General features: G+C 39.1%; 4 protein-coding genes across 24 annotated transcripts in view; 3 read left to right on the top strand and 1 right to left on the bottom strand.

Moving 5' to 3' along the window:
- Positions 1 to 1,739: 1,739 nt before the first annotated feature.
- Positions 1,740 to 32,165, top strand: usp47 (ubiquitin specific peptidase 47). Of its 4 annotated transcripts, none has more exons than XM_026930436.3 (29): positions 1,740 to 2,077; positions 8,124 to 8,183; positions 10,540 to 10,734; positions 12,253 to 12,366; positions 14,805 to 14,958; positions 15,168 to 15,264; positions 15,360 to 15,505; positions 16,589 to 16,668; positions 17,148 to 17,297; positions 18,140 to 18,235; positions 18,367 to 18,519; positions 18,667 to 18,825; positions 19,064 to 19,195; positions 19,326 to 19,402; positions 19,744 to 19,799; positions 19,991 to 20,103; positions 20,195 to 20,302; positions 20,513 to 20,720; positions 20,870 to 20,985; positions 21,200 to 21,319; positions 21,445 to 22,159; positions 23,102 to 23,277; positions 23,393 to 23,473; positions 23,626 to 23,741; positions 27,886 to 28,004; positions 28,976 to 29,106; positions 29,227 to 29,274; positions 29,932 to 30,062; positions 30,587 to 32,165. In XM_026930436.3, exons 1-29 carry the CDS (start codon positions 2,033 to 2,035, stop codon positions 30,759 to 30,761), a joined length of 4,071 nt encoding a protein of 1,356 aa, XP_026786237.1. In that variant the 5' UTR covers positions 1,740 to 2,032; the 3' UTR covers positions 30,762 to 32,165. The 4 variants fall into 4 exon arrangements, with proteins under 4 accessions (XP_026786237.1, XP_034164511.1, XP_026786236.1 ...); XM_034308620.2 differs by having other exon boundaries at positions 8,121 to 8,183; XM_026930435.3 differs by lacking the exon at positions 8,124 to 8,183.
- Positions 32,166 to 33,406: 1,241 nt separating this feature from the next.
- Positions 33,407 to 43,419, bottom strand: dkk3a (dickkopf WNT signaling pathway inhibitor 3a). Its single transcript, XM_026930351.3, has 7 exons — positions 43,075 to 43,419; positions 41,418 to 41,543; positions 41,109 to 41,189; positions 38,259 to 38,351; positions 36,398 to 36,539; positions 35,165 to 35,321; positions 33,407 to 34,059 (listed from the first exon to the last, which is right to left on the bottom strand). The coding sequence occupies exons 1-7, from the start codon at positions 43,279 to 43,281 to the stop codon at positions 33,972 to 33,974; spliced, it is 894 nt and encodes a 297-aa protein (XP_026786152.3). The 5' UTR covers positions 43,282 to 43,419; the 3' UTR covers positions 33,407 to 33,971.
- A 3,008-nt stretch (positions 43,420 to 46,427) lies between these two features.
- Positions 46,428 to 103,652, top strand: mical2a (microtubule associated monooxygenase, calponin and LIM domain containing 2a). Of its 18 annotated transcripts, none has more exons than XM_034308622.2 (28): positions 46,433 to 46,858; positions 61,652 to 62,051; positions 71,556 to 71,763; positions 72,067 to 72,183; positions 76,094 to 76,195; positions 80,280 to 80,435; positions 80,881 to 80,981; positions 81,552 to 81,809; positions 81,907 to 82,022; positions 82,175 to 82,301; positions 83,678 to 83,768; positions 85,120 to 85,267; positions 86,176 to 86,375; positions 87,647 to 87,753; positions 87,933 to 88,007; positions 89,176 to 89,307; positions 89,983 to 90,096; positions 90,715 to 90,969; positions 91,127 to 91,234; positions 94,443 to 94,502; positions 95,790 to 95,885; positions 96,171 to 96,253; positions 96,410 to 96,482; positions 97,781 to 97,885; positions 100,215 to 100,395; positions 100,502 to 100,578; positions 100,675 to 100,750; positions 103,049 to 103,652. In XM_034308622.2, exons 2-28 carry the CDS (start codon positions 61,791 to 61,793, stop codon positions 103,090 to 103,092), a joined length of 3,471 nt encoding a protein of 1,156 aa, XP_034164513.2. In that variant the 5' UTR covers positions 46,433 to 46,858; positions 61,652 to 61,790; the 3' UTR covers positions 103,093 to 103,652. The 18 variants fall into 18 exon arrangements, 15 of the variants coding, with proteins under 15 accessions (XP_034164517.2, XP_034164513.2, XP_053094149.1 ...); XM_053238174.1 differs by adding an exon at positions 50,772 to 50,907 and having other exon boundaries at positions 46,436 to 46,858; positions 100,675 to 103,652; XM_026930830.3 differs by having other exon boundaries at positions 46,437 to 46,858; positions 100,675 to 103,652.
- A 12,516-nt stretch (positions 103,653 to 116,168) lies between these two features.
- The window catches only part of parvab (parvin, alpha b), an 18,337-nt gene continuing 12,267 nt past the window's right edge, over positions 116,169 to 122,238 (top strand). The window contains exons 1-3 of the mRNA XM_026930511.3: positions 116,169 to 116,594; positions 121,835 to 121,924; positions 122,171 to 122,238. The exon at positions 122,171 to 122,238 is cut by the window's right edge and continues 3 nt beyond it. Coding sequence (XP_026786312.1) covers positions 116,459 to 116,594; positions 121,835 to 121,924; positions 122,171 to 122,238 — 294 coding nt within the window. The 5' untranslated portion in view covers positions 116,169 to 116,458. The remainder of the gene's footprint in view (positions 116,595 to 121,834; positions 121,925 to 122,170) is intronic.

The following is a 122,238-nucleotide window of genomic DNA, read 5'->3' as shown; positions in this document are numbered from 1 at the left end:
GTCAGATGAAACCAAGAAGATGTGAAGAAAATCCTACAGAAACAGTTAATCTTTATTTGGGGTTAATCAGAATAATTGCATTGATGACAGCTGTATGATAATTACTTTTGAACATGAGATTGAATGTGATTGGTTCATTGTGAACACAGCCATATCCCCAATTATAAAAGGGTGTCCACACTTCTGCAACTAGGTTGTCGTAAGTTTTTTATTTTTCCTATTTTTCCCTAAAATGTTTCTGATTGTTTTTCACTTAATTTTTATATGTTGCAATTTCACATAAAAGGTGGAAAAAGTCCTGACATGATTTATCTTGGTTTCATTTTTTTACATCACAAAAACCTGCCATTTTAACAGGGGTGTGTAGACTTTTTATATCCACCGTATATCTGATCTATTTATAACAGATAATTTTAAACAAAATGTACACTATGTATTTATACTTACTATAGAAAATATATACTATGTACAGTACATGTGTTTTGACCTTGATTTTGATGCAGTAATTCTTACAACTGATCATATAACGTGATGAGATTCTGGCCTGAAAAATGAGCATATTTATATGTGATATGTAAGGAATAAAACACAATGATGCAGCCTGACATGAAGCGGAGTAACTCTTACCACCCCATGGTGGATTATTTTCCTATAACAGCACATCCTGAGGTGTTTTATTCCTCTTATACCACAGTAATCTGCCAATGCTTACAATTTTGAGATTAGTAATAAATGACGTCATGCGTTTTATCCATTTATAGTTACATTTAATGTGACGAGTTACTTCAAAATATCACTTACATTATAGCACCTATAAACAGCTGTTCCTTCACCAGCCTCTTTCTTGTCTGTCTTTTTATTAAAAAAAAATAAAAATAAATAAATAAATAATAATAATAATAATAATAATAATAATAATAATAATAATAATAAAACAACAACAACAACTCAGCTTGTCATGTTACCAAGAACCCAGAAAGCACAAAGCCCTCTGTTCTGAAGACTCTCCCATGTCTGAAAACCTACTGACACTGGAGACTCCTTCCATAAATGTAAATAAACGTGTCCTTACAGAAAACTTCATCATATCACAGATTATACATTTTTAGTCATAAAATAACAACTTTTTTTTTTTTTTTTTCCAGATTATGTGTAGTGCCAGCTATACAAGTCCCTGTGAATTAGTTGTTACTATGGAAACGATAATGTATTAGAAGAGCGCATTAATATGAAAACCTGTCCTTTGAATTACTATCAGAGCTGCTGTTATATATATTTTAAAAAAATTCATCAACACCTCCTGACCAATCACAATCCAGAATTCATGAGGTATAAAATAAAAACAAATGACAGTATCAGACTGGATTAATTGAATTTTTTTCCTGCGTATTTTCTTTAATGCCACAAAAACAAGAGGTAATGAATATTGTGACATTATTTACAACATTAATGCTGCCAGACAACATTTCTGACATAAAATTCAGTTCTTTTAAAACATTGCATGTTTTCAGTGCTTTTTGTTTGTTTGTTTGTTAGTTTGTTTGTTCCAGAAGCTTTTTGTATCATGCATTTATAAAATGTAGAAAATTACAAAGACCCCATTTCTTCAGGTGGGTCTGGATGGTAATTGAATTCCTCCTCACATCACACCTCATTAAGGTCGTGACGTTGACGAGCATCATCGACGTCATCACATCCAAATAGTCGGTGTTTAGGAAGTGACGCAGAGATTGAGCCGAAATCTCGCGCACACTGAGACAGACAGAGAGAGAGAGAGTGTGAGTGAGAGAGAGAGAGAGAGAGAGAGACGGCCATTTTTAGTGCTCATTGATTTGCTGTTTGTGGTTTGCAGTAAAACAGAAAGGAAAAGTGGCAGCGTTTACTTCCACTGGAAGTTTGTAAGGGGACAGTTTGGAGGCTGCATCCGGCTGGATTTGGGCCCCGAGCGTGAAGGATGTTCGTCCAAACGCCTGCACAGAGTCGCTGTTGACATCAGAGCCCCGGGGTTGATGTGCGTTTAACAGTCGCCCGAATGGAAATGGTGCCCAGCGAGGAAAACCAGCTCGTACCCAAAGAGGTGAGAGAAAAGTGGGCAGAGAAAAAGAAGGGACAGAGGGGGAGAGACAGAGAGGGAGAGAGCACGGCTTTTTCCACACTGACCTGCCAGGAAATCAGCTTGTTTTTCAGTGACACTGCTGCGGATTTGCTTGCTTGTTAGCAAGAAGAAACACAAATGACGCGTTGTTACGCATCTGCGCTAGCTCAGCCTCTACGCATCGCTGTTTGTTAGCTTAGCAAGGGTGCATTACCATTAGCTAGCTAGCACTAGCTTCTGCGCCTTAGCCTGGTATTAGCAACAAATAATCGCTACGTTAAATATGTAACGTTCAGCAATGTTTCAGGAACATTTCTAATAACCAACTGTTCTCTCTCTCTCTCTCTCTCTCTCTCTCTCTCTCTGTGTGTGTATGTTGTTAGCTAGCTTGCTACACTTGGCAAACTAGCTAACAACTGTTTGCCTCCTTGTTTTTTTTTTTTTTTTTAGGTTTATAAAATGGACACAGACACAGACATACGTTAACAACATGATGTTTTAAATATTTTACCGACCCAAGTAGAACTTTAGTTAACTAACTTGTTAAATAACTAGTTTGCGAAATCCCTCTGTTTTATGCTACAATGCTAACCAAGCAACAAACAAACAAACATGCTAGCGCGAGAGCTAAGAGGAAAACTAGCTAGTTAGTTCTCTTCTGTTCTTCCCATGGACATGTTTGTGTTTACTAGCAGATAAAAATATCAGCTAAAGTTAGCAACAACTCTTATTTATCCTAATTGTGAGTTGTACAGTAAAAATATAAGGCCAGTTTGTGTGGTTGAACTTGACACTGATGTTGTTAGCTAAGTCTAGGAAGTTTTATACACACACACACACACACACACACACACACACATATATATATATAAGACTTTACTGGATGCTAACTAATTGAAAAGCGAGACTTGAGAGAATATAGTTTGCTTAAAAAGACTGTCTTGCTGTGGTTTTTATTTCTCTTGGTCCTAATCGTATCACCCTGAAGTAATAATTCGACTTCCTTCCATCGAGATTTCACATTTTATTCATGCGAATGTATTTACCAAATGTGTTTTAGTCAAATTTCCCATGACGTCTCTCTTGTGAGCTTCCTGCACCAGAGAATGCAGGATGTCCTGACAACACATCATCATCTCCTGCTTCTCCTTCTTCCAAGCTTCATCCGTCAAGTTTCTGGGAGTCTGTACCCACTGTAGCCTCACATTCCTGTTCTTGGCTGATCCGAGTGGAATCTCGTGGAAATCTGCCTCATGGTTAACCATGTTGTCTCTTCTGAGATGCTTTTCTGCTCAGCATGGTTGTAAAGAGTGGTTAATTGAGTTACCGAAGCCTTCCTGTGAGCTCAAACCAGTCTGGTGATTCTCCTCTGACCGCTCTCATCGACAAGGCGTTTCTGCAAGCAGATCTACCACTCAGTGGATTTATTATTTATTTTTTGCACCATTCTGTGTAAATACTAGAGACTGTTGTTGTTGGTGAAAGTTCCAGATGATGAGCAATTTTCTGAAATACTCAATCCAGCCCATCTGGCACCAACAGCTATGCCATTGTTGAAGTTACTTTGGTTTCGGTGGGAGACGATAGGAAAAATGCACTTCATGGAGTGTCTTGATACTGAATAAAAAGCATGACACTTATTTTTCCCACGTGATTATAATGAAATCTTTACCCACGTATCAATTCAGCCAGGGTATATGTTCCCTGGGGTTATTTCTTCTGGCTATTTTGAAGAAGATAAAATACAAATTACTCTTTCAAGGCACGTGTAGTCTATAAGAGCATAACTGATATCTTATATTGGTGATGAGTCTAAACTAAAATCCCAGAAATTCTCCAGTAATAATTGTTACCCCACCTCCGTATGAGAAACTAAGACAATCCAAATCACATTTTCTTATAAGCTGAACGAAAGAGCGACTGACACTTGACAGATACTTGCCACTGCATCATCGCTACTTTATATTGTATGATTTTCTGCTGGTTTTGCTGACGGAGACAAAATCGTACGTCGTAAACAAATTCTTTGACCCCGAGTAGAGATTGGTGATCATAAAACACATTGTGACTGTTCCACTTCAAGGTTCCACGTGTTCTGAGATGCTTTTCCGCTCACCATGGTTGTAAAGAGTGGTTATGTATTTATTTCTTTATTTATATAATTTATTTAAATGTATGTGTGACTGCTGCTACCTCTCTCGTCTAAAAGACACCAGTAGGAGGACAGTATGGGATGAAACTATCAGGACAGCTGCAAATACAGATGCATATATGAAAAGGGATGCAACACAGAAAGAAATAGTGGTTGAATTACAGCTTCTTGTATGTTTATTATATAAATCAGCTTCAAACTCCTTCTCTTTTCTAGGCATACTCACTACTGTTGTACTAAGAGCTTGTTTCTCGTGCTGATTGATGAGAGAAGGAAGAACGCAATCTTTTTTTTTTTTTTTTCCTCTTTTTCTTTTTCAATCACAGTTCTGGTGTTAGATTATACGATGAAGATCCTCTGACATACAGAACACGCATTCTGTCATGCAGCCTGTTATGGATTTCAGCCAGGATTTTCTCGGGGTCATCTCAAGATGATGTGACAAGCAATAATCTTACAAGACTGGTGAAATTGCACAGTCTACCACCAGCTTAAGTTAGCATTAACGTTTCCTGGAATGGCATGATTTATTTTCTTCCTCATGCATTAGATTAGAGTAAAACCACTCAGCAGCCAGCACCTTAAATCTGCAGGTGTAAGGTTTCCATAAACCACGTTTGATAATTCACCAGGTTAAATAAGAGAGGCTTTTTTTAGTTTAGTGAGTGTAAGATTTCAGTCGATTTGTCTGTAGCTTTCTGAGTGACTGCGTCGAAGTCAAGCTATACTCAAAGGCTGTAGTCAGACAGAGACTTGTTTCTAGCTCCAGGGCCGCTGTGTACCCTTCTAAGAGGATAAAATCGATCTTTTCTCTAGATTATGACCTTGTGCATGTGACTGCGAACAGTTCATTTCTAAACTGCTCTAAAACATTTTTTTTTTCAGATGTCGTGGAGCGGTTTAGAAATGAACGTCCGTTTGGTCCCACAAACCTCTACAAAAATTAACAACAAATAATCAAATATGGATGACAGAATGAAACCTTATACATCTTTGAAAGCCAAGGGATTTATACCAGCCCTCCTGCTCGTAATGACCCTCTTGAACTTACTTTCACCTAAAACACGCTGATCTGTCCCTTCTCCATTTCTCAATAAATGATCTAATTTTACTTCGCCTCACACTTCGCGTCCACCCTTCCTCTTTAAGGCGTGCAGAGGAAACCTGGACCCAAGCCCAGCGTCCCTCTCTAAATTCATATTTAGTTATTGAGAGTGACTGAAATAGTGTATACTTAGGGTCATAAACAGGTTAGGAGCAGCCTGTGTACTCATTCTGTGGGCGTCTGAAAAGCCACCTGTTAGCAGCATTGTAGTAGTTTGTTAGTGCTGAACGGTGAGTCAGCATCGTGGGTGCGAATTATTTTACCGATTACTAAAATCCTCAGCTTTACAGAATGGTAATTGTGAAGCAGTGATTTGGAGAGAAGCTGTATGCTTTATTATTTCGCATGTATTTTTTGGCTGTGCTCTGAAAATCAGTCTACGAATGGTTTTATTGGGCCTCTTTAACAACCATTTAGTAAAATTGTCTGTAAATGTTTGTGTAAGCCAAAACAGACAAAAAAAAATTCTGCCGAATTTACAAAAGGTTCGGAAATGCTGGTTTTCTTTGTGTTCGCATTGCGTATGTTGATGAATGCCAATCACCCGTAAATTGCCATGCACGTACATGGCACAGCCGATTTGCACATGGTGATGCCCACAAAACTCCATAAAAGGCAAAGCCCACGCAACTGAAATGACAAGCGAAAGGTGAAAATAGACTTTCTCAGAGGTAAAAGTGTGAAAGTTCTTTTGACTTGCATCTATGCCAAGAAAAATATCATTTAACAGAAACTGAAAAGGCCAAAATCTGGAGACAAATTACATTAAGGTGAATTAGATGTGAATTTAGAGAGGTGAAAGGAAAACGGTTCGACATGAAATTGGAGAAAAATATTTATCTGCTCTTCCAAGGTGAATGTGGACATCAAGTACATCAGACAGAGAAACTGCTATGTTCATAAAGTGTCTTGGTGACTCTCGGACCGAGATCTCGCGCCCTCCCCGATGCCATGTTAGAGAAGCAGAAGGACATGGGTCTGCAGGAAGCGAATGTTCCTCGGCGCAGTAGGGAGCATCCGACACATTGCAGCTTGAGACATTCCCGACCGGTCACTTATCTGCGCCTCCAACGACGTGTTGAACAGCATTAACAGAAGATGCTGTGGCAAACAGAACTGACTTGCACGCCACCCGAGCACGTCCTCCTTTTTCACAGCAGCATTCTTCATTGAGTGGCTGGCCTTATTTCTTCTTAATTTATGGATTTATGTAGGCTTGCTTTCTTTATTTTTTTTGATAGTTCTTCAGTCAATCCCATTAGAATGAAACTGTGGTTTTCACAGTATTTAAACCTGGTAGTGAAATCCATATATACAAAAAATGTGCAGTAACTCATCGCTATTTATATGATTAGAAGCTGATCACTCGAGGTTTTCTTACGCGTACATTTACACACACTCAGCATGAGTAGGACATGAACGATTTTCTGAATTTACTGGATATTCATGAATACCAAATTTCTTGTGAAAACTCTGAGCAATTTAAGAATAAATCCGTGTGTATCCAGCTTAATAAAAGAGATCCATTGTGAGTATCAGTGAAATTCACTTGTTGAGTAGATGAATGGTATGTTTGACTACTTTAGTTGGACAGATTGCTAGTTTTTTTCACTGTTGCTACATGGAGAGGTTGTTATGATGCTCACCAGTGTGTTTTTGTTTAGTTATGTATTTATTTTATACTTATCCAACAACTAAAGGAAGAAAACCTCTATTTTTTTGACTCGTAAAGAAACTTTTTTAAAATTTGATGTGATTATTTAAATGCAACAAGCACCAATTGGTTCATATACTTCTCAGTCATGTTGCATGCACTGCTTTTTTCTGAATCCTGCCCCCTGCTGCGTTACGCACAAACACCAAAGATGTCTCCCAGTGACCTCAGCGTGGCACACACCCGCTAACTTTTCACGGGATTAACAATAATAGAGCGTCAACTTACAAATTAACACCAGAATCGCTAAACACTCGGTAAATAAGGTCAATTATTTCAGTTTAAACACATGAAATGTTGTTCACAGTGGAATTTTCCTTTAAAGGAAGGAAAGAAGAGTAGGCTAAGTGTAGTAAGGAATCTTATTGTACAGGTAATGGTTGTAGCGTAGAGCTGGGTGTGGTTCAGCGTGTCACCCCGCATGCTATACACACACACTCCGTTTTTGCTTCAGAGAGCCTTTTGATTTTGTTTTTCCGATTATGTTCAAAGGGATTTGGGAAATGCTAACCAGGATCCGAGAGGCCCCATGGCTCTGTCTGTGTGCCTTTGGCTGCATGCCAGCAGGGAATGTTTCTTCAGTGCTGCTTTTGAAGTCCCACCGTTTGTTCAAGCTATGATGACCTACATCTGACCTTATCGATATAGTATCTACACTACATTCTCAATTTTTTTTTCTTGATCTTACACCATGATCATGTTGTACAGGTCCCAGGGAATGTCCGGTTTGGCAGGTCCTAGGATATGTCATAACATATCACTTAGAGATATCATCAGCGTTTTCAAATACCTCTTAATCTGATAATTATAGTGTTGCATGTGTTGACATCGATGAGGCTTTTAGAGTAGCTTCTAGCATTTTTTTTTTTTTTTCTTGCACATGGTTTCCCCAAAGCATAAAGAGATAAGAAAAGCTCCGACTCAAAAGTTCACTGTCTAGGTGACACTTTTTTTTTTTTAAAAAAAACCATTTTATTTTACACACAGTAGATTGCTTCTGTCTCCTGTTCCAGATGTTTTTTCACTGTTTTTTTTCTTTTCTGTGCTTTGCTAGCAGGGTATGTTTTGGAGTTGCAGGCAGAGTATTTTGGAGGAGATGAAGAAGAGGTTCTCGCAGGTAGCTCTAGCATGAGCAATTCCGGGTGTCTTAACAGCATGGAGGTTGTGGTTTTTTTTGTTTTTTGTTTTTTTAATTAAGTAAAGATGTGCTAACTGTAAACTAATGAGTGAGAATAAAAGTTAAGATGAGGCCTAACCCTATAACCCACAGTTTTTAAAAATGATTCTATGGCGTATACTCAGACTACTATCAGTTTTTATAGATATTGTTTCTTTGTTATAATTCAGCTTTTAAAAATGAAAATCCATGAGTTTCTTATGGGAATTGTGTGTTAACCTTCACTCACTGCTGCATGAGTTTTACTGTAGAGATAAACAAAATAAACAATTGCCTGGTTTGTTAAAACACTGCTGAGTCAGCGGGAGGTGTAGTGTATCTCAAATGGTACAGGCTGTTGTGGAGATTAGTCAAGCCCTTCAACATGCTCCCTCCCTGACTTCCTGTTTCAAAACACTTCAACATACGGAATCAACTCACGGCTCTCAAGCCACTTGAATTTCCTAATATAAGTAAGGAATAGAGCCTGACACAAAATGCAGTTGATTATTTTCCTATAACTGCACGTCCTCATTACAGTTTTTTGTAAATGATTGCTATTTTTAATTTATTAGTGACAGACATGTCGCACTTTTTACCCATTCATAGTCACATGTAACATTCTCTCACCACTTTTTTTTTCTCCCTTGAGGTTAAGAAGACCAAAAAAAAAATTGCGGCTTTTCTTGCAAAGTCTTCTGTCACACAAAACTTTTCCATTACAGAAAATTACTGACTGTTACAAAATACTGACAGCGGAGACTCCTTCCTTAAATGTTAAATAAATTAGAGTATGTGGAGCGTCTACCGTAATCCGCCAACTTTGTCCACACCTCCATGTTCTAAAAGAAGCTGAAAACAACTTAAAAGTTATTTCTGGTGCGACATCCCTCCATAATCATTGCCCCCACTCCCTCCCCTTCTCTCCCAGACAGCCGGTTTCACATGCGTCGTTCTTGGAAGGCCCAGCACTTCGCTTGTAGTAACATGAGCAAATTGGCAGAGGAGAGCAGTCTGGGGAGGCATTGTGTGAGAAGGAGGCGGCTCTGGCCTTGTAAACAGAGTTTGTGATCTCCACTCTGCCGTCATCGAGCAGATATTACACTCTTAACTGCATGTTCGGTGATCAAAACTCGTAGCTGTTTAAGCAATATTGTTCTTATTATAGCAGTGGTAGTATGAGATGGTGGTAGCAGGATCAGACATTGTGAAGTTTACTGAACACCACACTCTCTTGTGCATGTTTTTGCTGTGTGGCTGCTGTTCTTCAGGTTTTAGTAGAAAGCTCAGTGTTAAGGAACTGAACTGCTAACCTGCTCCCAGTTTGCTTTAAGCTGTGCTTGCTTGGAGATTAATGTAACCAGGGCTACTGTAAGTCATATCTCTACCGAGTTGTGTAATCACTGTTGTTCCACTTTCAACTGCATGGCATTGTGCAGTCCTCCTTGACATGTTATGGCTGAATCCAGGGAAATTGCTCAGTTGCAACTCACCAAAATGATGCTTATCGCCATACTGCATAGCAGCATGCTCGTTGTGGATAACAGGATAATCCAGTTCAGGTAAACGTGAGGAAAATAACTGGTTAAACTGGATGGGGGTGGAGGCTGATGCAGACTTCAACGTGGGCAAAGACCACGTTTTGTTTACTTTGCTTTAACTTGCTTTACCTTTCCCTTGTGTTTACGCACATAGCAATAGTAATAGCAAATTGCTATAAACGATGGAGCAAAAAAATGCTTTTTTAAGTTAAACACAAATTGTCAGCATACTAATAAATTAAAGAGTACAAATTATTTTTATTAACTTTATGCCATGGCTCTTTTGCTTTAATTTAACTTCTTCACTTGCGAGTGAGCGAAGTGTAAGTGTTCGTGTCTCAGTGCTCGCCGAACTGAAGTGCTCTCAAATGCAACAGTTTGCACGCTCACTTCACTGCTCTGCGCTTAAGTGTGTGCACAGTTCACGGCACCTTGCGCTCATTATTACTGATGACCCTCGCTGATTCTCAGGTCAGCCGCCTTCACACACTCACACGTGAAGATACGCCACAGCATGAGCTGTACACTATTGTTATTTATTTTTTAAATATGTTGTTTGCTTTAATGTAACCTCACCTACTTAAGACCAATGGATGCTTTTTTTTTGTATAGGCTTGGAATGATATCTGCTGCACATTTGGGAGCTGTTACTGTGGTAACTTGGCTAACTGTTACCTGGCACAGCTCCACATGGTGGTGTCTTGCTTTGGAGTAGCTATGCCTGAAGAGTTGACGCAAACATGCATTGAGTCTTCTGTGTGTTCTGTGTGGTGCAGATAGAGAACGCCGCCGAGGAACCCCGAGTGCTGTGCATTGTCCAGGACACCACCAACGCCAAGACCGTCAACGAGAGGCTGACGCTCAACCTCCCAGCTTCCACCACCCTCTCCAAGCTTTACGAAGACGTCGCTCACAAAGCCGGCTACGTGAATGGCACCTTTGAGCTGGCATGGGCCAACGTGGTGGATTTGGTAAGCATCTTCTCCTCTCTTCTTTCTTTTTCATCTGTAACCTAATATATCTTGCAGCATGAATTAGTGATTAGGCATGTGTTGTTAACTGGTTATATAATGTAATATTCAACACAGTGCTACTGGGGACTTTAAAATCCATTACTCTGTAGTGTCCCGAGTAGGCAGCATATAGCCTTCAAATTCCTTTAGATTATAGTAATATTATTTTTGTATAATAGTAGTTTGGCCAGTCACGGACAGCCTTAGTATTCTTCATCTGGGCTGAGATGCTAATCCTGCAGCTGACCCAGAGCACAGGTGCCTGGGTTGGCGTCGGATCTCTGAGTAGGTCACTGGATTAAACCCTGTATTTGTGCCAACAGCAACTTTAAATAGCTATGTAATGCAGCATCCAAAGTTTTTCCAAACTTGCTCTGTCATGGTACAGCTGTCCTCCATTTGGCTACATAAAACAGAAAATAATATGCATTTCCAGTCACTTTCTTTTTCTCTAATGCAAAAAGGCTCAGTGCAGGATCTGGCAGAGATGTAGTAAGCTAATCCTTAAACAAAGAGGTCTGTGAATGCACAGTGGGATATTGGAGCATTGAATATTAAATATTTTTCAGGTAAATTAGTCATTAATCTGTGAACAGTGAAGCCCAAACATATATTAAAAAAAAAAAAAAAAAAAGACGCAGAATGTCTAGTTATCCAGTCACACTAAAATCCTTGTTGTAACCAAGTTGTGGAGCTTGTAGTCTAATACATATGCGTTTTGTTTTGTTTTGTTTTTTTCTTTTTTTTTTTTTTTTTTTTTGTAAATGTGTTATGTGCATCAACTCCAGAATTATTAGCACCCTTGAAGAGAATGGACAAAAATTGTAGACCTTAAATGGAGTCATAAATATATGCGTTGTTATGAGTCACATTGAGTGCGTTAATAATTCAGTCATTATCTGATGTCAGTTACCGTATTATTCAAGCGGTCATATAAACGGCGTACAACGTTAATCTGCTATCTTAAAAAGCTTGCTTCAGTTGTGCTTTCATCCGTCTAGATAGAAATGTGTAACCTGCTAGATTAAAAGTGCATTTTACGTGTAGCAATATTCAGTAAGTAAAATGACTTTACTACTTAGTACTGAAGCACCAAAGTGAAATTTCTTGGCTGAAATCAGAAAAACAGCTGAAACTGAAAACAGTGTTCTAGGCTGAAAACCAAAGACTGAATTAAAAAAAATAAATAAATACATTTGTTCTATCAGATAAATAGTAATATAGACAACTGTTATCCATTTGGAAATCATTAACTGATAGATAATTTAAAAAAAAAAGGTGCATAGTTCCATAATTATGTTGCACATGGTGCATAAGAGCATAATTCCCAGGATGCCATTCGTTTATGTGGAGTGTTAAACCTGTAGTGGAAATCCTTGGGTGAAACAGATACCTCCTGTTGGTACTTCATACATTTTTCCTAAAGCTACATCATCCTTCTTTTCTGCTTCTCTTTTTCTGTCTCTGTCTCCACAGGCTCCTCTGGACCAGGCCAGTGAGGTGTCTCTGGTGGAGTCTGGGTTCGAGCCAGGGAAGAGGAACTTCCTGCAACTCACTGACAAGGACGGCGAGCAGCCTCAGATAGCTTCTGTGAGTGGCCAGCTGGGCAGAGAGACAGAGCTAGAAATGCACAGTTATCAGTGTGTAATTAGCATGCTTCACTGGTGCCTGGGCCAATAAGTGGGTTATCTCCTCCAGCAGCTGTTTCTTAATCGGCAAACGCTAACAGCCGTGCAGCATTTCATCCCTCTGACTAGCAAAGGGTAAAGACAAAACAGCCATTTCTGTGACCAGCAAGCATCAGGCAAGATTTAAATTTAAATGCAACATGGGAAGTTGTGTGTGTTCTGAGCCCAGATCTTTAGCCATCAAATGTTCAACAGCTGCTGTACAATAGCAGACCCTACATTTTGACGCCAGCTTCCTTTACCAGCCCTGTCACAGATAACACATTAACCCAGGGGTGGACAAATAAAATTCATTAGTTCGCCCACAGAGCAAATGAAAGCGCCAATGTGCTGTTTGGTTGCCGGGAAAACTAATTAAATAGACTCAAAAGAAGTTGCTGACGTAATTTAACCCCAAATTGTGACGTGCGCATTACAAGCTGGACTAGCATATTAGTGAGGTCTCGAGTTCCCAGGGAGAGAAAGATTCTGTGGAGCCGTAGTCCACGTCTTGACTGTGTTGACTTCAGCGAATCTTTGGCTAACATTTTGGCTATGAGCTATGCTGCTTTTGCATCACACATGAAGACACATCCAGGCTTAAATAGCATTTTTTCCACTTCATACACCAAAGGTATGTCCTTATTGAACATCAATGTTGATGTTTTTCTGAATTTACATTCATGTTTTTGGGTTTGCTGTTGTATTTTTAGTTTTGTTAATAACGATTTGCCACTAATGAGCCATCATGGATTCTTAAGCACGTATCGCACTAGTACGTCATGAACCACCTGGAGGGCAAAATGTTTAAATACAGTCGTGGGAAAAAGAAAGTACACCCTCCTGCAACTCTATGATTTTACTTATCAGGACCTAAAAAGCAACTGGGTGGTCCTCACCAACGTCTATAAACAAACAAATAACCTCAGAAAAACAGCAAAAAACACAACAGATTTCAGTATGTATGCATTTTTTCCCAAAAGTAAACTAACATTCAGAAACCAGGTGGGGAAGAACAATAAGTACACCTTATAATTCAGTAATATGTAGTAGCACCTTTAGCAACAATAACATGAAGTAAATGTATTCTGTAGGAGTTTATCAGTCTCTAACATCGCTTTGGAAAAATTTTGTCCCACTCTTCTTTACAACATTGCAATTTTTCACTGCAAACATTTAATGTGCTTACAGAGGCCTGTATGTCACATGATGTAGCTCTTGGGTTTTTCTTTATTTTCTGAGCATGAAACCGTCAGACCTGGCAACTATCTTAAAGAAATCCTTCTCACTGTAGAATTTCAGCTTTTTTGGAGATGGCCTTATAACCCTTCCTAGATTGATGAGCAGCAGCAATTGCTTCACTGAGGTCATGGCTGCTGATGTTTCTTTGTCTGGGTGTTTCTTTTTCTCATGACTGTAAGAGTGTAATGTTGTGGCATATCATATTGTTTTGTTTGATACAAGGCTCTCTATTTGATATGTCTGTGTACTGAACAATAGACTGCATAATAAAGTAGGTTATTTCTAATAAAATGCTGCTTATGTTACGTGAATGTTTAAACTTAGTCAAGCCTGCGCTCCCTCTTATGAAAAAAAGCTTCTTCAAATCAGGAGATGTTATAGGGGTTTAAAAAACCTTGCTTCCCCTGAGCACACTGCTTGTTTTCTTTTTCTTTTTCTTTTTCTTTTTTTTTTTTTTTTTTACAAGCCAGTAGCCTAGCATACTAGCTATTATTAGCTCAGAATTTGTTTCATTATATGCTGGTAAGAATCTGAATGGCTCATGCAGACATTGTCATTAAGTGACAGTACTGAATGTATTAATTAAGTGAAAATGGAAACCTTCAGGCAACGCTTATTTTTTACTATATCGATCTTGTAGAGACACCACCGTATCGAAATTGTATCCAATTTTAATTTTGTGCATCATTACACTTCTGGTAATCTGTCTGGTCTTAATGTGTAAGCGTGATTACATCTTTAATGTCAGTAAAACATTTTCCTCATCTTGTCTGGTCCCTTGAACGTGCTTTTTCTAGACCCTTATTGGAAACAGCAGCAAAGCACTATGCTGAAGTGTGAGTTGAACGTGTCCTGAGCAGCACTGTGAAGGAAGTTACAGCTAGCACAGATAGTGTGAGGAACATTTAGCTGTGGGACAGCTGCCCTGGAACACCTGCCCCCACACCCTGCTGCAGCTGTCTGTCACAGTGTGTCTAGGGAACAGTGTGTTGTTACACTGGCTGAGCTAAATCCTTACATTAAGTACAGTCTGCAGTTAGTTGCAACAATCCTCCCTTAGCATTAAATGTTAGTAAAAACATAGTAAAATCCCTCAGATTGTGTGATTGGTGTGTACAGGATGAGTCCGGCACGGCGGACAGCAGTGGGCTGGACGACAGCTCTCAGGATCGCTTCATCGGACCCTTGTCCCGCGATGGTACAGTGGGCTGTAGCAGTGACTACAGCAGCCCCAGCTACTCCTACTCCTCCATACTCAACAAGTCTGAGACAGGTAACCTCTTTTAGATTTTCTTATTTGAGTGTTCAGTTGCAGCAACCGTGACAGTGCTACTGGGAGAGGAGGTGGTATACGGGGTAGAAAAAAATGTTCATAAAAACCTAAAGGCATGCTGTCGGCACAGAGTCTGTCAGAGTCTAATTTGGCAATTCTGCATTTTTTAAAAAAATTTCTATTTCTGTTTTTTTTAATTTTCCATGTAGGATATGTGGGTTTGGTCAATCAGGCCATGACTTGCTACCTGAACAGTTTACTGCAGACCCTGTTCATGACGCCAGAGTTTAGAAATGCTCTATACAAGTAAGTGCTAAACATATCCTCATCCCCACAAGATCGAGAAAAGCAGCGAATGGGTATTAAATGGGTATTAAATCGATGTCTTATTTTCCTTTCAGCTGGGAGTTTGAGGAGTCTGAGGAAGATCCTATTACTAGTATCCCCTACCAGCTGCAGAGGCTGTTTGTGCTGCTGCAGACCAGCAAGAAACGAGCCATAGAGACCACGGACGTGACGCGCAGCTTCGGCTGGGACAGCAGTGAAGGTGAGCTCGTCTCATAGCTGCTCTACGCGGCTCACTTTCATGGAAGGAGCTGTCTTGTATTAATAACAACTTCATACTATCTACACTGTTTTCGAACACCCAGTGTTTTAGCATTTTTTGTAGAAATTCTCATTTCACGTACACTGTTACATACACTATATATTTATTTTGCACATTCTGTTATTTTAACAAAATCTTATGCTGCTGTAGATAGTAACTTCAACTTTATTCTTAATATTACTATATTTGCATTATATTAGACTAGTATTAGTGTATGATTTGTATCCCTGCTTAATAATAAATTTGCAGGGAGTTGTTTCTATAAATATATACCAAAGTCTCTATACAAATTTTATGGGAGGTCCTATATGACAGGATAAGCTAAAACCACAGTTATAAGTTTTTCTTTTTGTGCACGTTAAACAGTAAATGGGAGCTAATTGCATGCAGGAAGTGAAGTTGCGAGTGAGGAACTGAAGAAACATTGGACTCCATGTGCCATACAGTTGGTCTAAGAAATAATTCCAGTCATTTGTTTGGATTTACTGTGGTGTAACTGATTTGCATAGAATTGAGAATTTCAATGCAAATGTCACTTGTCACTGAAATTGAGTGTCACACACATTACACATACACATTACACATAAGTGTCACACACATTATATGGAAAATGAATGTCTGCCTGTCACTTTGTTGCTCGGTAGCGTGAAGGAAGCGTTAGCGTTAATACTAGCGCTGTCTATGAGTCTATAGGCTTACCTTTCCAATGATTATAATTCAAGTGCCTTTAATTATAGCATTTGCAGTAGAATCATTAGAGTGAGCAGTTAAGTTTAAAAAAAGATTTAACTTTCCTAATTTAATTGCTGGACTTTATAATCTTTTTTTAAAAACCATATCTGTGGAGATTATAGCAATTAAACTGTAATAAAACATAAACACTGGGAGGTTTAACATTTTTGACTAGCATTGTAGCCTATATAGTTAAGCCAGACTACTAGAGTGCTGTGAAAGTATTCTACATTGGTGTGTGTGTGTGTGTGTGTGTGTGTGTGTGTGCGCGCGCGCTTGTATGTTGTGCAGCCTGGCAACAGCACGACGTCCAGGAACTTTGCCGGGTCATGTTTGACGCTTTGGAGCAGAAGTGGAAACAGACGGAGCAGGTACGTGCTACAGCTCCTGCACCTTTATCTGACATGCCACTAATCTGCTAGGATCTGAACAAAGGACCCTGTGTAACAGAGTTAGTCTCAGAGTTAGTACTTTGTGACTTGGAAGATGTTTATATAAACTTGGTCTGGTGATCCATGCAGTGTTTGAAGACATGTCTGACTCGGTCACAGGGCTTTCACTGTTTACTTGTTCACTCAAGTGGACTGGAAGTAGCATGATAAATGGAGAGGTGAATGAATTATCACTGCTCGGGTTTAGGATGCTTTGTTTACGTTGCACTTATATTTGAGTGAGCATGTTTTTCTTGAAGTGATGTAGCAAAATTGGGGTTACTTTTATTAGTGGTTAGCCAAAGCGTTGTATGTAATTTTATGTACCTTGTGCTTCGGAATAATATTGAGTTATATTGAGGATTTTGAGTGTAAAATTGCATGTTTCAGTACTGAATAACTGTGTAATGACTCCTCAGGCTGACCTCATAAATCAGCTGTACCAGGGCAAACTGAAGGACTACGTGCGCTGTCTGGAGTGTGGCAATGAAAGCTGGAGGATCGACACGTACCTGGACATCCCGCTGGTCATCAGGCCTTTCGGAGCCAGTCAGGCTTTTGGCAGCGTGGTACGTCTCTGTCTTCATTTTCAACCTGTCAGTTGTTTGGAAGTTTACCATACATGTGCACAGTAAATCTCTCTCTCTCTCTTTTTTTTTTTTTTTTTTTAATTTTTTTTTAACCAATGTTTCTGATTTTTAGATTGCCACTAGGGCTAATCAAATGCAATTACAATTAACCTTAAATTCATTCATTTAAAAATAAATAAATAAATAAATTGCATACATTTAGTCACCTGCTGTAGGTGTTTCCTAAACATTTTGGCTCAATGACCCTTTTTCATGTTTTCATACTTTTTAAAACTAAATTTCCAATTAAATATGAAAATTGAACAAGTTATGTGACCAAATTTATAGGCAAATAGTTACATTTCCAACAAGGACATTATGTATTTGATCTTTTGTGTGGCTGAATCACAAGTAGCGTCCTGTTGGATATATAGTGCATTGCATAAGTCCTGCAACTGCATTGTGTCCTACACTATATAGCGAGCATATCTAAGAAAAAGAAGACAGGATTATCATTTTTATGTGCATCATAAAAAAAAAAGTGTAAAAAATTTAGCTAAATATCATTGATGATAAAAGGTTACTATAAATGAATAACAATTAATCCATTAATGTTTCTGATAAAATCATGAGGAGGCAATATCAAATTTTTTCACCTTCTGTGAATTATGTGATACAGAAGATTAGTGCTACCGCTGATGTTTACTTCTATAGCTAAACTGTATTCAAATGCACTCAATCCTTATTCAAATATTCAATCCTTTAAGTAATTAGACATCCATAAAAAGCCAGCACATTTAGTAACTGTAAATTTTCTCCTTGCACTCTGATGCATGTAACAGGAGGAAGCACTGCAGGCTTTCATCCAGCCTGAAACTTTGGATGGGCCCAACCAGTACTTCTGCGAGCGCTGCAAGAAGAAATGCGATGCACGCAAGGTGAGCAGGAGCAGAGCAGATTAGTGCAGACTGTTGTCCTTCTCTCTGTCTCTGTAGTACATTCTTACTGTATTGTTGCCTCTCTCTCTCTCTCTCTCTCTCTCTCTCTCTCCCTGTGTCCGATTCTTCAGGGTCTGCGGTTTCTGCACTTTCCCTACCTGCTGACATTGCAGCTGAAACGTTTTGACTTTGACTACACCACTATGCACCGAATCAAGCTCAACGACCGCATGACTTTCCCTGAGGAGCTTGACATGAGCCCCTTTATTGACCTTGAGGACGAGGTAAAAACCAGCTGTAACTACAGTGGTTTAATTGTTCTTTTTAAATTTTGCCTTCGATTGATTACTGAACAGTTAGACCTGATTGTGACTGATGACGGTGACTTATCTTGTTTCCTCTTTGATTTTTTCCACACATGCAAATTACAGAAATCCCCTCAGACAGAGAGCTGCACTGACAGTGGGGCGGAGAACGAAGGCAGTTGCCACAGCGACCAGATGAGCAACGACTTCTCCACGGATGATGGTGTGGATGAGGGCATCTGCCTGGACAGTACCAGCACCACTGAGAGGGTACTTAAGCCGAAGGTACCTCCATTCTTATCCCTGACATGCCTGCATCATAAATAATGTATAATTACAACAGTACATGTTACCATGAACATTAAATGTGATGATAAACAGATAAAATGTATGACTTCATTCATGAATACATTAAAAAGACTGACGGTACTTTTAGAATACTTCAGGACCTGCTGTTACAGGAAAATAACAGTAAAGGAGGATTATTTATTTTTCCCCAACATCCTACTTCCTTCCTTTGCAGAGCTCACTGACCTATGAGCTCTTTTCGGTAATGGTGCATTCTGGGAGCGCCGCAGGTGGACACTACTACGCCTGCATCAAGTCCTTCAGCGATGGCCAGTGGTACAGCTTCAACGACCAGCACGTCAGCAAGGTTCTTCAGCTTTCATATTTACACAAATTCATAATTTTCTTGCTTTTTTTTTTTTAAACATTAATTGATTTTCAGTTTAGTATCTGTAGTTTCAGTGCAATTATATAAAGATACTTTTTTTTTGCGATAGATCACACAGGACGACATCAGAAAGACGTATGGTGGTTCCTCAGGGAGCAGAGGCTATTACTCTAGTGCCTTTGCCAGGTAAATAAAACCTCACATCTTTTTGTTTTTTCGCACGTCTGCCTCTGGCTTCTGTTTTGACGGTGGGGCTTCAAAGGGAAAAGCCCATGCACACACAGTCCTCTCTTAAAACAGACATAATCACCATGAGCCTCAGCCATTAAACAACTACATGACGTCTCTCTGAGATGAATACAACAGACTCTTTATGTAAGCATGAACAAAGCCCCATTTACTGCTACCCCTTTATCATGCACTTGTGGTTTTTAAGATGGCGTAGAGTTGTCTAAGTAACGACATTCTTACATCACTGGTGTTTCTGACTGGAAATAATCCCCTAATTATGTTTTGTATTCTAACAGCTCCACAAACGCATACATGCTCATTTATAGACTGAAAGATTCCTCAAGGAATGCAAGTAAGAGAAGTTATGAAGTTGCTCTTGTACTTTTCAAATCTAATGGCTGTGAACCATTTTCTTTCTTTTCTTTTTTTTTTTCCTTTTTTTTTTTGCATTTAAAAATCAATAGTTCTATATTGTTGCAATGAATTTTAGGTTGCAGAATGATTTTGCTGGTTTGTGAATAAAAAGGTAAACTCTGTGTGCAGAGTACCTCGACGTGGAAGACTTCCCAGAGCACATAAAGCGTCTCGTTCAGAGAGAGCGTGAGACAGAGGAGCAGGAGAAGAGACAAAGAGAGATCGAACGCAATACCTGCAAGGTACTGCATGTACCTCTTCAACTTGACTGCATCCTCATGCACGGTTTCTCCATTCGAATGCTCATACCTCCATTTTCCCTAATTTATATAGATCAAGCTCTTCTGCATGCATCCTGTCAAGATGATGATGATGATGGAGAACAAGCTGGAGGTTCACAAGGACAAAACACTCCGAGAGGCCACAGAAATGGCATACAAGGTAAGCCTAGGCCACAATTATTAGTGACTGCTGTATGTAGACTGTTGTGCATAATGGCTGTTAGAAGTGTGTCATATGTTTACATGTATACATGTCGACCCAACTGTAGCATTAACTCTGAATGTTATGCTTCCACCACCATGCTTCACTGTGAATATTATTGTACACTATACACACGCAATCATTTGTGTGTTTGCTTTGTCCTGCTAGCTGATGGATCTTGAGGGTATAGTTCCTCTGGACTGCTGTCGCTTGGTGAAGTATGATGAATTTCATGAATATCTGGAGCGCTCATATGAGGGGGAGGAGGACATGCCCATGGGGCTGCTACTTGGCGGGGTTAAATCCTCCTACATGTTCGATTTGCTACTAGAGACCCGCCGACCCGACCAAGTGTTCCAGCCTTATAAACCTGGAGGTACCATGAATCACTAACTACTCATTTCTGAATAATTTCTGCTAGTTTTTATAAATAAACCGTTAATTAAATTATGATTTAAATAAAATGCTCATATTAAGATTGTGAATGTGTAAATGTATAATGTGTGTATGTATTTGACTCTTCAGAGGTGATGGTGAAGGTCCATGTGGTGGATCTGAAGAGCGAGACCATCGCTGCTCCTGTCAGTGTCAGGGCATACCTGAACCAAACCATTACAGAGTTCAAGCAACTCATTGCACAAGTACGTATTCTCTCTCACTCTGTCTGCAGACGCGCATACCACAAGTGCTATGATCTTTTCATTTGATCATGTTAATGATGCATGAATTTCAAAACCCGATCCTGGATAATCTTCTAGCAGCCAGTGCTGATAAATTTTCACTGTGAATTTTAAAGATTAAAAATCTCACCAAAGAGCCACGTATGCCTTTATTCTTGTTTATTCCTTTGCTCAGGCCACCGGGCTGTCCGCAGAAACCATGCGAGTTGTCCTGGAGCGCTGCTATAATGACCTCCGGCTTCTCTATGTGCCCAACAAGACACTGAAAGCTGAGGGTTTCTTCAGGAGTAACAAGGTTTCATTTTCTAAACACCAAATGGAAAATTTATGAACTACTTACCAGAAGTTCTTTGTCAGTGTTTGGCAAAAATTTTGTCTTGAACACTGGCTGTAATCTCTAATCGTTTCCTCTTCCTTTAGGTTTTTGTGGAGAGCTCCGACTCGGAGGATCACCAGGCCACGTTCACTGACTCGCTCCTGTGGAAGCTTCTGGACCGTCACGGCAACACAATCAGACTGTTTGTTTCACTCCCGGAGCAGTCTCCAGGCTCCGTGGCCCACAGAACTAGTTGCCCCAAATTGAGTGGCGACTCTGAGGACTCGTTTGAGGGGGCTAAAAGCAGCGGCCAATGCGTAGAGGCCATACTGGAGGAGAGCACAGAGAAGTTAAAGAACCTTTCCCTCCAACAGCAGCAGAAGCAGCAGCAGAAGCAATCCTCCAGCACCAGCGAGAGCCAGAAGAGTTCGGACCACAGCGATTTTGAGCACCTCGATTTCCCACAGCCCGAGAACCAGCTGGCTTCGGAGGAACGCTCCGACTCGGATGCCAACAACGACCGCAGCACCAGCTCCGTGGACTCGGACATCCTGAGCTCGAGCCACAGCAGCGACACGCTGTGCAACGCTGACGGTGCACCCCTGCCTCTGGCCAACGGCCTCGACTCGCACAGCATCACCAGCAGCCGCCGCTCCAAAGCCCATGAGGGCAAGAAGGAGACATGGGACACAGCTGAGGAGGACTCGGGCACCGACAGCGAATATGACGAGAACGGCAAGAGTAAAACACAGACGCATTACCTGTACTTCAGAGCAGAACCGTACTCACAGGCGGATGCTGCTGTAGATGGACAGAAAGGTAAGGAACACTGCTAAAGGCTGTGTAGTGGTGTATGGGTAAAGTAGCAGATGTATTTAATAACCTAGATGAATTCTTAGGTAAAGTTTTTAAAGTTTATTCTGTCTCCAGTAAGTGTGTTACCTGCAATATAGGTGCAGAAATAGCATGTTGAAGCTGTGTTGCTAGATATTGCGATTGCAGTTTGATTTGCAATATTTTACAACTTGTGATCTCATGTCACTGTCCCAGTTGAATGAAAATCACAATGCATTTTTCTTGGTTCAAGCAAAAATGCTACGTCAGTTTTACCCGTAAATTTTCCGCACTTGCACATTCAAAGCGATGAACTAAAAATTGTTTATGGGCAGAAACGTCATTGCATTTGGATGGAACATTATTATCAAAAGCAAGGATTTTATCTTGTGGTTGAATGATACTGATCAGTCATAAAATACATGGCTAGTTATATGAACTGACGAGGTTTTAAAAAAAAAAAAAAAAAAAGGCTAACTTGTGTTAACTTTACAAAAATAAATTGATTAGGTTGTTACCATAGACGTGTTGAATTGTTAAAGCCTGTCTGTCAAGTCTTGATTAATTTTCTGTAACATAATATAATTAATTCACTTGTTCTAATGTCTTATCGTTTCTATAGTAACAACTCATTTACAGGGACTTGCATGGTGGATGTTCCACACAGACGTATTTTAAAACGTGTGTAATACTTGGTGGTGTTTTTCTTTTCGGAGACGATTATTTAGGTTTTTTTGATTGGAAGAAATGTCAGGTATGGTTTGCAAATTATTTACACAGTTTTGACCTTTGTATTACAGATGTCAAAATTGTGTAAATAATTTGCAAACCATTCACCATGCAGCCCTGTTATCTACTTTGCGACAAACTAATTTAAACAATTATTGAGTTCACCATTTGTTTTTGATGTTTACTCCATGCTTTCAGGTTTACTTGTCCATGTTGATAAAAGGATCACACTGGCAGCGTTCAAGCAGAACCTGGAGCCATTCGTTGGAGTCCCCTCTACCCAGTTTAAGGTCTTCCGGGTCTACGCCAACAACCAGGAGTTTGAAAGCGTGCGGCTCAACGAGACTCTTTCTTCTTTCTCGGATGACAATAAGGTTTGCCTTTTTTGACTACTAACACGTGATAACAGCCTCTTGGTCAGTAATTTTTAAGGCTTCTTCCACTTTATTTATTTATTTATGTATTTATTTATTTATTTTTGCTCTGTAGATCACCATTCGGTTAGGACGAGCCCTAAAGAAAGGGGAATACAGGGTAAAGGTGTACCAGCTGTTAGTCAATGAATCGGAGGTAAGCAAATATCAGCATCTTCAAACACATCTTGGGGATTCAGGTGCTGAATTTGTTCACGAGATGAAGTTGCAAAGCACATTTCAGCTGTGCCGATAAGATTGGTGGGAAAATTGGTTCATGGTTGATGTGGATGTGATCTTTCTCCTTAGCCTTGTAGATTCCTGCTGGATACTGTGTTCGCTAAGGGAATGACAGTGAGGCAGTCTAAAGAGGAGTTGCTACCCCAGCTCCGAGACCAGTGCAACCTGGACCTTAGCATAGACAGGTGAGCACCTGATTGTGTCATATTTGTTAGTTCCTAGATATGATCCTTTGGCATGCAGATTCAGTTTGTTTGGGAGCTAATTTTGCACATGATGGAGTAATCAATCAATTATTTGTGTGCTATGAATCCGTCTGGATAGTATCCTCATGAGATTTTAATCACAAGACAAAGTTATTTTATTTTAGCTTTCTACCATTAAATTCAAAGTCCGGACTTTTAGCTTTAATTTGAGGGCATTTACATCCAAATTGTGAATTGTGTATGAATTACAACACTTTTTATGTGTGTTTCAAGGTACTAAAAGTAGTTGGACATTTGGTTACTCAGCTGTTCCATAGCGAGGTGTGTTATTCCCTCATTATTTCACTTACAAGTGAGCAGAAAGTCTAGAGTTGACTTCAAGTGTGGCAGCTGCATTTGAATATCTATATGAAGCCCAAAGATCTGTCACTGCCAGTGAAACGAGCCATCACTAGGCTGAAAAATCAAAACAAACCCATCAGAGAGGTTGCCAAAACTCTGAGCTCAGGAACACCAAAAATCTTGGGAGACTGCAGAAAACAATTCAATTCAATTTCAATTCAATTTTATTTGTATAGCGCTTTTAACAATGGACATTGTCACAAAGCAGCTTTACAGAAATAAATGGATTCACAAAAATATATTGTAAATATTTAAATTTATCACTGTGAATTTATCCCTAATGAGCAAGCCAGTGGCGACGGTGGCAAGGAAAAACTCCCCGAGATGATATGAGGAAGAAACCTTGAGAGGAACCAGGCTCAAAAGGGAACCCATCCTCATCTGGGTGCAACGGATAGTGCAATTATAAATAAATCCCTTCTATTGTGTACTATATGGACAAATAGTGCAATTGTGCAACCAATAAATTCATCGCAGTATTTGCAAGAGGTCCGGCTGGTTAAAATCTATCCACTGTCCACTGATGGAGTCCTGAGTACGAAGCTGCTCGTGGCAACTGCAGCCCCAAAGCCACTACAGCAATCGCAGTCCCAAGCCATTACAGTACAGCTCCCCATATGTGATCCCCAAGCCATCTCCACAGCCCCCAGGTGGCACCATCCCCAGCAATCCAAACAGTTCTTCAGGCAGTCCATATGGGGCCACCCCCAGCAGCAGCGAGCGAACTCAACCGATGAGAACTCCAACCAGAAGTAGGGCATCAGGATGGGTCAGGCAGCGAGGAGGAGCAGAAGGGGTCAGGATCACTGGCATCATTGGCATCTCAGAAGTAGCATGTGTAGCTCGACAGAGAGTGAGGGAGAGAGAGAGATGGAGAGAAAGGAAGAGATTGTTAGGTGAGCTTTTGTCCTCTAATGGTTAAGCACGATGTACTTTGCATGCAGAGTGCAAGCAGGGACTCCGGCAAGACTAGCTATGACAGCATAACTGAAAGGGAGAGCCAGAAGCTAACACAGACATGAGGGCACCCTGGGACATAAGGCAGCCAGCCACTCCACCGTCGACAAACCTGAGTGAACGTGTGAGAGTGGGGGGGCGACAGCATCCAAACATCCCATTTCACCACAACACTCTATGCCTGTGAAACCCTCCAGACCTGCCCCTGTACCTAAGAAAACTATTCACAAAAGGCTTGACTAAACAAATATGTTTTCAGCCTAGACTTAAACACTGAGACTGTGTCTGAGCCCCGAACACTAAGTGGAAGGCTGTTCCATAACTGTGGGGCTTTGTATGAGAAAGCTCTACCCCCAGCTGTAGCCCGCATTATTCGAGGTACCAACAAATAGCCTGCATCTTTTGATCTGAGTAGGCGTGACGGATCATAAAAGACCAAAAGTTCGCTCAGGTACTGTGGCGCGAGACCATTTAGTGCTTTATAGGTCAATAGTAGTATTTTATAATCAATACGAAATTTGATTGGGAGCCAATGCAGTGTGGATAAGATAGGGGTGATGTGGTCATATCTTCTGGTTCTAGTAAGGACTCTCGCTGCTGCATTCTGGACTAACTGGAGCTTGTTTATGCATCTACTGGAACATCCAGACAGTAAGGCATTACAATAATCCAACCTAGAGGTAACAAAAGCATGAACTAATTTTTCTGCATCGTGTAGTGACAATATATTTCTTATTTTAGCAATATTTCTGAGATGAAAGAAAGCAATCCTAGTTATATTATCTACATGAGCTTCAAAAGAAAGACTAGAGTCGATAATCACACCAAGGTCTTTTACTGCTGCACATGACAAAACAGAAAGGTCATCCAGAGTTATTATGTAATCAGAAAGCTTACTTCTAGCTGCATGTGGTCCTAGTACAAGTACTTCTGTCTTGTCAGAATTAAGTAAGAGAAAGTTAATAAGCATCCAGTTTCTAATGTCTTTTACACATTCCTCAACTTTATTAAGCTGGTGTCTGTCATCTGGCTTTGCTGAAACATACAACTGTGTGTCATCAGCGTAACAGTGGAAGCTAATACCATGCTTACGAATAATTTTGCCCAGAGGTAGCATATATAAAGAAAAGAGCAGTGGGCCTAAAACAGAGCCTTGCGGAACACCAAACTTTACCTTAGCATGAGAAGAGAAGTCACCATTTACGTTTACAAACTGATAACGATCAGTCAAATAAGACCTGAGCCAGGAAAGGGCTGTTCCCTTAATGCCTACTACATTTTCTAGTCTATTGAGGAGAATAGCATGATCAATGGTATCAAAAGCTGCACTAAGGTCAAGCAGCACCAGCAAGGAGACACAACCCTGATCAGAGGCCAGTAGTAAGTCATTTACAACTTTTACCAGTGCTGTCTCTGTGCTATGATGAGGCCTAAATCCTGACTGATACATTTCATGAATGTTATTCCTATGTAAGTATGAGCATAGCTGCTGTGCTACAACCTTTTCAAGGACCTTGGAAATAAAGGGGAGGTTTGATATTGGCCTGTAGTTGGACAGTTGACAGGGATTGAGGTCAGGTTTTTTAATCAGGGGCTTGATAACTGCTAATTTAAAAGATTTAGGTACATAGGTACATAGATTTAGGTACAAAACAACTGTGGTGGATGACAGAAGAAAAACCCTTTCACAACAGTTCGCCAGATCGAGAACACCCTTCATGAGGTAGGGGTATCTGTGTAAAAGTCAACAATCCAGAGAATACTTCACCAGAATAAATACAGAGAGTTTACCACAAGTAAACCATTGATAAGCTTAAAAAACAGGAAGACCAGATTCAAGTTTGAGAAAAACATCAAAGATCAACTTTTACCAGAATGATGGGAAGAGTATGGAGAAAGGAAGAAACTGCTCATGATCTGAAGCATACCACCTCATCTGATGGTGTGGGCATATATGGCTGCCAGTGGAACTGGTTCCCTTGCACTTATTGATGACTTACTGATGTGACTGCTGGCAAAAGCTGCAGGATGAATTCTGAAGTGTATAGGGCTATATTATCTGCTTAGATTCAGCCAAATGCTTCAAAAATCATTGGATGGTGTTACAAGGTGCAGATGGACAATGACCTGAAGCTTATGTCGAAAGCAACCCAAGAGGCAAACAAGTGGCATGTTCTGCAATGGCCAAGTCCATCACCTGACCTGAATGTAAATATCCTTAAATTAAGGGTAAAAGTCTGCACTTTGCATATGCAGTCTTTCATTTCAACTCCAGGACACTGTTAGATGGTAGAGAGCTAAAATAACAATAACTTTGTCAATGTTCAAATATTTATGGACCTGACTGTATATTTTTGGGGAGTCACAGCCAGAATTTAATGGAATGTGAACCACTGGAGTAAGGAACTTGATCTGCTAAAAAGAAAAAGAGTAGACAGTAATAAACTGAAATGCATTTTAGTCAATCAGCAGTGAGGTAACTGTCTGATCATCCACAATGACACCATAACAACCCTAATGGAATCATATTAACTCAGTACAAAAGTATAGATTATGGTGTGAATATATTTTGGAAAATCTCTCATTTTCAGAAGAGAATTTGCCATGGACCTTATGTCAAGTGTTATTAATTTCCGTGTCTGTGCCCAATCCTGCAACTCATATCAACAGCTGACATTTTCAGCGGCCTGACTCACTGGTATCATGTGGCAAAGGAGCTGAACCCACACAGAATATAAATTGTCTTGTGTTGGTGCTTGTGTAGGTTTCGACTCAGGAAGAAGACATGGAAAAACCCAGGCACAGTGTTTCTGGAGTATCACGTTTACGAGGAGGACATCAATATCTCTAGTAACTGGGAAGTCTTCCTTGAAGTTCTTGACGGTAAAGATTTTATCTCTACAAAAAAGGACACCAGTGACAGATATAGGAGTGAGGGTGTAGCTGAAATCTTATGTCACCAACATTATTATTAATCGATACATGGCAAGATACTTACATTATATAGTTCTAATGGAAATGCTGTTTATAAATAACTAATGAAAGTCTGTTTAGAGTTGCTGAAGACTTTCACAAAATTAAGATATCACTCAATTATTTATTTAACAAACGAGTGACCTAGGTAGACCAAAGACCTAGATAGTGAACAGTCAGTAGGTGCCACAAACCAGTCCAGTGGCAGTGTAAAAATAGCTCATGTCTGCAATATACTGTTAAAATGTCACACCAGATGAATTATTTCCCAGCCAGCTTTGTCTTTATTTTGTTTGTTGTGTAGATGAAACTACCTCAGCTGTGTTTGTTTTTTTTTTTTGGTTTTTTTTTTTTTTTTGGTGGTTGAATGAAACCCTGTGGTGGTTGAATATGATGCTTAATTTGTACTGGACAGAAATGCACTAATAATAGTTGTTGAAGCTTTGCCATTAGGCTGCTGTTGGTCACTGAGTCATGCACATGGAAATTTTTATAATTACGGTTTGATCGCTGAGGACCATGCACTAGTTCATTTGAAGCGTAGTGCAAAAATACTAGTGTGAGCTAGCAACCATATTTGAAGCGGTTTCTCAAAACGTTGAAGGTGATTATCAGTTTTCTTTTGTACTTTATGCATTGGAGAGCTTTTCTCTGTCACTTTTACACTGATAAACCTTCTGTTACTTGCTAAATGTTCCCAAATAAAATGTTATGTCTTGACATACAGAGTCATTTGACTCGATCCATTTAAACATCTTCTTATAGACTGTGTAGATGTTTAATTAGTTTTTAATCTGAATGTATGATCATCTTTTTGATGTGGAAGTTGTGTATTTCTCAAACTGTCACACTTTGTAATTGTGATTGTCGGTGTGTTGCAGAACCGGAGCGGATGAAGTCCATGTCTCAGTTGGCGGTGCTGACACGGCGCTGGTGTCCGGCTCAGATGAAGCTGGAGCCCTTCCGAGAGGTGGTGCTGGAGAGCAGCAGTGTGGATGAACTCAAGGAAAAGGTGATGTCCAGATGGCCAATATTTTCCTTTTTATATTGTATAGATCCCAGATGTAAAGTTAAGACTGATGCTGATGGTCCGGGAAGCTCTGTGATTCTCATGATGTTTGTTTCCTTGCAGCTCAGTGAAATGAGTGAGATTCCTATTGAAAACTTAGAGTTCGCCAAGGTATGTCGGCTTGCTTATTTCAGTCAGAGATCTCAAACTCGAGTGTGTTTTAGGCTGTTTAGAGTTTTGCCGTTTAGTCTGAATGCATGAATTCATAGCCAAGATCAGTGCTGTGCTCAGTTGGAGAAGGGCATCATCATTGTTTGAAACCACACCAAGATTGTGGAAAAAAGAAAAGAAGCAAATTTCACACCTCACTAAATGTACAGACTCTTAGATTAAATTTGGACACTGTGCTTGTTTTTACACCGTATTTACTCTATAGTAAGGGATATTCAATTAAAAAATGTCAGTTCAGCTATGTAAAATTCTTGATAAGCAGCTCACATAATGAATATTGACAATGGACAACTTTTATTGTTTGAATATTAGTGATTAGTTTATGGCTGTAAATAAAAGACATTCACTCAAAGTGTGTTTGATTTGTAGTGGCGCTTCACGCGACCACTTTTAATTAGTGCCATGAGACATCTGTCTTGAAGTGGAGAATAAACGCAAAGTTCTCCTTCCATTCGTCTTAACCATTCTGTCATCAGACCACAGAGGATAACTGAAATAAAACGATACTTATGAAAGTAGAATCTTATTCTAGCCCTATTCAACCTATGCATCTTTGTAGTGGTCGGTTCACTGTGCATCTCCGTCCTCCATCTATAGGGACGAGGAACATTTCCTTGCGACATATCTGTGTTGGAGATCCACCAGGATTTGGACTGGAATCCGAAGGTTTCCACACTCAACGTCTGGCCCCTCTACATCTGCGACGATGGTGCGGTGGTGTTTTACAGGTAACACTCTGATCACCCATGACACAATATAAAGACCACAGTAAAGCCTTTTGGCCCTTTGGAAGGTTTGGAGGACGATCGGCCATGAACTTTTGAAACATTCTTATTCCTCTGATTGTGCTTTTAACTTGTAAAGGATATTTAATAATAATAATAATAATAATAATAATAATAAAAAGAAAATACACATTTTGTGACCTCATGCTTGGTCAGATATTGAGTTTTTTTTTCTTTTTTTGAAAAGAAAAAAGGGGGGGAAAAAAGATTTTCATCAAGGCAAAATTTGGGTTCACAATTTTTTCCAGGGATTAAATTTTTCGTGATAAATTTCCTGAAAATGCAAGATTTTTTTTTTTTTTTTTTAATTTTATCATTAGAGGCAAGGAAAATAGTTCATTTGTTCTTAATTGTATGAAATGTGTATTCATACAAGTAGTGTAGTAATTTATGTTTTATTTTTTTACTATAAATAAATGTAGTAGTGTTATTGATTTTTGCCTAACTGCTGTGTCTGTCTCCTGCAGGGACAGCACTGAGGAGCTCATGGAGCTCACGGAAGAAGAGCGCAACGAACTGATGAAGAAGGAGAGCAGCCGGCTGCTGAAGACGGGCCACCGGGTCAGTTATTCTCCCCGCAAAGAGAAAGCTCTCAAGATCTACCTAGACGGAGGGCCTTCTAAAGACCCGGGCCAGGACTGAGAGTGGCCCCCTACACCCTGATCACTTTTTTTTTTTTAAATAGCTGGCCTGCCCGCTGCAGTGTAGCGCTGCCTCACCAGGGGCCCTTGATGGCGTTGAAGCCCACGTCCAAACCAACGTCACCGGTGCCGCACGGCCGGCGCTGTCTTCTCCGTGCTCTGCGGGGGGGTCTTGTGTACGAGGCTCAGAACTTCTACTGTGCACTATAGTTTCTCATAAAGTTTAAAGGGAAGTGCAAAGCCTGTTTCAAATGAACGGACATCCAGTATCATTCAGACAAATCAATCTTGACGGAGGTGGATGCACTTGTGGAATAGAGAGGACTATTTGTATCTCTTTCTCTGGCTGTATCAGTTATACCTTTTTTTTCTTGTTTGTTTCCCTCAATTACTATTCATTAATCACTCATTCTCTGATTGAGTAGTGTTGTTGTCCAACATGCACATGTCCATGATCCAAGTTTTGCTTGGTTGAGATACATGACAGACCCCTCATCTCCAGCACGAACATAATCATCCTCTGTGTTTTCAAGGTCCTCCACTAACTTCAGGTGTATTCTAATCGTTCTCAGAATACTGGGTCCTTTGCTCTTGTTTGATTAATGAATTAAATGCTTCTCTCCTGGATGATGAGGCTCCGCCCTGGCCTTTTCCCAAGAGTGCTTCCCTGCACGTGTGGGTGTGACGGTGGCTGACGCACTGTGCCACCCTGCTGACTGCTGAAGCTCCACCCATTGCAGAGGGAGCCCTGCCTCTTAATCCCGTACAAGTCCTCCCACTTCTCCCCCTGGGGTACTCACACTGGTACATTTTTAGTCTGTCTTTAAGACTAGGGTAATACAAATCAAGTAGAGCTTTATATTTGCCTATTTACCTTTCCCCACATATCGTCCTTGTAAATTATTTTCACCCCAGACTTGATGATGATGATGATGATGATTCTAGATCTTGTGAGTAACTGGCACACATTTTAATTTTTTTGCTCTGTAACCCAATTTTCTTTTTGTCCTGTTTTTAATTCTGCACAACATGAACGGAGCCTGTGTGTGTGTTCGAGCCTGGTCTCTGCGTGTGTGCGTGTGTGTGTGTGTGCTCTCTGTGTGATGCTACTTGCTGCTGTTTTTTGCATAGCCAGAGAGCAAAAGCTCTAAAGCAGGGCTGCCGGATGCAACTCGCCAGTTTATTACCAGGTTTAGTAGGTGTGTTAGAACAGGAAAACCACCAGACTGTGCTGTGGTTAGGTGGAGTTTGGCAACCCTGCTTTAGAGCCACACTGGAGGAGCAGCGCTCTGGCTCACAGCATCACTGAACTAAGCTGAACCACCGTGGGTCCCCTGGGCTCCTAACTCTGCCACAAGCTGTTCACTGTAGACTTGCCAATATGGAAATAAAAAAAATCAGTTTCTGTCTGAGCGCATCATTTCAGGAGATCAGTTATCTCGCATGTCCTTGTGGGGGGAAAGAAAAGTTCATCTTTAAAAGCATTTCATACGTGGACAGAAAGTACATCTTCCTTCCACACTTTGAAGTTGAAATCTGTAGCCAAACCCAGGATAAGAACTAAAACACCTTCTTTATTAATGACAGCTGGGAAGGATTTTTGGTTTTTCACCCTGAATCAAGTAACCTGACTTCAAAAACCTGACTGTTTTTTAGTTGAGAGTTGCTTCAGTTGTTTAAGTTGTGCAGTCATGAGATACCATAGATCATTGCAGGTTTTTCTGATGATAAAGATGTCGAGATGTTTCTAGGCCATTTTATTGGTTTCTAAATGGTTTCTCTAGAATTGAAAAAAAAAAATTGTAAAAATATTTAATTTAAAATTACACATTCAAGTTACTTTTAATGGCTTCCAGTTTCGTTGTAACTAATAACACAGGAGCCTTGATGCCAGTCAGTTTCATTTATTTTCCCCTAACAATGGCCTCAACAAAAAAAATCTACCATGCTATAGTTCATCAGATTGCACTTATTGGTCTGTCTTCATTTTTGCTGAATATGACATTTTTGCGTATGACTAAGAATTTTCTTAACACGCTTCTGTAGTTTCCTCCCAAAAAAACATGCTGGTGGATGCTTTGGTGACTCTAAATTATTAAAAATTGTCTCTGTGCACATGAATATGAATGAATGCGTGGTGCCTTGAGATGGACTGACGTCCCATCCAGGGTGTGTTCCTGCCTCCCACTAAGTGTTCCCAGGATGCAGTAAAGCAGATACTGAAGATTAGGGTTTGGCGATATGTCGAAAATATAATATCACGATATATATATATATATATAATGTTTGCTCACAAACTGTACAGCAATACAGTAATGTTGCATTTAAACAAACTTAGAAATAATCATAAATTAGTGTTATTCATATATTTATATTGAAACATTTATAGTAAATCATTTTTTTATATTTAAAAAAATAACTAGAAATTAACATTTAACACATTTTTCTTTACGATTTTAAGGACTAAGAACAAAATTAACATCACATCAGCGGCATAAAAACATGAAAAAAGTATTAAAAATAGACATGCTATCTCAGACAAGTGCATTGTGACATCATTTATCACAATATGGATATTATATTTGTCATATCGCGCCCAGTCCTACTGATTATGCAATCTTACGATTAATAACGCATGAAAATTAGCATTTTTCAGCTGTTTATTTATTGCAAGTTTACATTTCTGTAGCTTTGAGACAACATGATTTAATTCTATAATCAGGAGTGTTGTACTCATTCCTGGAGCAGTAATTTTTCTTCTTTTTGTCTAACACACCAAATTCAGCACAGGAAGGACTGATAATGAGTGTGAAATGCTGAACTCTGAAACACTGCTATACTCCAAGCCTGAGCTGCTATACTCCAAGCTTTAACTATGAGCATCTACAGTACTCACTTTTGCACACCAGTGACCATTCAGTCATATGCGCCTAAGTATATAGTGTATATCTTTAATCTAATGCTGTTTTTCCTGTCCACAGAGCTTTGAGTGAACCTTTACATGGTGCACTTCCTGCTAAAAGCTACTGCTCTTGTAGACAAGCTGAACACTGGCACATGAAGCAGGATAATGGTGACCAGATTGTACATACAGTTATGGTCTTGAGTAATAGTTTTCTACGGCGGACTGCTAAAGGCTTTCAGGCTCAGTGAAGTTTGCAGAGCTCACTATTGTACTAACTTCAAGTCTGAACAGATTCTGTGTCCAGGTTTAGATGATGTAGTCGATCTCGGAGTATATTGTGTCACTCAGAGTTTCTTCGCTGGTGGTCGGACTTTTCAAGCACACCAATCTGCGTCTAAAGAAGACAGAACAGCGGGGATACACAGTGTCATCCACTTCTAATGTCTAATGGTACAGTACAGCACCATGGGTCTATTAAATAATAAATCATTTTTTTCCAATTTGGAAAATCCTCTGCAGTTTGGAATTACTGCTATTTCATGCTCACATGTGTTATAATTTTTTTTAAAACCTTTTTGCTTAAAATTCTCTAGCAAAAATTCTTAATCCATTAATAGGTGTAATTACATTATCATTATCATAGACATCAAGAAATTCAAGACTTTTAAAAATCTCAGTAAGATAATTTACAATTACAGTAAAATAACAGATTGAAGAGTTACTGTTTAAACCTCAAAGTTGTTTTTTCCCTTATAACGGCATGTGTCAAATGGTTTTATTCCTCTTACTCCACAGGAATTTGCCAATGATACATTTTTTTTCCCTGAAGAACAAGTCATACTTTATCGGTTTATAGTTACATTTAATGTTGTGTTATGTCTGTAAAATAAGTTAGTTTCTGTTATCACTTAGCAGCTATAACAGTCGTTCCCTAACCAGCCTTTAGCCCTTTCTCTGTTGAAATTAATAAGACATATTTAAAAAAAAAAGAAAAAAAAAGATGCTTGCCATGTTACTAAGAAACAGAAAAGCACAAACTTCTCCATCCTGAAGACTTTCCCATGGTGGAAAAGTTACTGTAACAAAGCGCTGATACTGGAGACCCCTTCCGTAAACGTTTTATAAACATTTCATTTCAATGGTTATTATTTTCTTTGTTAAATAACAGCATGTTTTTAATACATTTATTAGTCTTAGGCACCATACAATTCTCTGTGAGAATTGAACCAGCGCACTGATGTAATTCTGTGATTTAAATTACACCAAGCACTTCTGTGAGCTGCTGTTAGAAAATTATCAACACCTTCAAAAACTTCAGCTTGTTTAAAGAAGACCTCCACTGAGCGATCACAGATGGAAGGCTCTTCCAGACGTTGGTGATTGGTGATTAATCTAAGTAGAGATGTGATGCCTTTATTTGGTTGCAGCCATCGTTTTGTTTAATTTAATGACATTTTACAGTCACGCTGGGAAATGAATGCAAGCTGAGGTTGTCTTACTTCAGATGTTGGCACTGCAGGTTCCCAGCGCAGGGGCAGTGCTCTTTTGGACTCCTGTGTCCTGAATCCCATGACAGCAGGTCCATCAGGTGATTGGTGGGGATGCTACAGGGCTCGCGTTCTTTGGGTTTGGGGCTGCACACTGGGAAAAGCAGATCTGAAAGGAAAATGTGGATAAATAAGAGAATCATGCCAAAAATCTTAGTCAGGGACATGACAAATTCACAGAATTTGCTACAGTTAACTTCACATTTTCAAAGATGATGACTACAAATAAAAATATGGCAGTGGAAGCATTATTTAATATAAAGTAATAGTAATATTATATAATAGTGCTATATTTGGAAGCTGCAAGAATATTTTATGAATAATTTTCTCTTGATTTAAAATGTAAAAATTAGATTGTTGTCTAGATTGTTTTGTGTGTATGTGTGTGTGTGTGTATATAACATTGGTAGCACAGCTCTAAAATCTTTTTTTTCCATTTAAAAGGAGGCCATCTTAGTATATGTGTGATATTAGAAATTGAGGTGGGACCCAGAAACTTTTACCAAAGAACATTTGTCAAGCTACCAGATTAGCTAACTTGGTTAATGTAAGTTATGGCTGAAAGGGGTTTGCTTGTTGTGGGATATTTTTGAACATTTGGCTATAGTTCAAGACGGCATTAAGAATATGAAATTGAGATTCAGATAGTGAAATGCAATCTAATTTACTGTATTTTTTATTAGTACTCTGCTAGCTACCTTTAGCTAATGTTAATGAGCAAATCGTTTGTTATGGTATATTTTAAATAAATCACTAAAATATAATGCAAATCTAGAGTGAAATACTGAAGTAATTTATTTGCAGTAAGGTCAGTTATGGCTAACGTTAGATGGGTTTACTACCATAAGTAATGACCAAACTATGGTTATGTATATTCATGTATATGCAGAAACTATGGCTTTAGTACTAAATTGTTAAAACCAGCTACTCTTTATTCATAGACTGGAAAATCTTAGCATTTTTGATTAATACGTTCCTTGATTCTGAATATTTTGCACTGTACGAAACTACCCAAGAGCTCGTTTGCCTTATTTCTGGTCTGTTTTAGGCTGCTGAGGTCATACTGCTGAGTAAAACTACAGTATTAATAAAAGATAGCAGTAAAATCCTGTCACAACAGAAAGCAGCTGGAGGTCCAACCTCATCTACTTGGGAAACAGAATTTTGCTCTTTGGAAGTCGGTACCTTCATGGAAGGCACAGCACATATCGCTGTCACAGTCGCTTTGCTCTTGGCAGATGGTTCCTTCTTCTCCTTTAGTGGAGTTCATACACTGACCCAACACACACAGCTGGCCCTTGCAGCACTCCTCATCTTTCTTGCAGATCTGTGATAGAAATCCACACAATAGCCAGGCATAATCTCTCATCTTCTGTTGTGTCTCATATCCTCGTTGTGAATACAGATCAGTGCTGATTGTTAGCCAGCCAGGCAGTACAGAGTACAGAGAAAGATACGGCATGGGGGATATTTATAGAACGTCGTGGTACACAGACAACCCAAGAGATGACGAAAAATGTGTACATAGAGACGTGTACAATTACGATTATTGTAATTGCTACTACTGCTATTACTATTGCTACTGATGCACTATTACTTCTGTTACTTTCACTGTTAAGCTATTATCACTAATAATTCTAGTACTGCTACTAATATCACTGCTACTATTAGTGTTATTAGAATTGCTACTGCTGCAGCTATGACTATTACTGCTGCTACTACTTCTGCGATTACTATCACTATCACTACTACTGTTACCTCAACTACTATTCCTATTACTGCTACTATTACTGTTACTCCTATTACTATTGTACGGCTAATTTTACTATTACTACAGCTGCAGCTTCTATTAAAACTGCTATTACTACTGCTTCTCGTATAACTATTACTATTATTACTATTGGTACTGCTTCTCTTGCTAATATTACTACTGCTACTACTATTACTGCTTTTTCTATAACTGCTATTACTATTGCTAATACTATAACTATACTATAATACTACTGCTGCTGATACTACTACTTCTGTTATTACTATAACTATTGCTACTGCTATTATTTACTATTACTATTAATTCTATTACTATTACTATTGCTACTATTACTGTTACTCCTATTATTATAGCTACTGTTACTACTGCTGCAGTGAATACTAAGACTGCTATTTCTACTAATTCTGCTGTAACGATTACTGCTACTATGATTGTTACTGCTTCTGTTACTATTTCTACTATTACAATTAGTATATACTATTACTATTCTACTACTACGATTACTATTACTGTTACTCCTATTACTATTGCTACTACTATTACTATTACTACTACTATGTCTACTATTACTATTAATGCTACTTATTCAATAGCTGATAGATAGTTGAGAGTTTGCAGCTCTGTTGTAGTGTTCTACATATTGCTTTTAAGGATTTTAGCCCTGAAGGCTTGGAGATTTAACCTCTTTTTCTAAAAGTGTAGATATTTTACAACATGTACATAAACACACTATATCTGTCATGGTTGCCTACTGAAGTCATGACCAAAATTAATGTCAAATCTCAGTATTTTATCTGTGAATGCCTCCATTTTTAAGACCTCATATAATTGAAAAGATTGCAGCATCTGGTCTCAGGAGCACCCTCGACCCAGCCTGTACAGCTGTATTTCATGGCAGACCAAAACAAGCCTCTGAAGTGGATTAAACCTGGCTGCCAGCAGCACATCAGTATTCTAGTGCTGCCTCCTGTCCATCACTGGCTTCTGCTGTCCTTTCTGTGTCCCAGGTAAAGTCACAAGGACAGAGAAAGCACACTCATTTAGCAAACGATCCACTCTGTGAAACCCAAAGGAAAATAAAACACCTTCATATCAAATTCCAAATGCGCTCGTGCCTGTGCTGCAATGCAGATACAATGCGGTCTCAGTTACATCATATAGAAAGGTGGAGGCTCTCAAATGTGCAGGTCTTCAGCACTTTCATGACAGATCTGGGTGAGGCCCACTGTGAGCTATTAGATGCACAATTCTGTACAGGAAGACTGAAGTTCCTACCGCATCTGACTGCTTGCAAGGCATACACTCGGAGTAGTGTTCATTGTAGAGACAGTATCTACCCTTCTCACAGTCCTCGTCAATAATACACTCCTGAGAGACAAAAAAAGGGGAAAGAGGACACAAGACAAATCCTTCAACATGAAAAACAGCAGCTCTCACAGCTCCACTTTATCTGGCTTTTAAGACGAGGCCAGTACATTTTATGTTCTCTAATTTCTTAGCTAAAAAAGATAACTAAAGTACTACTATTATGATTACTACTATTGCTGTTACTAATACTTTTACGATTGCTATTACAGTTAATATTATGAATACTATTACAATTATTACTAATATTCCGATTACTACTGTGAGTACTACTGCTAGCATTACGATTACTGCTATTACAGTTACTACTATTACGAGTACTGCTTCTATTACTAGTACTATTCTATTATTACTACTATTATTATGACAGTTACTGTTATGATTACTACTACTACTGTTACAATTAGTACTATGTATATGAATGCTAGTATTATGATTGGTATTATGAATACTACTACTGTTATGATTACTTCTACTATGATTTACTACTAGAATTATGATTATTACTTTTACTATTCTTACGATTAATACTGTTACGGTTTCTACTACTATGATTACTACTACTGTTACGATTACTGTGTACTGCTTCTATTACTATTATGATTGCTACTATGATTACTAATGTTACGACGATTAATATTATGCATACTACTACTACACCTATGATTTCTACTACTATTATTACTACTATTACTATTGCTGCTTCTATTCCTTTTACTATTACTGCTATTAGTGTTACTACTAGTGTTACTACTATGAATACTACTGCTAGCATTACGATTACTAATATTACTAAGATTACTGCTTCTATTACTATTACTACTACTATTAATATTATCAGTATTTAGTATTACAATAGTAGTATTACTACTTCTATTTCTTTTTCTATTTCTATTCCATCTCCTCCTACTAATACTGCTACTATTGTCAGTAATGGATGTCGGTAGTGGATTAATTCAAAACCAAATCTTTAGCCACGTTGTAATCAGTTGTGGTTTTGGGTAGAGAAGTTCGGAGAATTTTAAAGGATGTGAGGTTGACACATGAACTGTCCAATATTTACCTGTACCGAAAGTGACAAAAAGCTTTTGATTCCATAAAGGCTCAAATAAACATCACATTTTTCTGCTGCTGTCTTTTACCGCAAAGATATTTCAGGGCAAGAAGGGGGCTTGGTTTTCCCCACCATGAAAGAAGTGGTTGAAATTTAATTTGAGCCTCTGAAACTGAAGAGGGAAAAAAAAAGCTAGTATATAAAACTAATTAAAATACATATTGAAATATCCAAGATGAGTTGGAATTAGTTTATTTTAATCCTAATGCCAAATACTGGTAGATCTGTGCTTTTATTTGGAGAATAAATTGTGCCTATTTGTCCATTTATATTTATATACATGTTAATATAATGCATTATGGACATCCCTAAATAGAAACATAACCATCTTTTGGTCAAATATAGTGGAGCCAAAGACAAAAAAATTCTTTTGAAATAGCAATACATCATACCATGTACCATGTATACTATATACCACAGATGAAACTTTCTTTACTGTAACTTTTTTGGGTTTATATTTATATTGATCTTGACCGTTATTCTAAATGATAAATTTTCAATTTGCTTTCAATATGCTTTCCTGTAGCAAATTTTTATTTAAAAACAAAGGACTAAAGACAGAATATCATGTAATATTTTCCAATAATATCATTCATAATTTTATGACACAGTCAATTTTATATACATGAGTATATAAAGTACATGAGTTCATGTCTAAAATCTTGGAAAACTATGTAGGAAATACCAATGAGCCTTGCCTAAAAATGGAAATAAATACGCTATGTATGATGCGATTACCTTTAAATCATTAAAACGCTATAAAATTAGGTATCTTAATTTCATTTAAATGTCAGATGATCAATAGATTCATACATTCAATGAGGCTCTGAACTGTCTTTCTTTTGTCTTGCTGTGCCAGACGGATTTAATACACTTTAACACACTTCCTTGATGATCAGAAGGTTCTAGGACGTTATCTGGCATTATCCTGCTTTATCAGTCACCTCTCAGATACAGCAGCCTGAAAATCCTGCTCATGTCTGCCATGGGATTATTGACTGACTCTGAGTCAGCCAGGAGATAGATACAGTGCTTTTACAAGAGAAGTCTGGTGTGTGAGAGGATCTTGTGCATTAGGAAACTGATTTGTGCAAACCGCTCTACAAAGTATTGGATACAAGTTTAGGGACTGAAGCAGATCCAGAGTTTATCACTTAATGATCTTCTGAAGACAACTAACAGAATTGGATGGAATCTAGTTTGCTTAAAGATGTCCTCAGGATTGCCATATACCAAAATATACTAAACTGGTAGTTAAGGTGCAAATGCTTGTCCCTTACATTGTAACAGTTAGAGTAAACCATCATTAAACTGTGGAAATTAACCTTAAAGGAAAAAATCCACCATGAACGACTTAATAAGTAATCTTCATCAGTGTCCAGGATTCTGAGTTGACTGAGTTGACTGTCTCCCTGCTTATGGGAATAACAAAAATGTAGCACCAACCATTAAATTAGCACCAGAATCACTAAACTTGGCACAAATATTTCCATAGAAATACATTTAATGTGTTTCAGGGTGGAATTTTACTTTAAGGAACACTTTGGATATATATTGACATATTATACTGTACATTTTTTGATGTATGTAAAGACCTAAATAGGCTCGTATTTAGTCATGTAATAAAGAAGATTAGAGTTACACACATGATCATTGTCATCTCCTTTGCTGCTGTACTGGGTAACGCTTCTGGTCATGTGGATCTCCTCAGTTGTGTTGCCTGATATCTAAAAGCACAAGCACACTGCTCAGAAACACATGAACAGTAGACTTTTAGATATATTTTGTTTGACAAAAAATGTGCAGAATGGGCATTCAGAGACTAAGATACATGGTGTTGACAAAAAAAAAAAAAAAATCTAAAATAAAAGTTGGTCTGTTGTCCTGCTCTTCAAATCACTTCAGACGCTGCAATCATGTCAAACATCTCAAAATGACCTCCATGCCAGTCTTACCTTATTGATCGCCTCCGCAGCAGGAACAGATTGATTTCCGCTAACGATCTCCGAGCTGCTTTCGTTGCTGTAATTTGAGGTGATGTTATGGATGGGCTGGATGGATTTCGCGCTCTCGTTGTCCATCTGGAAAACGCTCAAGCCGAGTAACAGTTATCACCCACTGCTTATATATTACAGAAACCAGTAACAGTAACACGGTCCACATACATGATCTAATGCTAGCAAAGTGAATCAAAAATGCTGAAAAGTTGTGGGGAGACTGCTGCTCATACTCCAGCTCAAATTCTGTGAATGCCATTGTACGAGCAAAACCAGAGACATGGGCACTCCATCATATTAGCACCTACAGAGCAACTATGTCAGTAGCCAGCATGGGAATATCATTATGTCCACATTTTACTTTACACCAACGAACAAATCAGATTTTCTGCAAATGCAATTTCAAAAGATAATCAGATGATGGCACCCTTTAGTGTGCTCTTAATACCCCATGCCTAAAAACCTGCAGGATAAAACTGTATACAATACACATATGAACATGGAGGATGTTTCTGGATCAGTATTGGATTGAACAGTTTTATAGTAAGTACGTATTAAGTTTTCTGACTGTCATAAAATACGCCGCCATCTTGTCTCATCTTGTTTCACATAATGTGGCAAAAGAAGCTTGCAGAGAGTTGGCCTGGTTACTAAAATGACTTGCAATACTCTACAGAAAAAAAGGGTACTAAAACTGTACCTTTCTTATCTTTTCTAACATTAACGTGCATCTTCCAGGAAAATGTGGATAAAGTTACTCTTAGGTAATTACCTTCTAGAGTACACTTCATGCACCGTTCAGAGTAAAAGATACATAGTAAAGGTACAAAAGCTGTACCTGTGATCCTACCACTTCATCAACACGCAAAGGTACAGTTTAGTACACTTTTAATCTGAGTGTATTAATATTAGATCAGTATCCTAAGAGTGATAACAATATAGTATCAAAATTAAAAAAAAAAAAAGTGGGGATTGGGATAACAATATCCGAAACACCATCATGATTAATTTTGGAATATTTTGGAATTTAAAGAGGCTGCACTCTCATTTCCTCGGGTGGAAGGTTTATCCTGTATCCCTTTATTTATGTGTCTTTCACCTGGAACTCTGGAGATAGTGTACCTTTCATATGATTTACACAAATGGTCCGTAATTAGTTTTTAGAGTAAAGCTTTAAAGTAAAAAAAGAAAGGTGTGCCCTTGAGGGGAGGGCACCACCCCAGTGACAAGGAATGGAACAGATTAGTGCCTTTTTTTTTTTTTTTTTCCCTGTGAGTGCATATTCACATATTGCCACACACACACACACACATATATATATATATATATATATATATATATATATATATATATATATATATATATATAATATATATTTATATTTAATGTATATATATAAATAAAATATTAAATATGTATTAAATATAAAGTGTGAAGCCAAATAAAATTCTCTCTCTCTCTCTCTCTATGTATCTATATCTATCTATCTATCTATCTATCTATATATATAATCCATTCTATTTATTTATTTATTTATTTATTTATTTATTAATTAGCGTCAGAGAGACCAGTCTCTGGCCACCAGTCTGGACTTCATGCACGACGTGGGCGATACCTGATGCTCAGCGTCCTCCAGTTTGCGCTGCGTGTCTTCCACCAGTTTCTTCACCTCCCTGAACAGGTCGCTCAGCACAGTCGGTTTCTGTCCTACGTTCGCCTCTGTGGGCGCGTGCGACTGTAAGGCCACACCGGGAGCTGTCCAAGTTTCAGGAAGGAGTCCATTAACGGGAACCAGGCAGAGACTCAGCGCGAGCAGCAGCATCTTCACCGCGTGATGGAAGATGGAAGGATGCAGAGCGATGAGGCGCGCGCGCGCGGAGGACAACGCAAGATGCACCACCCTCGCGCGCGGTGCCAGCGGAGCGCTGAATAGTGGGCGTGAAAGACAGAGAGATGCTGCGCGCGCACGCGCAGACGGGTTCGTTTGTCACATCAGGGTATTTCAAAAAAAACAAAACAAAAAAAACAGAAAAACAACAAGAAGAAGAATTATTACCTGACAAAGCGCATATGCTGCCGCGTGCATGGTTCATTTCTCACAGAAAACTAAGAGCACCTGGTAACTATGGCAACTGTGCAACATCCTTGAACAGGAAGTAGCTCAATTCAATTTGAATTTACAGTACAATACACATTGTTACAAATCAGCTTTACAGAAACCCGGATGTAGATTTAGCTCACTAATGAGCAAGTGGCAAGGAAAAACTCCCTGAGACGACATGAGGAAGAAAGCATGAAAGGAACCAGACTCAAAAATGAGACCATCCCCTTCTGAGTGACACCAGATAGGACAGTTCACAACTGTATACTACACAGTCAAACAGGACTAAAAATGTTGAAAGGATGTTCATTATGAGCCTCATAGTCTTTATGATTACAGCAGCAGTTCATAGGTACAAATCTCCAGTATCCAGGTGAAATTATCCACTGGAGCAAGAGTGAGACGTGGGTATAAACTTGGGGAGCGCAAACTTTAGGGTATATAGGAGTAGTGCAGAATGTCATTGGACATTGCGCATGTCCAAAAATATCAGAGTATCAAGTGTGCTCATACATCTCACAATGAACAGCTTATAATTCAAACAATGTACCCTAGAGGATAAAGAATTAATAATCCACTTCTCTCTGTGGAAGTAGGGGTGGAGGTCAGCATTTTATGCACAGATGTGAGTTCTCACAAAAAAAAAAAAATAAATAAAAAATTATACTGTCCAACTTTGGCATCATTAAGCTCTACATTTTTAAAATCTATTTGCTGAAATGTAAACATGAAGTACATTAAAATGAAAAATTAAAATAATAATCACCACCACCAAGACTACAGAAGAGGTAAAATAATCCCATAAACTGTTAAATCACTGCTAATCCACAAGAAATCCAAATGGTTTGTCTTTGTAAACAGCTGGGTATGTATTAAGAGTACATTCTTCAAAAAGAAAAAAGGAAAAAACCTGCCAGGGGGTTTCAAATGTTCTCCAGGTGTTCTTGGGTAGTTATGGGTTCTTATCTTCCTATCTTTCTATCCTTTCTGACAAGGAGACCCACAGATCTACTGTACACTATATGGCCAAAGGTTTGTGGACACAAATGATGCCACAAAGTTTGAAGTACACAAGTGTGTAGAATGTCTTTGCATTCGGTAGCATTAAGGATTCGGCTTCACTTACCTTACGGGGCAGAAAGCTGTTCCAGCACGACAATGCCCCTGTGCACAAAGCGAGGTCCATGAAGCCATGGTTTGCTAAGGTTGGCGCAGAAGAACTCAAGTGGCCTGCACAGAGCCCTGACCTCAACCCCACTGTGAACACCTTTGAGATGAACTGAAACACTGACTACGCCCCAGGTCTCATCACTCCATGTCAGTGCCTGACCTCACTAATGCTCTTCTGGCTGAATGAAAAAAATCCCTACAGCCACACTCCAAAATCTAGTAGAAAGCCTTCCTAGAAGAATGTAGGTGATTATAACAGCAAAGGGGGATCAAATCTGGTATGTGTGGAACCACTGACAGGTGAAGTGAATAACATTGATTATCTTGGTACAATGGCACCTGTCAAGGGGTGGGATATATTAGGCAGCAAGTGAACAGTCACGTCTTGAAGTTGATGTGTTGGAAGCAGGAAAAATGGGCAAGTGTAAGGATCTGAGCAACTTTGCCAAGGGCTAAATTGTCATGGCTAGAGAACTGGGTCAGGGCATCTCCAAAACAGCAGGTCTTGTGGGGTGTTCCCGGTATGCAGTGGTTAATACCTACCAAAAGTGGTCCAAGGAATGACAACCGGTGAATTGGCGACAAATTCATCGGCGCCCAAGGCTCATGCACATGGGGAGTGAAGGTAAGCCCATCTAGTCTGATCCCACAGAAGAGCTACTGTAGCACAAATTGCTGGAAAGGTTAATGCTGATAGAAAGGTGTCAGAACACACAGTGCATCGCAACTTGCTGTGTATGGGGCTGTGTAGCCACAGACCGAGTGCCCATGCTGACCTCTGACCACTGCCGAAAGCACCTACAATGGGCATGTGAGCAACAGAACTGGACCATGGAGCAATGGAAGAAGGTGGCCTGGTCTTATGAATCACGTTTTCTTTTACATCATGTGGAAGGCCGGGTGTGTGTTTGTCGCTTACCTGGGGAAGAGATGGCACCAGGATGCACTATGAGAAGAAGGCAAGCTGGTGGAGTCAGCGTGATGCCCTGGGCAATGTTCTGCTGGGAACCTTGGGTCCTGGCATTCATGTGGATGTTACTTTGAAACGTTCCACCTACCTAAACACTGTTACAGACCAAGTACACCCATTAATGACAACGGTATTCTATAATGGCAGTGGCCTCTTTCAGCAGGATAATGCGCCCTGCTACACTGCAAAAATTGTTCAGGAATGGTTTGAGGAACATGACATGTTCAAGGTGTTGTTGGCCTCCAAATTCCCCAGATCTCAATCTGATCAAGCATCTGTGGGATGTGCCGGACAAACAAGTCCGATCCATGGAGGCCCCACCTCGCAACTTACAGGACTTAAAGGATCTGCTGCTAACGTCTTGGTGCCAGATGCCACAGCACACCTTCAGAGGTCTTGTGGACTCCATGTCTCGAAGGGGCAGAGCTGTTTTGGTGGCAAAAGGGACCTACACAAGGCAGGTGGTTTTAATGACATGGCTGATTGGTGTACAGTACTTTCTACCAAACGTTGCTTGCATTACAGAAGCGGACCACTTGGTGGCGCCTTTTGCATATGAAATCTGCCTATTAGCAGCACTCAGAACTTCCTAAGGGATGACTTAAACAGTTTATGCCAAACTTATTTTTTTATTTTTTTTTTTTAACGAAATTCAGAGTGATATGACGCGTTACAATAAGCGTGATTCATTCTGTCGGTTTTGGAGCACGTGCGTCTGGCACGGTGTGCACGTGCCGAAAATGTGCATTCAGCGCGCGCAACGAAGGGCTCGTTCTAAGCGCGTATAAAAGCGTCCATCTAGTTTGGGCTTTTTACAGTGAAGTATGCGCTTAACCACAAATCAGGCATTTCACGTGCGCATTTTGAGCTATGTGGACTCAGAAGACAGAGCCGTGTTAGCTTTTCTTCCCCTGACGCTGCGTTGCTCCTCCTCGGGCGTAATATCCTGTTTTTTTTTAGATGCCCAGTCACACTAAACTGGTGAATTAACGTTGCGTCGCGCGCTCACGTCTGAGCGTTCAAAAAAAAAAAAAAACACGCTCGCGGCTTAAGGCGGTGACGGGCGCGTGCCTGCAGCTCGGAGCGCACTGGCCGCGCGAGACACACACAGACGGATATTCACGAGGCTGAGATTCTCACGTGAACGGGAACGCTAAAGTAAGCAGTATTTCATTCACGCTTTTAAAGAACTGTCTGTTTTATTCATTTCTTCGCGTCAGATAGCCAGAGTGTTGTAAGTGTGTGTGTGTACTCTACTCTACTGTACTGAAGTGCGGCTAGAAAACACACTTTACCTGCTTTTGTGTTCTTCTCGAAAATATATCAGACTTATAATGACTAGTCTTTAGCAACTCATTTCACACTGTAATACTATTTTTAATGTTGAAATACTTTTTCACTCAGTACTTTGCCTCGTACTTAGCTATTACAATATTACAATGAAACCTCAAACGATTTCGTGGCAAAATATCATATCGCGATACTTAAAGACATTCTCACGATACACAGTAGAAGATATCAGTAGATATTTGAGGTTTTGGCAATAAATCACTCCATATTATGGAAAACGGTAATATTTTTAGATCAAATAAATAACAAGGTAAAAAAATTGTATCAGCTGTTTGGAGAGGAGAGCAGGGTGGCTTAGTGGTCAGCACGCCTGCCTCGCACCTCTAGGGTTGTGGGTTCGAGCCCCTGGAGCCTGCATGTTCCCACCATGCTTTGGGGGCTTCCTCTGGGTACTCTGGTTTCCTCCCCAGTCCAAAGACATGCATTGTAGGCTGATTAGCATCTCTAAATTGTCTGTGGTGTGTGTGTGTGTGTGTGTGTGTGTGTGATTGTGTCCTGCGATGGGTTGGCACCCCACCCCAACCAGTTGTCCCCTGCCTTGTTCCCCAAGTCCCCTGGGAGAGGCTCCAGGCTCCCTGTGACCCTGTGTAGGATCAGTGGTATAGAAAATAAATGGATGGATTATTACTACAACCATGACGTGTTACAGAAATACAGATGTTATAGTGTGGCTGATCTGGGAAAAATTATATATTGTAATAGTGGATTTTGAAAAAAATTCTTATTTGTATAAATAACCTGCAAAATATTTTAAATAATAATAAAATAATAAAAAATATGTGTCTAAGCCATGACCTCAGGACAAAAGTATTATGTGGCTGAGAAAAGGCATTCAGAAAACTGACTTCCTGTCCTCAATGCTTGTTTATGTTTGAATGGGCCTCCCATTAGTCATTTTATATACACTCTACCCACTCTTCCTCTGGGTTCTCTGGTTTCCTCCCACCTCCCAAAAACATGCCAGTAGGATGATCAGTGACACTTGACCCTAGGTGTGAATATGTCTCCTCTTTGTGCCCTGTGATCGACTTGGGTCCCACCCAGGGTGTGTTCCCGCCTCATGCCCAGTGTTCCTGGGATAGGCATGGTGGCTTAATGGTTCGCACATTTGCCTCGCATCTCTGGGGTTGAGGGTTTCATTCCCCGTGCTTTGGGGGTTTCCTCCCCAAGTCCAAAGACATGTATTGTAGCTGATTGGCATTTCCAAACTGTCTGTAGTGTGTGAGAATTGTGCCCTGCGATTCATTAGCACCCCATCAAGGGTGTCCCCCGCCTTGTGCCCTGAGTTAACTGGGATAGGCTCCAGGCTTCCCTGGAAAATGGAAGGATGTGGAGATGGCTGGCCATGATATTGAATGTGAAGACTAGAAAAATTACACTAACTTAATTATCAGTAACTTGACGTTACTATTATAAAAACATTGTGGTTTGACCTTATAGCGCGACATCTCATCATGTGGTTGATATAAGTCAGTCATGTGAATCTACAGTCTGGGCTAGAAAGAAATCAGCCCCAGCCTTTACTTTTGTGAATTCTGTGAATGTTTACTTTGATAGTATTTTACTATGCATTTCTTTTTTTTTTCTTTTTTTTTAAAATTTTTTTTTATTTTGGAATCTTGTTGGATCAACAAGGAGTTAAGGATAAAATAGGAAGGCTACTATGTTGAAAACATTCGTTCATCAATCAATTCTTCAATAACTGCTTTATCCTGGACTCTGGAGCTCTGAGGCTGGGGAGAATACAGATCCATAATATTTTGCCCGGCTTAATATGTCGTCTGAAATATTTAATGTATCAGCTATACTATATTATTTTTTATTTGTACTGATACAGTCTACATTGTCTATACAAACAACAAGCAGTCTAATGTGAGAAAAAACGAATTTCTCTTGTGCGAGAAAACCTCTTGTTACAATGGGACTACTGGACTTTAACCACAGAGGCGTTTCCTCTTCACTATTATAAATAAGCAACTGAAATGCTTTTAGCATGTCACGCATGGGTCAGGACTTCACCACAGATGTGCTGTACAATACGGAAGAGAGAATCAAATAAGAATAAGGCTCGATCTGCACTAGTGGAAAGGTCAAATCCGAGCCAGTGTTGCTTTGTTCAACCATACCTGTTAGCTGCTTTTGGAAAAAAAAAAAAAAAGAATAAATTTAAATAAGAGATACTGAAGTGCTATCTCAGTTTCAGTCATTTCAGTCATACCAAAGAGAAGCAGGTTTCGTGGCGACTCCTCTGGTTTCTCTTGAAAAACGGGATCGTATTGCTACAGATATTATGTAGAAAGTCTTAAAGTCTTGTTTTTAGCCTTGTTGTGGAACTTTGTATAAAATTTGCATCAGCCAAAGAGGATGAAAAGCTACGAAGGGTTAAAATAAGGATAAGGCGGCGGGTGTTTTCCGCTACAAGTTCACGTAACATCCAAACAAACCACGGTTGTGGTTCTTGTGAATTTTGGGTAGTATTAGGGTGATGTCCTGGATTGAAGTCTTAGGTTCTATTCTTTAGAGATATTAGAAGATGTATTAAATTTGGTAGATACAGTATCATAGCTATTTTAAGGATCAACCTGCAGTTTGGAAAGAACACAAAATCACGCTGCATGACATTTCTCTCTCTCCCACTCTCCCACTCTTTCTTAGATGGTTCAAATCTCATTGCTTTTTTGCCAAGAGTGGGCTGCAAGCATGTATTAACCAAAGGGCTATAATCAGATCCCTGCTTCAAACACAGTTTACACAGGTCTGCACGCACACTCAAATTCCAGCTCCGTTCTCCAGAAATCACCTACGATCATTTTTTTGTCGGAATGTCTACAGGAATGTTGTGTTTCTGTGCTGCAGATTTGCATCCATCAGAAGACTAGGCACTAATAGGTGTGGTGTGTCTCTTTACAGTCCACGCTCTGACGTCCTCTTTGTTTCCGAGGTTTAAACCATGTGTTTCTATTGACAGAGGAATTTTTGTTCAGGAGCGCTGCCATGTTGATACAAGCGCTGTTGTATTATCATTAGGAATGAATTTTTGGCAAGAGATAAAACTCAATCGCAGCAGCACTTTTTTTTTTTTTTTTTTTTTTTTTTTTTTTTAGAGGTTTACTTTTACAGTCCATTTCAAAGGTGTTACTTGGGAATACTGACTTTTCTTATTTGGGCTTCCAAAATTCAGCCAAAATGCATATTTTTGTGACGTTGGTTTATATTTGTTAGATAATTGAGAGAAATGCCAACTATGAGTTTGTGCATTTTTGGATTTTTCAAATGTATAATTTGAGTCCAATCAGCACTCATCTTGTCCAGGCATTAAAAAGCTTTTACCTTTAGTCATAAATATAGTGGAATTTTTTTTGAGGCAACTGTGATAGCATTTTTAGGCTGGGTCAACATTTAAGTGAAAAAAAACAACAAAAAAAAAACAAAAACGGGTGCATGTTCCATCATCCCAGCCTGTAATTAGTGGTTTAACCACACTTTGATTTACACATATGGCTAGGGGAGAAAACAGAACCATAGTATTCTCTGGGAAGCTTTGTAGAAATGAAGCAGAGAAACACTTGTCATTATCCAGCTGATTTAAAATCATAACTCAATTCTGTCCAGAAGTATTATAATGTTTTATTTAGACTTATGAGCTTTCCTTATTCACACCTGGGACATTTCCTGCTGAGACCCGGTCTCTGGAAGTGACTCTGTGTTTCCTGTCTGTCAGCTTGGCAAAAAACTTGCGGAAGAGGAAGTTTGATGGTCAGGGCTTCTGCATGGCAGAGTGAATCACCTGCTCGGGTAGAAAGGAAAGAGTCGAAGCTTTCCACCAGTACAGCACTCTCCATAGAGGAGCAGTAAAGGTAACCTAAAACATAGCTATCTTTGATTCTGATCCTCCAGTCTATATAAAATCCTCATATCATAAGCATGTTGTTTTCTTCCTGCTCAACAGGCTGCCGTAATCCAAAGTCACTTGTTTTGTACGAATACACCAGATTCATCCTCAGGGCCTAAAATTTGTCATGATATATGATAAATAAAATATCTGATCTGGATAAGTATCTAAGTGAAGCAGATTCCACACTATCTAATGCACAGCTGCCTTTTAAGATTAGTACTTGTCACACTGTTTGAGATGATGAGAATACAAATCTTGGCTGAACTGTATAACAGAATAACATGTTCTCAATGTGTCAGCTAACATTATGAAGATCCTCTAGTGATAGACTAGTGATTAAAGAAAATCACTACGTTCTGCTTACGTGATCAATCAGTACAATGTAGGCTCATGCAGAAAAACAGGAAAATAAACAGAAAACACTCTTCAAAGTGAGCTTGAGGTAATAAGGATATGTTTCGTTAATGTTTCGCCATTGGCACGTCCGTATCTGTAGCTGCCTCATTTTTCACGTCATCCTAGCCGTCCTCTTATTGGTGGCTTTTAGACATGCGTCATAGCAGCAGTAACACACGAAGATTTTAATGACACCTCAATAAAAGTACACTTTTCAGCTGTGTAGCAATGTTAAGCATAGCATTCTGTGCTCTCTGAGGTGTCATGGCAGTTGCAGGGAGTTTTAGTTAAATGCAGAAATTTTAGCAAAATTAGCATTATCATAACAAAGGACTGTGAAATTCCTTCGAAAGATTAGAAGGCATGTAATGTAAATACAGTATGGAGCCTATAAAATAATATATAGTATCACAGACAGACACAGGCAATATCATAATTTCAGGAATGAACAGATCACTAGCTCGTGAGAAGTATGTGTGTCCAAGAACAGTTTTTTTTTATTTGTCTTAGAGGACAAGTAGGTTTAGTATGATATAGTAGTAACCAGATATTTTTACCTGCTTATTTATTTACCAGCAATAATCTGCCAACACTCAGATTCAGATTCACTACATATGTATGCTCACTGCGTAGGGTATAACATTGTGCACTTTATGCTCAGTAGGATGCTGTTGGAGATTTGAGCCTGACAATGCCACGGTCACTCATGGTGCAAAAGTGGCCATGCTGTCAGGGTGGCAGGGATGGCATACTCTTTCTCCACTGTCAATCACAGGCCAATTATGGACGTCTCTGAGCTCATTTATGAAGAAGAGTGTATGACATAGTGTGAGCAGCAGTTTCAAAACATGCAGATGGCCGGCTTTGCGTGTGGCGGAAGCACGTGCCAACCCATAGGGGCGAGCAGGCTGGTGGGTGGAAACTGGTCGGTGATCAGATTAGAGAGAAAACTGGGGGAAAACTATGAAGAACATAGATGAATGTACTAAAAAGGAAAGGACTTCTATGTAAAAGTAAGAAGTACCCCAATTAAATATAATTATACTCAGCAATAATGTTACTTAGGTACAAGAAATGGAATAAATGCTTCATCTTACTTGAAACCTGTAATAATCTGAGCACTAAGGATATCTTCAAGGTCATGTGTTTTCCCTTCTGGAACATGACACTTGTCTATTCTGAGCGTTTCGTCTCCTCGGCCTAGTCTTTTGCCCAGCAGCAGTAACACAAGTCATCTATTGACTTCATATCAGGAGGAGAGCAAAAGCAACTGGATTTCATTTCATTCTTTCCCTACATTAACTGATAATTCAGACCCGTTTTTGCATTGTTTGTTTGTATATCTGGGTACGTCAGGAGATTGCTGATGCGTTTTACATTTTACATCACATATTGAGATGTCCACATATGACATTATAACTTCATTTTAAAAAAGAACCGCATTTGCCAGAGCAATGCTCATTCTTTTTACTGACCATTTGCACATTCATTTCTGCAAATGACCCGTTTGGACCTCCCCAGAGTGTTTTGTCAAACTCTAACGCACAGGGCAGTCTTTTTTCCTTCTGAAGTGTCTCTGTATAAATCTGTGCTCTTAGAGAAGAGTGTGTGCTCAGGACTCTGGGAACGTCAGACAGGCTCTCAGACAGCGTGCAGCTGCTTCCCGGCCCTTGCTTCTGTGCGGATTAACGATTTTTCTCCTCGCTAGAAGACAGATGATGTTCGCCGGGTCCTGCCAGATAACACATTGTTTGTTCTCTTGTTCAACTCTCACTCCTTTGTTTTGGCACCAGCTTGGGAAGAAGTGTCCAGGTTTCAGATAGTTTATGAGACACTGGGTCTTATTTATCAATCATTTAGTAAAGTTGTGTGTGAATGTTTTTGTAAGGATAAAGCAAACTGCTTGTTTCAGTAACACTGATTTTCTTCATACTCACGTAGGTGCATTCAAGTGCATTCAAGGCACAGCTGAATTCGCATTTAGTGACACCCGCAAAACTCAATAAAGGCAAAAAACTTACAGAGAAATAAAAACAATGAAATGACAGGGCAACTGAAAAGTGTTTGCTCTGTTTTTGGGGGATTGCAAGTTCAAATCCCAATGATGAGACAGCTATCCATTGCTGGGAGTCAAGAGAATAAATTTGGCCATGCTCTCAGGGCGGGAGGGATGACTCTTACTCTCTGTCTGCGCTGTCAATCAGTCGACATTAGCTGATCGTGGGCGTCTGTGAGCTCATAAATGCAGCACAGGGCAGATAGCGCTTTCTCTGAGCATGTTAAGCTGCTCTGTGAGCAGATGCGGAGGTTGGCTTCACGTGTCTCTGAGGAAGCACATGTTTGCCCCACCGTCCCTGGTTGGTAGCTGTTGTGCGATAGGGGAGAGTTAGATAGTTAGCTAGCGGGTGGGCATTGACAGAACCAAATTGGGGAGAAAATGGTGGAGAATGACAAAATGACATTGTGAAAGAGTACCTCCTAACTGTGGTGTGTGCTAAATCTTCCAGTAATGCAGCTCAGCCACTGTAGCGCATCGGCTACTATAGATCCACACTAACACTTCCTCCTTTTATAGGGTGCCATTTTTTTGTCCTGACTGAATGGTTCTACTTTATGGATTTGTTTTGGACTGCTTTCTTTCAAGTCATTAATATGAAATGACACAAAATTTTCCCTAAATTTGTGTGTGTGATTGAAATAAATAAGCCATTTCAACTCGTCAGTGTAATCCATGTATAAAATCTGCAGTAACTTCTCACTAATTTAACATTTTAAAACCGTAAATCGAGGCTCACACTGGTGAGTTCCATTATATGTAAATTTACACAAACCCAGAAGCTACTGTAAGATTTAAATATTTTTCTAAACTAACTGGATTTTCACAAATATCATATTTCTTGAGTAAATGCCTCTGCGAAGCTGCAAAGAGAGCTTGCAGGACCAGGCTTCCAGTCCAGCGAGATGCTGGGAAACAATGTTTTGTTGCTTTGCTGTGCCTTGCTGAGGCGTGAACCTGTTTGTTGTAGGAGGGGGTGGGAGACTGAGGGGTTCCTTCCTGGTTTTCTTCCGAGTTCCCAGCAATTAAGGACATTATGAGTAACTTTCAGCTCCGCATGCACGCTGACATCACTGACCCTTTTGTTTGGGTTGATAGTCGGAAGCTCTGTCCAGCAACACAAGTACACGTCTGGATTTTCTTCCAGCTATTGGCCTGCTCTTGGCCAGATTTCATGACACCGGACCCTAATGTACTGTAAACATACCAAAGTTTCCAGAGCTAATACGAGGTCAGACTGAGTGGCCTCATTAATTCCATGACATTATTACTTCATGCTTGCCTGAGTTATGGTGCTGTCTGTGCCAAAAGTGAAAGCTGAGCTAATTGGCTACAGCATTTTACCTCAAAGGTTTATCTCATAATTAATTTTAATGTGTTTTTTGTCTTCAGGACAGCTTTTGTAACTGGTATGTTGGCTGTCTTCTCTGTAACATCATCCATCTCAAAAAGCATACAGAGAATGAGTGTGTCTGCGCATACCTCTTACTTCTGATGCCTTTTGATGTAGTCTTGACTCGGCTGCTCAGAATGATACATAATTCACATAACTGGAATTCCTGCCCTCAGGAGAAAATGAATATTTTGTGTGCTTCAATAGATATCACATACTGTGCAGGATAGTGAGAAAACAGATGCAAGTGAATATTTGAGGACTTGAGGATTTCATATGTGCGATGGCCTAGTAAAACCCTTCACATGGGGAAAATTTGACATTTTCTACTATATTGTTACTATATTGTCATAAGTTGTGAAAACAACAGGCTTACTTGAACTGAAATGTTTCCCAACCAGAAGTAAATCTCTAGCATTTTAAAGTCTGGTTACCTCCAAAAGTGAAACGAGAGCAAGTCATATTTAAGACTCCGTTCCAATTCCACTGAAAGATGCCAACATGCCGATTGTCCAAAAGAAAGGTTCTCAAACTATTTTTGTAGCCAGGGATCCTATTAGAATTAAAATAAATTTCACAGACCTCATCAGTACAGATTTATTTCATGAACATGATTTAAATGTGTACAATAATATTTTGTCTGTTTATTAGAGCCATACAGCTTTTGATTTCTGAACTTTCCACCAAAAGAACACACTGGATCCAAGTCGACATAATTTACATCACTTTCATACTTCTGTTTTTTCCGGGGTTGTGGCCATTTGAATCCTGAGTTTGGCACGATTAGAGAATTGTGAATGCTGTCCAGGCAACCGATCCCTGGGCCTGTTGAAAATAGATTCAAGATTCAAGATTCAAGAGGTTTATTGTCATATGCACGGTGAAAACACAACAGTTTAGACCATACAATGAAATTCTTACTTTGCACGTGTCCCTTAAAAATAAATAAATAAATAAATAAATTATATGTAGAAAAATATACATAAAAAACATAATGTATATAATATATAAAAATATAAAAATATACAAAATAGCGTGCAATCAAGCCAAAGTTCTGAAGGTTTTCTCGCAATCATGCTCACGTTTATGAGCCTCCAAGCAGGTCTAGAATAGCTCCTGAATGCTGACTCGAGTTTGGTGAAAACACCTTTATAGGCCAACTTGTTTTTGTGTTATAGAGGATTGGATTAAACCAAATCGACACGCATGACCTGTCAAACAGGCTAATAGCTATAAGAACTCAATAATAGTTATGAAAAGTTTGTGGACACCTGACCATCACACCCATAAGTGTTGCCACGAAGTTGGAAGCACACAATTGTATAGAATGTGTTTGTATGCTGTAGCATTTCAGCTTCCCTTCACTGGAGCTAAGGGGCCCAAGGGGCCCTGTTCCACAAAGCGAGCTCCATGAAGACATGGTGTGTGAAGGTTGGAGTGGAAGAACTCGAGTGTCCTTCACAGAGCCCTGACCTCAACCCCACTGAACACCTTTGGGATGAACTGGAACACTGACTGAACCCCAGACCTCCTCACCCAACATCAGTACCTGACCTCACTAATGCTCTTCTGCCTGAATGAACACAAATCCCCACAGCCACGCTCCAAAATCTATTAGAAAGCCTTCCCAGAAGATTGGAGCTTATTATAACAGCGAAGGGGAATAAATCTGGAATGGGATGTTCAAAAAATCACATATTGGTTTAATGTTAATGTTCACAAACTTTTGGCTATATAGTGTATGTTAAATGCTTTATCAATGAGTTTACAGTGGGAATGGGTGGAATCACTATGATCATCAGCATCATTCACCTCATCACCTGAAGTAAAACTCATTCGCATTTAAAAGTGATCTCTGTTCATGCTAAAATCACCGGAGAAATAACTGTCGATTAACTTCTCCCACAATTTTAAAACTTTGCCTATTATCTTCTATACAGTGTACATGCTCTTCTCTGTTTTGATGATGACGGTATGACAAGTAGTGCAGATAATTTGACAGCCAGTGTCTGATTACAAACTGAACTGATTAGGCTTATGTCCATTTCTCTAGGGCAAGTAATCATCTTGAGCAATGGTCAATGATCAGAAGGTCGGGGGTTCAAGCTGCCACTGTTGGGCCCTTGAGCAAGGCCCTTAACCCTATCTGCTCCAGGTGTGCCATATCATGGCTGACCCTGTGCTCTGATCCCCAGCTTCCTAACAAGCTGCGGTATGCGAAAAATGATTTTCACTGTGCTGTAATTTCTATGTTACAAATAAAGGCTTCTTCTTCTTAATACTCGAACAAAGCTTGACAATTACAAAAGCACACTTAAGACTTTTTTTTTAACCTGAAGTTTTAGACTTTAGTTAGTTTTTACTACTGTTTTCTTCAAACTGGGTCCCTAAGCAAGAATAGAGTTTCTAAGAGTAGAGGTGTCAAAGTAGGTTATAGGTAGAAAAAACCTATTTGGGTCATATGTGGCTGTTTGCGACATCTGATGGGTTTTCCCAGGCTGCCACACATGCTGTATCTTTAATAACTAATACATTCTTTGGAAAAAGGTTATCCTATAATCATTCCTAATCTTGAGCTGTGACGTTTTGCTCTCAGATCAAAAAGCGCTGCTGATGGGGTAAGGTGATAAAGTTTTTAACGCTACCCCAGCACAATCCCTTCCCTTTATAAATGGAAAGCATTATCAACGCCATCCTTTACTCTGCAGCCAGCTCTTTCTTTGATCTCCACTACTCTGTGTATGAGTATTTGAGCTTGTGTGTGTGTGGTGTGTGTATGCGTGCTTTCCCGGTGTCCTGTGGGCTGCTGCTGTCTGCCCGCAATGGCCCTTTCCATTCCGTCAGATGGTGAAATCACGGTATTTAAGCTAACAGAATGCTGCTTCAGCTCAAAGGGCAATCTGTTAGGACAGAGTGTTCTTGCTACCTTTTAATTAACCCATGCGTGCTGCCCCTGCACATGGATCTAATAGCTATTTTTAACCATCCGTGAAGCCAGGAATGCAGACCCTGTGCTTATCATTATTATTAACACATTTCAATTTTAGGCCTGCAAGCAGAGTGTAGGTGAAAATCCATATATTACTATCATTATATATCACACAGAGGAGCCTGGACACTATCCCAGGGAGCTCAGGGCACAAGGCGGGGGACACCCTGGACGGGGTGCCAACTCATTGCAGGGCACAATCGCACACACGTTCACACACAAAGGACAATTTGGAAATAAGCCTACAAATGAGCATTGAGCCACTCAGCCTACAGCGCATGTCTTTGGACTGGGGTAGGAAACAGGAGTACCCAGAGGAAACCCCCGAAGACGGGAGAGAAGCACAGGGAGAACAGGCAAACTCCACACACACAGGGCAGAGGCGGGATTCGAACCCCCAGCCATGGCAGTGCGAGGTAAACATGCTAACCACTAAGCACGTTGAGGAAATACACTATATTGATGAGTGCGATGTGCTCATGCATCTTAGGTGGATGTCAAACAGTAGTAGAAGTGATGATGGCACGAATTTAGTCAACCAGCCTTGCCATCTTAATAACATTACCTTTAATGTCTTTAAGCAATTCCACTCAAAATGATTTAAATAGGGGAATATATTATATAATAATAATTAATAATAATTATTATTATTTTATATATCTTGTTTTTTTTTAAATAATAATAATTATATGTGTGTGTTATGTTTTCTAACTTGAGTTTCCGAATACACTTCCGAATAAGCATTTGGAACTGTCATGCTATGTTTCATGGAGGTTCAAACCTACACCTACAGCTACACCTCTAGTCTGTGGTGCTTTAAGCAAAAATATCTGTTCAATCAAATTTGAATGCTGGTATGAGAGAGACGTTTATAAAATAAGATGCACTGAAGTACACCGAATGAGTTTAGAATCTTTCAAAAGAGCGTAAATATGATCAGATTAGTGATTAGTGTGCAAAACTGACTAATTTAACTGACCGTGACCTTCCCGAGTTATCAGCCGCAGTGCAAACACCAACATGCTGGATCATGACAGGACGCTGCTACAGTGCCCAAGGATGGAATGAGACCCTGAGGGGCGGGACCTCGAAAGCACAGCCAATCAGAGCGAGGGCGGGTTGTGTGTTTCGATGTCAGATGCCTGCGTGCTGGAATGCGGTCTGTAAGAGCCGTAGCTTGCCTGTCGTTACCTCAGGGGAGTTCATTTAACACCCATGCCACACGAGCTGACATGACAAGCCATCGGCTGAAAAACAGCACGAGCAGAAACTCAAGTTAGAAAACCTGAATACTGCTGCAGCCACGAACAGAGGAAATGACCACCGGGGATATTACGCTTCATGTTTACTTTAGAGGTGTTAAGATGTTTACAGGACAGAAGATGAGATATAATGGTGTCAAAGTCAAGACAATACGCAGGCTCTATAAGCAGGAGTGTATAATAGTGTGACAGGTAGAGTGAAACTGTACTTCTGAGTAGATAAACAGAGATCAGCCTCATCTGCATCATCTCCAGGATAAAAAAGTCCTGGCCAAAACCAAAACCAAAACCAAAAACCAGAACCGAAGACCAAAAACTGGATTTTTAAATTATTATTAATTTAGTACTTTCTGCATTATTTCAAATAGTTTATATTGCTGTTATTAGTTTGTATTATGTTTTTGACAAATTGGAAAGAAAGAAAGAAAGAAAGAAGGGGGGGGGAGGGGGGAAGAAAGAAAGACAAAAAAGAAAGAAAGAAAGAAAGAAAGAAAGATGTGAAGAAATTGGAAGAAAATGTAATGAAAATGTAAAGAGGCAAATGAAAAGAAAGAAAGAAAGAAAGAAAGAAAAAGAACAATGTGAAGAAATTGGAAGAAAATGGAAGGAAAAATAAAGAGGCAAATGGAAAGAAAGAAAGAAGCCCACCACCTAAAAACTTTCAAGTTTGGAAGTGTTAATCTGAATGTGCGTGTGTGCGTGTGTGTGTGTGTGTGTGTGTGTGTGTTACAGTGATCTACAAGCCTATTCTGTCTACACCCAAGCCATTTACACACTATATTTACTGAAACTCACCACAAAGAGAAACTGTAGATCACACAGCACATGTTCTCCAGGAATTCTCCCGATCTAATGTAATGTGTGTATATCACATTCTAATTCGCATTCTGCTATTCAGAGTGGTGTTACATGAGAGTTTTGTGGTTTGTGAGTATTATTTATTCAGAGGTGAATTTCGGTCACGATGCTGAATCACAGTGCTGATGGTGTCCCTCGCTCTCTTATTACTCCCTAACGTCTGCTCAGTTACGCATGATTAAATCACGTCTCTTCAAACACTCCATTTATCAAGCTGCAGTATTTCATACCTTGTCATCTCTCCTTAGTGTGTGTGTGTGTTATCTTTGGGAAGTGGAGAGGCTTTGAAATCTAAGAAGAGACTGAACTAAAAATACACATTGGAAGGGTGTGTTAGCGCAGAACTGAGGTGCCCCTGTGTGTCCAAAAAAAAATGCACCCTGTCCTGTTCTTATACAAACCACAAGACAAACAGTATTTTTCTGCAAGGCCTCTCTCTCTCTCTCTCTCTGTCGTCAGGTGTTATCTCCAGCAGTATAATGGAGACAAAGTTGATGGACCCTGCACGTCTGCTCTGACAGTGCTGTTAACTAGTGACCAAAAGTCAGACACTGACACTGGAAACAAAAATTTCACTAATTCTCTTGCCCTCAGTTTGCAAATCTCCCCTGCTACCACATCCCAAAAGGTGCTCTACTGAGCTCAGAGCTAGTGACTGAGGAGGCAACTGAAGTCCACTGAACTCATTTTCATGTTCATGGAACCAGTCTGAGATGATTTTGTGACATGGCGCGTTATCATGCTGGAAGTAGCTATTACTAGATGGGTGAATTGTGACTATAAAGGGACACACAGTCAGCAACAATACTCAGATAGGCTGTGACATTGTTGGGACACAGGATGCTCGATTGCTAGGGGCCCAATGTGTGCCAGAAACATTCCTCACAGCATGACACCACCACCACCAGCCTGAACTGTTCAGACTGTGTTCATACATTGATTCATACAGTGGGCGCAAGATTCTGATTCTACCATCTGCATGTTGCAGCGAAATACAGCTTCTACTACATCTGTCTAGTTTTTGTTGAGCCTGCACCAACTATCAACCCGTCTGGCACTAACAACCATGCCATGCTTACCAAAGTGACTGAGATCTCATTTTCTCCACTCCCCACATTTATTCTGCCCTAGCCTGCGTTTGCTACAGCGTTGTTTGCTACTGCGTTGTTTGCTGCAGTGTGCTAGCAATTGTTGTTGCTACAGCGTTGTTGTGCTAGCAATGAACTCCTCATGCTGAGTTTTCTGTTTAAGATGTTTTACTTCTACTGTAAGAAGATGCTGAAGTTCGTCCTCTTGATATTTTTCAGAGCACAGTTTGCAGTCTGCTTTGCTTTGATTGCATTAATTGTGAAATACATCCAGATCGTTGTTATTTCGTTGCATAAGTATCACATAGTATGATGCTGGTACTGGAGCACCCAGGACCAGCCTTGGTATCGATGCATCGTTAATTTTTACTAAAAAAAAGGTATTTAAAAAAAGGTCTTGGGGTTTTCCAGGGCTGAGCAAGTCAACAATATCGTATTGATTGAATTTCAGTATAATAATGTTATCATACTCTTTCCTGAGTTTCACAAGTTTTCTTTCCAGATGTTAACTGACGATTAAAATCTATTTTTGTTCCAGTAATTTCATTTCCTCTTCCTTTTTCTTAGATTTTCTTACATTGTAAATGTTGTGTAACAAAACCCCACCATTGTTGCCTAAAATCCAGAATGAAAACATATTAATCATGATTTCTGTTCTCCTCAGATAGCCCAGGGCTACGGATCCGGGGTTTAACCCTAGCTCTCCGCCAAGAGAACAGGAGAAGAAGAACAGCACTTGAGAGGGAGAAAAAGAGAGAGAGAGAGATCAGCAAGCCAGTGTCTTCACTCCAACAGAGCGAAGGATGGGAGAGATGGAGGATGAAAAGAGCCAGGCAGGGAGGATGTTTGAGACCTTCATCCAGGCGTCCACCTGTAAGTCCACGCTGCAGGCCTTTAACGTCATGTGCACTTACCTGGAGCTGGATCCTCTGGAGCATGACTCCTTCTACAGCAGCCTGAAGAGCAGACTGACCTGCTGGAAGGCCAAAGCGCTGTGGAGTAAACTGGACAAGAGAGCCAGTCACAAGGAGTACAAGAAAGGCGAAGCCTGCGTAGGCACAAAGGTAAGTGTTCTGAGAGAGAGCCAGGGCGTTACTCACAGTTAGCGCTGTACATCATAGGAAGATTAAACTTCAGTACTTGGGGAAATTTAGTAAGTGTGAGTGAAGATTAGCAGACAGTCGTTCTCAGTAAAAGTGCACATGACCCCCAAGCCGAGTGCTCAGGATGGCTGCTCCCATAGAAAGGCTGGAGGAGTCACATGGAAGGATATCATTAAATAAAATAATATGAAAGAATGAGGGAAGAGAAGAAAAGAGAAAAAGTAACAAGTAAGTAGAGGGAAAAAAAAAGAAACAAACAAACAAACACAAAGATCAAACAAATTGTTTGAAAGAAACACACAGGAATGTAAGAAAAATTTAGAGTGAAATGGAAATGGAGAGAAGAAAGAAAGGAACAAATAAATAATCAAAGTGTAGAAATAAGAAAATGGTAGCGTTAAAGGTAAAGAAAGAAAGAAAGAAAGATAGCAAACAAACAAGCAAAAAAACAGAAGCAAAGTACAGAAACATAAGAAAAAAATAGAGGAAAAAGAAAACAGAAGAAATAAAGAAAGAAAGAAAGAAAGAGTTGTATTTTAAAAAGCTGAAGCTGTTTGGAAGCGTTCATTTTTTGGGCATGAAGTGAGGGTGTGATGAGCGATGATGAAGGAATGAAGAAAAGAAGAGAAAAAGTAAAGAGAAGAGTGTGTAATTTAGCACAACATGGAGAATATTACCTAAAGCATTAGAAAAGTGAAAAAGGGTTAATGGGAAATGGGCTTGATCATTGGTATACACACACACACACACAAACACACACACGCACACACACACACACACACACACACAGTATGAGCGTGGGCTTTTATCGTGCCCATGTCTTTGTGAGTTTTGTAGTGTAACAGATTTTCTTGGCACTTACAGACATGAACCATAACTCCTTCATACCTTTCTCTCTCTCTCTCTCTCTCTCTCTCTCACTCACGCACACACACACGCACACACACACACACACACACACACACACACACCCACCCACACCCACACAGACAGCTTCACTCAGCAGATATGATGATTGGAGGTGGTGTGACGGCAGACTGCTTCTTTATAAGTCTCCAGAACAATAAAGTCCTGAATGGCGCGGTGCCCAGACTCTTATTAATGTGTGTCTGAAGCGTTTCATGCCTAGAATTTAACAAGTTGCATTTGATAGCAGCCATAAATGCCCCAGCGACTTTGTTGATGTGAATGAGAGCAATTATGCCTGGCAATAGAGGTTGTAATTTTCCTCACGTTGCTATAAAGCCGCTAATTATACGCAGTACTTCTTTTTCAAGCCTTTCTCGCTTTGATGAGATGCAGCGCAGCATACTTTAATGACACTTTGGCACAAACACACCAGATATGCTGTTACTGTATTATGAATCATTATCAGTATTTACATAGCAACATGCAGGACCTGGGCTTGAAACTACTGTAGATATATACAGTTATAACATTTCTGTAGTCTTTAATATATACAGTTATAACATTTCTCTAGTCTTTAATATATAGTTATAACATTTCTCTAGTCTTTAATATATACAGTTATAACATTTCTCTAGTCTTTAATATATACAGTTATAACATTTCTGTAGTCTTTAATATATAGTTATAACATTTCTCTAGTCTTTAATATATACAGTTATAACATTTCTCTAGTCTTTAATATTTACAGTTATAACATTTCTCTAGTCTTTAATATATACAGTTATAACATTTCTCTAGTCTTTAATATATACAGTTATAACATTTCTCTAGTCTTTAATATTTACAGTTATAACATTTCTCTAGTCTTTAATATTTACAGTTACAACATTTCTCTAGTCTTTAATATATACAGTTATAACATTTCTCTAGTCTTTGCATGTAAAACTGCCTGAAAGTGAATACTGCTGCAGGCACAACTAGAGAAATTCATACACTTCACCTTTCCTTCAGAAGCGTTAAGATATTTACATGCCCTCAAAGCCAAGACAATACACAGGCTCTAAAAGCAGAACTTAAAATAGTGCAGCAGGTTTGTACTACACGTAATTGTACTTTTCAGTAAGAGAAACAGAGATCAGAGAACAGCATCATCCCCAAAATATGCAAAAAAAAAATTAATTCCTGGCCAGAACTCAAATCTGAAACCAGAGCTGAAGACCAAGTACTGAATTCTTTAATTATTAGGTGTTAGATGTTTGTACTTTTGATTAATTTAGAATAATTGATCTTGCTTTTTTTGTCTTGCTTGATCTTGTTTTCATAAACAACAAAAAAGGCATTTTTAAATACTTATTAAATGGCCGTTTTCAGTAAAAAGAAAAAAAGAGAAAAAAAAAGAAAGTGAAGAAAAATATACAAAAATAGAGTGAAAAGGAAAGAGAAAGAAAGAGAAATCTGACCATCGAACTAATTAAAAGTTTGAGTAGCGTTTTACATCTAAATGAAGTGTAATTGAAGTGACTGGGGTAAAAAAAAGAAAAAGAAAAAAGAGGCAAGTTGTAGAATATATACATTGCAAGTACAAGTAGTGCAGATCTACAAGTAGAATGAAAAAGAAAAGGAAAAAAATGAAAGGAAGAAACAAACAAACAAAAAAGAAAAAGTGTTGGGGTGAAAGAAAGAAAGAAAGAAAGAAAGAAACCAACCAACCAACAAACAAATGAACAAAGTATAGAAAATGTATCGAAAAGGTAAAGAGAAAGGTAAATGGATAGAATGAAAGAAACAAACAAACAAAAGAAAGGAAGGATGGACTGAAGAAAGAAAGAAAGAAAACAACAAACAACGTGTAGAAAATGTACTGAAAAAGCAGAGTGAAATGGAAATAGAAAGAGTGAAAGAAAGAAAGAAAGAAAGAAAGAAAGAAAGTGATGGGGTAGATGAAAAAAGAAAAAAGAAATGGATGAGGTGAAAGAAAGAAAGAAAGAAAGAAAGGACTTCCACCATCTAAAAGCTTAAGATGGTGTACATGTAAGAAGAAGAAAAGAGTGATTGATGTGAGAGTGGGAGTTGACGTTGGCACGTGATGACGCGCGGTGGTCCTGAGGAATAGCAGGACGTCTGTCTCTCTCTCTTCAGCATGCCGTGTTGTTTTTAAGACGTGCGTGACGTGACTGATGTCTGTGAACTGTAAAGGTACGCTTTCACACAGTCATGATGTCACTCTTCACTCAGACTCCACGTTTGCCAAATCCCAGTCTGCTCAGGATATGAGGTCATGTTCATGTTATCAACCTTCCCAGCATGACTGAATGCTTTTGCTCCGGGTTATTTTTTTTGTTGTTTGTTGCCGTCGTTCCTGTTGCTATGACTCCCAATCAGATGCTTTATTCTGCAGTTTGCTCAAGCATTACAAATACCAAGCATGGCAAAATTGGGGATTTTGGGATGTGGGGAGGGATTAGAGGGATTATAAATAACACTCATTTTGATCCTGCATTGCCTTTTATACTCATAAGCAGCTGAAAGGCAGGAATGTTTCCTCACTTTTTTTAAAAGCTATTGATGGCGCCAAAATTGGCGGAACATATTTGGACTTGTTGGCAGTTTGAATTGTAACATTTGACCCAGACGTGTCTGTCAGCATTCGAAAAAAAAAATAATGAAGCCAAATTTTCCACATCATTTCTATTTCTGTAAGTGTAAAACGTCCATATTTTGGATGTGCTGACTTTGTGAGACATTACTTCATTTTTGTATTATGGTCTGCTCAGTGTGTGTATATGGACCACATAACCAATGGCTTTCGACGACACAGTTTCCTCTCGTCTCAGAAACGCTGGCTTACTTTCCGCTTAGATCTTCTGGAGGCTCACACAGATTTCCTCCATTTTGTGGTCTCTGCACTTTAGTAATTCCAGTGCAGGGCCAAATGCCTGCCTGTCTGCGTGCATGTCTGCCTGTCTGTCTGTCTGGAATGCCAGCTTGTGCTCTTGTTGCCCTGCTGGTGGTCTGCCGCACTTGATTGAGTACCTTGGCCTGATGGTTTGAAGCCTTAATTATTTTTAAGCATCCTAGCTAAGTGTGTATGCTAGGCATGGATTCCACAAGGGGGTGGAAACATTCCTGTGAGATTCTGGTTCATGTTAATATGATTGCATCACATAATTACTGCAGATTTGTCAACTGCACATTCTTGCTGTGAATTTCCTGTTCTACAACATCCCAAAGGTGCTTTACTGGGCTCAGGTCTGGTGACTGGGGAGGCCACTGAGTACATTGAACTCGTTGTCATGTCCATAGAACCAGTTTGGGACAACTTTGTTACATGACGCTTGATCATGCTGGAAGTAGCAGGTATACTCAGATAGTCTGTGCCATTCAAATGAAGCTTGATTGGTATTAAGAGACCCAAAGTGTGCAAGGAAGACATTCTCTACACCATTGTACCCCACCACTAGCCTGAACTGTTCACACATGGCAGTTTGAGTCCATGGATTCATTCTTGACACCAAATTCTGACTCTACCATCTGCATCTCACAGGATTCATCAGACCAGGTAATGTTTTCCTAATCTTCCTCTGTGTTCCACTAAGTTTTGGTCAGCCCATGCCCACTATAACTTCAGATTCCAGTTTTTGGCTGAAAAGAGTGGACCCAGATGTGATCTTCTGTAGCCCATCTGGCTCAAGGTTTGGCATGATGTGCATTCTGAGATGCTTTTCTGATCACCACGGTTGTAAAGAGCGGTTATTTGAGATAGCCTTCCTGTCAGCTTGAACCAGTCGGGCCATTCTCCTCTGACGTTTTACTCTCCCTGGATGTTTACTCTCTTCTGATGAAAAGAGGGTCATTTTAATAATCTTTCACTGCTAGTTCACATTGTGGAGCAAAGCCACAAATTCGGTCCCAAATATAGCGAACACAAGAGAAAAATCACATTGACTGTAAAACTAGGATGTGTGTGTGTGTGTGTGAGTTGTGGGGAGTTGTCCTGAGCTTACTTACTTATGTGTGAAGTGGCTCTGGGTCCAACTGGGCACCACAGCTTTCATCAGGAAGTCACATCTGGCAGGTCATGCATGCCACTTCCTGTTCTGCAGACTTTTCCATGTGATAAGAGATATTGGGCTGGACTCTGGTGCCAGAGTGCTTCATTGATACTATCCTGGACTTTGTGGATCTCCGAGGGCAAGCTGTAAAAATCACAGACCCTCTGATGATGATCTCAGTGTCCCCCTTTTCTTTATGGGTCACAAGAGGGGGGTTTCTCACTCAACTCAGATATCCATACACCTTAATCAGTGCATGAGAAACGCTTAAACTGGGATGAGAGCTGTACATATCAGACAGGAAACAGATCTGCACTGATTTGGAAGGAAATACCACACCTCTGCTGTCTTATCCAGTTCAGGATGAGCCAAAACACAGGAACCTGTTGCTATGATAGCATCTTTTCTGACTGAGTTTTCGTTAGTCAGTGGTAGCTCAGTGGTTAAGACATTGGACTTCTGATCGGAAGAGTTCAAATCCCAGCACCACCAAGCTGCCACTGCTGGGCCCTTGAGCAAGGCCCTTAACCCTCAACTGCTCACTTGTATAAATGAGATAATTGTAAGTTGCTCTGGATAAGGGCGTCTGCCAAATGCCATAAATGTAAATGTAGTCATGCATCAGCCACGCCACAACCATTTCTTACAGACAGCACTGAAAAGAGAAGCTTCGCTTCTGCTCTGTGGCTTTTCTCTAAAGGTTAGCTCAAACCTAAAGCAATTTTAGTCATCTTTTTCACACTTATGTTATAATCACCATTTCAATCCACATCAACTCATTAGTTTTACTAATAACACATTTTATTCTTTAAACACTGCTGAATGTCTGCACAAGTGAAGTTTAAAATCGTGAAAATCCCTTGAAATCACACACACATGACATGTTTTTGCGAAACACAATATGGATACTTATGTGTAGGTTTGCTAACAGTGCCAAGCGAAACAGATTAGCTACATGGCTAAAAAAAGAAGAACAATTGAGCATTGATTATTTGATTTAATCTCTAGAATTTTTTAATGTGGATAAGGAGAGATATGAATGAATCATTCATTACAAAAATATATTTTATATTTCCGAGTGGTGCAATGGAAAAGCATTCGCTCAACTTGCGTACGAAGATTGTGAGTTTGAATCCCAGTCATGCCACAGCCATCTGTGGCTGAGAGGCCTTTCTCTCTGGTGGTAGGATGCCATTCTCTCTCTCTTTTTCTCTCTACTTCTTGTCAACCACAGTGCCACTAGCCAATCGTGGGCGTCTGTGAGGTCTTGTATGTGGAAGAGTGCAGATAGCGCTTTCCTCCGAGTGTGTTACACTGCCCCGTGACATAGCATGTGCATTAGCTTATGTATATTAATACAGACATAAACAAGTATATAAATTCCTGATTCAGCCATAGTCATTATCCTTTTTTAAAAAAGTGTCTGAGGTAGCACAGTGTTCGCGTCCTCGATGAAAAGCCAGCAAGTCATTGGCAAGTGTGGTGTTTAAAAAGATATTATTTCAGTCTGCCTAGTTTCTTTATTTTTCCTCGTCATGTTTAACCATGAGATGACTGCATGTTGTGTTTTTGTTATATGAAAATGTTATTTTGCTCAGATTCATCAGTTTCGTCAGTCTGCAGTGGTATTAAGAACGAGTAGTTGCAGTATTGATGTGTGTCACAACATGCAAACTGCAGTTTGATTAAATATACACACCAAATAAAAAAGTTTGCATTGAAAATATCAGTAGCGAGTAGGTTTTCGAACAAGGGACAAAAATCGCTAGTGACCGCTAGCCTAATGAGTCTGTTTGTCCCCCGGGCAGCTATGAAGAAAAAAAGCCTGTAATCTTTGTGTCCCGGTCTACTGATTTGTTCGTCTCTGATGATGACACATTGTTAAGTGAACTGTATTGTAATTGTATTGTACAGCAGATCCAGCTCATTATAACTGGCTGAGAAGTGGCCAGAAAAAAATAGCTGTCTTGATGAAAATGAAGTCTGTTGTTCCAGCGAGGGATGGATTAGACAAAAGTTTGGTATACACATGTTTCTTCAGGGTGCAGCCATGTAAAAGAATGCATGCTTGGCCTGGTGTCTGCTGATGATAACACGTCCCAGCTTTCATCACTCCATGGAGTGGAACAGAGACAGACTCACTGCTCTGGTCTTCCTTTACCTCATTTCTCACTGTTTTTATTGGTCAGTCTGAACTCAGCAAGCTTTTTGATGCGATCCAGACTATAGGATTATAAAGTCCGCTGTGGACAGTGGACAGATCTGAGTGAACATCTACCCAAACACAGGAACCCGAAACCTGAATAACAATAACACAGTATTGATCCCAGCGATTGTTTCTGGGAATCTCTCCTGCCATCGGGATATACACACATCAGAGAGGAAATATATCCTTCTGTTCAAACATGCTGATAGTCCTCACTGCAGCCACAGCACTTTGGCTTGGGGTCAGTCAACCATAGTAACGCTTGCCAAAATGGGTGGGCTGCGATGGGAGGGGAGGAAATGAACAATCCTGTAAGAAAAAAAATCACACTGGGTCACTGGAACGTTTGAATCAGAAGAAGGGTCAAACAGTGCATCTGGGTTTAGACAGGAGGGAAAACAGATCTGCTGAGTGATTCAGAGCTAGATTAGTAAGAAGATGAGAAGAGCTGCGTTAACCTCTTCCAGGCTTTTATCCCTGCACCCGAGGGAATGAAGTCATCCCACAGCCGGCTTTCTTAGCCACGCTCTGTAAGCTGAAAACCTGACTTCCTGCATTCTTGTGACCCTGATACAGCAAGCATGCATGCCTTTGATATGACAAGCTGTAATTATAATTTAATGTGGAAATGATGACACATGAGCCTCTTGCGCTTTGTAGTGCTATGGTAAACATGATCGTTCCTCATATATTCATAGAGCAGGTATTTGATATCGTCATATATAAATTTATTTCCTTAATGTGCTTAATTCAGGTTACTAATGGGTTTCAGTACACCACCAAATCAGAGAGACTACTTGGCTTTTCTAACGAAAAAAGGACAAAAATTGATTAGCAAAGGATAATTAGATATCACAGTGTGGTAGCAGTTTACATTATGGTTCCTTTAAAAAACTTACTTGCAGCATTAGTTAACAGTAGTTAAACATAACATCAGTAAATTTTAATAAAGTTAGTAAACTACTTGTAGTAGTAATTATTCATCCACAAGCAACAATATGAGCTAATGCTTTAATTAATATTTGCAGTTTTTAAGTCTAAAGACTAAATGGTGGATTCCAATATGTACTGTTAATTTTCAATGCTATTGAATGTTCATTTCTGATTGGTCAGAAGCCGTTGATTCATTTTCTATAACTCTGACAGGAGATCCAGCTGCAAGGGTTATATCAGTGCACTCGTTCCAATACATTATCATTTCTACAGTAACAGCTTACACAGGGGCTTGTATGGTGGACGATCCACATAAACAGACTTTGATGTGTGACGTGTGTAATTGTTGATATGGTGAAGTTTTCTGTGAGGGGATGTTTATTTAGCATTTTGTGAAGGAGTCAGTGTCAGCACTTCAGTGTCAGCTTCTCAGTAACATATCAAGCTGCGACAAGTGAGTGAAAAAATAAAGGATGTTGAGGGAACAACTGTTTATAGCTGCTATAATGTAAGTGATAACAGGAACTAACTTGTTTCCACAACAATAACTATAAATTGATTTTAAAAAAAGTGTGATATGTCATTCATTAGTAAAATTGCCATGGAATAAAAGAGGAAAGGCAGAATATCGGTAGACCTGATTATTTTATTCCTTACGTAAGTAATGCCAATAAAGCGCTTATAATAATTAAGGTTTTATTAATAATGAAATGAATAATAAATAATGAACATCTGCATCCTAAAGCAATGTTTATTTCATACACAAGTAAATATATATCCCCAAACATCAATTTGAATTAGTGCCTTAAGTATTTTTTGTGGTGTTTAAATGCCTGTAGTGTTAAATGAGGCCCAGACACCTGAGTTTTGTTCATTACACATAATTTGGTAACATGCTGGAACTGTATTTCTAGTGATGGATGCAATAAACATTGGTTAATACAGGTGTATCACACACACACACACACACATATATATATATATATATATATAGAATATAAATTGTATATATTACACATGTTAATTCATGTGGTCCCTTACTTTGTTTCTTTGCTAACATTTTATATGGATTATTAATGCTGAAATTTATGGATTGACAGTGTTTAGTAACAGAGTAAATAAATCAGCACAAGGAAGCCTTAATGTGAAGTTTTTACCCACAAAGTTAAAATACTTCAACTTCCTTAAGTGAAAATCTGTGAAAGGCAAAAAAAAAACTTTCATACTGTTTTTATGTCCATTGTCTTCATCTTTAATCTCTGTATTGTGGCTTGTACATGACATTTTTTTGCTGCATTACTGTATTTATGTATACACCTTTGCCCATCCCTTTCTTTAGTGCTAATCTGCTGTTAATATTTTCAGTGCTTGATAATCGGAGGAGGACCCTGTGGTCTGCGTACTGCTATAGAGCTGGCTTTCCTTGGTGCCAAAGTAGTGGTGATCGAGAAGAGAGACACATTTTCCAGGAACAATGTTCTGCACCTGTGGCCCTTCACCATCCATGACCTCAGAGGCCTGGGGGCTAAGAAGTTTTACGGCAAGTTCTGTGCGGGCGCCATAGACCACATCAGTGAGTACTGAGTAATCTCTCTGTATGCGAAACCCTTAGCTATTCAGGCATATGTAGACAATATACACTATTTTCAGAGTGCAGCAGAAGTTCATGTTTTTATGGGGAAGTAACTCTCCTCAGTTCTCTGTTCACCTTTTTGTAAGCCCTTCCTCTTTTGTGCTTGCTTTCACAATAATTTTTATCAAGGCTTTCTGATCTGTTAATACAGATGACTCTTTGTAAAAGGTTAAGGATGATTTAATGAAGGCTTCAGGCATGATTACGAGAGCTAAGAGTTCTTGTGCTGACTGTGTTCGTCAGGTATTCGGCAACTCCAGCTCATGCTCCTGAAGATTGCGCTGATTTTGGGGGTTGAGTTCCACATCAATGTGGAGTTTGTAAAGCTTCTGGAGCCTCCAGAAGACCAGGAAAACGAGGGTGAGTTCGTCCATACCTGACCACAACATAACCTATTGCACCTTTGTCTTGTCCAACTGGTTAAACTTCAAAGGGCCTCTGATTGTATAAAGAAGACTTTCAAAACCTAACTTATCAACCTTGTTTTTCTGTTCTTCTGCTCTAATTAATCTCTGGACCTGCCACTTCCAAATTTTGCCCATTTTCTATATAATGAGGTAAATTTATAAGAGTTACCGCACTGATGGTAATTTGAGTTAGTTCTCTTCTCTATGCAGAGGTATATTATAGGCTTATTCATTAAGATTTATTGTTAAAACCCATAAAAACTAAAATCCCACAATTATACATATACTATATGGCCAAAAGTATGTGGATACCTGACCATCACACCCATATGTGGACATTCCCTATACTGTTGACACAAAGTTTGACGCACACAATTGTCTAGAATGTCTTTGTATCCTGTAGTTTAAACATTTCCCTTCCCTGGAACTAAGAAGCCCAAACCTGTTCCAGCATGACAGTGCGCCTGTGCACAAAACAAGTTCCCTAAAGACATGGTTTGCCAAGGCTGGAGTGTAACAACTCAAATGGCCTGCACAGAGCCCTGACCTCAACCCGACTGAACACTCTTGTGTAGTATGACCTGGAACGCCGACTGAGTGCCAGGCTTCATTCATTTATTCATTCATTCAATTTTATTTGTATAGCGCTTTTAACACTGGACATTGTCACAAAGTCAGGATATAAATTCAGGATATAAATTTTAAATTTATGAATTTATCCCTAATGAGCACGCCAGAGGCAACATCGGCAAGGAAACACTCCCTGAGATGATATGAGGAAGAAACCTTGAGAGGAACCAGACTCAAAAGAGAACCCATCCTCATCTGGGTGACAACGGATAGTGCAACTATAAATAATTCCCTTCTATAACTGTGTATGGTCAAAAAGTGCAATTGCGTAACCAGGAAATTAATTATAGTTTTCACATGAAGTCTATTTTGTTGAAGTTATCAGACTTTTCACTTATGGAGACTTGAGTGCAAAACTGTTTGTATCAATTGCAGTCCAAAGCCATCTTCATGGTTTCTAAGTGGTACCATCCACAGTAATCTCATGTATCTTCAGGCTGTCCATATGGCACTATCCTCAGCAGCAGAAAGGGGTTTCCATGTGATCTTCAACCAGAAGTAGGGCATCAGGCTGGATCAGGCAGGTCCCGAGAGCAGAAGGGTATACCAGTCAAGATCACTGGTATCTCACGAGTAGCATGTCGAGCTTCCTCGCCCGACCGCATTAATGTGGCTAAATGGGCAAATCCCCACAGCTAGTGGAAAACCTTCCCAGAAGAGTGGAGGTTATTATAACAGCAAAGGAGGACTAAATCTGGAAGGGGATATTCAACAAGCACATGTGGGTGTGATGGGCAGGTATCCACAAACATTTGGTCATATAGTGTATCTGGCTGAGGGCATATGTATCGGTTTCCCAACATATACCACTATCCATGAAAATAAGAGCAGTTTCTCTGGAGGTTTTCATGTAGTGACAAGTGTATAGGCACAAGTAATAGAATATGACTAACAAAACTCTAAACAGAAATACCTTGCCAGTTTGACATTAGAAGATATGCAGAGTACCTGTTTCATTTAACAGCAGAGCACACCAAATCAAAGGTGTGTGCCAATACCTGTTAATGCAAGCTTTGTCAGATGACTTTAATACACTATATGGCCAAAAGTATGTGGATATCTGACCATCACACCCATATGTGGGCCTTCCCCAAACTGCTGGAAGCACACAGTTGGTTTGCCAAAGTTGGTGTGGAAAAACCTGAGTGGCCCACACAGAGTCCTGACCTCAACCCCACTGAACACCTTTGGAATGAATTGGAACGCTGCTGTGCGCCAAGCCTTTTCACTCAACATCACTAGTTAATGCTTTTGTGGCAGCCATGCTCCAAAATCTAGTGGAAAGCCTTCCTAGAAGAGAGGAGGCAGTTATAGCAGCAAAGATGGGACCAGCTCCATATTAATGACTCATGGTTTTGGAATTAGATGTTCAACAAGCACACAGAGTTGTGATGGTCAGGTGTCCATATAATTTTAGCCATATAGTGAACACAATGCATTTAGGGCATTGGATAGGGTACACAGTGGCACTATTTTATACCCTATGTATGTATTCACAAATAAAGTGAAAAGGAAAGGGAATTGGCCTTGAAGACAAGTGAAATAGTAAGAAGAAAATAATACATTGGGTAAAAGAATTTAAAAAATGGCTCTGAAACAGTAAATTGTTAGGTAAAACTGTGATGCTGACATCAGCACTATTTTTTTTTCTCCACCCCAATGTCCTGCATCAGCTCACATGGTCTAGTAAAAAGCAAACATGCAGGATCGCTGTCAGTTTGCTGAACCGAGCGGTGTCACACTGTCAGCAGAAAAATGCTAATAGTATCAGCAGTCAGGGTTAGCATAGGCAAATCTGACTTTCACGGTCAGAAACAAAGGCAGGTCAAAATAAAAAACACACCAAAAAAGCCCCAGAAATATCACTTACAAAATAGGTAACTAGAACCTTAAATATCTTAGACTTGCACTTGTAAAATGAAAGACATAGTATAAATATGCTGACTGGGATGACAACAGAACCAGACGCGGAAGAAACTAAACACGATACAGATTCGAGGGCGTGTCCTGGGTGCAGCCAGAGCAGGTGAGCCGAAAGAGCCGTGCATTACATTTACTGGCTCACACAGTGGTCAGTTTTCCATTAGTCCCCATGTGTTCTGCACCTCTGTTACACCAGACAATGCTAAGGCAAAACACAAGGCTTCGTGCTTCTCTTAAACACTGCCATAAGCATCACTATGACAACCGGACAACAGCGGCTGTTAATGTCATTTTTAATGCCTGTGGAAAATTTCTCTGTTTTTAGCCAGTGGTGTCCTCCCAGGTTGTTATGAGTTAGCTGCAGAGCATCTACAGGGTCAGTGCACCGTTTTGTTCTGTTTAACGAGAACGACAGCTCATTATGTTATTACGTTATTAATGGCTGATAATGAGCTCATCGGTGTAATTAGAAACAACATGCTCTTAGATGAAATAATGCTTTCGTGAGCTTTTATGGAGCAGTGTTGCTCAGAGACTGTTGATTAGACTGCTCTTCTGTCTATTCATCAGAGACATGAGTCAGCTAATGAAAACAAGAGGCCTTGCTAAATTAAGACCGTTAGCTGCTGTGACCTTGCACCATGGCCCTGAGAAGTCAAACAGTTCAGTCAGATCACGCAACTTTTGGACAATGCCTGTTTTTCTCATTCCCTCATATTCCGTTGGGGTTTGAGAGATCCAAGAGTCTCTTTGAACAGTGCCAAAAAAAACCACACCATTGTTTTATCAGCCTGATGCATAATGACATATTTTGATTTGATAAAATGAAAATTATGCACAAATTTTTTCCATTACGTTTGCAATAAAAGATGATTAAACGCAGTAGTTGGGATGTTTTATACAGCAAATTAGACCATAACTGTGCAAATTGTAAGTAGATACAGATAGCAGCATATGAACATGTGTCAGTAATGACACGGGTACAGTACAGATGATGTCATAAAGTGCAATAAGCATGAGGATTAATGTTTCAGTTATTTTGTCTCTGCTGGGTTTTAATTTTTATTTATTTGGGTTTATTTTTAACTGATATTATATAAGAAAAAAGTAATGATGATGATGATTATAATAGAACAGCAATAAAATATTAATGTATATAAATAAATAAATAAATAAAATAAGAAGCTAAGATATATCTTATTAGCTTCTAAATGCACTGAAACACACACATTTGATTACGATGACCTACATTTTTAAACTGTGGTATGTGTAACGTGTAACACACGTGCATGCGTTACTTTGCGTTACAGGGCCTGGTTGGAAGGCGGAGATCCGGCCATCAGATCATCCTATAGCTGACTTTGATTTCGATGTTGTGGTCGGGGCTGATGGGAGACGAAACACACTTGAAGGTACATTAGTGTCTATATGACTTCTGTTTTGTACAGAGAACTTCATACAAGTCATTAGAAGCCCCTTAAATGAATCTCTACTACAGTAACTGCACACGTGGGATCTTGCATGTTTACATAGTAACCAAGTAGCTATAATTATCGTTGTTCTATAAATACAGAGGAAATGTTCCAGGGGTAACCAAAACAACTTCGAATACGATACAGGAGCATGGAAACACAAATAGCATGTCACCTTGCCTTGTTTTTGTTGACAAGTTGTGCAAACAAGCCACAGCCCTTTCCATAACTCCAGGACATTTTTAAACATCCTCTATGACAAAATACAGTCTTCAGACAAAACCCAGGAGACATCTCCTCCTCACGCTCCTTATCAGTCGTGGAGTTTGAACGACTCTAACTGAGAGAAACTTGGCTGTTGCTCTTGGCTGCACTCCCTTGCCATTTCAACTGGATTGTTTCATCCAAGAGAGCTACAAAGCAATAAAGTCAAGTCCTGCTCTGTAAAACGATAGCCGATGATGTCAGAGGATTTTGCTAAACATTTGGTTATAATATGAAATCAACAGATCAGAGTCAGTTCCTGAATAGTGCCGTGGGCTGAGGCTGGCTGGCCGTCGTTCAGTGGATGACGCTTGACTCTTGGATTCTTTCCCTCATACCCGTCATCTTTTTACCTATCTCCTAAACAGATGCTTATTCCTAATAAGGTCATTCTCAGGCTTCTCCAAATGATGACCCATTTACTTTACTGCACGCTTATGAGAAACTTTAAGGGGGGAAATCATGCTTTTGTGGTTTGTCCTCTGCTGTAATTGGGCTGCTTGGGCTTCCAATCTGGTGGAAGTTAAATATATCCTTGTCTGAGGCCTCACGGTCATGCGAGGAAAGCGCAGCTGCTTTTGGAGACACGAGTGTGGGCGTGTACATGGAAAGATGACGTCTCTTTGAATTAACTTACCAGTAATGGCCAGTAATTAAATGCAAACCTGGCTCGAGAGCCACTTTGCAGAGCCTCGTACATTATTTTGGAGGACAGGAGACCAGAAACTGTTTAAGCCTTGCGGTTGCAGGTTAATGAGTAACTCCAATCCTCATCTTTAAGGCATTAAATCACACACTGGATGCAGAAATGCCATGGAAGTGAACAACCTGTACTGTATCAGTTACTCCAGTCAAGCGCTAAAGGAAATGTGTGGTTTTCCCCTCCCAAGGTTCTCTTAGATCAAGTGAGATAGCCGTGGCCACTGCGTAGCTCCACGTCCTATGCCTTCAAACCGTTTATATCTTTGTGGTGAAGCCAAGCTTTCCAGAGCCTAAAATAACCAGCCTGTGATTTAGGTAACAGTTGATTTCAGTAGGATTAGCATGCCTCCGCCTGGATGGAAAGGAAAAATGCCACAACGCTCACTTCCAATTCTGTCTCTCTCTCCTTTCTTCTCTAAAGGAATGCTTGCACTTTCGTTACTTGTACTTTCACATTTGCTTACTCACATTTGCTTTTTCCACTCTTTCCATCACCTGCATTTGACTTCCAAATTCTTGCTTTCCAATTATGCTTGTTTCACAAGGACATTTTAGTAGCTTTCAGTAAAAAGCACCACATTATGCCCTGTTGTCTGATGATACATACTTTGATGAGCCCATGCATCAGCCAGTAGGAGATGGTTTGGTTATTCTTGCTGACGTGAAGCTGGATAGTGATGAAACTAACATCCAGATCTGTAAAATCCATCTCCAGTAATCTATAAGGCCTGTAGAAAGCCTCTGCAACATTTACCTTAAAGACATTATGAGAATAGCTTTGATGAAATGATAAAATGAAACACTGTTTTAGGTTAATGAAATTGATAAATATTGATTCATTCATGAAGTATTTGAAGTTCTCAGTTATATGTCAGTGTGACAAAAAAATAATTCAACAGTTACTTTCTCACAGGCAGATATCTGTGAGAGGCACATGCGCAAACGTACAACTAATTTTGCATTAAAAGCTACGAGACAAAAAAGCAGCTAAACTACATTCAAGCTATATGATTAATGTCAGTTATTTAGCTCATTGCAAATAATTGATAATCAAAGAAAGCTGCCTGACAAATAATTTGGTCTTGTTAGAAGCCACTAAAGCTCCTTAGGTCACTTTGCCTTACTCCAAGCAACATTGCAACCAACAAAAAGGACACAACATAACTTCATGGATTATATATATATATATATATATATATATATATATATATATATATTTATATATATATAAATATATATATACACAATGCCTGGCCAAAAAAAAGTCGCACAATCTAATATTTTGTTGCACTGCATTTAGCTTTGATTACGGCACGCATTCATCCTGGCATTGTGTCAACAACCTTATGCAACTTCACAACATTTATTTCCATCCAGAGTTGCATTAATTTTTGGCTGAGATCTTGCATTGAGGACAGGAAAGTCTTCTCCAGCACATCCCAAAGACTTTCAGTGGGGTTAAGGTCAGGACTCTGTGGTGAATTCATGTGTGAAAATGATTCCTCATGCTCCCTGAACGACTCTTTCACAAGTTAAGCCTGATGAATCTTAGCATCTTCATCCTGGAATATGCTTGTGCCGTCAGGGAAGAAAAAGTCCATTCATGGGATAACCTGGTCATTCAGTACATTCAGGTGCTCAGCTGACTTCATTTTATTGCCACACAATGAGGCTGAGCCTCGACCTGACCAGTTGATGCAACCCTAGATCATTACATTCCCTCCAGAGGCTTGTACAGTAGGCACTGTGCATGACGGGTGAATCACTTCATGCATTTCCCTTCTTACTCTGACACGCCCATTGCTTTGGAATAGGGTAAATCTGATTTTATCAGACCACATGACCTTTTTCCATTGCTCCACAGTCCAGTCTTGATGCTCCCTAGCAAATTGAAGTCGTTTTTTCCGATTAGCCTCACTAACAAATGGCTTTCTTGTGGCCACACAGCTGTTTAGTCCAAATCCTGTAAGTTCTCATCACATTGTGCGTGTGGAAATGCTCTTACTTTCACTATTAAACATAGCCGTGAGTTCTGTTGATTTTTTTACGATGTGACATCACCAAGCGTTTTAAAGATCTCCGATCACGATCATTCAAGATTTTTTTCCCGACTACATTTCTGCTGTAAAGTTGACGGTTCACCACTATCCTTCCAGGCTTTAATAATGCACTGGACATTTCATAACCCAGTTCCAGTGATTTCAGCAATCTCCTTAGTTGTTTTCTTTGCTTGATGCAGGCCAATATCTTTTCCACGACCATGGGATACGTAATCTGCCATGGTTGTTTAAGAAATGAGAAGCTACACACTGCATCAGTTAAGGTTAAAAGAACTGTTGCCAGCTGAAACATATTGAACACTGCAGTAATGATCCAATCATAGGCTCTTAAGTATTTGCTTATTTAAACCCAAACAGCGACCTTTTTTTTGGCCAGGCAGTGTGTATATATATATATATATATATATGTATGTATGTGTGTGTGTGTGTGCTGTATGTCACTACTTTAAATAGTTTATCCCACTTCATTTAGAAAGCAAAACTACCACCTCACTGTCTCAAAATGTACTTTGTTAATTTGTTAAAATGTACTAATTAAACTGGCTAACATATAGATTCAGCTATTAGCTAGCAAATTTACTTTCTTGTTTTCCTAAGTGTAAAATCTTGTGAAAATAAAATTTGAAAATTGACAGTTTTACATGTGAGAAATCGATCCTGTTAAAATCTGAAAATCTTAAAATGCAGTTTTGCATTTGCTTGAAAATAAACTTTTTTAATGTTGCTTCCACTTGTTTTCCAAATGAATCTTAGCAGGCTAGTGCAGCTAAAACTGCAGCCTGAATTGAGTCTTCCAGGGCTGGGTTTCAAACATTTTTGTTCTGTACACCACAACAGTTTGAGAGCAAGTTATATAAATGGCAAATGGATTACCCATTATTATCCTTATCTTGCATATTTGGCTTTTCCCTTTTCTGCTCAAGACATGATGCAAGATTCGTGAGATGAAATGATGATAGATTCATGATGAAACACACAACCAATCACACTCTTTTCAGGTTTCAGACGGAAGGAGTTCCGCGGGAAACTGGCCATCGCCATTACAGCCAACTTTATCAACAGGAACACGACAGCAGAGGCCAAAGTGGAGGAAATCAGTGGCGTGGCCTTCATCTTCAACCAGAAGTTCTTCCAGGACCTCAGACAGGAGACGGGTGAGAGAGAAAACACATGCTACAACAAAACATTTACAACCAGCTGGACATTTCTTAATGCTGTGATAAGTTTCATAACAAATCCGATTATATACTGTGGCAGCAAATGTTGAATTGCGTAAAGGGGAATGTTAATGTTATCTGTTGCTATAAACTATATAATTCTTATCTCAGTTCTCTTGCTGTTACTGATATTCATATCTAAAAGTTCTTATGTCTCTCCTCTGGAAGCTCTTTCCAAGGATACAGACACAGTGTATACTTGTTATGACTAGCCTTCATTAGAGCTGAATTCCTCAGTAAATCCTCCCTTGAACTCTTTATTATCACACTGCAGCACATTTAGAAGTAATATAAAAAGATTGGATTATATAATCGACAATATTATTACGAGATATCCGTTCTGCTTTGAATGACACATCTGATAGTTGTGTCTCTGGTTCAGGCATTGACTTGGAGAACATTGTGTACTACAAAGACAACACGCACTACTTCGTCATGACGGCTAAAAAGCAGAGTCTTCTGGATAAGGGAGTCATCATTCATGTAAGTAGTGGGTGTAGCATGCTAAAGAGGAAGTGGTTTAAGAAAGGTGTGGGTGGCGTAGAGTGCACAGACTTTTTTGTTATGGTGTCCTGCCAGTTTAAGAGGCTGTGAGAACACGCTGTTATAAACACAGCAAATGAGGGCATAAACATTTGTAAGAGCATATGTCAGTACCTTATGATCTCTCTCTCTCTCTCTCTCTCTATTCACATACACACATGAGCATTTTCATATTATTCAGGTGTCAAAAACTCATCCTGACTTATATACGTTTCTGATTCACCACTTAAAAAATAGGACGTAACATTGAGATCACATCACCAATCATTGTCAGCCTAGAGTGTCCAAGTTCCTCTCCAAATGCTTTATTGAACAAAACCAAAAATATGATGAAACTCCTACTGGTGGTTTCCTGAAAAAAAAAGGGGGGGCTTCCTCTTTTTTTAAGATATATGACGACTTCTGTGGTTTCACTCCAGATTTCTGCATGGAAAATCACTAACCAAGTGACTTCCTTCTAAAGAGAAAACAGAAGGATGATAATGTGTTGATGCTGATTGTGTGCTTTAGGATTATATCGACACGGAGGCTCTGCTCAGCAGTGACAACGTGAACCAGGAGGCTCTGCTATGCTATGCACGGGAGGCTGCTGACTACGCCACGCATTACCAGCTGCCCACACTGGAGTACGCCATGAATCACCTCGACCAGCCAGATGTAGCCATGTTCGACTTTACCTGTATGTATGCCTCAGAAAACGCCGCACTGGTCAGAGAGAGGTTTGGACATCAGCTGCTGGTGGCACTGGTGGGAGATAGTCTGCTGGAGGTGAGCTCACAGAATATGTGCATTGCTTTGCTTATTTGGTTTTCATTCTTTTTTTTTTTTGTCCTGTGTTTAATTTTGGATCTGTTTGCGATTATAGCCTTTCTGGCCCATGGGTACAGGGTGTGCCCGTGGCTTCTTGGCAGCCTTTGATACAGCCTGGATGATCAAGAGCTGGGCACAGGGCAGAGGGCCACTGGAAGTGCTAGCTGAGAGGTTGGCATGGTTTAGAGAATAGGCATACGCATAAATACACACACACACACTAAAACATGGATACATGCAGCAAGCCAAGCCCAGAAAGATGTTTATCTTATGTTCAAAGACTTTACCCTGTTGCTTTGGTTGTCTTGGGTTTCTGCCCTCAGGGAGAGTCTTTACCGACTGCTACCTCAAACAACACCTGAAAATATCGCCAAGAACTTCGATCAGTACACCATAGATCCTGGAACACGTTATCCCAACCTCAACTCCAACTGTGTCAGACCACACCAGGTGCAGTGGACTCTTATTTTATTACTTAAGGGGCGTTCATAGGGCTACATGACACCTGCATAAACCCTTCATGACAACTGGCCTTTATTTATAACATACATGAAGGCCTTTGCAGGCGTTAACGATCATAAAGACAGCTCTCAATGTCAGTTTCAACATCAAGTTGACATCGAGTCAAGTGGCGTAGATACTTTAGTACAATTACGCTCACTTTACTGCTTTACCACACTTCAGTACTTTAGTACAATTATGCTCACTTTACTAATTTACTACACTTCACAGTTTTAGTACAATTACGCTCACTTTACTGCTTTACTACACTTCACTACTTTAGTACAATTACGCTCACTTTACTAATTTACTACAATTACATTCACCTTAATGCTTTACTGCACTTAACAACTTTACTAAAATTAAACTCAGTACTACTTTTTTAACTTATTTAACTCACTATACTACTTTACTATGTTTTACTACTTTACTATAATGAAACTCACTTTACTACTTCATTACACTGTACTACTTTATTAAAATTACACTCACTTTACTACTTTACTATACTACTACTCTCTTTACTACACTTCAGTACTTTACTATAATTAAACTCCCTTTACTACTTTACTACACTTCAGTACTTAACTATACTTTACTACTTTACTACAGTTACACTCTACTACTCTTCTACACTTCACCAATTTAATACAATTAAACTCACTTTACTACTTCACTACACACGCTTTACTCTATTACTACTTTTTTACTATAATTACACACACTTACAATTGTATTACACCTCACTAATTTGCTACAGTTAAACTCATTACTACTTTATTATGCTACTACATTTTATTTATGCTACATTTACCCAGTGCAATATTTATTTACTTCACATGGTCTAGAGAAGATATACATAACTGCATAATTACAGTGGCATGACAGTGCCATGCCAAGTATTCAAAAAAAAAAAAAAAAAGAAAAAAGACATGCATTTTAGTTAAGGGTCAGGGCAAGTATATCTATAACTCTGTCATTAGTTATCTATCTTTCGGAAGTGTCACCTTTGCTCTCAATTATTCACTTACATGATAAGTAACGTCACATCATCACCCTTATGACTGACATAACAGAAGTGCACTGAGCTACAAAGTCAGGTGTCATGAGGGCATAACGTAAGCCTGTAAGTGTGATAACACCACATTATGTCGCACTGACGTCAGAATTGAAGAATGCAGGCTTCATTTTAGTTAACAGCTGCTAGAATAAGGCTTTATGCCAGTTGTCATGAAGGCTTTATGTAGGTGCTATGTAGCCTTATGTAGTAAGTAAAGAATATTTAGCCTGATGAGTGAATTGACACTTGTTCTTTTCGTGCACAGGTCCGTAACTATTACATGTGCGGTGAACTGAAGACCTGCTCCTTGGAACGAGCTGCTACCATACGGCGCCCAGTTAATCTGGCACGACGAGGTCAGCTAAATCACTGTGCACTCTTACCCTTCTACATTTGAGTCAGACCTAAACCGAGACATGTTTGACAAGTCTAAAGGTTAAAGGTGAAATCCTTTAGAGTGAAATTCCTTTCTGTAGCACATTCCTGCTTTAAAAACACTCTGAGAACAGCAGCATGGGTGTGAGTCTGCGCTTCTCTATTGTGTGGGAGACTAAGGATTGTTTTCATTAGTGGAGTCACATACAGAGGAGGGTTTCATAGTCGGTGGTCTGTGTGTAGACAGGGGAAAGTTAACAGAAATGTGTAATTGTGGCCTACTATAGTGCTGTGAAGCTATAGTGCTGTAAAAATATTTCCTCTGTGATAACAAACCTGATCATCAATCACATTCTACCTAGCTAGTGAATTTAGATTTCATTTATTTATTCTAACTTTTTATTCTAAGAGCGTTTGATCTGTCAGTTTTTCTGGGTTTTCTGAGAGCATTTTTTATGACATTAAAAATAAGAAGTTAAGAAGTTACTTAAGTTACATAAATATACACTAAAGTACACAATCCTATGGCTCAAATTAATCTAGATTAGGGGAGTAACACAATGCCATTAACTGTATCATTATCTGTTTAGTGCTCCAAATAGCCATCAAATCCAATACGACCCAGGAAGCAGTGTAAAGAGGTAGAAATAGGATCACGGTTAGCATGGTGTGTGAATTCTGGCTCAGAGCTATATGAACTATATCAATCCAGTTCACAGTTGGTCTCAACTAGAGATGTACATAGGCTTTTTTAGTCCAGCTTGTGCAGTCATATCTGTTTGTACCTGCTCGAAATATTTTCCGATGAACTTAACCGGTGCTATTTCCTAAAATATAAACAGAGTAGGCCAATTTAAAATAAGGGCCGCTGCATGTTTCGTTTGACCCAAGCCCACATCGCATGAAATGAAAGTAAAAACCTTCCACTCATGTGACTTTTTTGTTGAGTCCTGCAGGATTCCTGTCCTGATGGGATCTAGTCTCAAACAGATGCTCTTTCTGCTAAGCTTTCTAAAAAAATAGTGAATAGAATAGTCTGGCTCCTATTCATATCTGTATATGTATTCTTTTATAACACATTATCTGTTCAATATTCGTATTCTGTTACTCTGTTAGACTAAGAGTAAATTAGTGAGGAGAGTCAAAAATTAAACCACTACATTGCCGTGTTAACAAAATGCAGTATCTGAAGGATCAGTAGTACGTGTCCAGGCTGAGAAAAATTCTAATCTCTGCTTTCATCTGACTGTTATCATGTAATGGCACAGGGTACATCCCTAGCCTCATAATCCTTTGGGTGTGTGTTTGTGTGTGCACATATCTGTGTTACAGAATCTGAGATCAGGCCCAGCAGGTTGCTGACGTGGTGTCAGAAGCAGACAGAGGGCTATCAAGGCGTCAGTGTGACTGACCTGAGCTCATCGTGGACCAGCGGCCTGGCCTTCTGCGCTCTTATCCACCGCTTCAGATCACACCTCATGTAAGACTGCACCACCTTTAACGTCACAGGGACTGATATGGCAATAAGTTATTGCATTATGGTTGCATTATATTGAGTTAAATATTATCAGAGGAGAAGTGAAATATTCATGCGTAGATACCGGAAATATAAATGCCAAAATTAAGGCTGATCCGAGACCACCTGAAAGAGATAAGAATCATTATGTCATAGTGGAACTTCACTGGTTATCAGACACACATTACAATTTCAACAGTGCATGGTTGTAAACATGTCTAACAAAAATTTACTACTGAAATGCTCGTATGGCAGCAGTTCCTGATATCACTCATATCGCTTTATGAGCTCTTGACACGACACAGTTTGCTGTCATGCAAATCCAAACACGAGCAGGAGTTGTGAAAAATATTTTGGCCTCTACAGTGAAGGTTCTCTTTCTGTCCATGACGGGGATCAGATCAGGGGCAGTTTGGACAGCGTCGCCATGTGCTACACTTCACACACTTTTATCAAAGGCCAGTTTTGTGTGTGCCTCAAAACCTGATCCGTCAAGAGCTGACAGAGATAACACAGTTTTTTAGCTAGTTTAACCCTTAAAATTCTGTGATGGTGCCCACACGTTAGAAAAGATCATGTCTTCCACATTTGAATTATTTGGGATAGAGACATACAGTGTATGTCTTGTTGCATTAATCTGTGACTAAACAGGAAAAATCACTATTGCAAATCAGCTTATTAATCAGAAGCTGTTTTTGTTAGTTGGTTATAATTATAAACCAGTATTCTCCAATCTCTGCTTAAAAAAAGATACGAAACTACGTATTTCATATGGAGGCATTTTAACTGACTTAAACCTAGACCTCTGAAACCCATCTTTATCCTGCATTTGTACTGTATGTGGATCCCTTATTGCACTTTCTCTGCTCTAGTGATTATGATTCCCTTAACGAAGAAGACTCTGCTAAAAATGTCCAGCTGGCATTTGACACAGCGGAAAAGGAGTTTGGCATCAAGCCGTTCACTACGGGCAAGGAGCTAGCATCCGGCCAAGAGCCAGACAAGAACAGCATGGTGACCTACCTGTCCAAATTCTACGAGCTCTTCAGGGGAACGCCTCTGCCATCTTCAGGTAGACACTGTTATCTCTCATTAACAGATTATTCACACACAATGTCAAAATGGTGACTTTTGTCCTCCAGTGGGTGGAATGTGAGGTATGTGTATCTCACAACCATGTCCCTTAACCAAGTTCGTGTTTAATTATGGTGCATATTTCATACCTTATGTTCGCACTAGTGAGCAGCAAAGCAACAGGCTAGCAGGTATGTCAGCAGAGTGACAAATAATATTAGAATTTAAAGTTTCTCGATTCTATACAAGTTAGTCATGATGCACAAAAGCCTCAAATCCAATCATTTAACCACAGGGGAGAGGGCTTAGTGGCTTAGTGGTTAGCCTCGCACCTCCAACGTTGGGGGTTTGTATCCTGCCTCTGCTCTGTGTGCGCGGAGTTTGCATGTTCAGGGGTTTTCTCGGGGTACTCCAGTTTCCGCTCCAGTCCAAACATGAGTTGTATCCCGAGTCCCGTGGGATAGGCTTCAGGCAACCTTGTGATCCTGTGTCGGATAAGCGGTACAGAGAATGGATGGATGGAACTGCAGGGAATTCCTCAGACCAATCCAAGTCAAGAACTACTGCCAGAGCTGCTGTTATACAAAGTTTACACCTTCTGACCAGAATTGAGCATTCAACAACATTGTGGTATAAACAAAAAATAAAACAGTGTTGTGTAGGAATTGTTGAGAGTGTACACATTTTGACTTCTCCCAACTTATAGGACTTAAAACCGCACGACAGGCCACGTCCCCAAGCAACAACACCAGCAGCTGCCACACATCTACAAGTGACATTGTCATGTGATCACAGGATTAAAACTAATAAGGTGTTTTTGGATAGAGATCTGTAAATGGAAGGTTTGTTATGTCATGCAGTCTGCTGTGAGAGGAATGCGTGTTCACCTCAGTCCAGGGTGCTTCACTAGAGATAGAGGAGATAAAATATCTATGGAGATGATCTGCGTTTCAGTGTAAGTCACTCCCCATTCTCTGAAACCTACCAGCTCACGTGACACTTCTCCAGTAACACTGTAATATTGTAATGCGTACGTTTAGTTGATATACTATCATTGGTTCCATTAAAGCTTGCCAGGAAAAAAAGTAAAAAACGTATTTATTAGTGGGCATTTAAAGAGAAAAGCAGATGTGCTCACCCCTGCATTTCTTTGCTTTCCATTCAGTAGGCTAAAGTTTCAGCAAATTCGATTAAGAAACACTCAGTCCATTTGCTATTAATTGTCCATGTCTTACTAAGCTGGAAATATTTTTGTCATTTTTATTTCAGATTCAAGAAGAGAAATAGGGGGAAATAATGAGGAATGCACTGAAAAAGCTTCTCAACCTGTTTATAGATCAATGAGCTTTACACAGCCGCGAAAACGGATCCCAAAGGTAGGACACATCAGCTTTTTTTTTTTTTCTTAATCTCCCTTCAGACACATTTTGTTCCAGTTTACTTTGGGCTGGACCTCACAACTCCTTCCATCTCCATCCAGTTCAATGAGTCCTTTGAATATATTAAACAGTTTTTATCAGTGCCTCAGTGCTTTTCTTTCCTTTTTATCTTTCAGGATGACAAAAAGGTGGAAGATAATGATTCTTTTTTCAAAAGAAGACGGAGGACAGTCTGCAGTTTTTTGGAACAGGTAAATGTTGTACATTATTTAAAAAGTTTACATATTATCCATATATAATGCACAAACATTGTGTCTTTCACCCTGCATTCACTCCATTAGAGACTCATGTTGTACAGATTGCTCTGTTTTGGTCACTAATGGCAATTTCATTTCTAGACCTGGTTGTTGCCGTTACCATGGTTTCACTGGTAGTGCATAGCTAGTTCATAAACAACTGTCCACTGTCCACAACTGTCCACTACAGTCTTCCTGCTAAAATGAGATGTCTGGCCTATTTGACCACAAATTAGATGCATTCCTGCCAAAAAAAATAAATAATTCTAAAGGAAAAATGCTTTTGTATAAATTGCCTCCATGCAGTGAGACTTTTTTCTAGTGTCAGAACGATGAGAAAACAACATTTGCAATTTAGATATGATGAAAATGCATAGGTGTTTTTTCCACTCTTCACGTCCATATTCCGCATGCCGATTATCACCTAGTAGTTCATTAGGTCTTAGGCTGTGGCTAGAACAAATATCTAGTTTTTCGTTGAGGAAAATAAGCATACCATCACCCCGTCCCTCACCCTGTGTTCACACTAGCAAGTGACAAGTTGCTTTTCGCTTTTAGTTTGCATCTTGTGGATGTTGTTTGATTTACATGTTACAAGCTAGACTTTGTACTAGAAGAGTGTACTTTGATATCAGATAAACAAAGCAAGCTAACTGTACTAGCTACATACACTCACCAGAGGCACCAACAACCACTGCTACTTCATCCCAAGCTTTATTTTTCTTCGCAATGGCTCTATACACATTTATTGAGATATAGTACATGATCAGATAAAATGTAACCACTGTTAATCTTAGCAAATGTTCCTTTGTCACTTGTTGCTGAAATCGCAGTTCCATGTCTTCCACATACATAGAAAATGCCTCTTGCTCTGTGGCTTGCTAGTGTGAAAACAAGGGTCACTCCAGTGTGTGCTTGCCACATTGCTTCGCGTCTCATTTGCATAAAGTTAAACTTTGTGTCGCCAGACGTCACTGCAAATCGCCAAGTCTCATTGAAAATGAATCTCTTCCGGCTTCTTCCATCATTGTTAATGCAGGATTATACTGGTTTATACTGGTTTATCCCAGCGTAATCAAGTGTATGCCAGAGCTTATTGTCGTTTTGTCTGTTTTTTGGTCAGGAAAACAATGTCTCTGGTCAAAACACAGCATCTGAGAGGCAGGAACTGAAAGAGAATAAAGTCAAATTCATGGCTTCCCAGCTGCTGGCGAAGTTTGAGGAGAGCACTCCAAGCTGCACTCTGCGTAGGCAGGTAAAGTCCAACTATCCCTCGTGAATACACTATTAATTTGTGCTTTCTTCTAGCTAATCCAGGGTTATTCAACTAAAATTTTGGAAGGTTCTGGTTACATAAAATTCCTCACTCAGAAAGGTCCTGATCAGCAGCTAACATGACTGAATGGCCACAATTATCATTTAATGCTTAACCATTAGTGGTTAATCAATGGCTATAAAGAAGACAATACGAAGTGGTTATGTTTTGTGTCATAGTGGCACTTCATTTTACCAGTTTTTATGCCGTGGTTTTGAATCTGACACATAGGATATATCTTTCTCAAACTATACCTGTTTGAAACTATATCTATTTCATCATGACCTTTTTTTTAACAAGCCATCAATTCACTAATCAGACAAGAGAGGTTAAATAAAGACATAATGTCTCTAGTGTCTCTCGAGGCAAATACTCTGTTTGGTCCACTGAAATATTTTTCAGTGTCCGCATCCTGACAGCATTTCCCCAACTGATGACCCCTGAACTAAGCGTTTAGTGTCCTTGCCCTGGAAAACCACTTTGCCTTTGTTTTATCTCTAAATGTGAAGCTGTGCTCTCTTAAATTCTCTCCAGTAATTTTTCTTTCTTTCCTGCTGGCCTGTTAACCACATCGTCTTTCTCTTTCTGACACCGCCGCTGACTTAACAATCTCAGCTTACCGCAAATTTTCTGAGCCCTCCGAGACCGCCATCACTCGATCTGACAGAACTCCCACTCTTCATAAAACCTAGGAAGAAAACCCCACCACCTCCACCTCCTAAAAAACAGGTAGATCTTCAAAATCTACAGTCAGTCATACAGAGGGGTCCGAAAGTCTGAGAGCGCTAGTGAAAATGCTTCTGTTTTGCATTCTGTTCTAATTTAATACAGCAAATTTCGTTACAAATTATATTACTGACAACAACTTGAGTGAAAAGTGGAATCTTTGCGATATTACCATGAATTTCAGAGTTTCTTAGTATTTGGTTCGTCCCCTTTTTGCTTTAATGACAGTGTGCACTCGAGCTGGCATGGACTCCAAGTTTGTGCAAAACTATTGGATCCGTTTTAGATCAAATCCATCGGAGTGTCGTCTGAACACATGCTTCAATAGGAGAGATTAGGCATGAGGAAAATCTGACCTTTTGTACAAAGCGGTTAACGTGATCAGTATCACTAATTTGCTTACATTTAAATAGGGCTCTAGAAAGAGTGCAGAATCTTGAATATTAAATATTCAAAATATTGAACATTTGCTTTCTTTGTTTTAAATATTTCAAAATTCTAAAACCTGTTTATTTGCAATTTTAAATGAAAAAAAAAAATCTCAGATTTTTGTGGACCCCACTGTACATTCACAGTGTAAATGACTCCCACAGATAGCTGAGCCCTGCTGTGTGTTTACAGATCCAGCCATCAGCCTGCTCAGCTCCTCTCCTCCCTTTTCCCTTTAACATCCCTCGGCGTGACTGCCAAAATCTCACCCACCCTCTTCACGCTCCACACTCACGCTCACACTCTAAGCCTACCGACACACACGTGCAACCCACCTCACACTCAGAGAAACCAGAAGCAGACCACGCTGCATCCTGTCACTCTGCCATACTGACCATGAGAGCAATGCTGCAGCGTCTGCAGAGAGTGGAGGAGCAGATCAGCCAGGTGATCGCCTCCTCTTTCCTCTCTTTCTCTCCTCCGTCCTCCCTTTTTATTTTACTCTATTGCTCTGTCACTTCATATTTAACATGCAGACTTTTTCCTTAAATCCTTCTCCTTTGCTCTCCTGCTGTTTTGTCTTTCTGTCCCCGACCCGCTGCAGAGGAAAGTGCAGACAGAAAACACTAGAGAGTTTCGTAGAAAAAGCATAAAGGAGAAAGCCGTCCACCTGAGCTCTCTGTTCTCTGGTAACAACATTGTCCCACGTCAGGTGACTATGATACTGTGTGGTGTGGCCTGTCTTCTCAGTTACTCAACCGCATATTGCCAGTGGATGGTTTGCACAAACAATGATTAAATGTTTTTTTTAGAGCAAATTAATGGTTCGTTGATCTATGTTGTATTTTAGTTTTAGCTTTGTTTCACGGCAAATCAGGGATTATATCTTTAACCTCTGAGAGAAAATATTAGCCTCTGTTTAACCACAGTAGCTCGTTTCTAACCTCAGAGTTCTATGATGCATTCTTTAATTTTGAAGCAACAGGATTAAGTCTAATTTGACAATAAAATTAATAACTATGATTAAATTACAGCTTAACTGCAATCCAGATTATTTTTATAACAAGTTTAAAATTTTGTACATCTTAAGCTAATAGATAAACTTAGACGTAATGAAAGTTTAAGATTAATCTTTGTTGGTGCAACCCAGTCTGTGTTTTTATCATGGACGCATGCATGTGGGTCAACTAAGGACATGATGTTTGCTAATTTTTAATCTCCTGTTTTATTTTAATTGAGTCAGTGAATAAATGCCCATGTACGTCACAGCTTGCATGTTCCTTTCAACATAATCATACCCTGTTTTTATAAGAAATCATTAAAATTAATGTGCTCCACTTGTTCCATTATGTGGTTTATTGGGCCCAGTGAGAGAAACCTGGAAAAGCAGATAAAATTCCCTCAGCAAGCTGGGTGTTGTAAAGTCTGAGCGCTCAGAGACTCTTTTGGCTTTGTGAGTCGCTGAGGATGGAAGCACTGACTCCACTGCCTCTGCTATTGGACTTTACTCTTTTATTACACACACGAGGGAAAGACATTAATGTCCATGACTGAATCAGACAAAGGCTTTCAGGGCAGGAATGGATTGTTATATTACTACAGTAGTAATATTTTTAATTTTGGACATTTTAATAGCAAAATATGCTTCAATTTACCCAACGAGCTCCAGTTTTCCAATCGGTTTCCTTTACAGTTTGAGATGATATGGCCCCGAATGTTTCTCATCTGATTCAAACATCTTGAAGCCTGTGATCTTGGGGTGTATCACAATGACACTCTCTGTATCTGTTAAGTGCTCAAAATATTTTGTATCTGGTTCTCTATTTGGATTTAAATTTAAAGTGGGCGTGGCCACTTTTTTTTAATATGAACCCTACGCCCCCAGAAACACTGTAAAACACTAGTTCATTGCTCCTCTGTCAACATAGTCTGTGAATTCTGGCTCTACATCAGTTGATAATTAATCTCAGCTACAGAAGTGCAGGCTTATTTAATCTTGCTTGCACAGTTATTTTGTTTGTATCTGACTGTGATTATTTTTAGCAAATTTAGATGCTTTTATTTCCGCTGTGACCCTGACCAGACAGTTTTTTTTTTTCGCTACTGTACAGTTCGCGTTGATGAACGTGGCCTTTTTTTTGTCCCACAAGCTTCATACTTGCATCTTTCATGCTTGCACGCCTTTCATACTTGCACCTGCATCGCATGAAAGTAAAACCTCCCCCTCATGCAGCTTTTTTATTCTGTCCCACAGGATTCCCGGTCCCAATGCACCCTAGTCTTATATATAGAAATCCTGGGCCTTATTTGCATTATCTGTTCAATCCTATAGTGAATTCATATTTGGTTACATTCCTACTGTGGTTGTTCACTTTATTATGCTTTCTGATCAGTACAACATTTAAACTCTAACATTTAAATCATTCAAACCATATCAAAATGATCTTCTTCAGCCGTTAGGATTGCTTGGAGATAATTCCACTTGCAGTAGTGCAGCATTTCTAGTCTACGCTCTAATGCCTTTCCATGGTCACATTCATAATTTGTGTTATTATGTGTTTATTTGCGGCTTTTTTCTTGTAAGTATTATAGAGGAAGTGGTTCTGCAAATGATTGTGCGGTTTTGCAGACATTCCTGTCCCAGTCTCTGTATGAGGGAAACGTCTAGTTTTGTTCATCGATCAGTCAGAAAGAAATCAAACTCATCAATACTTCAATCCTATTCTAATCCTACTAGTACTTTTACAAGTCTCCTAAACACCAAGCGGTTCCTCCTGAATAATATAACATTATATGTGCTTAATCATTTTGCTACCATACATTAAGACCTAGGGTTTGGAAATATATAAATAATATTAATGTACAGTGTCAAAAAGAGATGAAGAACATGTGGTATGTGTGTCTCAGATGTTAAGAGAAGATTCATGAGTTTAATATTTTTTCATTTACTAAGTTTGATTTTCTTGTCAGATGCTAGAATTATTACCAGGTGTAGCTGGAATGAATAACGATTACCTCTTGCACTTTTAAATCATAGGATTTAGATTAGCAATAACAAAAAGACAGCTAGAGACAGCTATTATTCTTATTATATACATACATATATACTGTACATCTATGTATCTGTATCTGTACTGTACACCAAAAGAGTTGAACTTGTCTGACAGGTTTTGGGCATTAAATGAGATGTCTAAAAACAAGATGTTTAAATAGATTTCAATTTCATGTGAGTATTTTTTTTTTAATTCAAACTATTATTGACACATTACATTACATGAAGAGACACATGCGTTTCTGGAGTCAGTCATTATTAAGGTGAAGTAGGAAAGGTAAGCATATGAGAACACTAAATTATGAATAACTGCAGTATTCAGCTATATATAAATCTCTAATATGACCTCCTATACTGAAGCGTTCCAGGATATTTTAGGTTAATTTCATGCCTGTTACTAGTTAGGCATGTTACTAATGTGGTATTAAGTGAAAGATGAAATTAAGCATATCATCAGTGCATAATGAACATAATTCTAGTTGCTCCATAATTATCTTCTAGCTGTGAATCATAAGCTCTCGTATCATATCATCCTGCAGTTTGTCTGGTTTTTCCAGAACATAAATTCACACTAGACATGCGTTTATTTGTTTGACCTGCTTGTGTCAGGCTTTTTATATATGTTCTGTCCTTCTTGTTCCTGCTATTCATCCTACTTTCTCTGTCTCTCCGTCACTGCATCGTACATCCCGTCAGTCTATTTACCTTTTTCCCCCAGCTCCGCTTTTTATCATCTTTGTCAGTGCGAATTTCAAGCCTATACAGAACTGACAATATTGCTGTGGATAATTTTTCATCACTTTCTGACTGCCTGAGTGTTTCTCTTCGTTTCTGTCTGTTTTCTTTCTAAACATATGCATCTCAACAGCCTGAGGTACAGCCTCCTAAAAAAGACATTCAGAGAGACTCAGTGAATGGGTCACATATGGTAGGTGGACTCTTTTTGGCTCTTCTAACATGTGTTTGATCTATTATTTATCAGTGGTTATAGTGACCGCTCTTTTAACACACGAGGCTATGCTTTCATGCCAGTGCAAGTATAATTTGCTGCTTAGCATCAGTTTGTCAGTATTTTTATTGTGCACAAGTCAGTTTTTTCTGTTTGTGCTCAATTACTATTTCCATGGTCATAAATGAAAACAAGGTGAGTGTGACATTTAAAATCCAACATCCAGTGGTACTGATGGGATTTTTATGTCCACAAGCATTAAAATTCACGTCCCATTTTTAAAACCCAGATTTTTTGTGGCTTGGTTATTCGCAACACAGGAACAAACCACTCAGTTGTGACTATATTTCTGTAACGCTTTTTAATTAAAGAAGAAATAACCTAGAGTGTGCTGTTATAGGACAATAAACAATGACAGGGTTGTGGCGTAATCCATTATGTAATAAAGTAATATATTCCCCTTATATCCCAGCTATTTGCTGACAATCGCAATGTATTACATGTATTAATGAACGACACATACTTTTTAACAGTTTATAGTTACATTTCTGGACGTTGTGGAAATAACAGCTATAAACACTCGTTCCCTGACCAGCCTCACTTTTTTTACGTGTCTTAAAGTTAATAAGAGAAAAAAGTGCATTTTGTCTCATTACTGGGAAACCACAAATTGCAAAGGCTTTACATTTGACTGTTACAAAGCACTGACACTGGTGTTTCCTTTCATACACATTAAATACAACTTCACCATGTCAACAATTATACGTTTTTTGTTAAAGAACAACACATACACACATTAATGTTTATTAATTGGCATCCACCATACAAGCGAATTAATTCTTACTATAGAAATGATACCGTATTGCAAGTGCATTACTAGAAACCTGTGATTTGCATTATAGCTGGCACTAGTGTCAGAACTGCTGTTACAGAAAATTAATCAACATCTTCTGAACAATCACAATTGAGAATTCAGCAGCGCAGCGGTGTAAACTCGCATCATGTAAAGGACATGATTCGATTGGATGTCACAGCAGCACATCTAAACCTGATAACGCATTCATTTTGAACGCAATACATTTTTACAGCTGTGATGCTCCGTGACACATTACCACCTTCCTTATTTTTGCGCATGCGCCATGATCAGGAAGCAGAGTAAAAATGTAGTGATGATTGCTTGAGCTGCATTATTCTTGTATGCACATTTTGCTGATTTAAAAACGTCACTGTATCCATGCTGAATTTTCTTTTAATTTGTGGTTTCAGTTAAGTAGTAATAGGAGCACCTCGAGTCTTACCTGTGAAAAAGAAACAGAGATGACTCAGTGGAAAAGAGATAGAAATATTAAGACTTTTAAGAAGGTATCATGTTATGTGTGCTCTGTCAGTGTGTGTGTGTGTGTGTGTTTTTTTTTTTTTTTACTTATTGTGTCCTATCATGACTTGAAGTGGGTCCCTTTTTTCGTCAAATAATGAGGCTTGCTAATAAAACTGAACAGTGCCTGGCCTTTATTATAAATACTAAATGAATAAATACTAAATGCACTAGCGTTTAAAACAATACATATACAGTACATATTCTTTGACTTCATATTTCCATCTCTGCTTCCTCTGCTTACTTCTCTGTCTGCAATCTGCTTTTAACAGACTGCAATCAACCTTCCTCATTCCAGCTCACTTTTACCTCCATCACAATGTTCTCCTACTTCCTCCTGTTCATTCCCATCCAGGTAGTGTCTCTTCTCTCCATCGTCGGTGTTTCACATTGTGTGTCCTTTATATCTGTAATAACATTTGAATCAAATCTTGTATTAACCTGGTTTCATTAACCGTCTGCATTTCCCCTTTGGCCTTCTTTTGTCATTTGTCTTTTTTTCTAAAACCAGCAAACCTCAGCACTTAGGGATGCTGCTTTCTAAAAGAGATACTAAAGGAGAAACAGAGAATAACTCACATGTGGTGAGTTTTTACAGGTTATATCCTAGATTAAGATTGTTAGATTGTTGTATTTGTATCTTGTAAGACAATAGATAAAAGGTAAAAGTGCAAACAGAATGAACTAAATGATTTAGAAAGAGGAGAAACTGTATGCTACATAATATTTACAACGTTTACACTTTTAGTGTAGCATCACCAGAGTTATGACTTGTTTTGACGGACGGAAGAAAACAAAACAAGTGCCTCAGTCTGAGCAGGTACACTATAAGGCCAAAAGTTTGTGGACATCTGACCATCACACTCATGTGTGGTTCTTCCCCAAACTATTGTCACAAAGTTGTGAAGCACACAATTGTATAGAATGTCTTTGTTTGCTATAGCATTACAGTTTCCCTTCACTGGAACTAAGAGGCCCAAACCTGTTCCAGCATGACAATGAACCCGTGCACAAAGCAAGCTCCATGAAGACATGGTTTGCCAGGGTTGGTGTATGAATGGGTAAATCCCTACAGCCACGCTCCAAACTCTAGTGGAAAGCCTTCCTAGAAGAGTGGAGGTTGTTAGAACAGCAAAGGGGTTAAACTCTGGAATGGGATGTTCAACAAGCACATATGAGTATGATGGTCAGGTGTCTACAAACTTTTGGCCATATAGTGTATCTGAAGATGCCTGATTTTCCATAGTCTCGAGTGTGTGTTAGTCAGTGGCTGTGCTTGGTTTGACCTTGGTTTGGAGTGACAGCATGGTTTTGTGTTATTGAGGTTACTCCTGGCTCTGGTGGCTCTCTACTGTGGGACAGTCTGCTCCGCCCTTGTAGTTTGGGTAACTAAACCAAACCAGAGGAGCACACAGCAGGCTCTGAAACATTTGGCTGACCGCACTGAGAATGGAGAAAATATTTCTCACAGTCCACTCCTCCCCTACCAGATGTCTGACCTGAAACACTTTTCATTTCCTAAAGAAGCCTGTTTTATCTTTCAGCCTGCTGGGAGATTCAACTGCCGTACAAAAACGAGGTGCTCATTATGTAACTGTCCCAAATACCTTTGTAAAATACTCCAAATATTCCAAATACCACATGATTGCTTAGTAACACTGTTTTTTTTTATTGAGGGACATGCAGTCTGTCTTTTCTGAAGCCTGTATCACATAAATAAGCAACTGTCAAACATTGCATGGTGCAAATACAGAACAAGTGAGGCATCTTGTCTGGTGTGTTTTATTTGTCCCTCATATTTCTTCCACCTTCTTGAAATATCTTTCTTTCTGCCCACTTTCCATATTCATCCTCCTGTCTTTTCCTGCCATGTGCCTGTTAGCGCACTGTTGGGAAAGTGTCTCTGGTGGTAGAAGCTCGGGCTGAAAGGCTGCTTACTCTCTATGAGAACGATCACAGGCCCAAAGACGCCTGTTTAACCTCACCGGTAAGACACATACTGTGCAGAGCTAACATCTCAGAGCTCAGAGCTATAGATTTAGTGTAAAAAATTACTGCAAAAATATATCCATTTACAGTATACAGTAATTTACCCTAAAATTTAGTTTTTTCCCTGCATGCTGTATTTCTTATATGCAGCTTAACTGTATTTTTTTTTTATCATTGAGTATGTACACATTTATGATGAGGGCTCACTGAATGGTTTCATGAGTATGAAGATGATATAAATCATATGTTATAGCCTTCACACTTACCAGATCTCACCCCAGTTGAACACCTATGGGAGATTTTGGTGTGACATGTCTAGACAGCGCTCTCCAACACCATCATTAAAAGCACCAATTGAGGCAATATCTTTTGGAAAAATGATGTTCATTGCGCCAGTATAGTTCCTGAGACTAGTAGAATCCATGTCGAAGCACATTGAAGCTGTTCAACACCTTAGTAAGACACTTTATGTTGGTTGTCACCCATCAGTAGAGTGTCTTTGTGCTCAGACACAAAAGTCATCAACTATTTGGCCACAATGTTGACAGTTCGACATTCCATGAGCCATCTGTAATGACTGATGAGGTTTTTAGTGTATCCAAAAACCACACAAATCAAGACAGCACAGAACAAAACGATGTCTCATTTCATTATGGCACTGATAGTCTGTGTATAGTGTGTATAGTGTTTATCCATAGTGTAAACTTTTTTTGTTTGAAGTGAATCAGTGGCTAAACTTTGGCACACGGACCCCGTGCAAGAATTACATTTGGGCCGTACTACACGGACTTTCCAAATAAAGTATTTTCATGTGCATACTCCTACACCCTTAATATTTCATAGTTATGGGCAGTAGCACTGTCTACACCTGCTTAATATCCAGCACTATCATAGCAAAACAGAAAACAATCATGGCTACTAAGCAACAAGTCATCCACACAGACACACATAAGCCCTTATTGCATCCACAGCACTATTCTGGTGCAGGAACAATGTGACCTTACTGTAGTAGCACATAAATACAGCTACCATCAAGTCATTTTGGCTGAAACTAGCCTCACTAGACCAACCCCCTGCCAAGGATAGAGTAGGTACTGAAAAGTGAGATTGAATAGCCTCACTAGCCATCTCAAAGAACACAATATTACTTTATAACTCAGTAATTTAGTTAGCATACGAAAATGACAGCTGCTGTAATACTAGTACTGAATAAGCTCGAGTGACTTTGCTAAGCAAACATTGCATTTAAATATGCTAGTGTACCAGCTCCCGAATATGAATACATTACTCAGATTGAACAGATAATGTGTTTGAAATGATTACAAATACAGATTAGAATAGGAGGTGGACTATTCTTTTTTTTTTTCCTGAAAAGCTTGCTAGAAAGGTTCACAAAGCATCTGGTTAAGACTACAGCTCTTTATTGGGACTGGGATTAACATGAACATCCTTAGTAACTGTCTAGTGGGAAATAGAATAGATTAAATTCGATTAAATTCCAGTGAGAAATAGAACCGATAAAATTCGTTAGAATATAACACAAGCAAGTACAAACAAAAATATTATCTGCATTAGCAGGATAAATAAAACTGTTAACATCTCTATTTGAGACAAGTTATGAACACCATTCTGATAGTTCTGGCATTTCTATCTCTGTTTTTTTTTTTTTTTTAGTGTTTTCCACTGTTTCCAGGGGCATAGTGATAGGGTTCATATTTAGTAAATCCTTCAGGTTTTAATCCACATCCACTTCAGGTTCAGATGCAGATATAGATACAGATAGTGGCATTGCACTACACTCGTAACACACGTAACACTGACATTGTAGAAACCAAGCCAACTTTCTGTTGCTAACTTAAGAGGGTAGTGTGCTTTAAGAGCAGATGTGCCCTGTATCAGATTGGAAAACAGATCAAATCTGATTCGATCCAGCATTTCTGATACATATACTCAGGATCGAATTGCTATACCAAGCTTGCAAAGATTGGCCAAATGAAGGTTGAATGAATTTTCTGCTCCAGGTTTGTAAGAGATTGCTATTGGAATCTAGTCTAGTCAAATAGTGTGTTATTATCACAACTTATGAGATTCTGAGAAGACTAAAATGACGTGCAGTAGAATTACTTTTTTGGGTCATATATTCTGATGAGAAGTCTCCCTGAACTCTCAGTATTTCAGTAATACTTTTTTTTGTAAAGAAACTCTGAGGTCACATAATCTGTTCAGCATGATCTTTCCCACAGCAACCTACAGTCTGGACACCCACCCAAATAACTTGCTAGACTGTTTCAGTTCTGACTTGGCTGTTTTTTTCTCCTCTTTCCCAGGGTTCCTTGAGGAGGGAATTCCCCCAGAGCTTGGGTGATGTGTGTTATGCATGCAAGAAGCGGGTGTACGTGGTGGAGCGCTTGAGTGCCGAGGGGCTGTTCTTCCACAGAGAGTGTTTCCGCTGTGATACCTGTAGCGCTCCTTTATGTCAGGGCGGACAGGCTTTCGACTCAGAACAGGGTACACTGATACGTAGTTAGCGTGTTGTTTTTGGCTTTTTTTAATGTCAGATGTACACTCCTTTTCCCCGATGCTCTCTATAAAGTGGTTCTTTTTCCGGTCACAGGAAAGCTGTATTGCAAGCTCCATTTCTCTCAGCGTAAATGTGCTATAAAGCGCGGCAGGATGTTGGAGCCACAGATGGTAAACGTTCACCACATTATTTGCCATAATGCTTTGCTCTTAAACATTTTCAAATTATCCTGACAGCATTTTGTATTACTTTTGCCCATTCCTCAGCCATCTGAAAGCACCACCCAGAAAAGTGCATCTCCGAGTCCAGCCGAGAGTGACAGCAGCTCTGCGCAGTCTCCAGGTACTCTGTCCTCTGTGCTGAGGAGAAGCCTGCTCTGGCCGCTGCACGTGAGCCGGGCTGTGTGTGCTACGCCGCGTCGTGTTTGTAACTGGCTGGGTGGGAAAGCTCAGGCTCTGGGCCAGCACCTCAGGGAAAACGCAGATGACTACACCATCCTGTACGAGCTGCTGAGCGTGGGGGTGCCCCTGCTCGTGGCACTCTATGAAATCCTGCTGCAGATGCATGCCGAGACCGGACCTCTCGACCTGCAGCCCCTGCAGCAGTGGCTCGAGCAGCACCTGGGCCGTGGGTTCCTCACGTAGACCACTAGGCTAAAGCTTTTATTCTTTACCCTCCATTATTGAAAAAATAAATGGTCCAGCACTCTGAAAACTGATGGTTAGCTGAGAATAACAACATTTTTTTACTAGAACGTGAACACTTTGTTCACTTGACATGCTGTATGAACCTTGAGATGACTGCTGCTTATTTCCTTTGCCTGAAAGCTGGGAATTGAACAGTTGATCTTGGAAAAATTTCTTTGCCAATCTCATGTTACAAAAGTTCTCAGAATGTTAGAAAAAAGGAAGGGCAAAAGGGAAAAATTTGAAAACTGAACTTAAAGCACTTTAATGAGTGAGCTGCCTGGGATTGTACCCCTGTAGGATTGGGAGCAATGTTTTCTGCATGTTTTGTACAATAACTTTTAATCTAAAATGATTTTTTGTGTGTTTGCTGCAAGTATACTGACTGAATATACTGACTGACTGAACTGAATCTGCTTTTGGTGTTGTGCAAAGAACCTGCCAAACCAAACAGGGTGTTATCATCTGACCCATCCTCACATTCCACTTACTGACACCGAATGTTTACACGTTTCATCATGAGATTCAAACGTCTGGTAGATGCGCTTTACTCTCTTAATGCCTCTTCCTCCTAGTTCATGGTTCGTGAATTTCAAGTTATTTTCCACATTTCACTGCTGAATATAATGAAAAAACTAGTTTTTTTTGTATATCGCAGACATAGGACTGTTATGTGCTCACATACTGGTGCCATCTTTTATTAGCTAACTTTGAGTTTTACAGGCGAGAGGAAATTCAGAGAATATTGTAGACGCACAGATTTATGAGTGTGGCACATGGCATGCTCAAAATCACACGTGGTTAAATCTGAAGTGGCACATAAGTGGTTTTTAGACAGATAAGATTAATCTTCATTACATTATATCAGGGGTGTCAAACTTCCTCGTTTAGGTAAAAGACCATGTTACCGTGTTTGATGTCAAATGGGCCAGACCTAAAAAAAATCTGTTTTATATATATTATATGTACATATTGGAAGAAGACCAGGCTATGTTTTTCCAGCATTCAACTGTACAGTTCTGATGAGTCTGTAGCCTCAGATTCCTGTTTTCAGCTGAACCCAAAGTGGTCTTCTGCTGTAAAGATTCGACGTGTTCTGAGATGCTTTTCTGCTCACCACGGTCGTAAAGAGTGGTTATTTGACTTACTGTAGACTTCCAGTCAGCTCAAACTGGTCCTGCCTATCCTCCCTCTCATCAACAAGGCATTTCCATTCAAATAACTGCCACTAACAGGATGTTTTTTGTTTTTTGCACCATTCTGTGTAAACTCGACAGATTGTTGTGTGTGAAACTCCCAGGAGATCAGCACTTTCTAAAATGCTCAAACCAGACCATCATGCCACAGTCAAAATTACTGAGATCATTAACAATCGTGTGTGTGTTACAACCTGGAACTGAAATGTGTTTGTATGTTTTGAACAGAGAAATGCTCAAGAAGAATCTTGCTGATGAGGAATTGCATATTGTTGGTACATGTTATTCTGAGCTGATTGCTCTATTTTTTCTCCCTAGTAGAAAAACAGAACCTAGCTCTTTTTATTTCAAATCTTCCATGTTAATTACGCTCCACAGTACAATTTTAATTTAAAACACGGCTTCTAACTTCATTTGAGCCGTATGTTTGACACCCCTGCGTTATATAAGAGTGTTAATGAACTGTTTTGTGCGCAGTCTGAATGCACTGAACATTTTTACAACTCAGCAGACCTGTTTTCTATGGAGATTTGTATTTTTATACACTGGAAGGTATATTTTGTACTGTTCCGTTATGTACCTTTCTCTTATGTGGTTTGTGTTTAATTTGTTAGAAGATGTACATTGTTAAAGACAAGGCATTGACACAAAATGCACAAAAATATGCATGCTATTAATCTCACACTGTGTGGCATTTGTAGCCTTTTATTTCTGCTTCATATTTCATGTTTCTTCTCTTTCCTGTTATTCACTTGTAGTCTTTCTCGACCTGTCTGCTGTGTCAACACCTGACATGCTCTGAGTCACTGACAGACTCAAGGTGATCACCCACATGCTCCCATGATGCACTGCTCAGTGGTGTGTCCATTAAGCATGACAGCATGCACATGTGCACTACATAGTGGATATCACGAGCATGGTAAATGTACCTGAGCTACATCAGCTCTTAACGGCTAATTTCCTGTCTGCAGGGGTTGTTTATTCTCTGTATCAGTGTTTGCACAGCAGAGTTAAGGTGTTGTGTTTGGATCTGCATTTGATGTGTCATTGCTGGGAAAGGCATGCCCGTAAGACAAGGCACTCCCTTTCAGCTTTTGAACTTTACTAGAAGTCATGACTAACAGGAATGGTCTTATTGTGTTTTTCCACAGAGCATCTTCACTACACATTTTAATAATTTTTCTGTTTCAAAGGCTGCTCTCATTAACGAAACCCATCAACGGATCTTTTGTGCCTCGTAAAAAAATGGACGTTAAAATAGCACCTTTTACCTGACATGTTGCAAAACTGTATTAAGAATACGTTCTTTGCTTTATTTATGCCAAGCCATGTGCATTTAATAAATAAAATAAGCAACCTGAATTTTCTCTTCATTTATAAATCCATGGGGAAAAAAACGTGAATGTGTTTTCTTGTGCATATTTTGAGCATATTCCTGTGAAGAAAAAATAAATCTCTATAAAAAAATTAATACCATAAATGGAAATGAATGTACATGTATTCGTGCAGATCTGATATACAGGGCTGGTACACGAGTGAACTCTTATCATTCTTTCCATTGCAAGATGCGGCTGTTTTGTTTTTCAGCTGAAGAGTCTGGTATGAGAGAGTGCCATCGATCTGGAGTGCTTTCACATCATTCCCAGTACTGATATGGCCGGGAATGCTGATTGTACCAGGATGAGATTTGTACCAGGATGAGATTTGTCTTCTGTAGCTGGTAACACGCTGAACCTCACAAGCCTTAAAATACTTCCATGAGTCCCTCATAGTCACATCATTCTTTTTCTTTTTTTTTTTTTTTTAACCAGATAAGCTCTTCAGTTTAGAGAACTTTCCAGTGGGTTTCAGATAGAGCTTCACACTCATGTGCATCTTTATTATGTCTTTGGTCAGTATCACTCTACTAAAAAAGTAAACTCCCCTGCACTAATGCTCTTTGGAGGGAAGCAAAATCAGAAATAAAATCAAGGCAATAGTGTTCTGATAATCAACTAATCAACGTCTTTGTTTTAATTTTTTTAAACAAGCAGTTTTGAAATGAATTAATTGCTTTTTATAGGTGTTCCGACTTACAGATAGGAATAATAACCCACCAAAACATCCTCCTCTTATGTCTTGTGTCTTAAGTGCATCCAGTTAAGTACCAATTATATCCAAAGCTGAACATCCTAATGCCGTCATTTAATTGTGAAGAAGCTCATCAGCACAAAATTAAATTTTATTTAGTTCCTTTTACTTCAGTCCTACTGTAGAGTTTTCTGTACATCTCTACAGAAATATGGTGTGGTTTTTTTTTTTTTTTTTAATGTTTGACAAAGTCCTCTACTCACCTGTTTCAATTGAGAAAGCTCCCAAAGTCGTGGGATTACTGATTATAACTTTAACTTGCTTGATTCAAAGTGTTGGCTAGTTACCTTACTGTGAATCAGTGACAGGGTGGTGTGATGCGGCCCAATGTGAAGTTAATTATTTTCCAACGACCGCCTGTCCCAAAGTGTTTTAGTCCTCTTATACTACAGCAATTTGCCAAATGACGTCATACTTTGTATTTGTTTAATGTTTAGTCAAGTTTAATTTTATGGAAGGAACAGGAACAAGTTAGTTCCTGTTGTCACTTACGTTATAGCAGCTATAAACAGTCGTTCTCTCACCAGACTCTCTTTTTGTCTCTCTCTTGAAGTTACTAAGACAAAAAAAATCTGCTTACTGAGAAACCACAGCACAGTCTTTTCCGAAGACTCTCCCATGTCAGAAAGCTTAAAGTTACAGCTTCACCTCTGACTGTTACAGTGCGTTGACACTGGAGACTCCTTCTGAAAATTGCTAAATAAACATCTTCTCACAGAAAACTTTACACATTTTAATCTTTCTCTCCCACGTTGATGTGTAGCAGTTACATCAGAGTTAAATTACCTTCTGTTAACCTGACCCACACTGTATATTAGCACTGGTTTCCAATGTACCAGTGAGTGTTTGTGTGTCAGTGATGGTAGAGGACAGGTTAGTGAAGGTGATGGATTTCCTCTATGATTGAGTATCTGTAAATACACCTCAAAGTGATAGAGAATGTAGAATGATAAACAATCAGCCTGCTATTAAACCAAGGCTAGTTAATGACACTTGATTTAAGAGGAGAGAAGTGATTACACTTCAGTAGTGTATTGACCAATTGCTTTTATTTTTTCCCTCTGGGGTTTATATTCAGAAATACAATATTTTTGACATTGACATCACATCTCCACATTTCTAAACATATGAAATTAAATGTGCTTGTGCTGCCCCCTATTGGTTACACCACACCACCACACCACCACACCACTACAAAACTCCACACTGAATCTTATTCAAACAGAAGCACAGCCCTAAGCACTTTACAGTGCAGTGTACTTGTGAATAGTGCACATACAGTGAGGTCACAATATACAAAATGTAACTGTAGCTCAGATCCCCAAGCTGCAATATACTATTTTAAATATTTTTATTAATGACAAAAATGCCAATGCATGTGATCCACCTGACCTATGTCCCTTATCTTACTGTGCAGATGTGTTTTACATCTCTCTTCTTCCTGGCATATTTCAACTGTTTGAAAGTTTTGAACCTTTTTATTACAACCCTGATGCATTTAGTAGTATCTGATTCAAGATTTTACATGTGTGCAACCTCAGGGAAAACAGAAATGGTTACAACCCAGACATATAATATATGACATATATTAGACATATATTATCCAGACATAATATATATCTGGATATTAAGAGCTGAGATGTTTTTGAGAGAAAATACTCTTAGTTCTCATGAGAATGATTTTTGTTGTAGCAAAGGTATATAGTTTCACTAATTGAGTGAAAATTTAGTGAAAAGTGTTAACTTCAGTTTTGCCCATTCTCTTAGGGGTGCCAATATTTTTGCAATTAGAGTAATGAGCGTAAAAAAAAAATCGGTATGTCTGTTTAGCTATAACTTGACCTCATTTCTTAAGTAATCTAAATATTTGTTAGTACATGTGAAGATTTGTGGATTTCTGATGGAGTTTGTTATTTGTTGTTATTGTTTTATTATTCTTGGTATTAAAAAAGCTTTAAGCTGTCAATTATTTTTGACATCATCATAATCAGCAGTGACTCATAACCATGGATTCTGGTGGGGCAGGATGAGCCTCAAACAAAATTAAGTCGAAAGGCTATCACACTTGATTTTTGCTAGCGGCTACCATCTCAGGAATTTTTAGAGTAATCCTGTAATGTAGGAAGTTCAAGTGTTTTCGATATAGCAGGTGTGATGCCTTCACCAGTCCACAATTCCAGCCCAATTACACATCAAAAATCATACAAAAGACCTGAAACTAACCCAAAAATGTCAGGCATTGAAAAAAAGGGACACATTTTTCTTCTCTTTCTCAGCCTTTGCATGAGAAGCAAAGGAAGCTATCACTCATAAACTACCGTAAACATCCCCTCAACTTCATTTAGTCAACTTGGGGTAGTCTTTTTAACTACCAGTTCCTTTACGTATAAGGTGTGACATCAAATCAACATGGCCGCTCACACAGTGTGAACAGTGTAAAGTTCCCCTTCTCTACTTTTATATTAGTTTATAGCAGTATTGGCCTTAGATCAGTTAATATACAGACACAGTACTTGATTAAATCTATAACACTGACCATACTAATCACTGTTTTGAGAAGGTAATCATCAACGTTAGAGTTATCATTAATGTTAGACAGCTAGCTTGTTGCTAACGCTACTCGCTATTGTCCGCTGGCTAGTTTGGTGCTATTGTCCATTCTTTTTGCTGTACTGCAATTTCAGTCCAAAATGTTGCATGAAGTTCACTATAGTAGAACAGAACCAGTAGGCACTCAGGCCTGTAACTGTAAAAATATGGTTAAAGTAGCTTTTTATGAGCTTTATGTGCTCTGACATAGCAAATAAAACACACGTGAACATGGCATGGTGGGAAATGACATTATTACAACATGCAAATGATCACTTACAAGCAACCATGAACACAGCATAACTGTCCTGTCTGCTGCTCCTCCCCCGAGCGTGGGGCAGCGTGAAGCCTGCCACAGTGGGGCTTTATTAACACTTGTTGCAGTTACCCTTTTTGACAGCTAGGTGTAATGATAATGCTATGGAGTTAAACAGGGCAGTGAGCAGGCTGCCTCACAGTTCCCCAACATTTGGAAAGGCGAGCCGGAACATCGGCTTATGTCTGTCAAATAGCAACATTTTTTAAAATCGTTGGTCACTCAAAAAAAGATAACTAGTATCTCAAAAGAAATGTATGAAAATGTATGAAGTAGCGATTTATGATTATTGGTCTAGCGGCTGATTTAAATGGAGGTGTTCTCCTGTACCTGCCCTATGGTTCAGCCACCACTGATTATCGTACATGAAATGTATGCTTTGTGACTTTATTTAAATTTTATTCACACTTTTGTCTGTGCTGATATTCATTTCATGTGAATTAATAAACAAATGAAGGTCTTGGCATCTTTGCTTTGATTTGTTAGAAATTAAGCTGTTGTTACTTTAGCAACTCATAAGTGCACCTCATAAGATTCTCCACAAAGGGGGCGCTAACACTCAAGTAGCTCAGATGTGCACCATTGCTGCTGCTACCAACAGTTTTACACTTATACTCTAATTATTCAAAGAGTTTCTCACATTACTGATAGATATCAATAATCACTTATAAATGCAATCATTTATCAAATTGAGATTTTGAAGATCTTTGATGAAGTTGTTTTTAAAGGATGTTCTTATTAAGAGAAATCTAATGCTAAATGTTTAGGTTAAAAAGGACATTTTTTAGAAAATACAGTGATTATTAAGGAAAACAATTACAATTATTTTTAAAAGTAAAACCTACAATAAAGATAGAATGCACTAAAATTTAATAATTAAGATTATAAAGAATTGTCTTTTATATATATATATATATATATATATATATATATATATATATATATATATATATATATATATATATATATATATATATATATTGTTTTTTAAATGCCCTTTGAAAAGAAAATTCCCTAAAATGTAATATTAAGAGAAATTTTAATATAAGATCAATCTGAAGGGTTAAACATGTCTTTGTTGTGGTGCATTTTTGTGAAATTATGAAATTACAATCATTATTAAAGCAAAGTCTACATTAAAAGATAAACAGCACTAAAAATAATAATTAATTTGAATAATTTAACTTCTAACTTATGATTTTAAAGAATTATCTTTTAAAGATGTTTTAAAGAATAGTTTTTATAGACATTTTGCTTAAAATGTAACATTAAGTTAAATTTTAAAATGTAAAAAAAGGCTGAGAAATTTTGAGAAATTGCAATCATTGTTAAAGCAAAGACTACATTAAAGGATAAATAATACTAAACCTTTAATAATCAAGATTTTAAAAAAACTAAAAATCAATCTTTAAAATGCAACATTAGATACATTTTAAAATAAAAACAATCTTAAGAACATTTCTGAGAAATTACATGATGCTAAATGATGCTAAAGCACTTCTGTAAGTTGCTGTGGATAAGAGCATCTGCTAAATTCTTGAATTACATAAAAATGTAAAAAGAAAAAATTGTTCTAATGAATGTTTTGTAAATCTGCTGCTCGTCTACTTTCTGATCCATAGTGTACTGGGTTAAAGTTTAAATTTGATTTATTCAGCTTTTAATTCCCAGGTAATGATTTATCTAAATTCTGCTATTAAGCTTCACACAGCCAGGTTACACTGGATTCAAAGTTATTAATCAAATATAATAATTCTATAATTACTATTAATAAATAATTCTATAATTCTACTATTATATTAATTCTATAATTACTATAAATAAATATACAAGCTAATGAGGTGTACAAGTACTCATTTCCTCGCACTGCACAGTGAAAGAAGGCTCTTGGATGAGAGGATTGAGGGTTAATGTTTATTACCACTAGAGGGCGCTGGTGATATGAGCAAACTCAAACTGGCTCCAGTTTCACTGAAGAGAAATGATCCCTTTAATCTGTGCAGCCAATTATATTTTTTTATGGTTAATGCTCAAATGATAACTCATTGTACATGATACAGCATCATAAACTTCAAATCAAAACAACAACAAGAGAAATGACAATGTGCTCCAATGTATACAAGCGATATAGTGGAATGACATTAAAAGCCCACTTGACTTGAACAACAACAACAACAGAAAGGTGAAGCAGCAGGTAGCATCACTGCCTCACACCGTCAGGGTCCCCGATTCTATCCTGACCTCTGTGATTATCCTTAAGGTCAACAGGCTACTGTTGTCATAGCTAGTAGTAACAAGCTAGCAACCTAACATGTGTTAGCCTAACACTTGTTACTCTAGATACTAGCTAGCTAGTTCTCACCAAATGATAGTGAAGTGTCCTTTTTGCACGTCTGTTTTAAAAATCATGGGGCCCTCCTGGTGGTTTGGGGGCCCTGACAGACACTGTTTATAGCAAGACATGGCCCTGGTTTCGCACATTCTCTGTGCGTGCACGCGGTTTTGCTCTGGGTTCTCCGGTTTCCTCCCACTGTCCAAAAACATGCTGGTAGGTTGATTGGCGATTCTAGCATGAATGAGTCTGTGTATGTGTGTGTGTGGTGCCCTGCAACGGACTGGCAACCCATCCGGGGTGAATTCACCTGTCTAACCGTTAAAATGGCTACTGATGATGAAGGAAGGAAGGAAGGAAGGTAAAAAATGGGTAGCCCTATGCAAGTAGTTGGTCATGTGCCTGATAAGTTCATATACATGATCCTGATTAGTTAGTTAATATTCACTGATTATGCTTATACTGAATAATTTAGAAGTTCACATACATATTTTAGACACATGCTCTCTTCAAACAGTACCTGTATTCCAATATTAAGTGTTGACTCATCTTTAACGTTCATTCCCAGAATAATAAGGCAGAGGCAGATTTCTGCCATTTCCTGCTCTCCCTTTTTTCCCTGGAAAAGATAAGACATGTGGGAGGTGTGGATCCCGAAGCAGAAGGTTATCTCCTCATTCCATCCACAGTGAAAAGGTTGCATGCTTATGAACTTTGCATTATTGTTGTTTCTTATGAATGTCTCAATCCAGCATCATCTGTGATTGGCTGAAATAAACACTGACCTTCAGTAAGCTGGAGAGCTGGAAGCTGAGATTGCATGCTTGATATGGGCCTGGGGTTTTTGGTTTCATTCTCATTTTTAATCCATTTATTCATTTAACCCACTCTGCTATTCAGATAGACTAAACGTTTAATCTATACGTTGCATGCAGGTTATTTTGTGAATTAACTAACAGGTGCTATATGTACAATTCAATTATATGGCTGGGGGGGAACGTTAGAAAATCGTTTAAAAAGGAACATGCTTTGTGCTTACGCCATTCATGGAAACAGATAGCCGGTTGCAAAGCATTTAGCTCAATCATGCTGGCCAGATGATCTGTTTTGCATTGGATTACTGGTGCGTCAGACGCGCAGCATTTCATGCCTGGAGACAGACGAGGACACAGATAGAAAAAGCAAGGTCAGAGGGTCACTTGTTGCTGGGAGAGTGTACTTACATCTGTGCTTTTGTGTGTGTCTGCATTCGCTATCTGAGTAAGGCCAGGGTTGTTGTCTCCTGTGTGGCTGTCCTTTGTATTATACAGTGGCGATAGTATTCACCCCCTTAAATACTTATGCTACTGGAGAGATCATTATAGTTTGCAAAATATACATATATATATATATATATATATATATATATATATATATATATATATATATATATATATGTATATATATATGTGTGTATATATATATATATATATATACAAATTAAAAAAATGTGAAAGCTGTGCTTGCATACCTTTTCACCCCTTTGCTGTGAAACCCCTAAATTAGTTCTTGTGTAACCTGTTGCCATCAGAAGTCACACAATTATTTGAATAGAGTCTTGTGTGTGCAATTAGTCATGTGAATATAGTTGGTCTTGGAAGGCCTCAGAGTTTGTTAAACAACATCTTTAAACAAACACCATCATTAAGACCAAGGCGCTATCCAAAACAAGTCAGGAACAAAGTTATGGGAAAGTATTGATTAGGTTTTGGTTCCAAAAATATCCCTTTTAATGAACTTTGAACACCCTGTACCTCACCATTAAATAAATGAATAATAAATGCAAAGGTTATGGCACAACTGTGACTAAAACATGCCATCCACCAAATGTCAGTGATCGGGTAAGGAGGGCATACTGTAGGTCAGAGAAGCAGCCAAGAGGCCAAGGTTAACTCTGAAGGTTAACCACAGCCATGCTTCACTATAGGAATGGGGTTCTCAGGTTTTCCACCAAATGTAGAAATTTGCCAAGGTCATAATGTTCAATTTTGGTTTCATCAGACCAGAGAACCATTTTCTACATGTTTTCTGAATCTCCAACACACCTTTGGCAAACTCCAAGTGGGATTTTTTAAAGAATTTCCGCTCTTCCATTAACACCCAGTTTTGTAGAGTGTTTGGACTATTGTTGCCTATTGAAGAGCTTCTCCTATTTGTACATCTCTCCAGCTCCTTCTTCTTCAGAGTTACCTTTGACCTCTTGGTTGCTTCTCTGACTAATCCCCTCCTTACCAGGTCACTGACTTTTGGCGGACAGCCTCTTTTGGCAGAGTGCCATATTCCTTCCATTTTAAATAATGGATTTGCTCTGCAGGATGTTTAATGTTTGGGATATTTTTATAACTTGAATACTTATGCAAACCACTGTACAAACTCTGCATTAGTAAGATCGTGTTTCCTGCATGATATTGACAATATGTTTGCTCTGTTCCCATGCGGAACACTGTGCTTTTGTGTGTGTACTTTGTTTTTGCCAGGAACACACTGGCCCAGGAGGAGCTCACTGTTCTGTATCTTCACCTGGGAGCTGGAGGGATGACCTTGGGGCCTGGCCGATGTTGTCAGGTGCAGCACTTTCGCACAGCAGGAGTAGATGGCACAGATCCACAGAGACAGAAAAAGAAAAAGAAATTGGACTGTCTGAGAGTAAGCAGTGTGTGTGTGTGAATGTGAGTGTGTGTGTGTGGTGGGGTTATTTTTCCTGTGTGACCCAGGCCGTGGTGACCTCGGCAGGGAAGCTCAGAGTGGCACGGCAGAAGCACGGTGGAGGCCGGAAGCCTCAAGCTCAAGAGGGAAGAGGAGAGAGGAGAGAGGAGGAGGTGGGAGGGAAAAAGGAAGAGCACTCACATCTCTGCTGTGCTGCTCCAGCTGTGAGGCACGCCAGGCTCCGAATGAGCCACAGAGACAAAACAGCAGATCAAACGCAGCTAAAAGGAACCATGGAGGAGCAACACAAACACACTCTCACACACACCAGTTACACCCCAAAACACACGGGCAGACTGAAGAGCTCTCATTTTCCACATTCTTTAAAAGGTAACCGTTTGTATATAAGTGTAATAATCAGACGGTGGGAAGGTTAGGTCCTGAATAAGACACTTTTCATTTCACATATGAAGTGAATTCTGACTTAGTTCCTAAATATCATGTTACATGTTACATGAGATAGCAATACTTTTAAGAAAAACATATTCATAATCCTTCACTGAGTAATAGGAACCCAAATATACCATTTTGATCAGAGTAGACTGAAATCAACTCAGTATTCTGGGAATGTTCAGGTGCCAGTGCTGTACTTTGAGCTCTCGATTCTGATTGTTCAGAAGGTGTAAATAAATTTACTATAAAAGCAAGTCTGACTGTAGTGCCAGTTGCAATTTAGTATATTATCGTTTCTATAGTAACAGCTAATTCACAGGATGCTCCAAAGGTTATAAGATTTAAGGTTAATAACAAATGGATTAAAAAAACATGATGTCATTTAACAAAGACAAACATGTAATCCTTCAAGCTTTCTGCAAGGATATGTTTATTTAACATTTATGGATGGAGTCTCCAGTGTCAGTGCTTTGTAACAGTCAGTAAGGAGCTGAAATTAGTGAAAGGTCATGGAAAATGAATAAGTGAAATTATATGAAGTTTTAGAATAAGAAATCTCTCTCTCTTTCTCACACACACACACACACACACATGGGATGGAAATGACTGAATTTGTTAGGTCTGCAAATGAAATGTTGATTTTTTTGTTTACTCTGCTGTAGTTCATTTTGCATTATAGTGTGATTTTTTTGTTTTTTTTTGCATTTTGCAATTCAGTTAAAGTTATGTGGGGTTTTTGGTTTCTGCGTGTCCCTGTTCATTTGACCTTTTTCACCTGGGTGAATTGTAATGCTTGAAAAACAAGTATCCTGGCTAAACCTTTACATATCATTCTTTGATAAACACTCAAAAAGGTTTCTCTCTGCTCTCTGATCTACAGTACTCCAACTAAAGCAGTATTTATTTTTTATTATACATCATAAATTCCAAAAGGAAATGTAAATCTTAATATACTTATACTAATAACTAAAAATGGGGTTGCATTAAAGATGTAATGCAGAAACAGCCTTAAACTCGGTACTGTATTTAATTGTTTGCCACACTGAATTTGGCAGTGTAGTTTGTGCAACACTGGATTACAGTGCAGTCTCACAAATACCAAAACTAAAACGTCTTCATGTAAGTGGATGAGTGAAAAACGTTAAGTGATAAATAGGAAGGTTCTGCACTGTTTAGGGGAGAAAATATAATTTCATTGTGCCATTGCAGGAATTAAAACTATGCAGCAAACAGCACTAATGTTGGGACATTAACTAGACTCCGCACTGGATGTCATCTCTCCTGGTTATGCTCTTTTCTGTGCTGCACAGGGAATTACGGTGCAAATTGAGCCTGGCAGTATGCTGTATTTTCAATTGAGCCGACTTATCTCGGGTGGGAAAATCAGATGAAGGAAAAAAAAAATACTGCAATATGCACAGCTACTATTAGCATTCAAACATGAAATGAGGTGGAAATTGCATTGTACTATACAATAGAGGTAATGAGTGTGAGAGATGAAAATGGGAAAAGAAGGTATGAGCATCATACGGTATTATTTTTTTTTTAACCCAAGGAATAAAAATGCACAAGGTCGAAACAACCCTGTTGTCTGAATGAGTAAACATCTTTTCTTTCCTTTTTAAAAGCATAACAGCCCAATGCATTTACATGCTGAACCCATTTGTTATGTTTTATGATTTTTGTCTTGTGCAGTGTGAGTCATCTTGACTGCTCGCTGCTCTCTGAAGCTCAGGTCAGCCACAATGGAAGTCCTCACGAAACAGTCAGGGCCGGTGTGCTGTGTTCAGGCACCTCTCAGTCTGCAATAAGGACATCAGAAGATTTTTAGAACATAACTGCTGTTTTAATGAGTGCCTGGGGCAGGAATTGGTCCATCCTGCTGTTTGTTTGCATGGCTGTGTGCAGATAACCAAATCAGAGGCTGGAAGAGAAAGAGAGCTCTGAGGGTTCTGAGTTTTTGTGGTGCAAGCAATCGATTACATATATATAAAAAAAAAAGCAAAGAAAAATTAGGAACGGATGGCTTTTAAAAGCTATGATGATGGTTAATAATCATCAGTGATATGAAATCATCCTGCATATGAAATCATCCTGCAATAAATCAAATAGTCATACAAAAAAAGCAGGAATAACAATATTGTGTGTAAGAATTCAGCAACAGGCCTTATCAGTGAAAAATGACTTGAAACCATTCTTTCTTGTCATATTATAACATTTTTGAATGAGCTCAGATATTTGAGTTTTTATTCCATTTCAGATGTGATAAATTAGGGGCGGCAGGGTGGCACGGTGCGACTCGCAGCTCCAGGGTCCACAGTTGGATCCTGAGCTCAGGTCACTGTCTGTGCAGAGTTTCCGTCCATGTTCTCCCCTTTTCTGCAGGAGTTTTCTCCGGGTTCTCTGGTTTCCTCCCACATCCCAAAAACAGTAGATGCCAGTAGATGCTTTCTGAGAATGAACGCATGAATGAATGATAAATTAAAGAAACAACATTGCTCAAAGGGTTTCTTTATTCTGTGTAAGGAATAGGAATGACAGATTCACAAATGAATCATTTTACTGAAGAATCATTTTAAATGAATCAAAGATTTTTTTCTTCCGCCTGTATGCTTACTCTTTCTTTAGGTGTCCATTTAATTGTGAAAGGTCTTAACGTTACATGGCTCTTATTAGCCTTAAAAACAGACAGTTATAAATTTTACCTTTAATATTAATATATTAGTGGTGAATCAAATGAATCACAAACTTGCAAAGTTTGATTAATTTCAGTGGGTAGTTCAAAAGAATCGATTCAGTAAGAACTGCAGTAGGCTTGTAAGTTGTACATGCTCTTAATTGTTTGCCATTTTTAATTGTTGTGGTTAATTGTTATCGAGCATGGGCGCTGAGAGCATCAAAGATCTTCTAAATAGACTGAATGGTTTAAAAGGAATTGCAAGAATACACTGTTTAAGGGAAGTTTAATAAATAGTCTATCTGATGACAATAGGAAATAAGCTGATGTCTACTTGTTACTTTTTCAGTAACATGACTGAGTTACTGCTGCTTGTTGCTGGTGTGTGTAAACAGGGAAAGTTAGTGGCTTTAGCTTTTCTTAAGTGTAAAATTCAAGGAAATGGCATTCAGCCCTTAGAATTCCTACAGTGTTTGTGTTTTTCCTTTCTGGACTTCAGCAGCACCACACACACACACACACACACACACTCACACAAACACACACTCACAAACACACACACAAACACGCGCACACACAAACACACACAAGCACTCACAAACACACACAAACACGCGCACACACAAACACGCGCACACACAAACACGCGCACACACACAAAAGTACACACGCACACTCACAAACACACACAAGCACACACAAACACGCGCACACATACACACACTCACAAACACACACATGCACGCGCGCGCAAACACACTCACTCACAAACACACACACACAACACCCACCCACACACACACACACACACACACACTCACAAACACACACACACACACACACACACACAGGGCGGGACTTGGAGCGGAAAGTCGACACCGTTATAGCTGAACATCTTGAAAACAGCAGAAATATTCCGCAAGCAGCCGCTTTTTCTTCCCAGAGGAAGCCACAACTCCGCACTTCGGACCTGCTTTGTGCTGAAAATGGCTTCGTCTCCTCAGAAGTCTCCGTCCTCTCCGAAATCTCCGAGTCCCAGATCACCGCCCTCCAGGAAAAAGGACGACTCGTTCCTCGGAAAACTCGGAGGAACTTTGGCCAGAAGAAAAAAGGCAAAAGAAGGTGTGAGCAGCGGATTTCACTTTCACAGGCCTTTATTCCTCTCCATACACCTAGAACCCTGAGCTGAGTTCACTAGGCTCTTTAACTGTAGCTGTGTTAACCTAACCTGCTCAGGGCTCTCACAGGGATAACTCATTAATTCATTAACCCAAGTGTAGGGAAGTGGTTAATAATCTCAATCCCTGTCAAACCATACAATACTGCATTCATGTATTTACAGTAGAGTGTGTGATATGAATAGGATAAAATAGAATAGAGTTTAAAATAAAAACTAACTAATGGGACGTGATCAAATAATCATGTGATGGGTGATGTGATACAGCTCAACATGAAGCAGACGTGCTGTTACCACTCCGAAGTTGATTATTTTCCAATAAGGCCACACCCAGAAGTGTTTATTCCTCTTATACCGCAGCAGTTTCGCCAATTACAATTTTTAATTTATTAATGATATTTATATTCAATCCACAAAACGTTAGTTCCTGTTATCACTTACGTTACAGCAGCGATAAACAGTCATTTTGTTACTAGCCTCTAGTTTTTCTCTTTCTTGAAGTAAAAAAAAAAACAAAACACATCTTGTGATGTTTCTGAGAAAGCACAAAGTGTACATTGTGTCCTGAAGACTTTTGCAAGACTTTTATTGACTGTTACAAAGCACTGAGACTGGAGACTCCTTCCAAAAAAAATCTCCTTACAGAAATCTTGACCATACCGATGAATCTACTTTTCTTGTTAAAAAAAACACACTTTTTAAGTCGTTTTTATTAGGTTTTATGTGGCATTAATATAGAAATGAATGAATGCATTAATATAAAATTATGATTTGAGTTAAAGCAGGAACTACAGTCAGAGCTGTTGTTATAGAAAATTAATCAACACCTTCTGACCAATCAGAATTCAACAACGCTGTCGTATGATCAGTTTTGGTAGATATTGCGGATGTATTAGATATTCAACATGCATGATATTGTTATTATAAAAGATATGATGAGTATCGTTTTTGAAATATATAAACCGTGATAAAAGGTCTGGTATTTCATGTTAATCCTGGTCTGATAATGTAACAGGAACATGTCTTGTCATTGTCATAGTCATAGTCATAGTTAGAGCAACTCAGAGCCTAACACTGGTTTCTCATAACTTCACTCTCAGTTGCTCTGTGTAAGACGCACCCTCGTGAGTGTTTTCAGAAAGCCTGGCTTGAACCTTATATGGGAACATGCTGACTGCCGACCGTCACACTTACGTCCTGCATTACTGCTGAATGAAATGTTCTGTAGGCTGTGCTTTAACTTAAAAGCCTGCCTGTGACCACATCGTCCACGTGATTCGTAAGGAAATAAGTAGGCTAAAAGGGTCTGTTTGTAATTAGCTGTCTGTATCTTTCTTCTACTAAATAAATAAATATTAAGTGCTTTTTCTGAGTAAGCCATTCCAGCTCTTCAGCACTCTGTCCACACCTGAGCCCTAAGCACTCAAACCTGGGTCATGGAGGTGAACACAAATTACTTGTATTTATTTGATTCCATTGAGAGCCTCTTTGGTTCTGTATGGCAGAAATGTATTTAGTTATGAGTGCTGAGACATGCAGAATGTATCACAGAATAAGTGATGGTGAGAGAGACATGAGAGAAGCAAGCCAGCTTTTTTACACAGATGGGAAAAGAATCAGCTTATATCTTAGGCATTTGTCTTTTGCAATTTATTCGTTTCTACCCAATATTACACTATCAGAGTAATTAGAGTAGATCAGTCTTTTTCTCCGCAATAAAACTGGAGCTGAGCCAATCAACATATGAATCTGGAATGATTGGTGCTGGTGTTTTGAACTCCCCAATATTAACTGAAACCACCTGGAAGCCCCGCCCCCTTCCTCTCCATCTCACATGCGCTCAGAGCGATTGGGATCCGGCGTCCTCGCTTTCTGTCAAGGTAAAGGGAGAATATTTTGTCTTCATTAATATGAAATAAAATCTATCAATATATGTTTTAATTAGCAAACATTAAACAAGTATATATTTACCACCAGTTATTAGGGATATCACCATAATATTTTGGCAAAAAAAGGCCAAAAATGACACTTTCACATGAAAGAGAAGAAAGAACAAAGATTTTAACCTAAAAAGATTAAATTGGCCTACAGTGAAGTGTCCAATGTAACACTTTACATCAACAATTTATACATTCAGACTTATTAAAATAATTTAAACAGCAGCAGATCAGCAGTGAAAATGTCGACATTAGACAAACAATTTGTAAAAGAATAATATAGAAAATGTATTATGTTTTTTTTAATTGTCTACTGCGCATGACTGCAGAATCACATAAAAATCCACCCTACAGCTTTTTCATGATTTTTTCATGAGTTTTTGCGATTGCCGCTGCCAGCAAGCAGTTCCCGACTTCACAGCTGGTTACATTATTGCACCCTACTTTTCTTAAACCTAAAATGGTGGAAATGGACAATTTCCTGTCTTTGTTTCATCAGTCTGTCTTTGACTATCAGTCCTGGATGATTAAATTGTTTTTCAGAATGTTTAAAAATGGCTAGTACAGTTAAATGCTTATACAGTATGTTAGCCACAGTGACAGGCAGGTTTTGCCTTCTTGCCAGCATGCAGCTGAGCACAGTTCAGACAGTTGACGTAATGGGAGAAGCAAATAAAAACAGGATGTCGATGTGTCGAGGGATCTTGATTCCTGGCGGAATTTCTTGTAGGCATGTACAGAAACATGGCTGCAGTGATTGGACAAACAAACCAAGGATGAGTCAGGAGTTATTATAGAGGTGTGATATCAGCTGCCACAGATCTCTGATACACTGTTCATGTGCTGGTGTACACTGAGGTCAGTGTACAGTCAATGTAGAGAAATCGTTAAGCGTTCTTCACATTCAAACGTGTAGAAATCAGAAACCGCCGCACTGGATTACAAACTGGCCAAACTGGGTGATAATTTGTTTTTATCAGTGGGATTTCTGAAAATTTGATGTGGATATTTGTTTAAGTGAAACTGAAACACTGATTTTTTCAAACCATATTGGAAGTAGATGAGTTCAAAATACCGTATACAGCATTAATACATACTATTTCTCATAGTAGTACGCAGTAATGTGTAGTATATGAGAATTATCATTTGGCAGCCTATACAATCAAATTCATTTTAGTATGTCATTACTTCGGAATTAACTTTTGTGTTTTCACAGTGACCCAAAAAGTGTTATGTTTAGTGATTAAAGCCAAACATAATGCAATTAGATGTGAGTATGAAGCCAGTATTAAGTTGTTATAGCCTGTAAGAAAAAAAAAAACTTTTAAAAACAATTGAGAAAAACGTAAGTATTATTATAATAATTTCTAGAAATATTTATATACACTGCAACAAATTCAACCATAAATGTACACACAGATTTAACTATGAAGTAAAATTTTCTTGAACAGAAAGAAAAATACTCAAATATTTTGTGTTTCTTTGTGTATTTTAGTGTATTTGTACTGCTGCAATCATTCGTGCTGTTTTACTCGGAATGCAAAAATGGTCACCACAACCAGCGACCTCTAAATGCAGGTCAAGATCAAGTACAAAACAAAATAACATTACATCTTGTAATACTTAGAACTAAAAGCAATAAAACAGCTAAATTTGTGGTACAGAAACGCTGTTCCATTTGTTTATCGTTACCTCAGTTTACATCCCATCGCTCATGCATATGTATTTATTTGCATTTGTAAATCAGCCCTCTATACAGAACCAAAGTGAGTAACTGATGGCATCATGGGAACATTTTTGCTACTTGGTCTGTCTGTTTCTTATTAAAACGTGATACTTGTTCTTGTTTCCTTGCTGTGTCAGTGATTGTGGAATGTTGAAGTGAACTCAGCTGTGAAGTGTTTAGCCTGCCGAGGGAATAGGGCATGGTCATGATCGCCATGACTCCTTCTCTACATTCACTCATTCATTTTATACATTTAGTACATTGAATCGTTTGTGTAGAAATTGGGAATTTAATATTCAGTTTTTTCTCCTCACTCTCACAAATGGGCATTTGGGACATTTTAAAATTCTCTGACGTTGTTTCTCCCATTTTTCTTCTGTAGCAAACCTCCCCTTTTTCTTCCCCTTTTTCTTTCTTCTCGCCACGCTTCAGGTGCAAGCTTGAGGTCATGCAGTGCAATGTTTATTGGTCACAGTAAATACGGAGGAATAATAGCGCAATTCTTAATGCAACAGTTCAATAGTGCATTGAGAAGCAAATCAAGTTTGTGATTTTAATACAATGTTTTTGTGCAGCCCTACAAACAGCCAGAATCTCTCAACCAATCAGAACAGACATTGGGCCAGAAATGATAAATGATAATGATAAACATGATATCCAGTGAAATTAGAAAGGAGGCAAACTTTCATTTAAATAAATAGCGTGATAAATATCTTTAGTCTAGTGCAGTTCTGAGATTAACCTGTTAGATATTCAGATTTCTGCTCACCGAACTATGTATTCTATACATTTTTTTCAAAAATATATTTAATGAATAGAATTCACAAGGAGAGAATTTTAGTATTACAACGACATACAGACATGGATATTAAAGTGACAATGTAGGCAGTTTTCCTGAATAATTTCTGAGGTATTTTGCTAAAATATGTAGCGTATTGAATTTTTTTTTTCTGTATCGCCCAGTTTTAGAACTCTATATTCATATTTGGATCAAATTGCACTGTTTACAGTTAGATCATATGCAGCATTCACGAGGCCTGACACATCAATTTGAATGATAAAAAAGCCTTAAAGTGCTTCTGCTTTGTGTTTGGTTGCCTGCGATACCGATTATGGAAAGATGTGCATCGATCGCAAGGCTGAATCGTAGCTCTTTTGTTAACCCAGACGTGTTCAAGCCTGAATGCATAGCATTAGATGTGGCACTCTGAGCAGACTCCCTCTGCTAAAACCAATACCACATCACTGACCACTAATGATGAGAGGCACAGCCTAGTACAGAGCATACTGCTGCGAGATGGTGTGTCTGCTACTCTCTGTTAGCTGCCCTTATTATAATGAAACATGCAGAAACAGCATGATGTAACCATCTGTTGAAAGCTGATGAAAGCAAAATCCCAAAATGGTCAATGAAAACCCAGAGATGCTTGTGGTTTAATGTAATGTTGGGTGTTGTAATAATATTAGGAGTGTAGCCGATCCCAAAGGACAACGTCTTATCATTTATTGATGCTCTTTACAGTTTCTGAGCTCCAAGAAGAGGGCATGAATGCAATCAACCTGCCCCTGAGTCCCACTCCGTTCGAGCTGGATCCTGAGGACACCATGCTGGGTAACATTGCAGTGTCAGAGTGAAAAATCTCAGTTTCTCTCTGTTTTCTCTTGCAATACCACTACATCTTCTGGCTAAATTAGCAGGTTTAATTATGCTAGTTTACTCAATTTCGAATACTACAGAGGTAGTTTACATCTAAAAGACTGCTTAATAAATACAGAGTGCGTTGCCAGGTTGGTTTGAATGATCTCAAATGAATATTAACTGTCTAAAAAAGTACTGTGTGAATCCTTATTTTTAAAGAGGAGAATGAAGTCCGCACGATGGTCGATCCCAACTCCAGAAATGACCCTAAACTCCAGGAGCTCATG

This window comes from Pangasianodon hypophthalmus, chromosome 11, assembly GCF_027358585.1.
Source record: "Pangasianodon hypophthalmus isolate fPanHyp1 chromosome 11, fPanHyp1.pri, whole genome shotgun sequence".
Lineage (NCBI taxonomy): Eukaryota > Metazoa > Chordata > Actinopteri > Siluriformes > Pangasiidae > Pangasianodon > Pangasianodon hypophthalmus.
Note: the sequence above shows the minus strand (reverse complement) of the source record. Positions and strands in the feature narration are given on the sequence as shown.

Coding starts and splice junctions, on each gene's coding strand:
- usp47 (XM_034308620.2), top strand. CDS start 2,033: ATGGAAATGGTGCCCAGCGAGGAAAACCAGCTCGTACCCAAAGAG. Junction 28,005..28,975: donor CTTCCTTGAAGTTCTTGACG/GTAAAGATTTTA, acceptor GGTGTGTTGCAG/AACCGGAGCGGATGAAGTCC. Junction 29,107..29,226: donor TGGATGAACTCAAGGAAAAG/GTGATGTCCAGA, acceptor GTTTCCTTGCAG/CTCAGTGAAATGAGTGAGAT.
- dkk3a (XM_026930351.3), bottom strand. CDS start 43,281: ATGCTGCTGCTCGCGCTGAGTCTCTGCCTGGTTCCCGTTAATGGACTC. Junction 41,544..43,074: donor TGGAGGACGCTGAGCATCAG/GTATCGCCCACG, acceptor AGCGTTTTCCAG/ATGGACAACGAGAGCGCGAA. Junction 38,352..41,108: donor AAGGAGATGACAATGATCAT/GTGTGTAACTCT, acceptor TTTGTCTCTCAG/GAGTGTATTATTGACGAGGA.
- mical2a (XM_053238174.1), top strand. CDS start 61,791: ATGGGAGAGATGGAGGATGAAAAGAGCCAGGCAGGGAGGATGTTTGAG. Junction 86,376..87,646: donor AACGCCTCTGCCATCTTCAG/GTAGACACTGTT, acceptor TTTTTATTTCAG/ATTCAAGAAGAGAAATAGGG. Junction 94,503..95,789: donor CAGTGAATGGGTCACATATG/GTAGGTGGACTC, acceptor TTGTGGTTTCAG/TTAAGTAGTAATAGGAGCAC.